This window comes from Salvelinus fontinalis, chromosome 42, assembly GCF_029448725.1.
Source record: "Salvelinus fontinalis isolate EN_2023a chromosome 42, ASM2944872v1, whole genome shotgun sequence".
NCBI lineage: Eukaryota > Metazoa > Chordata > Actinopteri > Salmoniformes > Salmonidae > Salvelinus > Salvelinus fontinalis.
This window is the reverse complement of record NC_074706.1, coordinates 23,668,601-23,799,664: the sequence shown is the minus strand read 5'-3', so window position 1 is coordinate 23,799,664 and position 131,064 is coordinate 23,668,601. Positions and strand designations below refer to the sequence as shown.

At 42.2% G+C, this 131,064-nt stretch overlaps 7 protein-coding genes and 3 long non-coding RNA genes across 12 annotated transcripts; 5 read left to right on the top strand and 5 right to left on the bottom strand.

The window, feature by feature from the left end:
- Positions 1–11,573: 11,573 nt before the first annotated feature.
- Positions 11,574–27,744, top strand: LOC129841194 (uncharacterized). The gene is made up of 6 exons (XM_055909351.1): positions 11,574–12,214; positions 12,610–12,734; positions 12,934–13,026; positions 14,690–14,854; positions 25,136–25,247; positions 25,488–27,744. The coding sequence occupies exons 1-6, from the start codon at positions 11,938–11,940 to the stop codon at positions 26,450–26,452; spliced, it is 1,737 nt and encodes a 578-aa protein (XP_055765326.1). The 5' UTR covers positions 11,574–11,937; the 3' UTR covers positions 26,453–27,744.
- Positions 27,745–35,292: 7,548 nt separating this feature from the next.
- On the bottom strand, positions 35,293–56,318 carry LOC129841185 (uncharacterized). Its single transcript, XM_055909335.1, has 7 exons — positions 55,123–56,318; positions 51,726–51,856; positions 48,508–48,699; positions 41,417–41,566; positions 40,892–41,003; positions 40,552–40,679; positions 35,293–38,520 (listed from the first exon to the last, which is right to left on the bottom strand). The coding sequence occupies exons 1-7, from the start codon at positions 55,403–55,405 to the stop codon at positions 37,597–37,599; spliced, it is 1,920 nt and encodes a 639-aa protein (XP_055765310.1). The 5' UTR covers positions 55,406–56,318; the 3' UTR covers positions 35,293–37,596.
- On the top strand, positions 41,498–46,251 carry LOC129841213 (uncharacterized). The gene is made up of 3 exons (XR_008757295.1): positions 41,498–41,582; positions 42,029–45,105; positions 45,333–46,251. It is a non-coding gene; the product is annotated as an uncharacterized LOC129841213 (long non-coding RNA).
- A 3,069-nt stretch (positions 56,319–59,387) lies between the features above and the next one.
- On the bottom strand, positions 59,388–73,822 carry LOC129841196 (zinc finger protein 583-like). Its single transcript, XM_055909355.1, has 3 exons — positions 73,396–73,822; positions 71,989–72,119; positions 59,388–68,340 (listed from the first exon to the last, which is right to left on the bottom strand). The coding sequence occupies exons 1-3, from the start codon at positions 73,658–73,660 to the stop codon at positions 67,045–67,047; spliced, it is 1,692 nt and encodes a 563-aa protein (XP_055765330.1). The 5' UTR covers positions 73,661–73,822; the 3' UTR covers positions 59,388–67,044.
- Positions 73,823–74,260: 438 nt separating this feature from the next.
- Positions 74,261–84,758, bottom strand: LOC129841200 (zinc finger protein 19-like). Of its 2 annotated transcripts, XM_055909364.1 has the most exons (6): positions 84,262–84,758; positions 83,499–83,629; positions 83,164–83,328; positions 78,228–78,942; positions 77,868–77,989; positions 74,261–76,473 (listed from the first exon to the last, which is right to left on the bottom strand). In XM_055909364.1, exons 1-4 carry the CDS (start codon positions 84,548–84,550, stop codon positions 78,766–78,768), a joined length of 762 nt encoding a protein of 253 aa, XP_055765339.1. In that variant the 5' UTR covers positions 84,551–84,758; the 3' UTR covers positions 74,261–76,473; positions 77,868–77,989; positions 78,228–78,765. The 2 variants fall into 2 exon arrangements, with proteins under 2 accessions (XP_055765339.1, XP_055765338.1); XM_055909363.1 differs by lacking the exons at positions 74,261–76,473; positions 77,868–77,989; positions 78,228–78,942 and having other exon boundaries at positions 79,338–83,328.
- On the bottom strand, positions 76,820–77,854 carry LOC129841209 (gastrula zinc finger protein XlCGF49.1-like). Its single transcript, XM_055909373.1, has one exon. The coding sequence runs from the start codon at positions 77,613–77,615 to the stop codon at positions 77,031–77,033; it is 585 nt and encodes a 194-aa protein (XP_055765348.1). The 5' UTR covers positions 77,616–77,854; the 3' UTR covers positions 76,820–77,030.
- Positions 84,759–84,856: 98 nt separating the features above from the next.
- LOC129841210 (uncharacterized) lies at positions 84,857–91,764 on the bottom strand. The gene is made up of 4 exons (XR_008757292.1): positions 91,672–91,764; positions 87,986–88,088; positions 85,863–86,196; positions 84,857–85,732 (listed from the first exon to the last, which is right to left on the bottom strand). It is a non-coding gene; the product is annotated as an uncharacterized LOC129841210 (long non-coding RNA).
- LOC129841190 (zinc finger and SCAN domain-containing protein 12-like) lies at positions 91,752–117,258 on the top strand. Of its 2 annotated transcripts, XM_055909347.1 has the most exons (7): positions 91,752–92,040; positions 92,446–92,576; positions 92,722–92,886; positions 94,948–95,112; positions 113,058–113,169; positions 113,948–114,069; positions 115,606–117,258. In XM_055909347.1, exons 1-7 carry the CDS (start codon positions 91,752–91,754, stop codon positions 116,419–116,421), a joined length of 1,800 nt encoding a protein of 599 aa, XP_055765322.1. In that variant the 3' UTR covers positions 116,422–117,258. The 2 variants fall into 2 exon arrangements, with proteins under 2 accessions (XP_055765322.1, XP_055765321.1); XM_055909346.1 differs by lacking the exon at positions 115,606–117,258 and having other exon boundaries at positions 113,948–115,355.
- On the top strand, positions 92,896–94,382 carry LOC129841206 (oocyte zinc finger protein XlCOF22-like). Its single transcript, XM_055909371.1, has one exon. It carries the CDS (start codon positions 93,139–93,141, stop codon positions 93,991–93,993), a length of 855 nt encoding a protein of 284 aa, XP_055765346.1. The 5' UTR covers positions 92,896–93,138; the 3' UTR covers positions 93,994–94,382.
- Positions 117,259–123,475: 6,217 nt separating the features above from the next.
- On the top strand, positions 123,476–125,746 carry LOC129841212 (uncharacterized). The gene is made up of 3 exons (XR_008757294.1): positions 123,476–123,840; positions 124,637–124,669; positions 124,794–125,746. It is a non-coding gene; the product is annotated as an uncharacterized LOC129841212 (long non-coding RNA).
- Positions 125,747–131,064: the final 5,318 nt, after the last annotated feature.

Below are 131,064 nucleotides of genomic sequence, written 5' to 3'. Positions count from 1 at the left end.
ACAACATACACCATCTTCACAATGAGTGTATCCAGATCACCTGATTGACTTAGGACACTATCAACTGGTTGCAATGAATCCACCACCATATCGCCAACACTGTTGCCCCTTGCCCCTATGACTCTCTTCACCGCCTCCACATAGGAGGTCCGCTGCGCAACCCTGATCCTTGACACCTGGACCTCCTTTACCCTAACAGGACACTCAAGAAAGTCCGGAGTATGATGCCCACCACAGTTGCAACATTTTCCATTCACAGATTTTTCAATATGATACTTCTCCCGTCTGCAAACATTTGACACGTGACCATATCCTTTACAAGTTCTACAATGATTGTGGACTACAGGAAAAAGAGGACCGAGCATGCCCCCATTCTCACCGACGGGGCTGTAGTGGAACAGGTTGAGAGCTTCAAGTTCATTGGTGTCCACATCACTAACAAACTATCATGATCCAAACACACCAAGACAGTCGTGAAGAGGGCACGACAATGCCTATTTCCCCTCAAGAGACTGAAAAGATTTGGCATGGGTACTCAGATCCTCAAAAAGTTATACAGCTGCACCATCGAGAGCATCCTGACTGGTTGCATCACCGCCTGGTATGGCAACTGCTCGGCCTCCAACCGCAAGGCAATACAGAGGGTATTGTGTATGGCCCATGTCATGACGTGGGGGAGGTTTATGACCCCCCCATAAATGCCTTTCCCCTTTTTCCCTTTCTACTCTACCGATGTGACTCTTGAAATTCCCTTGGTTAACATTGAGAGAGAGTCTGGTGACATCAAAAGATGGGAACGGAACCATATTTTAGTAATCCAACCAGCTGAAAATATGTGTTGGTACTAAATGAATATGATGCCAGATCAGTTGGCGTCTAAGACATTATTACTGATGATATCACGACATAAACTGTATCTTGGAAAGTCTACACATTCTAGTTATCAGATTCACATGGAATTGTTGTGCAATTTAAATGTTTAAATATTAAACTATTTGTGAAAAGATTAAATGTAATTTTAGCTTCCAAATGAGAGAATTGGGTTTTCATGAGTGAACTATGCTCAACTCAGCGGCCCTGCCCATGTGAACAGACATTGGTTATAAACTATGAAACACGCCCTTTTCTCCCCTCCTATATAAAGCCCTTGACGAAAATGTAATTTTCTGTTCCGAGGACGTTAGGGCGACCGTCTTACGTTAAAAGGGCTCAGATAACCTAACGAAACCAGCATCGAATATCAACGTGAAGATGACGGTCAACACGCCGAAAGGATGAATTTCGACTATACCAGCCAGAATATAGCATGAGCTTAAAAGTATGGCAACTTGGTATGAACATTGAACTCTTATTCACTCCAGAAGGGATACCTCCTAGCCGTTGAGTTAGCAGCAGTCACTAAACATGGGCTAGGAGAGGACGGACAGAGTATCCATTCTACCACGCTCCAGTTCACCACTAGACAGTCTTCAGAGGACCAGAGATACGTGCTGGACAACCCGGCCTACGATCTACGACCAATCTACCGAAGCGCAGCTCAGAGTAAATATTTATTGCATTCTCCTTTTTCAAATGGGGGGTAATTTAGAATGCATAAGATACTGTATTTACGATAACATAGCTTCTCCCTTTGTTACTCAGTCTTCTAGCTCTTTCACTCAAACCCTTTCTTTGTGTAACCAGCCGTCGTATCTGTTCCGTCCACCAGGGACGTTTTCTTTATGACATAATTTGTAATCAATGTATGATCCATTCTGTGTGATTATTTAGGTGTTTAGTAAATAAATAATTATACAAAATTTTGTATTGCTGATTCAGCTTGTTAGCCAGGGTTCGTGAAGATAACCAAGAACTTACAACTTTCAGATGAGACTAAATAAGGTGACGATTAAATATTGATGTAAAAGATTACCAGGTCTTTAAGAGCTTATTCGGAAGATAACAGCTCTATAAACATTATTTGGTGGTGCTCTGACTTTCTAGTTAATTATCTACCCGATTAGCTTAATCAGGTAATATTAATTACAGAGAAATTATTTTATAGAATAGCATGTCATATCACTTAATCCGGCATAGCCAAAGACAAGACACCCAGTACATCACTGGGGCCAAGCTTCCTGCCATGCAGGACCTCTATACCAGGCGGTGTCAGAGGAAGGCCCTAAAAATTGCCATAGACCCCAGCCCCCCTAGTCATAGACTGTTCTCTCTGCTACCACATGGCAAGCGGTACCGGAGTGCTAAGTCTAGGTCCAAAAGGCTTAACAGCTTCTACCCCCAAGCCATAAGACTCCTGAACAACTAATCAAATGGCTACCTGGACTATTTGCATTGTCGTCACCCCATTAGTACTCATTAGTACCGTCAGCTGTGCTTAATTGCCTCTGATCACCTTGACTCACATGCCGGGCTGGGCTACTGTCCGTGGGAGCAGTCTGCCCTCTGGTGGTCCTTCCACAACAGTCAGCAATCCAGTAGGACCTGGACTTGGTGTTGATGGTGGGAGAGACTGGACCTCAGGCCCCGGATTAGGATCCTGAATCAGAAGCCTTCGCTCTTCCTTCCCGAGTTGGAACCATGATCCAACCACGAGGTACAGTGACTTCACCAAAACCACCACACAGAACAACCAAATCACATTTTATTAATCACATGCTTTGTCAACAACAGGTGTAGACTAACAGTGAAATGCTTAATTACGGCCCCCTCCCAAACAATGCAGAAAGATAAATAATATAGAAATAACACACAATGAGTAACAATAACTTAGCTATATAGACGGGGTACCAGTGGACAAGGGGAACCAGTGGACAGGTGGACTGAACAACCTCAGTCCTGGTGGTCATCAGAGAGACGGAGGCTCCAGTCAGGGATCTAGTCTGCAACCCAGACCCTTCTCTTCACAGTCTCAGTGCAAGGATGAAGCAGGGCCTGGGGCTGATAGAGATAGACCCCCCTGTTCCTACGATTCAAACACCACAGTATCCATGATGAACAGAGCAGGTCACCCTGGGCTTCAGCCTTCACAGACAGTGGTGGGAGATCCCCCTGGTGGGAGTCTAACAGGAAGTGTGTCTTCTCTTTCAGGATCTAATGCTTGGTGAGTGACTTCATAGAAAACCTGGTTCTAGCCTTCCTCAGTTTTTTTTGTTTGTATTTTGTATTTATTAGGATCCCCAATTAGCTGCTGCCTCCTGGGGTCCAAACAGGAAAAAAAACACAACAAATAAAATGCATAATATAAATAATGACATTAACAAACTTCTAGCATACACTGAGTGTACAAAACACTAGGAACACCTTCCTAATAGTACCCCTTTTTTTGCCATCAGAACAGATTCAATTCATTGGGGCATGGAATCTGCAGGGTGTCGTAAGCGTTCCACAGGGATACTGGCCCATGTAGACTCCAATGCTTCCCACAGTTGTGCTGCCAAGTTGGCTGGATGTCCTTTGGGTGGTGGACCATTCTTGATACACATGGGAAACTGTTGAGTGTGAAAAACCCAGCAGCGTTGCAGTTCTTGACACAAACCAGTGTGCCTGGTAACTACTACCATACCCCATTCAAAGGCACTTAAATATTCTGTATTGCACATTCACCCTCTTAATGGCACACATACACAATCCATGTCTCAATTGTCTCTATAGGCTTAAAAATCCTTCTTTAACCTGTCTCCTCCCCTTCATCTACACTGATTGAAGTGGATTTAACAGGTGACTTAATGAAGGGATCATAGCTTTCACCTGGATTCACCTGGTCAGTCTATGTCATGGAAAGAGCAGGTGTTCCTAATGTTTTGTACACCACATAATCTCCTGTTTCTGCCTCAAGCTTCAGAAACAGGAGATGGCTCCTACCCTATTAACAGTTCCGGCTAGTGCAAGGCCCACGATTTACATAATACAGTACACAATACAGTTTAAATTACAATACAAAATGTATCAAAATGGCTGTGTCTTCACAGTCCCTGTTGTGCCGTAAGGTGTTCTTTTATCTGTTTTTTTTTTAAATCTGTGTTTGTTGCTAGCTGGAGTTACCAGGGGTGGCCGAGAGTTCCATGTAGTCATGGCTCTATTTAATACTGTGTGTTTCCCAGCCTCTGTTCTGGACCTAGGGACTGTGAAGACACCTCTGATTGCATGTCTTGTGTTGTACCGATTAGTGTCCGACCTGTGTGCCAACTGCTTGAACAAACAGTTTAGTATCTTCAACACCTCGCACAAAGACCAATAGTGATGCAGTCAATCTCTCCTCAACTTTGAGCCAGGAGAGATTGACATGCATGTTACTGACATTCACCCTCTGTGTACATCTAAGTGCAATACGTGCTTCCCGACCAACTTCAATTCATCTATGTCCCTCTTTGCCGCACATGACCTCACAACTGGCAGTAGTCCAGGTGCGACAAAACTAGGACCTGTCTCGTAGACGCAGATATCAAGAAAGCAGAGCAACACCTTATTATGGACAGACCTCTTCCCATTTTAGCAACCATTGAGTCTATATGCTTTGATCTTGGCAGCTGCTGGTTACACCCAGCAGTTTAGTCTCCTCAACTTGCTCAATCACCACATTATTCAATAATAGATCTAAATGAGGTTTAGCGTTGAGTGAGGAATTTGTCCCAAAAAGAAATGATTTTAGATGTTGTGATATTTAGCACCAGCCTATTGCTTGTTACCCATTACAAAACTGTCTGGAGCTCTATGTTAAGGGTGTCAGTTATTTATTTTACTGTCGTAGCCGACAAGTATACTCTTGAGTTGTCAGCGTACATAAACACACAGGCTTCATTAAAAGTCAGTGGAAGGTTATTATTGAAAACAATGGCCCAAGCCGACTGCCATGCGGTACACCACAATCAACCAAATTTGCATAAGAGAGGTTGTCATTAAAGAAAACCATCTGTGTTCTATTAGATAGGTAACTCTCAATCCATGATAAGGTAGAGGATGCAAATCCAAAACACCTACGTTTTTTCAGAAATAGGTTATGGTCAATGATATCAAAAGCTGCACTAAGTCTAACAAAACAGCTCCCACAATCTTCTATTCATTTGTTTCAGTTAATCATCAGTGCCGAGCATTTTGAGTGCCCTTCCTTGTAAGTATGCTGAAAGTCTGTTGCTAATTTGTTTTCTGTTGCTAATAACTTTGTATTTGGTTTAAAGAAATCTAAAAGCTTGGTAAGCACTGGTAACAGGATGATTGGTCGGCTGTTTAAACCATTAAAGGGTGCTTTGCTATTCTTGGGCAATGGAATGACCTTTACCTCCCTCCAGGCCTAAGGGGCAAACACTGTCTTCTAGGCTTAAATTGAAGATGTTGCAAACAGGAGTCGCAATGTATTCCACTACCAACCTCAGCAATTTCCCATCCAGGTTGACGGTATCAGGTGGCTTGTCTTTATTATATTATAGATAGCAACACCTTTTTCACCTCTTCCACACCCATTTTGCTGAACTCAAAACTACAGTGCTTGTCTTTCATTATTTGGTCCGTTAAGCATGAATATGAAGGCTCGGCATTTGTTGTTTGCATGTCATCCCTAACTTTATCTTGTCAACAAAAAAGTTAGCTCATGGGTCCCCCACGAATACAGACAGGGTCAGGATCTTCCAGCGCCGACAGAGATGGCCGCCTCGCTTCGCGTTCCTAGGAAACTATGCAGTATTTCGTTTTTTTTAGGGGTTATTTCTTACATTGTTACCCCAGGAAATCTTAGGTTTTATTACATACAGTCGGGAGGAACTATTGGATATAAGAGCAAAGTCAACTCACCATCATTACCAACATTACGACCAGGAATACGACTTTCCCGAAGCGGATCCTCTGTTTGGCCCACCACCCAGGACAATGGATCGGATCCCAGCCGGCGACCCAAAACAATGGCGCCGCAGAAGGGTCAGACGGAGCGGTCTTCTGGTCAGGCTCTGTAGACGGGCACATCACGCACCGCTCCCGAGCATACTAATCGCCAATGTCCAGTCTCTTGACAACAAGGTAGACGAAATCCGAGCAAGGGTTGCCTTCCAGAGAGACATCAGAGACTGTAACGTTCTTTGTTTATGGAAACATGGCTCACTCAAGACACGCTATCGGAGTCGGTACAGCCACCTGGTTTCTTCACGCATCGCGCCGACAGAAACAAGCATCTCTCTGGTAAGAAGAAGGGTGGGGGTGTATGCCTTATGATTAACGAGACGTGGTGTGATCATAACAACATACAGGAACTCAAGTCCTTTTGTTCATCTGACTAAGAATTCCTTACAATCAAATGCCGACCGCATTATCTACCAAGAGAATTCTCTTCGATCATAATCACAGTCGTGTATATTCCCCCCCAAGCAGACACATCGCCGGCCCTGAAAGAACTTCATTCAACTCTATGTAAACTAGAAACCACATATCCTGAGGCTGCATTTATTGTAGCTGGGGATTTTAACCAGGCTAATCTGAAAACAAGGCTCCCTAAATTCTATCAGCATATCGATTGTGCAACCCGGGCTGGCAAAACCCTGGATCATTGTTATTCTAACTTCCGCGACGCATATAAGGCCCTCCCCCGCCCTCCTTTCGGAAAAGCTGACCACGACTCCATTTTCTTGCTCCCAGCCCATAGACAGAAACTAAAACAGGAAGCACCCACGCTCAGGTCTGTTCAACGCTGGTCCGACCAATCGGATTCCACACTTCAAGATTGCTTCGATCACGTGGACTGGGATATGTTCCGCATAGCGTCGAACAACAACATTGATGAATACGCTGATTCGGTGAGCGAATTTATTAGCAAGTGCATCGGTGATGTTGTACCTACAGCGTCTATTAAAACATTCCCCAACCAGAAACCTTGGATTGATGGCAGCATTCGGGCAAAATTGAAAGCGCGAACCACTGCTTTTAATCAGGGAAATGTGACCGGAAACATGACCGAATACAAACAGTGTAGCTATTCCCTCCGCAAGGCAATCAAACAAGCTAAGCGTCAGTATAGAGACAAAGTAGAGTCGCAATTCAACGGCTCAGACACAAGAGGTATGTGGCAGGGTCTACAGTCAATCACGGACTACAGAAGAAAAACCAGCCCCGTCGCGGACCACGATGTCTTGCTCCCAGACAGACTAAACAACTTCTTTGCTCGCTTTGAGGACAATACAGTGCCACTGACACGGCCCGCTACCAAAACCTGCGGGATCTCCTTCACTGCAGCCAACGTGAGTAAAACATTTAAACGTGTTAACCCTCGCAAGGCTGCAGGCCCAGACGGCATCCCCAGCCGCATCCTCAGAGCATGCGCAGACCAGCTGGCTGGTGTGTTTACGGACATATTCAATCAATCCTTATCCCAGTCTGCTGTTCCCACATGCTTCAAGAGGGCCACCATTGTTCCTGTTCCCAAGAAAGCTAAGGTAACTGAGCTAAATAACTACCGCCCCGTAGCACTCAATTCCGTCATCATGAAGTGCTTTGAGAGACTAGTCAAGGACCATATCACCTCCACCCTACCTGACACCCTAGACCCAATCCAATTTGCTTTTCGCCCCAATAGGTCCACAGACGACGCAATCACACTGCACACTGCCCTAACCCATCTGGACAAGAGGAATACCTATGTAAGAATGCTGTTCATCGACTACAGCTCAGCATTTAACACCATAGTACCCTCCAAACTTGTCATTAAGCTCGAGACCCTGGGTCTCGACCCCGCCCTGTGCAATTGGGTCCTGGACTTCCTGACGGGCCGGCCCCAGGTGGTGATGGTAGGTAACAACATCTCCACCCCGCTGATCCTCAACACTGGGGCCCCACAAGGGTGCGTTCTCAGCCCTCTCCTGTACTCCCTGTTCACCCACGACTGCGTGGCCATGCACGCCTCCAACTCAATCATCAAGTTTGCAGACGACACTACAGTGGTAGGCTTGATTACCAACAACGATGAGACGGCCTACAGGGAGGAGGTGAGGGCCCTCGGAGTGTGGTGTCAGGAAAATAACCTCACTCTCAATGTCAACAAAACAAAGGAGATGATCGTGGACTTCAGGAAACAGCAGAGGGAGCAGCCCCCTATCCACATCGATGGGACAGTAGTGGAGAGGGTGGGAAGTTTTAAGTTCCTCGGCGTACACATCACGGACAAACTGAAATGGTCCACCCACACCGACAGCGTGGTGAAGAAGGCGCAGCAGCACCTTTTCAACCTCAGGAGTCTGAAGAAATTTGGCTTGTCACCTAAAACACTCACAAACTTTTACAGATGCACAATCGAGAGCATCCTGTCGGGCTGTATCACCGCCTGGTAATGCAACTGCTCCACCCATAACCGTAAGGCTCTCCAAGAGGGTAGTGAGGTCTGCACAACGCATCACCGGGGGCAAACTACCTGCCCTCCAGGACACCTACACCACCCGATGTCACAGGAAGGCCAAAAAGATCATCAAGGACAACAACCACCCGAGCCACTGCCTGTTCACCCCGCTATCATCCAGAAGGCGAGGTCAGTACAGGTGCATCAAAGCGGGGACCGAGAGACTGAAAAACAGCTTCTATCTCAAGGCCATCAGGCTGCTGCCAACATACTGACTCAACTCTAGCCACTTTAATAATAGAAAAATGGATGTAATAAATCTATCACTAGCCACTTTAAACAATGCCACTTTATATAATGTTTACATACCCTACGATACTTGATGTAATAAATGTATCACTAGCCACTTTAAACAATGACACTGTATATAATGTTTACATACCCTACATTACTCATCTCATATGTATATACTGTACTCTATACCATCTACTGCATCTTGCCTATGCCGTTCGGCCATCACTCATTCATTATTTTTAATGCAATGTTTGGAGGACGCTTGACTCGACCTTTGCCTCTCCCGAGCACATTGGGGAGTTGCAGCAATAAGACAAGATCGTAATCGCAAAATTGGGTAGAAAAAGGGGGTAAAAAATGCATAATAACTAAGGGCTGTGTTTTGTGTGGGCTTAACCTGGCATTACGTATTGATAACTGTGTACAGTGCCTTCGGGAAAGTATTCAGACCCATTGACTTTTCCCACATTTTGTTACGTTACAGCCTTATTCTAAAACTGATTAAAAAATATATCCTCAGCGATCAACACACAAGACCCTATAATGACAAAGCAAAAACATTTTTTTTTTTTTTGCAAATGTATTTAAAAAAAAAACAGAAATACTTTATATAATTATTCAGACCCTTTGCTATGACACACGAAATTGAGCTCAGGTGCATCCTGTTTCCATTGATCATCCTTAAGATGTTTCTTAAACTTGATTTGAGTCCACATGTGGTAAATTCAATTGATTGGACATGATTTGGAAAGGCACACACCTGTCTATATAAGGTCCCACAGTTGACAGTGCATTCTAGAGCAAAAACAAAGCCATGAGGTTGAAGGAGTTGTCCATAGAGCTCCGAGACAGGATTGTGTCGATGCACAGATCTGGGGAAGGGTACCAAAAAATATCTGCAGCATTGAAGGTCCCCAAATACACAGTGTGCTCCATCATTCTTAACTGGAAGAAGTTTGGAGCCATCAAGACTCTTCCTAGAGCTGGCCGCCAGGACAAACTGAGCAATCGGGGGAGAAGGGCCTTGGTTAGGGAGGTGACCAAGAACCCGATGGTCACTCTGACAGAGCTCTAGAGTTCCTCTGTGGAGATGGGAGAAACTTCCAGATGGACAACCATCTCTGCAGCACTTCACCAATCAGGCCTTTTATGGTAGAGTGACCATACGGAAGCCACTTCTCAATAAAAGGCACATGACAGCCCACTTGGAGTTTGCCAAAAGGCACCTAAAGATTATCTGGTCTGATGAAACCAAGATTGAACTCTTTGGCCTGAATGCCAAGCGTCACTTCTGGAGGAAACCTGGCACGATCCCTACGGTGAAGCATGGTGGTGGTGGCAGCATCATGCTGTGGTGATGTTTTTCAGTAGCAGGGAAGACTAGTCAGGATTGAGGCAAAGATGAACGGAGCAAAGTACAGAGAGATACTTGATGAAAACCTGCTCCAGAGCGCCCAGGACCTCAAACTGGGACAAAGGTTCACACTCCAACAGGACAATGACCCTAAGCACACAGCCAAGACAATGCAGGAGTGGCTTCGGGACAAGTCTCTGAATGTCATTGAGTGGCCCAGCCTGAGCCTGGACTTGAACACTATCAAACATCTCTGAAGAGACCTGAAAATAGCTTTGCAGAAAGGCTCCTCATCCAACCTGACAGAGCTTGAGAGGATCTGCAGAGAAGAATGGGAGAAACTCCCCAAATACAGGTGTGCCAAGGTTGTAGCGTCATACCCAAGAAGACTCGAGGCTGTAATCACTGCCAAATGTGCTTCAACAAAGTACTGAATAAAGGGACTGAATACTTATGTAAATATTATATTTCAGTTTATTTTGTTTTCTAAATTAGCAATATTTTCACATTTTTGTTGTTGTTGCTTTGTCGTTATGTGTAGATTGTTGAGGGAAAAATAATAAATAATTTTAGAATAAGGCTGTAACCTAACAAAATGTGGAAAAACTCGGACAAGGTGACTTTTATCAATATATTCGCCTGTATTTAACCCCAACAAATGAAATGCTAATCGGCTGCTAATGTGGCTATCATAAAAAACTAAAAATGTCATGATGATCTGGACGAGACTGCAGAATCGAGGCAAAAGTAAGATTCTCTGCATTAACTATCCAATGTTAGCTAAATGTAGTAATGAATAAATTGGCTACATTTCTTAATTTACCTGTTAGCAAAGGTGCCAGCTAGATATGACGTTCAGGAGCTTGCAGAGATTTGTAGTCTTGCATGATGTCTACTTTGATGCTAATTAGCATTTTAAATCTTAGAGTAAATAGAGCTGAATATTGATCAAATTCACCTTGTCTGAGAGAATTACATAGTTATCAAAAAGTCACACCAGGGTAAAGCTACACAAAACAAAGCCCTTAATGTAAGTGTTTCTAAAATCCCCTATGGTAAAAATTAATGGTGGAAAAACGATTGGAACCATTTCCGTGTTTGACCGCTAGGTTTTAAGGGTATTATGACACCGCCACCACAGATAGAACAATGATTCAGATATTTCACCAGATGTTTCACCAGATGTATTAATATGAAGCATCCGGTTGGCGTTTCCACTCACTACCAAATATGGTGATGAGAGGAAGCCCGGTGGCCAGAAGTGGGAGAAGACGGAGCAAAATGGATTTTCCAGCAAATTTTCTCATCACATTTTATCTCCATACAGTTTTCTGTTTCCAAAACTAGAATTTGTAACAAACAGAGTGGATTGCGTTTTGTAGACTTTACTCTTTGCCAAAGTTTTAAAAACAATTGCTTTGTTTAGAATGAGTTATTGCACGAGCGCACTTCAGACTAGGCGTTCCCTAACGGAAATATGCAAATATATGCTAGAACGCACCAATAGGATCTCACTAGCTTGTGCTTGGCTCTGCCCACCTCCTGCTTGTTCTGCCCGCTATGATTAATTTGCTCCCATTGGAAACGACAGGCTCTATTCAATCTTGGGTTAGTTATACAAATATTGGTCTCCACTGTGGGGCTCTATGGGTGTAGGGTTAGTTGGTTGGGACATTTTCTTTCCTTTCCCCCATTTTTTTTTTGTATCACGTGTAATGGACTCACACTCCAGTCCAATTGGTGGCGGTAATGCACCTTTTTGGTTGCCAACCGCCATTTAAAAACCAGATAAGTATTGACGTAAACATGACCAAGAACAATTTTCTTGTTAGGGTTTTTATTTAGACACTATGGAACTCAAAATATTACGAATTTAACTGCTCAGCATCACATACTTATGCCTCTTTAAATCGCGTTGGAGACAGGACTTGGTTGATATATGTTATCTATGTAACTCTAGCTTGCTAGTTGTTAGCAAACAATGGCCATGGTTTTTCACACTCAAATAGCCTCCATTATGGAGGTGCTAGCGAATGCAGCCGTGGCAGAGGTCTGTAAACTCGTAGACGACGACTATGCAGTGTTTCGTTTGGAAATAACTCATAGCCAGAAAGAAAACAGGGTTTTGCGGAGGAAACTACAGCTACTGGAGCTGAAGGTGTCACGGGAGCGCGCAGAGAGGACAACGCGAGAGCGCGCACACTCCAGTCGTCCCAGTAGTGTCAAGATTCTTGACCGATACAGAGGAATGGAAAGAGGTACATTTTGCAGAAGGCCGAGGCAGCGGGGCCCCCTCTGCACATGTGTGACTAGATGTGTTAACCAGAATTGGGTCTTGGACAGTTTGTGAATCGTTTGCAATAATTCCCCTGATTACTTAGCTATATTGCACAAAGACACACTATCATATTCTAACCAGATTCTTGATTTACTGCATTTACTATTATTTACTCATTAAAAACAATATGATGAATGGAACATAATCAATCAATCAATCAATAAATAGTGTATCAAGAAGTTATGCAAAGTGTAATTTTACATCCTGGCCAATTCTAGACTGTCAAAACTGTCAATATTGTACAATATAGCGTTCAGTGTTGACAGTACTTAACCTAACCACCTATTTAACCCCCAATAACTCTCTCGAGTGAAGGACATCTCACTGGAGGCCACAGGAGCTTTGTGAAGCCAGCGGGACGTAATACATGGAGAGATGACCAACCAATCACTGTTGATGAGGGGAGTGGAACCTCAACCCAGCACTTTATTGTGATAGAGGTTAGTGTAACAGTACATCAAATGTGGTCAGTTCATTTCAGAAAGGCTCCCCTCAGCTATTCACTTGCTTACATCCTCATACATTCACTTGCGTACATCCTCATTTATCTGCCATAGAGGAGTTTGTGAGACTTCCCTACGACATTGTTATCCAATTCTACTCATGTACTGGTAATAACCTCTCCTCTTCTTGTGTCAGGATGCAGATACAGAGGCTGCAAGTCCTGGAGGATCGTCGCTGGTCAAGCAGGAGAGGACTGAAGAAGAGGACCCACGACACAGCATCACAGAGGTCAGTGGCACGCCGAACGCCATCCTAATGTCAGAGACATCTAGCGGTAACACACAGGCTCTTGAGCACAGGATCTGACCACAGACCAGACCCAGAGGGGCTGGGCTGTCTTCCTGCTCCCGGCTCAGAGTATTTACTGGTATTTCACCAGAGCCAAAGGGCTGTTAATTCTTGTGTAGATGGTGATGCGTTACACACTGGAGGTGATGATCTGTCTTGTTCTTACGCTACAGAGATGGACCCTGGCAACATATCTTTGGGTTTAGAGACACAGATTGATCTGTCTAGAGAGGACTGGAACCAGTACAGTGGTAGTGTATACTCTGAAGGGTGCCTAGATAAGAAAGGTGAAGTTATAGTGGTAGATAAAGTGGAGGGTGACATTCCTTTCACATGGAATGCAGATAGTCACCTAGGAGACAGACACTCACAGGACAGAGACTTCTTAGATTACATGAAAAGCTTAGAGACAAATCCAAATCAGATCACAACCCAGTGTCCATGTCGATGGGGCCTTCCAATTCACACAGCCTTTTCGATCAGGTATTGAACTCAAATGACAGGGCTAGAGCCCAGGTTCAGGGAGGGGAAGACACATCGGGCGGTAGTAAAGAGAAACGGTTCCTCTGCATGTTCTGTAACAAAGGCTTTAGCTGCCTCCAGAAGGTGGTTCCACACGGGATAAATCCTTCAGTAGTACCCAGTGTCACATGCACTTCGCCCAGGCTGGCAACCTGAAGAGGCACCAGAGGGTCCACACGGGGGAAATCCTACACTGGCCCCCATTGTGAGAAGAGGTTCTCCCACCAGCACCATCTGAAGATCCACCTGAAGGTCCACACGGGAGAGAGGCCGTTCGCCTGTACACACTGTGGGAAGAGGTTCTCAGAGAGGAGCTACCTCAGGATACACCAGCATAAAAACCATTCCACTGAATTCGTTCCTGATATTTAGAATAAACCATTAAAGACAAATATACATTTTTATTGTTGTCAGCAGAAAATATCCACAGATACATTTGGAATAACAAGACTAACAGATTTCAGTGTTCAATATTCCCGGGTATAATATTGCATCCAGGCACTGTGTGATATATAAGGCATATATAACCCTAAAAAGTACGTTACATATTGTTTGTACTGTGTAACAATATGATGTTCACAAATGCGTATTTAATTACTTTCATTCAAGTACTTACATTTTTTTTCAAGACACTTTTAATGAGAAAATTAATGCAGTTCATCAAGTTCATGCTGATTTTTATGGTGTATTTTTATTATTGTGTAATTTAAAACTTGTTTATGTTTATAAAAAACACAAAATGGGACTTTTTATTCTAAGACTTTCATTGAGACTTTCTTTAGTACACATCACATCTGATCTCACCCTATTCTGCATACACCCAACAGCGCTTTATAACCATTATAGACTTACTAAATATATCTATAAAAACCCACACACGAACAAACACCTACTGTACATGTCAGAATAGTTTAGTTGGCTTTGTTAGACTTTTGACTAATATTTACCCACACCATCATATTTATGTCCACCATGATGAATTTAACAACAATTACATCATTTTGTAACTACAGTATAGGACTCAAACGTAGTGTGTGTACGTACCTGAGGGAGTGTAATCTGTATCAGCTGTCTCTTCCAGGAGGAGGAGGGTCCAAAGGGGCTGCTAGTGAAGGAGGAGGGGTGTGAGGAGGGTCTGGGGAACACTGAGGGGACCATGGTCATAGATGACAACCAGACTACACCTCTTCCTGAACCCGCAGAGGAACAAGCTGAGCAGCACAGGACCACACACAGTCTCACTGAGGTGAGCCCACTAAACTACTGTCTGTTTGGCATTAGGTCAGGGCCCGTATCCACAAAGCCTCTCAGAGTAGGAGTGCTGACCAGGTGGGGGCCTGATCCTAGATCAGTACTCTTACTGTTAGAAGTCTTGTGAGTAGAAAATAGGTCGTAAGTGCTGAGACGAGAGACATGTTACTCCTACTCTTATGGTTAAAAAAAAAGCTATGCAGGAAGCCTCTTTAGTCATAAGAGTCCCACCTACTTGACAGATACTTTTGGTCATGTAGTGTAAGTGGCCACCTGATCGTCAAACATCTCATTTCAAAATCATGGGTATTAATATGGCGTTGGTCCCCCCTTTGCTGCTATAACAGCCTCCACTCTTCTGGGAAGGCTTTCCACTGGATGTTGGAACATTGCTACGGGGACATGCTTCCATTCAGCCACAATATCATTAGTGAGGTCAGGCACTGATGTTGGGCGATTAGTCCTGGCTCGCAGTCGGCGGTCCAAGTTTATTATTTTAACCATTATTTAACCAGGTAGGCTAGTTGAGAACAAGTTCTCATTTGCAACTGCGACCTGGCCAAGATAAATCATAGCAGTTTGACACATACAACAACACAGAGTTACACATGGAATAAACAAAACATACAGTAAATAATACAGTAGGGAAAAAAAGTCTATATACTGTGAGTGCAAATGAGGTAAGATAAGGGAGTTAAGGCAATAAATAGGCCATGGTAGTGAAGTAATTACAATATAGCAATTAAACACTGGAATGATAGATGTGCAAGTAGAGATACTGGGGTGCAAACGAGCAAGATAAATAAATAAATACAGTATGGGGATGAGGTAGTTGGATGGGCTGTTTACAAATGGGCTATGTACAGGTGCAGTGATCTGTGAGCTGCTCTGACAGCTGGTGCTTAAAGCTAGTGAGGGAGATATGAGTCTCCAGCTTCAGTGCTTTTTGCAGTTCGTTCCAGTCATTGGCAGCAGAGAACTGGAAGGAGAGGCGGCCAAAGGATGAATTGGCTTTGGGGGTGACCAGTGAGATATACCTGCTGGAGTGCGTGCTACGAGTGGGTGCTGCTATGGTGACCAGTGAGCTGAGATAAGGCGGGGCTTTACCTAGCAGAGACTTGTAGATGACCTGGAGCCAGTGGGTTTGGCGACGAGTATGAAGCGAGGGCCAGCCAACGAGAGCATACAGGTCGCAGTGGTGGGTAGTATATGGGGCTTTGGTGACATAATGGATGGCACTGTGATAGACTGAATCCAATTTGTTGAGTAGAGTGTTGGAGGCTATTTTATAAATGACATCGCCGAAGTCGAGGATCGGTAGGATGGTCAGTTTTACGAGGGTATGTTTGGCAGCATGAGTGAAGGATACTTTGTTGCGAAATAGGAAGCCGATTCTAGATTTAATTTTGGATTGGAGATGCTTTATGTGAGTCTGGAAGGAGAGTTTACAGTCTAACCAGGCACCTAGGTATTTGTAGTTATCCACATATTCTAAGTCGGAGCCGTCCAGAGTAGTGATGCTGGACGGGCGGGCAGGTGTGGGCAGTGATCGGTTGAAGAGCATGCATTTAGTTTTACTTGCATTTAAGAGCAGTTGGAGGCCACGGAAGGAGAGTTTTATGGCATTGAAGCTCGTCTGGGGGTTAGTTAACACAGTGTCCAAAGAAGGGCCAGAAGTATACAGAATGGTGTCGTCTGCGTAGAGGTGGATCAGAGAATCACCAGCAGCAAGAGCGACATAATTGATGTATACAAAGAAGAGAGTCGGCCCGAGAATTGAACCCTGTGGCAACCCCATAGAGACCGCCAGAGGTCCGGACAACAGGGCCGGACCTCAACACACTGAACTCTATCAGAGAAGTAGTTGGTGCTCCAGGCGAGGCAATCATTTGGGAAACCAAGGCTGTTGAATCTGCTAATAAGAATGTGGTGATTGACAGAGTCGAAAGCCTTGGCCAGGTCGATGAATACGGCTGCACAGTAATGTCTCTTATCGATGGCGGTTATGATATCATTTAGGACCTTGAGCGTGGCTGAGGTGCACCCATGACCAGCTCTGAAACAAAATTGCATAGCGGAGAAGGTACGGTGGGATTCAAAATGGTCGGTAATCTGTTTGTTAACTTGGCTTTTGATGGCCTTAGAAAGGCAGGGTAGGATGGATATAGGTCTGTAGCAGTTTGGGTCTAGGGTGTCTCCCCCTTTGAAGAGGAGGATGACCGCGGCAGCTTTCCAATCTTTGGGAATCTCAGATGATACGAAAGAGAGGTTGAACAGACTAGTGATAGGGGTTGCAACAATTTCGGCAGATCTTTTTAGAAAGAGAGGTTCCAGATTGTCTAGCCCGGCTGATTTGCAGGGATCCAGATTTTGCAGCTCTTTCAGAACATTAGCTATCTGGATTTGGGTGAAGGGGAAATGGGGGAGGCTTGGGCGAGTTGCTGTGGGGGGTGCAGGACTGTTGACCGGGGTAGAGGTAGCCAGGTGGAAAGCATGGCCAGCTGTAGAAAAATGCTTATTGAAATTCTCAATTATAGTGGATTTATTGGTGGTGGCCGTGTTTCCTAGCCTCAGTGCAGTGGGCAGCTGGGAGGAGGTGCTCGTGGACTTTAGTGTCCCAGAACGTTTTTGAGTTTGTGCTACAGGATGCAAATTTCTGCTTGAAAAAGCTTGGCTTAGCTTTCTTAACTGCCTGTTTATTTAGGTTCCTAACTTCCCTGAAAAGTTGCATATCACGGGGGCTATTCAATGCTATTGCAGAATGCCACAGGATGTTTTTGTGCTGGTCAAGGGCAGTCAGGTCTGGAGAGAACCAAGGGTTATATATTTTCCTGGTTCAAATTTTTTTGAAACGGGGCATGCTTATTTAAGATGGTGAGGAAGGCATTTTTAAAGAATGACCAGGCATCCTCTACTGACGGGATGAGGTCAATATCCTTCCAGGATACCCGGGCCAGGTCGATTAGAAAGGCCTGCTCGCTGAAGTGTTTTAGGGAGCGTTTGACAGTGATGAGGGGTGGTCGTTTGACCGCGGACCCATTACGGATGCAGACAATGAGGCAGTGATCGCTGAGATCTTGGTTGAAAACAGCAGAGGTGTATTTGGAGGGCAAGTTGGTTAGGATGATATCTATGAGGGTGCCCGTGTTTATGGATTTGGGGTTGTACCTGGTGGGTTCATTGATAATTTGTGTGAGATTGAGGGCATCAAGCTTAGATTGTAGGATAGCCGGGGTGTTAAGCATGTCCCAGTTTAGGTCACCTAGCAGCATGAGCGCTGAAGATAGATGGGGGGCAATCAGTTCACATATGGTGTCCAGGGCACAGCTGGGGGCAGAGGGTGGTCTATAGCAAGCGGCAACGGTGAGAGACTTGTTTCTGGAAAGGTGGATTTTTAAAAGTAGAAGCTCGAATTGTTTGGGTACAGACCTGGATAGTAAGACAGAACTCTGCAGGCTATCTCTGCAGTAGATTGCAACACCGCCCCCTTTGGCAGTTCTATCTTGTCGGAAAATGTTATAGTTAGGCATGGAAATTTCAGGGGTTTTGGTAGTCTTCCTGAGCCAGGATTCAGACACAGCTAGGACATCCGGGTTGGCAGAGTGTGCTAGGCCAGTGAATAAAACAAACTTAGAGAGGAGGCTTCTAATGTTAACATGCATGAAACCAAGGCTTTTACGGTTACAGAAGTCAACAAAAGAGAGCGCCTGGGGAGTGTAGCTAGGCACTGCAGGGCCGGGATTAACCTCCACATCACCAGAGGAACAGAGGAGGAGTAGGATAAGGGTATGGTTAAAGGCTAAAAGAACTGGTCGCCTAGTACGTTCGGAACAGAGAGTAAAAGGAGCAGATTTCTGGGCACGGTAGAGTAGATTCAAGGCATAATGTACAGACAAAGGTATGGTAGGATGTGAATACAGTGGGGGTAAACCTGTGCATAGAGTGACGATGAAAGAGATTTTGTCTCTAGAAATATCATTTAAACCAGGTGATGTCATCGCATGTGTGGTAGGTGGAACTAAAGTGTTAAATAAGGCGTATTGAGCAGGGCTAGAGGCTCTACAGTGAAATAAGGCAATAAATACTAACCAAAACAGCAATGGACAAGGCGTATTGACGTTAGCGAGAGGCATGCGTAGCCGAGTGAATCAAAGGAGTCCAGTGAGTGGCTTCAGGCAGCTAGCAAGTTAGCAGAAAGGCCTTGGAGGGACGTCGCGACGGACAAAAGTCTGTTGTGGCCCCCTCGTGCTATTACGTCGGCAGACAGATCAGCAGGGCTCCGTGTGGTAAACCAGGCCAATTGGCAAAATAGGTATGGTGGCCAAAGAATTTGTCCGATGGGCCTCTTAAGCTAACAGTCCGATGTGTTCTAGACAGCTAGCAGGCCGCGGCTAGCAGGCTAACGGATGGGCATTCAGGGGACGACGCGACGGCAGAGCCAGTTGAGAAAACCCTCTCGGGCAAATCACGTCGGTGGTCCAGTCGTGATGGGTCGGCGGGGGTCCGGGCCAGTTGGCAAAATAGGTATTGTAGCCCAGGGAGTAGCTGATGGGCCTCTTTGGCTAGCCGGGAGATGGGCCTGGCAGGGCTAGCTCCAGGCTAATTGGTTCTTGTTTCGGGACAGGAACGTTAGCCAGGAGTGGCCACTCGGATAGCAGCTAGCTAGCTGCGATGATCCATGTGAAGAAAAAAAAAAGAAGAAAAGGTTCAGAGCTTGTGGTAGGAATCCAGAGATATGGAGAAAAGTAAGTCTGATTTGCTCTGGTTTGAGTCGTGCTGTGCAGACTGGCGAAAGTTGTTCGTGCTAGAGGTAGCTGATGACCGCTAGCAGTGGCTAGCTGACTACTAGCTAGTAGCTACTTAGCTGGCTCGCTTCTGTTGGGGTTCCGGTTCAGAAGACTTCCGATACTTCCGGTTCAGCTGACTTCCGGTTCAGAAGAATTCATCCCAAAGGTGTTCGCTGGGGTTGAAGTCAGGGCTCTGTGCAGGCCAGTCAAGTTCTTCCACACCGATCTCGACAAACCATTTCTGTATGGACCTTGCTTTGTGCACCGGGGAATTGTCAGGCTGAAACAGGAAAGGGCCTTCCCTAAACTGTTGTCACAAAGTTGGAAGGTCAGAATCGTCGAGATTCTTTCTATGCTATAGCATTAAGATTTCCCTTCACTGGAACTGAGAGGCTTAGTCCAAACCATGAAAATCAGCCCTACACCATCATTCCTCCTCCACCAAACTTTAAAGTTGGCACTATGCATTTGGGCAGGTAGCCTTCTCCTGGCATTTGTCGGACTGCCAGATGGTGAAGCATGATTCATCACTCCAGAGAATGCGTTTCCACTGCTCCAGAGTCCAATGGCGATGAGCTTTACACAACTCCAGCAGACGCTTGGCATTGCGCATGGTGATCTTAGACTTGTGTGTGGCTGCTCGGCCATGGAAACCCATTTCATGAAGCTCCAGACGAACAGTTGTTGTGCTGACGTTGCTTCCAGAGGATGTTTGGAACTCTGTAGTGAGTGTTGCAACTGAGGACAGACTATTTTTACGCGCTACACGCTTCAAGCACTCGGCGGCCCGTTCTCTGAGCTTGTGTGACCTACCGCTCTGCGGCCGAGCCACTGTTGCTCCTAGACATTTTCACAATAACAGCACTTACAGTTGACCAGGGCAGAAATTTGATGAACTGACTTGTTAGAAAGGTGGCATCCTATGACGGCGCCACATTGACAGTCACTGAGCACTTCAGTAAGACCATTCTACTGCCAATTTGTCTCTATGAAGATTGCATGGCTGTGTGCTTGATTTTATACACCTGTCAGCAAATAGTCTGTCCTCCTCCTTTTTTGTATATAAACAGTGCTATCAGAAAATATTAAGACCCCTTGACTTTTTCCAAATTTTGTTAAGTTACAGCCTTATCCTAAAATTAATTAAAAATAAATAAATGCTCATCAATCTACACACAATACTTTACTCAGACCCTTTACTCAGTACTTTGTTGAAGCACCTTTGGCAGCAGCGATTACAGCCTTTAGTCTTCTTGGGTCTGACTCAACAAGCTTGGCACACCTGTATCTCCCATTCTTCTCTGCAGATCCTCTCAAGCTCTGTCAGGCTGGATGGGGAGCGTTGCCGCACAACTTTTTCAGGCCTCTCCAGAGATGTTCGTTCGGGTTCAAGTCTGGGCTCTGGTTGGGGCACTCAATGACATTCAGAGACTTGTCCCGAAGCCACTCCTGCGTTTTCTTTGCTTTGTGCTTAGGGTCGTTGTCCTATTGGAAGGTGAACCTTTGCCCCAGTTTGAGGTCCTGAGTGCTCTGGAGCAGGTTTTCATCAAGGATCTTTCTGTACTTTGCTCTGTTCATATTTCCCTCGATCCTGACGAGTGTCCCAGTCCCTGCCGATGAAAAACATCCCACAGCATGATGCTGCCACCATCATGCTTCACTGTAGGGATGGTGTCAGGTTTCCTCCAGATGTGACGCTTGGTATTCAGGCCAAAGAGTTCAATCTTTGTTTCCTCAGACCAGAGAATCTTGTTTCTCATGGTCTGAGAGTCTTTAGATGCCTTTTGGCAAACTCCAAGCGGGCTGTCATGTGCCTTTTTTACTGAGAAGTGGGTTCAGTCTGGCCACTCTACCATAAAGGCCTGCTTGGTGGAGTGCTGCAGAGATGGTTGTCCTTCTGGAAGGTTCTCCCATCTCCACAGAGGAACTCTGGAGCTCTGTCAGTGACCATCAGGTTCTTGGTCACCTCCCTGACCAAGGCCCTTCTCCCCCGATTGCTCAGTTTGGCCGGTCGGACAGCTCTAGGAAGAGTCTTGGTGGTTTCAAACTTGTTCCATTTAAGAATGATGGAGGCCACTGTGGAGATCTTCAATGCTGCAGAATTGTTTTGGTACCCTTCCCCAGATCTGTGCCTCGACACAATCCTGTCTCGAAGCTCTACGGACAATTCCTTCGACCTCATGGCTTGATTTTTTGCTCTGACATGCACTGTCAACTGGTGGGACCTTATATAGACAGGTGTGTGCCTTTTCAAAATCATGTCCAATCAAAAAGGCATTCCCCATTTAGGTATATTTTTTAACAACGTGATATTGGGCTCCAAAGGGATATCTTGAAATAGCATGATGTAGGTTACTTAAATAAGGGAGTTTGCCCTATTTCACATGATATGCCTAAATTCTTAAAACCACATATGTTATTCTTTATTAGCCTGTTTTTGAATTATTATTTAAGTAACCTACATCATGCTATTTCAAGATATCCCTTTGGAGCCCAATATCACGTTGTTAAAAAATATACCTAAATGGGGAATGCCTTTTTTAACTTGTGCAATTGAAGGCATCTAGGGCCTATGTTAACTTTGTGTTCAATGAGAATTATAGATCTTTCAAACGTTTTATGCAACACTATCGGCAAGTGATTTGATGCCAACTGAGCCTATGCGAGTTGTTAAACAGGAGTGAAGAGTGTGTTTATATAACGGTATAATTATAAAAATTCTGCTTCAACTATCAGGTTATGCATGCTAACATATTTGCCAAGAATTAAGAGTAGGCAAATTGATTGTGTCAGGCAAAAATGATATCAAACGTTTTATCATTGCAACATGAGTAAAATAAACTCAAAAGTTTCTCTGCTAGTTATCACGACAGTTTGAGTTACTGCAAAGGAAAGATGATGATGCTCATTAACATTGTTGCAAATGATGGGGTATAAACTATCGCAATGAGGCATCGCCAGCTTTGAACGCTATAGCACGCTTCAGACTACAACGGTGAATGTAACTGTACGTCAAATGTTGCAATGGTAAAACGTTTTATATAACTTTCACCTGACACGATAACTTTGCCTTCTCTTATTTTTTTCCTAATGTTGGTGTAACGGATGTGAAATGGCTAGCTAGTTAGCGGGTACGCGCTAATAGCGTTTCAATCGGTTACGTCACTTGCTCTGAGACTTGAAGTAGGGTTTCCCCTTGCTCTGCAAGGGCCGCGGCTTTTGTGGAGCGATCTGTAACGACGCTTCGTGGGTGGCTGTTGTTGATGTGTGCAGAGGGTCCCTGGTTCGCGCCCGTGTCGGGGCGAGGGGACGTACTAAAGTTATACTGTTACATTGATGCTGTTGACCCGGATCACTGGTTGCTGCGGAAAAGGAGGAGGTCGAAAGGGGGGTGAGTGTAACGGATGTGAAATGGCTAGCTAGTTAGCGGGTACGCGCTAATAGCGTTTCAATCGGTTACATCACTTGCTCTGAGACTTGAAGTAGGGTTTCCCCTTGCTCTGCAAGGGCTCTGCGGCTTTTGTGGAGAGATGGGTAACGACGCTTCGTGGGTGTCAGTTGTTGATGTGTGCAGAAAGTCCCTGGTTCGCGCCCGGGTCGGGGCGATTCTGATATTTTTTATAATGTGATAGGCATATTGCACTGAATCATATAGTATGGTTGTTAAAAGTAGAATTTGGATAGCTATTATATCAACACACGCTTACTCCCGTTCAACAACTCTCTAAATTACTTTTGGCACGGTAGGCTAGGCATCAACTCGATAATGTTGCTTAAAACGTATGAAAGGTCTATCATTAATCACCAAACCGTAGGCCCTAGATGCTGTCAATTGCTTATAAATCAATTGCCCAACTCATAACTTGAAATAACATGATGTATGTCAATTCAATAATCAAAAGAAATGTTTTATTATTTATTAGCCTTGTGGTTATAAGTATTTAGGCGTATCATGTGACTTAGGCCTCATGTAAAATCATTGTCAAAAGCGCAAAAGATAGCCTACTGTTGCATGTAGATCTGTACTGAACAAAAATATAAACACAGCATGTAAATTGTTTGTCCCATGTTTCATGAGCTAAAATTAAAGATCCTAGAAATTTTCCATATGCACAAAAAACTTTTTTCTCTTAAATGTTGTGCACAAATTAGTTTACATCCCTGTTAGTGAGCATTTCTCCCTTGCCAAGATAATCCATCCACCTGAAAGGTATGGCATATCAAGAAGCTTATTAAACAGCATGTTCATTACACAGGTGCACCTTGTGCTGGGGACAATAAAAAGGCCCTATCTCTAAAATGTGCAGCATTGTCAAACGACACAATGCAACAGATGTCTAAAGTTTTGAGAGAGCGTGCAATTGGCATGCTGACTGCAGGAATGTCCACCAGAGCTGTTGCCAGAGAACTGAATGGGAATTTCTCTACAATAACTCGCCTCAAATGTATTTTTAGAGAATTTGGCAGTACGTCCAACTGACGTCACAACCACAGACGATGTGTATGGCGTCATGTGGGCGAGATGTTTGCTGATGTCAATGTTGTGAACAGAGTGCCCCATGGTGGGGTTATGGTATGGGCAGGCATAAGCTACGGAAAATTAACACAATTGCATTTTGTCGATGGCAATTTGAATGCACAGAGATACCGTGACGAGATCCTGAGGCTTATTGTCATGCCGTTTATCCTCCACCATCACCTCATGTTTCAGCATGATAATGCACAGCCCCATGTCACAAGTATCTGTACACAATTCTTGGAAGCTGAAAATGTCCCTGTTTTTCCATGGCTTGCATACTCCCATTGAGCATGTTTGGGATGCTCTGGTTCGACGTATACAACAGCGTGTTTCAGTTCCCGCCAAAATCCAGCAACTTTACACAGCCATTGAAGAGTGGGACAACATTCCACAGGCTACACTCAACAGCTTGATCAACTCTGTGAAGGAGATGTGTACATTTAAAAAAAATGTTGCATATTGCTTTTTTTTTTGTTCAATGTAGATTATTTATGGGTTGATCATATAGAAATATCAAAACATTCTTTGAACTCCAAAACAATTGCATGGGGTACAGGAGCCACTGACTCTGCCTTTTCTTATAATCAAGACACTTGCTGGTAACTCTTAATCGGTTAGGACAACTCATGAGGGGTCCTAAATATCTGTCGACTAGAAGAGGCTTCACGCATAGCTTTTATTTTTAGCCATAAGAGTAGTAGTAAAATGTCTCTCTTCTCAGCACTTACGACCAAATTTCTAGTCTGAGACGCTTTGTGGATACAAGCCCTGATCTTGATTCATTTTGTCTTAAGTGTGGGACCATGCCTTTGAATTAGCAAACCAATAAAGAATGTCAAGTGATCAAATCAACTAGCACGTTTGCATAGTATTCATAGCAATCACTAATTTTCTAATCAGAAGATGCCCCAAAGCAGGGTGCTCATATCAGATTTCTTGATCCAAACCTTTCACTCTGTATCTCTTACAGTCAGTAGACATGGAGGATGGGAAGTCTGATCTGCTGCTGGTCAAAGAGGAGACGATAGAGGACGGACCAGAGAGCATTGACCTGCCGAGTGGACTAAAGATGGGGGAGCAAGGTAAGAGAGAAATACATATAGCCTACATACTAAAAGTAATAGATCTTCAGTGGGAATAGTGATGCACCTGGCTATTATTATTTATTTATTTTCTTCATTAATAAAATTAAATCAATACAACCCTATGTTTACATACAAAACACACATAATGTATGAACTTGACCAAGTAATTGAGTCAAACTCCCTATGTAGTTCTCTCTGCCATGTTTTTAAGATCTATTTTCTAACCTCTTCCTGCAGGTGGGTGGCTGGAGGCTAACAGAGGAGATTGGGCGGCCATCTTGGATTCCCAGACCCAGACAGGTACAGTCAATGGCCCGGGGGACGACATCACTGAGCAGGCCAGGACCAGAGGCGACATAGTGGAGGTCAGTGGATGGGACAGCGTCTTCAACTCTGGGCTGGGGAACAACAATGTTAACCAGAAACAGACTGTCGAACACAAAACAACAGCTGAATTTAGTCTCCATGACAACAGACTGGCTGAGACCAGGACGAGGCGTAGATTTTGTCTGCGTGGACGGGGAGGTTTCGGTATGCGGCTGGAGAGAGAAGAGACTGACTCGGCTAGCGATGCTCCGTCCTGCTCCTATAGTTGTGAGTCAGAGAGACTGATGGCACCTCAGGTTAATAACCCCTTAACAGGTGCTGCCTTCAGCCTGCCTTCTATAGGCTCTATCAACTGGAACATGGACCCTGCGACAACACAGACACTCCCTGGCCTTCATCCTCCTCACACTCTCCTTATGTTAAATCAGACCTCAGACAATGCCAGTTCCTCAACACTAAATGGCTACACAAGCCCATTGACAAATGACAGTAGTACAGATGGAATCAGTAAAGGTGGCGGCGCCAAAGAGAAGCGCTTCCCTTGTTCGTTCTGTGGGAAAGCCTTCCGTTTGCCCAAACAGGTGGAGATCCACCAGAGGATGCACACAGGGGAGAAACCATTCGGCTGCCACCTGTGCCGGGCCAGTTTTTCAGACTCGTCCAACTTGAAGAGGCACCAGAGGGTCCACACAGGGGAGAAACCCTACAGCTGTCCCCAGTGTGAGAAGAGGTTCTCCCGCCAGCACCATATGAAGATGCACCTGAAAGTCCACACGGGAGAGAGACCATTCGCCTGTACACACTGTGGGAAGAGGTTCTCAGAGAGGAGTTATCTCAGGATACACCAGCAGAAAATGCACACAGCCCATGTATAGTGATATGTAATGTAGTATTAGTTAGTTTGTAGTTAATTCTGTTGGTTTTTGATGTAGTAGGGAACTGGATGAGAACTGAAGAAAGAATGAGTATGATGAGACAGAGAAGATCAGGGGTTATCAACAGGATTTGGGGGATTTTTTGTTTTTTTAGTTGTGGTCATTTTGCAGTGTACAAATTCTAATTATTCCCCCCCCCCAACCATTCACTCCGACAAAGATTCAGCCCGTGGCTGAATCTAGTTGCTTACCCCTGGAGTAGATGATATGGTGATGGTTGGTGTCTGCTAAAATGCTTCACTGATGAATGGGACAACCTTGTCCGGTTGTTTTGATGCTGGTGTTTTATAATGAGAAAATTATAATGCCTTAATTCATGTTTACTTATACTAATCATGAGAATGGGGTGAAACTCCTGGACATCAGTTGTGATAGTCCATTCCATAATGTCCATTTTACTTTGACCTGTCCTGTTTTTAGGATATGTATCTTTGTTAACATGACAGCTCATTTTTTATTTTAATTGAGCGCCATTTAGGTTAGGCTATTTGATCGGAGAAACCTGCATGATGTAAAAAGTGTCCGTCTCATTACATTGTCATACATTTTATCACCATTCTGTAAACTACAGAAAAGGCAACGTACTCTTTCTACAATATCCTATATCTGCTACATGATTTGTTAGTTCATTTTTTGGACTGAACGTTGGTTGAGCGCTGCAGAGATGCATCTTTCCAACATCACCCTGGAGAGGCACGCTGGGAATGAACAAGCAACATATTTTGCGCCCCTGCCTTTGACATAGTGGGCACTGCTTATCAAAGTGTGGCATCACCGCTCACCTAAAAGCCCATATACCACTGGTTGATAGAAATTGTCATTGTTTTGGGGCAGAATTATGAGGTTTTATGTGTTGGTATTGGAGGTGCGTCTTGGTCAGTTTAGCTCAGAAAATGCCGCCTTCGTCAATCTGCCGCCATGGGCGGCCCCCTAATCCTGCCTAATGAGTGGGCAGGCCATGCCTATAGCATATCATAATTGCATCAATGAATTATATATCAATGGTTATAACAAACTCTGAACACCGTAACACCAAAATGGATGCAGAGGACATGACAAATAAACTCAAAAGGGGGGAATATTTACAGGTTGCTCAGGAGGTAAAGGGAAAGTGGAATAAATGTGACTAGTTATGGAAAATACTGGAGATCAAAAAGGAGGTAAGGAGGCAGCACTGCGTGTATATTATGTGTAATAAAGTATATGCATACCAGAGAGTATGTTGTAATGTTTTTTTGCAAGCCTTAATTACAGCAAAGTCTAAAAACAGTCAAATTAATTTGTGAATGCAATTTTCGAAATGGAACGGTTTATTTATTGTTTAAGCTAATTATTCAAGACTTGCTTTATTTTATTTTAAAATGCTTGATTGCATTTCAAATCATGAATGACTCATGTGATGACATGAATGAATGAATGATTGATTGATACAGTAGCCTATAGAAGTATTGAAATATAGTCCTAAGTAAATTACGGTATTAAGACTAAACAGGATGTGTTTTTAGGTCTACAGCTCGATGGTGGTTATACAAGGTTGCTATACTAAGCCTACCAATCGATAATGACTTATTATTATTATTATAGTAATAATAACAAGGAGATCTAGATTATTTTTTTAAATTTGGTACAGTGTAAACACAAAATAAATGATAAATAATACCAGAGGCTGTTCTAACAAAAAAAGTGGAAAGCCTTTGTTACAGCAAAGCAAAGATTAAAAACAGACGGATTTGTGAAATGGTTTGCTTGGCATGCCGTTGCTTAGCCTCATGGAATCAGTAGGCTATTAAACGGTCAAACAGGTAACAGAAGCAGGATTTGTCTTACTTCTGTAGGTATATTGATGATTTATAAAGCCAGGCACATTTCACAGTTAGACTATTGATTATAAACCTAATTAAGTTTGGGTTTCCTCTCCTCACTTTTCTTAGACAATAAGTCAAGGGCTGTTTTCTCATCTCCTCATTCTGCTGCTGCCTCCGGCATTGTTCTCAACACCAATATGCTGGTTAACTTTGCTATTATGCACATAGCAACATGGTCTAGGAAAAGGCGCCAATTCAATCCAATTCATGTTTCAAAACCATGGACAGCAACCGCTATCCAACAAGGGAGAAAGCGCATGTTATTATTTTTGTTAGTGTTGCACCATTGTTTGTTATATAACCACATACAATTTCAGTAACACATATCTTTGACTGATGGACTGTGCCATTCCCACGGCCTCCACAATGGATCAATCAGGTGTCTTTTACACCATGAGATATACAGCACCAGTCAAAAGTTTGGACACACTTACTCATTCCAGGGTTTTTCTTTATGTTGACTATTTTCTACATTGTAGAATAATAGTGAAGACATCCAAACAATGAAATAACACATATGGAATCATGTAGTAACCAAAAAAGTGTTAAACAAATCAACATATATTTTATATTTGAGATTTTTCAAAGTAGGGGGGTGGGGGGTATTAGTAATGGTGTTCCTAATGTTTGGTATAGTCAGTGTAAGTATTCATGTATTGCCACTACTGTACTGTCAAAGCAATTATCTAAGTAAGCCTCAGTGATGGCCAATATAAAGTTTGCAATATATTTATTTCATTAACCTTATTTCTGAGGTTATATATTAATATTTTTTCTATTTGGGTGGGAGAGTGAATGCACCTGGGCGGCATGAAGCCTAGCAGTTAGAGCGTTGAGCCAATAACTGAAAGGTTGCAAGTTCGAATCCCCGAACCTATAAGGCAAAAAACATGTAATCTACCCTTGAGCAAGGCACTTCATCCTAATTGCTGCAAGATCACCGTCAATAATGTCTGAAGCCCTGGCTGCGACTCCACTCTCCGATGGATGTTACTTTTTTATTTATCCCTTATTTTACCAGGTTGACTGAGAACACATTCTCACTTACAGCAACAACCTGGGGAATAATTACAGGGGAGAGGAGTGGGGATGAATGAGCCAATTGGAAGCTGGGGATGATTAGGTGGCCATGATGGTATGAGGGCCAGATTGGGAATTTAGCCAGGACACTGGGGTTAACACCCCCTACTCTTACGATAAGTGCCTTGGGATCTTTAGTGACCACAGAGAGTCAGGACACCTGTTTAACATCCCATCCGAAAGACAGCATCCTACACAGGGCAATGTCCCCAGTCACGGCCCTGGGGCATTGGGATAAAAAATAAATTGACATGAGGAAATAGTGCCTCCTATTGGCCCTTCATCACCACTTCCAGCAGCATCTGGTCTCCCATCCAGAACCAACCCTGTTTCGCTTCAGAGGCAAATCAGCAATGGGATGCAAGGCGGTATGCTGCTGGTCTCAGGGGGAGTTGGGATATGCAAAAAAAACATGTTTCCAATTCACACCTCACACTCGTACAGTTTACCCACTTATACATGCAGTGAAACAGGACAAATATAACACTCCCTATTTGACCTTTTGTATCGGATGTTAATGATGTCCCCATGATCCCTGGCAGCCTTCATTGCTGGGATCAGTTATTTTCTCCTCTGGAGCACAGCTTCAGAGTAGTCCTCGTTTAGGAAAATAGGAAGATGTTGGTTCCTCTCAAGATCTTGGTTCTCTCCAGAACAACCACTTTGTCCTTGTTCCTCAGGAACTTAATCACTACTGGTGATATATTTTCCAGTCCTGTGGGCGTGCTTGACCTCAATCTTTCTTGATCCAAATGCAACTTTTCATCAAACATTTTCCTCACTTTCTCAGGCTTCGTCCAGGTCTCATGTGGAGACTATGTGATTACATCCACAACGATGTCATTTTGCCTTGATTGTCCTTCTAGGTACTCCCATTTCCCTGTCATTATCAACATCGATTCACAGACAGTGTTGTTGTCTTTTCTCTTGGAATCAGAGTTAGTTATGTTGCTGCCGTCTTTTTTTCAACTCATCAAGCTCTCCCTAGGAGAAATGCAGACTGTTTTTCAGGCCGTGGACCTCTGGTCAGATTGTCCATTCTTGGATCTACCAATATTCGGACTAAGCTATTTTCCTGCAGTTGTAACAGATCCTTGTAGAATTAATTTCGTTGGTTTAAAAATTCCTTCACCTGCATAAGCGTGACGTTGTCCTCTTTGTTTGTCATAATAGGAGCGTAGGCTATCATTGGTATACCACGTAGTTCCAGCCCCGTCAGTTCACCCTTCACACACGCACTTACAGCCCAGTTCAGTCTGTTGACTGTCTATCTCCTTTTTCTAATTGGGGGAAATCCCGTGCGATCTGTTCTCTACAACAAAGAGGAATGTGAACTAAACTATCTTTCATGACCACATGCTCTGCTGAAATGCAGTACATTTAGCAAATTCAACTATCGGAATATATAATTTGTTGCCGTTTTGCATTGTATTGTAACATGCTGTTAGATACCTGCAAGGGATAAGATAGTTGGGTGTGGATAATCTTTCTACAATGAGTAAGCAAGTCGGAAATGTCAGAGTTTGCTAGTGCCGATTAGCACCTGAACACTGCATTATTCTAGCTAGGTCTTGCTTATTCTTTGCTGGCTTCTCAGAGGTCTGCTAACGTTAGTTAACTGTATGATTTTTCACTCAAATAGCCTCCAGTGTTTCGTTTGGAAATTTCTCAAAGCCGGAAAGAAAACAGGGCAGAGCCCCACCTGTTTTGAGTCCCAACTGTTTAGCAAAAACAGTTGGGCTCTTTTTTCGTGCCTGTTTTGCATGTTATGTTGGCATTAATACATGTCACATATCAGTTTGCAAACAATGTAAAATAAATAAATAATTGAGTTAATAAATCCGCATACAAACATTATCTCTTTCTTGTTTTCTTGAGTAAGGCAGCTCCAAAATGCAGGTGTTTCAGCCTAGCTCAGTGCTTTCTGGATGGTGGGTCAGCCAGCGGAAAATACGGAGCGTAGGGGTTGGTAATGTTCTCTAGTTGCGCTGTGATTGGCTCAGTGTTCTGTAACTCATGGGGACACTACGTCACCGCAAAATCTAAGGGTAGAGCTCAAAAATGTAAGCCCCTTGGGTGCTGCCATAGAGTTACATTAGATGTACCCATGCAAGAAGGCTCATATTAAGAGAAATAATGAAGAGAAATGGTTGGAAGGAATTAGTGGCTAACTGCAAGCATTGCAAAGCAATCACTAGCCTGCTATTCAGTGGAGTGGGTATGTGGTCCAAGTCTGGGTTTAAGGGTCTCTTTACCAAGCTTAAAAGGATAAACATTCAACATTGGCCATTCTGTCAATCCAGCATGACTTCTGCCGCGCTGGAAACTCAGAACTGGGAAGATAACTGGGAACTCTGGAAAAAAACTAGCTCTGACTGGGGAAAATACATTTTGAATGGTCATCCAACTCGGAATTGCAAGTTGGGAACTTGGGCATCTTTCTAGAGCTCCAACCTGAAGATCACTGATGTCCTCATGATATAGTTTTTTCCCGAGTTCCCAGTTTTCTTGAAAGCACCATAAATCCAGAGAATGACAACAAAGTTTGATGACAACATTTTCCCACGAAAAACCGCTGTGCCACCTTCCTGTGAGCACAGCACAACAAGGTGAGTCCAAAAAATGTATTGTATGCTGCTGCATAAATTATGAAATATGCCAGGGAAATATGTATACTGTAGCTAAGAAAGTAATACTTAGTGTATGTTGTGTAGTAAGCTGTTAGTAGCCTATGTGCCTCGCCCTAATAATTTGGTCCCCTTTCCCATCATAGTTTAGCCTACTGTTTCTGACTTGGTGGTGCATATGTAGCCTATAGCCTGTTTTAGAGAAATGTAATAATCAAATATGGTAAGAGCTTTCATTGTCTGCTATATGCCCCCTTTATTTATTCTACAGTTCTGACTTGGTGTACAGGGAGAATACTGTAAGAACGACCCATGTTCTTAATTCTGTCACTTTACATTTCAAAGGTGCTGAACAAATAGTTAAATTGACTATGTCCGTCCTAGCTCGCTTATTAATGTCTTTAATCGAAATTACAGATTGCCTCTTATATGCTCGTCGTCCCCTTATGCCATAGTTTGTACATCTCAATTGTCTGTAGAAACCACATTTGTTTAAGCAAGTCAGCCATATCAGCTATGCTTTTTTAAAAGGCAGTACATGAGGCTGAATGAACTGTTTCGCTGCCAGACAAGGCTCCGCTGATAGCCAGGTGTAGCAGTGAGAAGGTGTTGGGACTGCTGTTGGGACAGCTTTGTGTAGGCCCTAACAGTTTGTGGGCACCGTTTGTCACCGTTATAGTGGATTTAATGTATTGTTTATGTAACGGCATTCCTCCTCCTCTTCATCTTCGGAAGAGGAGGAGTATTGAGGGAACCAAGGCGCAGCGTAGTGAAAAGACATATTTTATTAACGAAACACGAACTTGATTAAACTAACAAAAAACAACAAACGGTGTAGACAGACCTAGACGACGTACTTACATAAAACAAGAAAAAACGCACGAATAGGAACATAGGCTACACAAACCGAACAAACCGTAAACAGTCCCGCGTGGTGTACAGACACAGACACGGAAGACAAACCCATACACTACACCCAACACCCCCTTTACCATATAACCACCCAAAACCGATAAAACACAAACATTCCCCATGTCACGCCCTGGCCTTAGTATTCTTTGTTTTCTTTATTATTTTTAGTTAGGTCAGGGTGTGACATGGGGAATGTTTGTGTTTTATCGGTTTTGGGTGGTTATATGGTAAAGGGGGTGTTGGGTGTAGTGTATGGGTTTGTGTTGAGTGTATGTGTCTAGCTGTGTCTATGTTGGTGTAGTTGTCTAGGAGAGTCTATGGTTGCCTGAATGGGTTCCCAATTAGAGACAGCTGATTTCTGTTGTCTCTGATTGGGAGCCATATTTAGGGTAGCCATGGGCTTTCGTTTGATGTGGGTAATTGTCTATGTTGTACGTTTGTAGCCTGTGTGTGCACTACGTTTTATTAGCTTCACGGTCGTTTATTGTTTTGGTTAGTTCGTAAGTGTTTTTGTTTCGTTTTGCCTTCTTCTAAAATAAAAGAGATGGCTTATTTTCCAAATGCTGCGTTTTGGTCCGTCAATCCTCCACACGATTGTGACAGTTTAGTGTTGTGTTGTGGCTTTGCTGGCATGTATTTTTTTTTTTGCCTCACCAAGATTTACATGCTGAAATCTCCACTGGAGACAATATATCCACAAAAAAAGTATAATTACAGAAACTTTTCAAAGCGCTGGTAGTGCATTCAGATTTCTAGCACCTGAAGTATGTGCAGAGCCATGTAAACACGCGCACGATCTTATGCATGTATTTTCATCTTGTGCGCATGTTTCAGGTGCTAAAAATCTGTACGCACTACCAGCGCTTAATTTAGTGAGCCACCTACTGTGTTGGATAGAAACAGGATTCCAAAAAAACAGAACCGATGTTGGGGGTGATAATCATACAAACAACCGAAAAATAAATGAAATTATCCAGTTTCAGTTGAGCAAAATCATATATACTGAACAAAATTATGAACACAGAATATAAAGTGTTGGTCCCATGTTTCATGAGCTGAAATAAAAGATCCCAGAAATGTTTCAAACGCACAAAAAGCTTATTTCTCTCAAATGTTGTGCCAAAATTTGTTTAGCAGTGAGCATTTCTCCTTTGCCAAGATAATCCACCCACTTTACAAGTGTGGCATATCAAGAAGCTGATTAAACAGCCACACTTGTCAATGTGCAGTTTTGTCACAGAACACAATGCCACAGATGTCTCAAGTTTTGAAGGAGCGTGCAATTGGCTGGCTGACTGCAGGAATGTCCACCAGAGCTGTTTCCAGAGAATTGAATGTTAATTTCTCTACCATAAGAGAGTGGCGTAGTTACACATTTTCAAAAATGACATTGGAGGTCAATGTCATTTTTGAAAATGTGTAACTACGCCAGCCCAGCACCTCTCCATCTGGCTTCTTCACCTGCGGGATTATCTGAAACCGTGGGTTTGCACAACCAAAGAATTTCTGCATAAACTGTCAGAAACCGTCTCAGGGAAGCTCATCTGCGTGCTCATCGTCCTCACCAGGGTCTTGACCTGACTGCAGTTTGGCGTCGTAACCGACTTCAGTGGGCAAATGCTCACCTTCGATGAACACTGGCATGCTGGAGAAGTGTGCTCTTCATGGATTAATCCCAGTTTCAACTATACCAAGCAGATTTCAGACAGCGTGTATGGTGTGGGAAAGCAGTTTGCTGATGTCAACGTTGTGAACAGAGTGCCCCGTGGTGGCGGTGGGGTTATGCTATCGGCAGGCATAAGCTACGGACAACAAACACAACTGCATTTTTTTATGGCAATTTGAATGCACAGGGATACTGTAATGAGATCCTGAGGCCCATTGTCGTGTCATTCATCCGCCGCCATCACCTCATGTTTCAGCATGATAATGCACGGCCCCATGTCGAAAGGATCTGTACACAATTCCTGGAAGCTGAAAATGTCCCAGTTCTTTCATGGCTTACATACTCACCAGACATGTCACCCATTGAGCATGTTTGGGATGCTCTGGATGAACGTGTACGACAGCGTGTTCCAGTTCACGCCAATATCCAGCAATTTCGCACAGCCATTAAAGAGGAATGGGACAACATTCCACAGGCTACAATCAACAGCCTGATCAACTCTATGCGAAGGAGATGTCGTGCTGTTTGAGGAAAATGGTGGTCACCCCAGATACTGACTGGTTTTCTGATCCACGCCCTTACTTTTTTTAAAGGTATCTATGACCAAAAGATGCATATCTGTATTCCCAGTCATGTTAAATCCATTTTTTTTATTGACTGATATCCTTATATGAACTGTAACTCAGTAAAATCTTTGAAATTGTTGTATGTTACATTTATATTGTTGTTCAGTACACTTGGTGTTACCTTAGATTTTAAACTGTCATGGTCAAAACATATAGATTCAATGGTTGTAAAGATGGAGAGAGGTCTGTCTGTGATAGAGATGCGTTCCTTTTTTGACACCACACTCCACAAAGCAAGTCCTGCAGGATCTAGTTTGATCTTATCTTGATTATTGTCCAGTTATATGGTCAAGTGCTGCAAAGAAGGACCTAGTTAAGCTGCGGCTGGCCCAGAACAGAGCGGAACTTTTTGCTCTTCATTGTAATCAGAGGGCTAATATCTATACTATGCATGCCAGTCTCCCTTGACTAAGAGTTGAGGAAAGACTGACTGCGTCACTTCTTGTTTTTATAACAAAAAATGTGTAAGGAAATTCCAAATTGCTTGCATAGTAAAATGACACACAGCACTGACACACACACTTACCCCACCAGACATGCCACCATGGTTCTTTTCACAGTCCCCAGGTCCAGAACAAATTCAAGGAAATGTACAGTATTATACAGAGCCATGATTGCATGGAACTCCATTCAATTTCATATAGCGCAAGTGAACAGCAAACCTGGCTATCAAAAAACAAATAAAGCAACACCTCACGACACAACGCCTCTCCCCCATGTGACTTACTTGTGTGGATGTACAAACGTGTGTGTAACTGATAGATGCACACACACACACATGTTAATGTTTTTAAATATATGTAAATTGTCTGTAATGTCTTTTTCGTTATGTGTCGGACCACAGTAAGACTAACGTTCGCCATTGGTGTCGGCTAATGGGGATCCTAATAACATAAAATAAAATCCTCTTCATGACAGCTACAGTATCTTTCAAGTTTAGAAAGAACAGTGTGTCAGTAAGTATAGAGTAGAAAAGAGTATGACTTTATTCCATCTTCACCTCAGTAAGGTAAATATTCAACTGTCCTTGTTTTAGCCTAGATTTACTGTCTCTCTAAAAACAGTTCACACAAACCCATTTCAAATGACAAGTTAACAAAGGGTTAATGAGAGGCATGTGGTTAATTACCCTCCTAAACAGTTTGTAGAGCCATCCAGTCAGTAATCTCAAGTACAGGTGCATATTCGTTCATGTTTAATATTTTACCCCAGTCATCACAAGACCTTATTAAGCCTTCAGGCCATTGACATGGTGACTTACGGCAGTATAAATACAGCTTACTCTGAGTGTGCCTTGCTTTGCTTGGCTACTCAAACTTCTTGCTCCGGCCAAACGCTATCAGAGTACCTCCCTGACGATTTCTAAAACGCAAACATATTCTAACCATTCTGATTGGTCGCAGAAACCAATGGGTCAGGACAGAGCCAGAACACACATTGGGTAAAGCTACGTTTTGAAAATTCGTCATTGGCTTTGATACCGATTGGTTAGAAATGATCCAATCGCAGATGACTTTGTTTTGTAAAACACCCCTCACTTTGATGTCACCACAAACGACTTCAATGATGGCCGTCTCAGACTGAAGTACATAGCGAATGATAGAGCAGCGGAATAATTCAGTTTGATTCGTCAGGCAATGACTTGTGTGGCTGGGGAAGTCAATTATTGAGTGGCAATGTTTGCTACAACCATGGGAGATGCATAACAATAATACACATAACAGATATGGAAGATGATAGAGGGGAGGATGAAAACTATCTGATTAAGGAGAACTCCTACCTACTACCCAGTGCCATGGGAGGGCAATAGGGGAAAGGGACACAGTAAGGGGTTGTTTTTGGACCTCTTCCCCAATGAAAGCATGACCTCGGGGTCATGTCATCTCAGCAGACCTGGCTTGTTATAAAGGTGTTATAAAAAGAGGGTGTATTTTGATCACCTATTTTTAGTACATAAAGGAACAGGTACAACCTGAGTGTGTGTGTGGGGGGGGGGGGGGGGGGGGGGGGGGGGGGGGGGGGAATAAAGGTGTTATAAAAAAGAGGGACATATTTATTATGAATAGAACATAGGCAAAACCAAATTCAGAGGGGGAATATAGTGTTACTCTTCAGTAACATGACAGTGTTTTGGCTATGCAAGCACACCAAACAAGTCTATCATGTGAGAATGTGAGTTTACCCAGATGCTCAACTGAGGGACTTGGTAATCCCCCTCAAAACTCCAGGACGTTTCACATGATAACTATAATATTTCAGCTAAATAATAGTTTCCAGATATCTCCTGTGTACATCTTAAGACCCAATGCTATGATTGCTCCCTGTTGTGGACACTCCTATGCCTGATAAGGTAACTCAGGAATGAGAAGCTCTTGTAACACAGCTTACACTTGAAGGGCCTCTCCTTGATGTGAATGGTCTGGTGCTTCTTCACGTAGGTCGCCTTTGCAAAGCGCTTCCCACACGTGGGGCAGGAGTATGGCTTGTCTTCGTCTGTGCTAATGCTTGGCATCCCACGTTGTGACCCAATGACACCAGAGGAGGTAGAAGCAGGAGTCTTTGAGCTTCCTCCTTGACCTCTAGCCATTGTTTGGGTGTTGTTGGGATTGTGTGCTGCGTTATAAGCTAGATACCTCTTGTGGTGAACACCCATCCTGACCCTGTCTGTATTGGTGGGGTAACCATGAGGTAACTGAGGAAGGCTAGACACAGGTCCAGACCCAGGACTTCTATGAACCCAGTCACCAGGCATTAGACAAGACCCTGAAGGTGAAGACAGACTTGCTGCTAGACTATCACCCGGGGGGTCTCCCACCACTCTCTGTGAAGGCTGAAGCCCAGGGTGACCTGCTTTGTTCATCATGGATACGGTGGTGTTTGTATCATAGGAACAGGAAGGTCTATCTCTATCAGCCCCAGGTCCTGCTTCATCCCTGCACTGAGAATGTGAAGAGAAGGGTCTGGGTTGCTGACTGGATCCCTGACTGGAGCCTCTGTCTCTCTGATGACCACCAGGACTGTTGTTCAGTCCACCTGTCCACTGGGTGTGTTCTGTGTGTTGGTGGAGTCTCGGTCCCTCGCGATTCCGTCCCCGTTCCGACTCGGGAAGGAAGAGCGACGGCTCCTGATTCAGGGTCCTGATCAAGAGCCAGGGCTTGTGACCAGCCACCTCAGAGGCCCAGTCTCTCCTGCCAGCAACACCAGATATTAGCAGGTCTTCATGGACTCCAGACTGTAAACACAAATTGTACAGAAGAGCATTTAAAAGTTTATGAAAGAAACTCTTTGCTGTACACACAAAAACATGACATGATAATTATCAAATGTTAACCACAGTTAAGTCTGTCTCGAACACTGATTCAAGTACCTAACACCTCGCTTTGATAAAATTAATTTTAGAATACGTTGGAAAAGGTTCACCATTATCTTGCACACATCTTCACTACATCATGTCAAGTAAACACATGAAGGCACTATCATTTCCTCATAAAACACCAGCATCAAACAACAGGTCAGGGTTGCCACTTTTCAATAGTGAATCATTTTTACAGACACCATCACACCAACCACCATATCATCTACTCTTCCACATCATACTCATTATTTACTCAATTCACCTAGATTACATATCACTATAATCTATACATGGGCCGTGTGCATTTTCTGCTGGTGTATCCTGAGGTACACTACATGACCAAAAGTATGTGGACACCTGCTCGTCAAACATCTCATTCCGAAATCATGGGCATTAATATGGAGTTGATCCCCCCTTTGCTGCTATAACAGTCTCCACTCTTCTGGGAAGGCTTTCCACTAGATGTTGGAACATGTCTGCGCGGACTTGCTTCCATTCAGCCACAAGAGCATTAGTGAGGTCGGGCACTCATGTTGGGCGATTAGGCCTGGCTTGCAGTCGGCGTTCCAATTCATCCCAAACGTGTTAGATGGGGTTGAGGTCAGGGCTTTGTGCAGGCCAGTCAACTACTTCCATACCGATCTTGACAAACCATTTCTGTATGGACCTCGCTTTGTGCATTGTCCAGCTGAAACAGGAAAGGGCCCCAAACTGTTGCCACAGAGTCTAGAACCTGCATTGGGGCAGGTAGTGTTCTCCAGGCATCTGCCAAACCCAGATTCGTCGTCGGACTGCCAGATGGTAAAGTGTGATTCATCACTCCAGAGAACACGTTTCCAGTGCACCAGAGTCCAATGGCTGCAAGCTTTACACAACTCCAGCAGACACTTGGCATTGCGTATGGTGTTCTTAGGCTTGTGTGCGGCTGCTCGGCCATGGAAACCCATTTCATGAAGCTCCCAATGGAACAGTTCTTGTGCTGACGTTGCTTCCAGAGGATGTTTGGAACTCGGTAGGGAGTGTTGCAACTGACGACAGATTAATTTTACGCACTACGCGCTTTCAGCACTTGGCGGCCCCGTTCTGTGAGCTTATATGGCCCACTACTTCACGGCTGATCCGTTGTTGCCACTAGAAGTTTCCACATCACAATAAGAGCACTTACAGTTGACCAGGGCAGCTCTAGCTGGGCAGAAATTTGACAATTTGAATTGTTGGAAAGGTGTCATCTTATGACGGTGCCATGTTGAAAGTCACTGAGCTCTTCCGTAAGGCCATTCTACTGCCAATGTTTGTCTATGGAGATTGCATGGCTGTGTGCTCGATTTTATACATCTGTCATAACGGGTGTGGCTGAAATAGCCTAATCCACTAATTTGAAGGTGTGTCCACATACTTTTGTATGTATAGTGTAGCTCCTCTGAAAACCTGCAGTGCCTACAAGCGAATGGCCTCTCTCTCGTGTGGACCTTCAGGTGCATTTTCAGCTGGTCGTGCTAATGGGAAAACCTTTCCTCACACTGGGGCAGCCTAAGGGTTTCTCCTGTGTGGACTCCCATTTGCCTCTTCAGGTTGGATGAGTGTGAAATACTGTCCTGGCACAGTTGGCAGCCTAACCAGGGAGTGAATGTGCTGTCGCAGGGTTCATGTTCCAGTTGATAGATCCTATAGAAGGCAGGCTGAAGGCAGCATCTGTTAGGGGGTTAACCTGAGGCACCATCATAGGAGCAGGATGGAGCATCGCTAGCCGAGTCTGTGTCTGTTCTCTCCAGCCGAATACAGACACCTCCCCGTCCCCGCAGACAAAATCTATGACTCGCTCTGGTCTGTTTTGTGTTTGACTGTCTGTTTCTGGTTAACAGTGTTGTTCCCCAGCCCAGAGTTGACGAGGGTGTCCCATCCACTGACCTCCACTATGTCGCCTCTGGTCCTGGCCTGCTCAGTGATGATATCCCCTGGGCCCTTAGCTGCACCCGTCTGGTTCTGGGAATTCAAGATGGCTGCCCAGTCTCCTCTGTTAGCCTCCATCCAAACATCTACAGGAAGAGGTTAGAAAATAGACTAAAAACATGGAAGATAATGCTACATAAATGTTTTTATAACATACATTATAATGTGTGTTTTTGTATGTAAACATAAGTTGTATTGATTTCATTTTATGAATGAAGAAAAAAATTATAGCCAGGTGCATCACTATTCCCATTGAAGATCTATTACTGTATGTAGGTTATATGTATTTCTCCCTTACCTTGCTCCCCCATCTTTAGTCCACTCAGCAGATCAATGCTCTCTGGTCCGTCTTCTATTGTCTCCTCTTTGACCAGCAGCAGATCAGGTTTCCCATCCTCCATGTCTACTGGCTGTAAGAGATACAGAGTGAGAGGATGTTGGATCAAGAAATCTGATATGAGCACCCTGCTATGGAGCATCTTCTGATTGGGCAATGAGGGATTGCTATAAGTACTATGCGAACTTGTTAGATGATTTGATACTATGCAAATAACTTGATTACTTGACACTTAATGTTTTGGTCATTCAAAGGCATGGTCCCACACTTAAGACAAAATTAATCAAGACCTGGGGCCATATCCATAAAGCGCCTCATAGTAAGAGTGCTGATCAAGGATCAGGTCCCCATATGTCTAAATCGGTCTTATTCATTATTATCTAAAGTGGTTAAACTGATCATAGATCAGCACTCCTACTCTGAGAGGCTTTGTGGATACGGGCCCTGACCTAATATCATTCAGACAGTAGTTCACAGTGGGCTCACCTCAGTGAGACTGTGTGTGGTCCTGTGTTGCTCAGCTGGTTCCTCTGTGGTTTCAGGAGGAGGTGTAGTCTGGTTGTCCTCCATGACCATGGTCCCCTCAGGGTTCCCCAGACCCTCCTCCTTCACCAGAAGCACCTCTGGACCCTCCTCCTCCAGGAAAAGACAGGTGATACAGATTACACAGACATACACTCCCTCAGGTATGTACACACAGATAATAAACACACTGTCAACATGGAGTGTTTACCCATCCCCACTATGTTTGAGTCCCATACTGTCGTTACAGAATTACTTTGTTGATAAACCCATAATGGTGGACATAAATATGTGGGTAAAAATGAGTCATCATCAGGCAAACCTGACTAAACTATTTTGACGTGTACAGTAGGTTTGTTAGTGTGTAGGTATATTTATTTATATTTAAGTGTATATTGGTTATAAAGCGCTGTCAGGTGTATGCAGAATAGGGTGAGATCAGATGTGATGTATACTAAAAGAGTCTCAATGAAAGTCTTAGAATGAAAAGTCCCATTTTGTGTTTATTAAACATAAACAAGTGTTAAATACACCATGTGAAAACCACACAAACACGTCTCTCTGCGTGCCTGGCAGACATCTCAGCTTGGATGTCAGCCCACGACCTCAAGTTCAACCTCGACAAGACGGAGCTGCTTATCTTCCTGGGGAAGGCCTGCCTGCTCCAAGACCTCTCCATCACGGTTGACAACTCCACGGCGTCCCCCACTCAGAGTGCAGAGAATATCAAAGCAATGGCTCACTCCTGCAGGTTCATGCTCTGACAAGTGTGACCATTCCTCACACAGGAAGCTCCTCAGGTCCTAATCCAGGCTATTTTCATCTCCCTGTTTACACGACTGCAACTCTCTGTTGGCTGGGCTCCCTGCTTGTGCCATCAAACCCCTGCAACTTATCTAGAACACTGCAATTTCCCAAGTTCTCCCATGTCTCCTCGCTCCTCAGCACACTATACTGGCTTCCAGTCGAAGCTCACATCCACTACAAGACCATGGTGCTTGCCTACAGAGCAGCAAGGGGAACTGTCCCTCCCTACCTTCAGGCTATGCTCAAACTCTACACCCCCCGCCACCTCTGGTCTCTTGGCCGTCTCACTAAACATGTCAAGCAGATCAAGAGATACAGTGCCTTCAGAAAGTATTCATACCCCTCAACTTATTCCACATTTTGTTGTATTACAGCCCACATTCAAAATTGTTTAAATAGATTTTGTCTCACACATCTTCACATAATGACAGAGTGAAAACATGTTTTTAGACATTTTTGCAAATTTATTGAAAATGAAATCTCATTTACATAGCTGTAATTGCTGCCAAAGGTGATTATAACATGTATTGACTCAGGGGTGTGAATACCTGAGTCTTTCTGGGTAAGTCTCTAAGAGCTTTCCACACCTGGATTTTTATTTTCAAAATTCTTCCAAGCTCTGTCAAATTGATTGTTGATCATTGCTAGAAAAACATTTCCAGGTCTTGTCTTAGATTTTCAAGTAGATTTAAGTCAAAACTACAGTAACTCGGCCACTGAGGAACATTCACTGTCATCTTCTTCGTAAGCAACTCCAGTGTAGATTTGGCCTTGTGTTTTAGGTTCTTGCCCTGATGAAAGGTGAATTCTTCTCCCAGTGGTTGGTGGAAAGCAGACTGAACCAGGTTTTCCTTTAGGATTTTGCCTGTGCTAAGCTCCATTCCATTTTTTTAAATCCTGAAAAACTCCCCAGTCCTTAATGATTACAAGCATACCCATAACATGAAGCAGCCACCACTATGCTTGAAAATATGGAGAGTGGTACTCTGTAATGTGTTATATTAGATTTGCATTAAACATAACACCTTGTATTCCGGACAAAAAGTTAATTGCTATACCACATTTTTTTGCAGGATTACTTTAGTGCCTTGTTGCAAACAGGACGCATGATTTGGAATATTTTCCTTCTTTTCACTCTGTCAATTAGGTTAGTTTTGTGGAGTATCTACAATGTTGTTGATACATCCTCAGTTTTCCATCACTGCCATTAAACTCTTAACTGTTTTAAAGTCACCATTGGCCTCATGGTGAAATCCCTGAGTGGTTTCCTTTCTTTCCGGCAACGGAGTTAGGAAGGCCATCTATCTTTGTAGTGACTGGGTGTATTGATACACCATCCAAAGTGTAATTAATAAAGTCACCATGCTCAAGGGGATATTCAATGTCTGCTTTTTGTTTTGTTTTTACCCATCTACCAATAGGTGCCTTTCTTTGCAAGGTATTGGAAAACCTCCCTGCTCTTTGTGGTTGAATCGGTATTTGAAATTCACTGCTCACCTGAGAGACCTTACTGATAATTGTATCTGTGGGATAGATGAGGTAGTTATTTAAAAATAATGTTAAACACTATCATTGCACACAGAGTGAGTCCATGCAACTTATGCGACTTCAGCAAAACAAAATGTACTCCTGAACTTATTTAGGCTTGCCATAACAAAGGAGTTAAATACTTATTGTCTCAAGACATTCAGCTCTGATCCAATTCTGATCGGAGTAGTAGTTTGATATTGTGATGTGTGTGATTTCTTTTACTTGTCCATTTGGACACCTTAAATCTATATTCCTCTTGTGCGACTATTTTTGACTATTTATTTTACTTTATTTCCCAGACGAGGACAAAGCGTGAAAGAGCAACTGCCCCTAAAAAGCAACTAATCCCTTTGAAAACAGCCTGTGTGGTATCGATATGAGTCAGAAACATTTATTCTAGTGTCAAAATTGACTACTAAGTAGGATATTTTTGGTCCTGAGTGGCGCAATGGTTTAAGACACTGCATCTCAGTGCAAGAGGCATCACTGCAGTACCTGGTTCGAATCCAGGCTGCATCACATCCGGCTGTGATTGGGAGTCCCATAGGGCAGTGCACAATTTGCCCAGCGTCGTATGGGTTTGGCTTGGATAGGCCATTATTGTAAATAAGAATTTGTTCTTAACTGACTTGCCTAGTTAAATAAAGGTTACATTAAAAAAATATATCTCTTCTAAAACAGAGTTTGGAACCTCATCTTAAAAATTTGTTTTATTTTTTTGCTTTTTGGTCTTAATTTAAGGTTAGGGTTAGGCAAAAGTTTAGCATTGTGGTAAAGGTTAGGTTTAAAATCACATTTTAATAAAAGATACATTTTAGAAATAGGCTGGGTTTCTGACTTTGTGGCTGTGGTAACTAGTGACAACCTAGTATTAGCTCGACTCCGAGTTAATAGCCTGGTGACAGACTGCTTCATCAACAATGGTAAATGTGTGATATGTGAAAAGATGTATAAAAAAATACCCGGTTTGATGAGCTAGTAGGTGAATTACTCAGCCAAGCAGATAGAAGTAGTAGATCATTTTGGTTGTGAAGTGCATTATCAAACGTGTTCTCCTTTCTTTATAACAAAATGCAATTAACCCCGTGGCTGTCTATTGTATAACGCTGTCACAGGCTCTCCCAGTCAACACCACCTCATAATATGAGGAAGTAAATTGTTTATAAGGATTGCCTGCTGCAGTTGTTTGAGAGATGTCCAGTTTGCAGCCGAACAGCCAACATAGAGAAGACCAGCAAGGGGACCCTCAACATTACGCAGACATGCACTCGGTGTGAGCATTCCTATAAATGGAACAGGGAGGACACTTGAATCAGGTTGGTCAAATTTGACCTGGTCAAAATCAATTTTTTTCCCCCAATTCAACATCATAACCTAGCCTGGTGGAACCAGACTGATTGCTGCGTTTACCATTCTATTTCACATATCATGATATGTGAAGTGAAATAGAAAGGCATACTCAGCGATCAGGTTGGTTCCACCACGCTAATCATAACCACCATTGATAATGTAATCAGTGCTCTGTGTGCGTTTGTATCAATAGAGGCTGCTGAGTGGAGGACGACTCATAACGGCACGAATGGAAAGTTTGATGTATTTGATACCATTCAACTTATTCCAGTCCAGCTGTTACCATGAGCCCATCCCGCCAATTAAGGTGCCACCAACCTGATCTACAATGGCAAAGACCTCACCTCCAGCCTCACCTCGTTTGCGCAACAACGATTGTCGATAAGTAGACCAGAATTAGGTAGGTTTAGTCTGACCTGTTAAAACTTCAACACAGTATGTTTGTCAGATATCACCAATCCTAACTGCCATTGGTAATAGAACAGTGACTGTGTATATGTTGACGGATGCATCTATGGAGCCAGCACTTGGAGACTTGCAAGGTGATGTGGAGTCCTGACCGACAGACAGGCTCGAGTCTCTGAATGGAGAGACCTGGCATTCGGCATAAACATATTACTAGATAACTTTTCCTTGCATTGTCTTTTTTTATTATTGAATTAAATGGTATCAGTCAATACGGGGAGGGAGAAACTGTTTATTCTGCACCAGGATCAGGGAACTCCTGTTTTATACGGTACACAAAACATGAAGGTATGACCACTGATATGTTTGCTAAGGCAGCCACATTAGCGCCAGACAAAATGCAGATAGGCAGAGTATCTGTATCGGCTGGGAATGACAATGAAAGGTCAAAGGTTCACATTGTTATATTAGCAGAACACTGCTTCTATGTTATTATGTAAAGTGTTGTTTATTCTACATGGACCCGTTACTACGCTTGAAAGTTATCAAAATACTTAGTTTAGAATATTTACATAAATTTAGCAATCACATTCTTGTCGTTTTTACACTGTAGGCTACTGACCTATTCAAAGCTTCCCCCGGCATCTCACCATACATCTATCATCTGCCTGTAGTTATTGTACTCAACAAGCAGAAGGTTTGTTTGTTGTGACTGAGTGGGTGGGGGAGGGGGGGGGGGCTGCTGCAGGCAAGGTTCTGACATATGGGTGTGTCTTGGTGGTGGCAAGGACAAACACGGGAGAGGTGAGGTATTTTTCCTTTATTCATGTGTTTAATCTGATACTGTTATAACGCCGGCAAAACTGTTTATGTATGTAATACCAAGAGTTCAGAGTTATACCAAGCTAATAAGTCACTCGTAAGATAAGGAGGTTGTAAGAGTGTGCTTAACTGTATTTTCTTTTACTTTATAGTTCTCACGAAAGGTGATAATTCTGACAATCTACAGAATAAAGCCGACAGTTAAAATCAAGGAACAGTTGTGCTCGTGGTTACTGGAGGGAGCTACACCCACATTAAACCACACGCCCCCAAGCCAACTCAAGTATGGCTTCTGTCATGGCCGACAGCATTTCTTGAGGAGCAAGTTCAAAAAGGACGCCAAATCAGGAGCTGCAATTCCCCCTGAATGTTGAGCCCTGATTTACTACGACTTTGATATGTGGTTCTCACCCAGCCATCTTAAGATGAATGCACTGATTGTAAGTCACTCTGGATAAGAGCATCTGCTAAATTACTAAAATGTAAATGTAAAGTCTCAACTCAAACTCTGCACAAACTTGATAAACTCCATTTATTTTCTTACTAAAAAGTATATTGGGGTAAAAAATTAAGTAGTTGAACAGAAGAAATGAAACAGGCATTTGTGAACATCATATTGCAGAGTACAAAAATAATATGTAACAGTCTTTTTAGGCTTATACACTGTGTACAAAACATTAGGAATACTCATTATTTCCTTGACAGACTGACCAGGTGAAAGCTATGGCCACTTATTGAAGTCACTTGTTAAATCCACATCAAATCAGTGTAGATGAAGGGGAGGAGACAGGTCAAATAAGGATTTTGAGACAATTGAGACATGGATTGTGTAGGTGTGCCATTGAGGGTTAATGGGAAAGACGAATTGAGGCTGTTCTGAGGGCAAAAGGGGGTGCAACTCAATATTAGGGAGGTGCTCCTAATGTTTTATACACTTAGTGTATATGCCTTATGTATCACAATGTCTGTATGCAATATTCTACCCAGGAATAGTCGACACTGAAATCTGTTACTCTCGTTACTCCAAATGCATCTATAGAGCTTAAAAAAATAAAAATTATCTTCTTTATGCAGGGTTTGATCTAAACGTCAGAAGCTATCGAGTGGAATGATTATTTTCTATGTTATAGAGTAGAATGTGTTTTCTGCTGGTGTATCTTGAGGTAGCTCCTTTCTGAGAACCTCTTCCCACAGTGTGTACAGGCGAACGGTCTTTCTCCCTTGTGGACCTTCAGGTGCATCTTCAGGTTGCCAGCCAGGGAGAACCTTTTCTCACACTGGGGGCAGCTGAAGGGTTTCTCCCCTGTGTGGACCCTCTGGTGCCTCTTCAGGTCACCAGACTGGGAGAACCTCTTCTCACACTGGTTACAGCTGAAGGGTTTCACCCCTGTGTGGACCCTCTGGTGGATCTCCATCTTCTGGGGGCAGCTGAAGCCTTTGTTGCAGAACATGCAGAGGAACCCCTTCTCTTGACTATTGTCTGATGTTGGTCCCCCTCCCCACGCCCTTTGGTCCTTTGAGTTCAATACCTGATCGAAAAGGACACAGCCGTGTGAATCGGAAGGTGCCATTGATGTGGACACTGGGTCGCGATCCCTGAAAGAGTGTAAAGGGGAATTGGTGGCAACAATATGATTTGTCTCTAAGATTCCCCTGTAATCTAAGAAATCTCTGCCTTGTGAGAGTTCTTCTAAGTGAGTCTCGTCTACATTCCATGTCAGAGGAGCGTCGCCCTCCACTTTCACAGTTACATCATCTACCAATGTAACCTCTCCTTTCTTATCTTGGCACCCTTCAGAGTAAACACTACTACTGTACCCATTCCAGTAACCTCTAGACAGAGCAGTCTGTCTCTCTAAACCCATGGGCATGTTGCCAAGGTCCATCTCTGTAGTGTAAGAACAAGACGGATCATCACCGCCAGCGTGTAATGCGTCACCATCATCATGGGAATAAACCATCCTCTGGCTCTGGTGAAATACCGGTAAATACTCTGAGCCAGGAGCAGGAAGACAGCCCAGTTTCCCCAGTCTGTCTGGATCTGATCTGTGATCGGATCCTGTTGGTAATAGCCTGTGTGTTACAGTTAAAGTCTCGGCGTCCCTCTCTGACTTGAGGACGGTGTTCGGCGCTCCACTGACCTCCGTGATGCTACGTCCGGTCCTGGGCTGGGGTGAGCTGGCGGTGGTGAGGTCCACCGTGGCTTCAGGAGGTGCCACAGTAGCCACTGCTCTAGTTTGGGTGTCTCCGCTGTGCCGTGGGTCCTCTCCTTCAGTCCTCTCCTGCTTGACCAGAGACGATCCTTCAGGACCTGCAGCCTCTGGATCTGCAGACTGACACAAAAGAGGAGGTTATTACAGGTACATGATTTGAATAAGATAACAATGTCATAGGGAAGTCTCACAAGCTCCCCTATGGCAGATAAATTAGGATGTACATGTAAGCAAATTGGGATATGGGATATGTATATGTGGGATATGTTCTGGGATTCATCTGATAGCATTCAGGAGTTTGACACATTAGGCACGGGCTTCATCTATAAGTGCATAGACGAAGTCGTCCACAGTGACCATACAAACGTATCCAAATCCCCAAAAAACATTGATTACATGCAATATCTGCGCTGGGATAAAGGCTAGAGCTACTTCTTACATGGAATGGGTCACAGACATGGACACATACAAGAAAGCACGCTACGAGCTTAGATGAGACATTAAACATGTAAAAGGACAATATAGGAGGAAGGTGGAATCCTATTCCACCGGCTCTGATGCTCGTCGTATGTGGCAGGGCTTGCAGATGATAACGGATTACAAAGGGAAACCCAGCTGTGAGACGCCCAGTGATGCAGAATTTCCAAACGAGCTAAATACCTTTTATGCTTGCTTCAAGGAATACAACACTGAGTCTTGTGTGAAAGCCCCAGTTGTTCCGGATGACTGTAATCTTGCTCTTTGTGACTGATGTGAGTAAATATTTTAAATAGGTCAACACTCGCAAGGCCTCCGGGCCAAATGGAATCTTCTCAAAGCATGCGCAGACCAGCTTGCAAGTGCCTTCTGACATTTTCATTCCCAGTCTGTAATCCCAACATGTTTCAAGCTGACCACCATTGTCTCTGTTCTCAAGAACTCCAAAGTTACCTGCCTAAATGACTATCGCCCAGTAGCACTCACACCTGTAATTATGAATTGCTTTAAAAGGCTGGCCATGACACAAACACCATCATCCCAGACCACCTGGACCCACTCCAATTCGCATACTGCCCCAACAGATCCACAGATGACGCAATCTCAATGGCACTTCACACTGACCTCTCCCACCTGAACAAGAGGGGAAATAAGTATCTGAGAATGCGGTTCATGAACACCGAGCTGTAGTCTAACACCATAGTCCCCTCCAAGCTAATCCCAAAGCTGGGGACACTGGGACTAGAGGCCTTCATGGGTCCAAAAAGTTGGACCCATTCCAAATTGGACCTGGGGCTTTTCCAACCTTGACCGGATATGCATAATTTATTTTTTAATATATAGAGGCCCGTTCCAAACTAATAGCTGCCATAGGTTTTTTATCATGCAATAGGATTTTGTAGTGGCTACCTGTCTTGCATCAAACCGGGAGAAGCTAGTTAAGATAGCTTTGCCCCACACAGAGAAACTATGACTGTAACCTATTGCCGTTTTGATGACTTATGTTTGGTCAACAACAAGTCACATGCGCCACTTTCGTGAAAAGCAAAGAGCAGATGCATACATTTCTCTACCGCAGCAGTCTCGTTCGGATCCTTCCGGACAAGTCAGTTAAAATTAAACATACCCGAGACAATTTCAGATCCGACCCAGACCAGTGACATTATTTAGAATTCTGGATCCGGAACCGCTTGGGTATTCAGGTACAGGTGGATCCGTGAAGACCTCTACCGGGAACTGGACACTTTCCTCTGCAACTGGATCCTGGCCTTCCTGACGGGCCGGTACCATGTGGTGAGGGTAGGCATCAACACCTCTGCCACGCTGACCCTCAACAAGGGGCTTCTCATAGGTGTGTGCTTAGTCCCCTCCTGTACTCCCTGTTCACGACTCCAACACCATCATCAAGTTTGCTGACAACACGGTGCTAGGACAACAACATCTCCCTCAATGTCAGTAAAACCAAGGAACTGATAATGGACTACAGTAGAAAGATGGTAGAGCATGCCCCCCCCCCCCACCCACATCGACAGGCCATAGTGGAGCGGGTCGAGAGCTTCAAATTCCTTGGCGTCCACATCACTAACGGCTTAACATGGTCCATACACACCCACCCAGATGTGAAGAGGGCACCATAGCACATCTTCCCCGTCAGGAGGCTTAAAAGATTTGGCATGGGCCCTCGGATTCTCAAAAAGTTCTACAGCTGCACCATTGAGAGCATCTTGACTGGCTGCATCACCGCTTGGCATGGCAAATGCACTGCCCTCAACCGGAAAGGGCTACAGAGGGTGGTGCGGAGAGCCCAGTCAATCACTTGGGCCGTGCTCCCTTCCATCCAGGACCTCTATATCAGTCGGTGCCAGAAGGCCCGAAAAATTGCCAAAGCCTCCAGCCACCCAAGCCATAGTCTGTAAACGGTACCAGAGCATCGACTCTCGGACCAACAGGCTCCGAGATACTGTAGCTTCTACCCCCAAGCCACAATACTGCTAAATAGCCATAAGAGTGCTAAATAGTTCATTAATTGGTTACCGGACTATCTGCACTGACCCTTACACGTGGTCTGCCACTGCGAGGACGATCAGTTGTCCATCCTGTCTCCCTGTAGCGCTGTCTTAGGCGTCTCAAGGTACAGACATTGCAATTTATTGCCCTGGCCACATGTGCAGTCCTCATGCCTCCATGCAGCTTGCCTAAGGCACGTTCACGCAGATGAGCAGGGACCCTGGGCATCTTTCTTTTGGTGTTTTTTTAATGTCCTAAGTTTTCATAACTTTGACCTTAATTGCCTACCGTCTGTAAGCTGTTAATGTCTTAACGACTGTTCCACGGGTGCATGTTCATTAATTGTTTCTGGTTCATTGAACAAGCATGGGAAACAGTGTTTGAACCCTTTACAATGAAGATCTGTGAAGTTATTTGGATATTTACGAATTATCTTTGAAAGACAGGGATCTGAAAAAGGGACGTTTCTTTTTTTGTTTAGCTCCATTCTAGTATATTTTATTCCTCATGTTACTATTTTCATGGTTAACTCTACACCCGTTGTATTCGGCGCGTGACAAATAAAATGTTATTTGATTTTAATAGCTGAGTGGACCATTTCTGAAATAAAATGGGCCACATTTGATGTACTGTAATTTCTAATGTTACACTATGACACTGACCTCTATCACGATAACATGCTGGGTTGAGGTTCCACTCCCCTCATCTATAGCTATGGGTTGGTCATCTCTCCACGCATTGGGTCCCACTGGCTTCACAATACTCCTGTGGCCTCCAGTGAGATGTCCTTCACCTGAGAGTGATTGGGGGAAAAGAGGTGGTTAGGTTAGGTACTGTCAATGCTCAACGCTATATTGTACACTATTGACACTGTTTACAATTGGCAAGGACGCAAGATAACACTTCTCATAACTTTTTGATATACTATTTATTGATTGATTATGTTCCATGCATCACATTGTTTTTATTGAATATGACAATAAGTAATTCAGTAAATCAGAATCTGGTTAGAATATGATACTGTCAGTGCACGAAATCTGGCTTGCATACTACTTAAACTGCATACTAATCATACTATATATTATTTAGAAAGTACTGTTTAGTAAAAACGTATGCCCTAAACAACAAATACACTGACAATACTTCATCTAATGCGCAATTGCGCTGTTCTGCGCAATTCGTTCATTTTGGTAGCACAACCCATACTTGAATATTAGCTATTTTTGACTACTATTCAGTGATGTAAAGTACTTAAGTCGTTTTTGGGGGTATTTGTACTTTACAATTTATATATTTTTTTACAACTTTATACTTTTACTTCACTACATTCCTAAAGAAAAGTATGTACGTTTTACTCCATACATTTTCCCTGACACCCAAAAGTACTCGTAACATTTTGAATGCTTAGCAGGGTAGGAAAATGATCTAATTCACACAATTATCAAGAGAACATCGCTGGTCATCCCTACTGCCTCTGATCTGGCAGACTCACTAAATACATGCTTAGCTTGTAAATTATGTCTGAGGGTTGCGGCATGCCCCTGGCTATCCATACATTTTTAAAGAAAACAAGAAAATGGTACCGTCTGGTTTGCTGAATATAAGGAATTTGAAATTATTTCTACTTTTACTTTTGATACTTAAGTATATTTAAAACCAAATACTTTTACTCAAGTAGGATTTTACTGGGTGACTTTCACTTCAGTCATTTTCTATTAAGGTATCTTTACTTTTACTCAAGTATGACAATTGGGTACTTTTTTTCCACCTCTGCTACTATTTATAGGTGACGCGACAAACAATGGACGCTATGTGAGAGTTCTATACTGAACAAAAATATAAAAAAACGCAACATGCAACAATTTCAAAGATTTTACTGATTTACAGTTCATATAAGGAAATCAGCAAATTGAAATAAATTCATTCGGCTCTAATCTATGGATTTCACATGACTGGGAATACAGATACGCATCTGTTGGTCTCTGCTCTGCAGAGGCTGTATTGTGCAATCCAGGAATTTTGTGATTGATGGTTTTATTTCAAATGTGTCCCATCTATCTTGCTGTGCAGGTGGCTAGCAGGAAGCTCACTGTCTCAGCCTGGGCTAATTATAGGCTGGAAACGGTGCAGTTTATCCTTCCATCACTATAATAACTCATCAAGACCAACACATAACATTACAATGTAACCCAACTATGTTTTCTATCTTCTTTATTCTCCAGGACATATGTATATAACCTGTTACCAATGCTGCTACTATTCGTCATGTTTGCACTGTTCCTGTAGACTTGACCATTTAAGTCACCCTTGCTGCACTGTGTACCATATTAATGCACCTACATACCGATATTTGATGAGAGAGTGAGATGCCCACATTGGTCTAGCTTAAAAGGTGTAAATAAAATCACATTGAAGTGAATGGAATGTTGCAATTCACTAATTATCTGGTATTTCTTTATGAAATTGTTACAACCTCCCAGTTCTTCATAAAACAAATATACACTGTGTCTACAAAACATTAAGAACACCTTCATAATATTGAGTTGCGCACCCCCTTGCCCTCAGAACAGTCTCAATTCGTAGGGGCATGGACTCTACAAGGTGTCGAGAGCATTCAACAGGGATGCTGGCCCATGTTGACTGCAATGCTTCCTATAGTTGTGTCAAGTTGGCTGGATGTCCTTTGGGTGGTGGACCATTCTTGAAACACATGGGAAACTGCTGTGTGTGAAAACCCCTGCTGCATTGCAGTTCTTGGCACAAACTGGTGCGCCTGGCACCTACTACCATACCCCTTCAAAGGCACTTCAATCTTTTGTCTTGCCCATTCACCCTCTGAATGGCACACATACACAATCCATGTCTCAACTGTCTCAAGCCTTAAAAATGATTTTTGAACCCGTCTCCTCCCCTTCATCTACACTGAATGAAGTGGATTTAACAAGTGACATCAATAACGGGTCATAGCTCTCATCTGGATTAAACAAATACAGCATGTTAAGCCCATTTATTTAAAGGTGGTCATATTAACATACACCGAGTGTACAGAACATTACGAACACTATGCGCTTTCCATGACAATGTCACACACCTGCTAATCCAAGAAGTTAACAATATGACCCCCTTACTTTAAATAAACGGGCTTAACATGCTGTATTTACCTAATTTGCATTGTAGTATAAAAGTTGCATTCGAACTTCATAAATTGTTAAACAAAGTTTTGCATAAGGAATTAAGATTTTTTAATAACATGACCACCCTACCTTAAATGATTGATTATACGTTACTGTAATTATGCATCCCGTACTGCCTCATTTGGATATTAAGTCGACCTTAGCATAATATTGAAGTTTAACCTCATACTTTTTACTTTAATTTGAATTAACTCTACATCAGCCATGAAAATGGCATAACAATATGACAACCCGATCTTGGGATATTGGACAAAACGTGTTGAAATTAATAATCCAGACAGGTGATTTGGTGCCATTATTGAATAGGGCAAAGGTGTCAAACTCATTCCACGGAGTGCCTAGTGTCTGCGGGTTTTTCGCTACTCCCTTGTAATTCATTGACTAATTAAGGTCACTAATTAGTAAGGAATTCCCCACACCTGGTTGTCTAGGCCTTAATTGAAACCCCTGGACTAGGAATTTACCTTTTTCGATCACTTGGAAAATACGACATTTTAGCAATGATAACTCCTATCCTCATGAAATAAAGTGTTCTGTGTTCCTGAGAAGCTTCTCTATAACATGGAATACAAAGTATAACACCAGAAACAGTTTAATTTTGACCTCTAACAACCTACAATTTAGAACGCAATAATGGGTATTCGGAAAAATGGCCATCGTGTCTCTGTGCAATAATATTTTTTCTTTATTTTACCAAGCAGGTCAATTTAAGGTAAAATAAATAAAATATTACAAGATAGCTTAATAATCTGGGTAACTATTGTATACTATCCAAAAACTGACTAAGACCCAATTCTGGGTAACACATCTGAACACATGCCCAGAAAATAACCGAACAGGCACCTCAGCCTTCACCAAAAAGTACCTCTTGCCATTCCTCTGTATCGGTCGAGGATCTTGACACTACTGGGACGAATGGCAAGGACGCGCTCTCGTATTGTCCTCTCTGCGCGCTCCCGTGCCACCTTCAGTTCCAGTAGCTGTAGTTTCCTGCGCAATCCCCTATTGTCTTTCTGGCTTTGAGACATTTCCAAACGAAACACTGCATAGTCGTCGTCTACGAGTTTACAGATCTCTGCCACGGCTGCATTCGCTAGCACCTCCATAATCGAGGCTATTTGAGTGTGAAAAACCATATCGTTAGCCATTGTTTACTAGTATCGTTAGATGTTTTCTAGGTAACGCTAGCTAGCTGCTATCAACCAAGTCCTGTCTCCAACGCGAATTAAAGACTACCCGAGTTAAGTACGTGTTGTTTTGCAGTTAAAATGAATCGCATTGAGTTTCAGGGTGTTAATAAATGTCTAAAAAACAAAAAGGCTAACGTGGAAATTGTTCTCGATCTCTACTCACTTCCGCTTATTACTTATTTACATTTGTATTGACGCAACCAACTGAAAGGTGCATACATCGCCACCTACTGTACTGGAGTGTGTTGATGACACAAGTTTACTGGAGAACTGAGACGAAGTAGAGACTCTGGACAGGGTGGATATTCGTATAATAAAAAGCAGTTTTATTCAGAGGTAAAGATATCTGATACAAGCATGCTTGGACTCGTTCATTCGGCTCGTAAGGAACCTGCAGACAGAGCCCAGATAACAGAAATACATAGTCATTTTATACAGCACAGAAAGTAGGTTGAGTCTGGAAGTTCTGGTCCTCTGGTTGGTTCTGATGAGTTGGGCGAGGTCTCCTTCAGGCTAGTATCACTGTCCCATTGGCTCTGAGTAGAGTTCTTTGTCTTCAAAAATGTTCAGACTGAAGAGGAGTTTTTGTGTGTGCGTAGTCAGCCCTCTGTCCTTGGTTATGTGTGTGTGTCTCATTATTTCGTGGGAAGCCGTACCAAGCACTCTTGCTCAAGGCCTTCCCTGCCTTATCAGTGTTTATGAATGTTCTGTGTCAGCCATCTGTCTCTGGTGTGTGTGTGCCTCAGTTTCTGCTTGTGAGTATGTGAGAGAACCTTGTTTAAGAAAGAAGTTAGTTATAACAATGTAATAGCAATATGCTCGTGTTATTACAATGGTATTTCTTACAAGTGTGAGACCGCCCTCCAATTATTCTCTTCACTAAACCTGAGCTGTGTTCGAATACTCATACTAACCGTATTATTTGTGACGTGAATTGAGTATATAGTATGCTTATTGGTAATAGTGTGGATATAGTTTCTATGCCAAAAGTTCTTGGATGACATACTAAATTCGACAAAATACGAAGTGGACACTTTTTCCGTGCTTTTAGGGCCCATAATGCAATTTTTCCGAAAATAGGCGTGGCTCACATCGTTTTCAGATTTGAACAAAATGGCGACAAATATAAGCCTCGTCAGGGTGCCTGCCTCAAAATCCAATTAAATTGTATTTGTCAAGTGTCGAATACAAAAGGTGTAGACCTTACAGTGAAACGCTTAACCAACAATGCTGTTAAGAAAAATACAAGTTTAGAAAATATTTACTAAATAAACTTACGTTACAGCCTTATTCTAAAAATGATTACAGATATTTTTTCACACAATACCCCATAATGAGAAAGCAAAAACGGGTTTTTATATCACATTTACATAAGTATTCATAACCCTTTACTCAGTACTTTGTTTAAAGCACCTTTGGTAGCGATTACAGCATCGACTCGTCTTGGGTATGACACTACAAGCTTGGCACACCTGTATTTGGGGATTTTCTCCCATTCTTCTCTGCAGATTGTCTCAAGCTTTGTCCGGTTTGATGGGCAGCGTTGCTGACCAGCTATTTTCGGGTCTTTCCAGAGATGTTAGATTGGGTTCAAATCCGGGCTCTGGCTGACACACAAGGACATTCAGAGACTTGTCCCGAAGCCACTCCAGCGTTGTCTTGGCTATGTGCTTAGAGTCCTTGTCCTGTTGGAAGGTGAACTGTCACCCCCAGTCAGGTCCTGAGTGCTCTGAAGCAGGTTTTCATCAAGGATCGCTCTGCACTTTGCTCTGTTTATCTTTGCCTCGATCCTGACTAATCTCCCATGCCCTGCCGCTAAAAAACATGCCCACAACATGATGCTGCCACCAACATGCTTCACCGTAAAGATGGTGCCAGATTTCCTTCAGAGGTGACGCTTGCCATTCAAGCCAAAGAGTTCAATCTTGGTTTCATCAGGCCAGAGTCCTTTAGGTGCCTTTTGGCAAATTCCAAGCAGGCTATCATGTGCCTTTTACTGAGGAGTAGCTTCCGTCTGGCCACTCTACCATAAAGGCCTGATTGGTAAAGTGCTGCAGAGATGGTTTCCCTTCTGGAAGGTACTCCCATCTCCAAAGTGGAACTCTGGAGCTCTGCCAGAGTGACCATCGGGTTCTTGGTCCCCTCCATGATCAAGGCCCTTCTCCCCCGATTGCTCTGGCCGGGCACCCAGCTCTAGGAAGTGTCTTGGTGGTTCCAAAATTCTTCCATTTAAGAATGATGGAGGCCACTGTGTTCTTGGGGACATTCAATGCTGCAGACATTTTGGTACCCTTCCCCAGATCTGCAACGACACAATTCTGTCTCGGAGCTCAACGGACAATTCCTTCAACCTCATGGCTTGGTTTTTGCTCTGACATGCACTGTCAACTGTGGGACCTTATATAAACAGATGTGTGCCTTTCCAAATCATGTCCAATCAACTGAATTTACCACAGGTGGACTCCAATCAAGTTGTAGAAACTTCTCAAGGATGATCAATGGAATTAGGATGCACCTGAGCTCAATTTCGAGTGTCATAGCAAAGGGTCTGAATACTTATGTAAATAAGGTATCTTTTAAATTTTAAATGTAATCAATTTTAGAATAAAGCTGTAATGTAACAAAATGTGGAAAAAGGGGTCTGAATACTTTACGAAGGCACCATATACATGACTGGGAATACAGATATGCATCTGTTGGTCACAGATACCTTTAAAAAAGTAGGGGCGTGTGGATGAGAACCAGTATCTGCTGTGACCACCATTTGCATCATGCAGCGAGACATCTCCTTTGCATAGAATTGATCAGGCTGTTGATTGTGGCCTGTGGAATGTTGTCCCACTCCTCTTCAATGGCTGTGCGAAGTTGCTGGATATTGGCAGGAACTGAGTACTTATGTAAATACGGTATCCGTTTTTTATTTGTAATAAATTAGCAAACATTTCTAAACCTGTTTTCGCTTAGTCATTATGGGGAATTGTGTGTGGATTGAGATTGCTTTTTAAAAATAATCAATTTTAGAATAAGGCTGTAACGTAACAAAATGTAGAAAAAGGGAAGAGGTCTGAATACTGTAACGACCCGGTATTGTGTTCTGTGCTTGTGGGTGTGTTATGGTTCTCATGGCTAGTAGCAGGGGTTAAATATGTCAGGACAGATGGAAAGGTTGGGGGGGTATGATGGGTAATCCCGCGGGGTTTGGAAATGCATAAATAGGGATTACTGTCTCATCTCTCCTTCTTTTCTGTTCGGGGCCTTGATCTGTTCCTATGAGAGTGACCCTTAACTCGACATGGTATAATTGTGTACGTTCGGCATTTAGCGGCATGGGCTGTGGCCTGAACAATAGCCCAGTTTAGGAATAAACCTGTGTTCTGACCTGCACACCTAGAGTCCGTCTCTTTTCCCTTTATGACCCAGCCGGGTCATTACAATACTTTCCAAATGTACACTGTACGTACGGTCACTGTGGGGATGCAGTCATCGATCAAGCTGCTCCAAGGAGTTGGATAGTTTTGACTTCCCAACAGCAGCGGCTCACTTTCATCAGGCCAAGATCCGCCGCAAACGCACGTACAATTAGTCTAGGAGCAAATTGTGTTCGTCAGGTTCGATCCTAGCAGTTCTGCTTCCGCCCTAAGCAAGATCAACATATGCCTTCCCTGTGTCATGTATAGTATAAAGATTCGTAATGGATTGAGACTACAGTGGAGTAATGTGTATCATGCGCAATTGGTGCATTTCAGTTGAGCTTTTTCAGTAGCACTTCGAAAGGAAACATCGTTGCCAACTATACCCATCGGAGAGTTACAATGTTGCAATCACTAGGCACACAACTACCTATAGTAGGAAACAGAGTTGTTATCAATAAGCCACATATCACACGACACGAGTCATGACCATAGTTAAAAATGAAAATAAAACAAACATCATCCAGTAGAACTGTTTTGTTATTTATTAATTAAATATTCATACAAATAGCTATAAGTCAAGATTATTTGCAAATTATATTATACAATTATTTTGCCGTTTTATTACTGTGTATGCGACTTGTTCTTCTAAATCTTTTTCTTTAAAAAACAAATGATATTCACCTATGATTTTTAGCAGGGATGAAGACGCAACGGGCAATGTTTTGCTTTCAAATAAACCTGTCATGTTGGTATAAGAACATCATTCTACTTTATTACAACTTTACAGGCTAACATGCTGACCACACGCTTGTGTCGTGTGCGCTGCAAAATAAATGTACACATACATGTTATTCAATCATTGAACCCACACTGCTCGTGAGTGTCTGCGTTGCCAGGCGCTAAAATAGAAATAGGTTCTATTTGTGACGCTCAACTAGCTGCAAGTCTGGCCTCTCCCATCTCCTCATTGGTGTTTAGGAGCATATAACCACGTGGGTGATTGAAAGATGAACTGACGTCCACACTCTAGTTGGTTGTAGTAATGCAGTAGTAAAGTTGGTTGCCAACTGTCTTGTTTTGCACGCTTTGTACAAAATAATAAAATGCAGTACTACGGATATTTCTTAACGTAGCTCTTTATTAGCTAGCTATAACTGGCATGTTCACGTATAGCCAACCAGGATCAAACTGATCATGACCTAACCATTTGGGTGGTCTTAACCAATTATAGCACAGTATGATATGGTGGTAAAATGCATCCAATTATAATTCAGTATGTTTACACATATGAATATTACATCCCCCTTCTTTTAAAACAAAAGAAAAATGTTTACATATTCTAAGCGTTTCTTTTGAAAACATGCTCTGCAGTTTGAACTCAAGGTAAGTAACCATTTATATTGCATACTACACCAACTGAATCAACATAGACTCTGAAACAATGATCCAACATATTGTTACTTTTCGAACAAGGGATTCTCAGCAACTCAGCTTTCACTGTAGAAATAACATCTTAACATTTCAAACAAATACAATACCAAAGCATTTCAAGTGAACTTTCAATAACAAGTTTACAGTCTGGAACTCTTTTAGGGCAGCGATCCGCCTACACCCTTTGAAATTTCACAGGTCTAGGACAGCTCTGGGCTTGACCTCTCTTCCTGACCTTGTGCGATATGATGCTGAGCATGCTTCTGTGTCAGTCAACAGTTCTTGTGGTGTTGCAGGTAAGTATGGTGTATGATGTGCTGTGTGTTTAGTCCATCACGTTCTCTTTCAGGGGAACAGTTCATCTCATCAGTGTGTTGTTCTTTTGTGTTCAGTAGGTGACGACGATTGCGGCAGTACACCGCTCCTTCTATGGTGCGGACGTGATATGAACGTTCAGTGTCAGCTGGCTGGATGACGACTGCTGGCTTCCAGAGGCCATGCTCCTGGATTCTAACTGACTCTCCGTCGATCAGTGGTGGGAGTGGTCTAGCTGACCTGTAGTAGTACCGCTTTTGTTGTTGTTGTCTCTGTGCACGTTTTCCATGCATTTCCTTGTAGCTGACGACCTCAGGTTGCAGCTGCTGGTTGGTGCTGGGAAGGATTGAGCGAAGTCTGCGGCTCATCAACAGCTGGGCTGGTGATTTGAAGTTGTCAACTGGAGTGTTGCGGTATTCAAGGAGACTGAGGTAGGGGTCTCTCTTGTCTGCTTTTGCTTTATCCATGAGTGATTTAGCAATCTTTCTCATGGAATTTGTACCTAGCGAAAATCGTATTGGTCTTCGGCACAACATATGCTTCAAAACGATCGTAGTATGTTTTCAGTACCTTTGATTCAGCCTCGGTAAGTGTCCATGTGTTGTAAATATCTCTCCCTTTTTCACCGATCCAGAGGAGCAAGTAGCGGCATTTTCCCTCTTCTCCTCTGTCCTTCAGAGGACCCGTGAACATTAGCTCCACATGCTGTTTGAACTTACGCCATGCATCGGGTAAGTTTGTAGACTCCCAGTCCATTCGAGGTGAAGGAACTCCAGAAAAATCCATCTTGTAAGACCTTTTACTCAGACACCATGTCTTGCCTTGCACGCTTTGTACAAAATAATAAAATGCAGTACTAAAGGATATTTCTTAACATAGCTCTTTATTAGCTAGCTATAACTGGCATGTTCACGTATCGCCAACCAGGATCAAACTGACCATGACCTAACCATTTGGGTGGTCTTAACCAATCATAGCACAGTATGATATGGCGGTAAAATGCATCCAATTATAATTCAGTATGTTTACACATGAATATTACACCAACCTCCATATAAAGTCCAAAGAAGAAGAAGCCTGAAGGAGGAGCGATGACTTGAAACAAACTCTGTTAACCCTTTTATCTGTAGATTAATTGTCAGAGTAGAGGACCTTGTGCATTTCAGGTAAAATAACAACCCAATGTTTATATCCCAGGACAAATTAGCTAGCAACAGCAAGCTAGCTAGCTAAATTGCCATAAATGTTTAATGCTTTTCGACCTGTCCCCAAATTAATATAATTAGTTCAGAGTTTGTAATGATATTTCAATCTGCGTGTCCTGATTGTGTCTGGTGTGTGGGTAAAACATCAACATGCGCGTCCGGATTGGTTAGTATGTAAGATTCATTAAAATCATGTCAATGTGATTTTGAGGTCCATGGGTGGATGCCCTAATGCGTTACGCACCCAATGCATATGAATGTCGGGTAAATTAAAATTTTGCTGGTCACGTTGTCCGGCGCCAAACGGAAACCCTGGACCAGACCCTCCCCTATCTTATTTAGGCACCCTTCAGAGTACACACCAGAGGTGGGACCAAGTCACTATTATTCGAGTCACAAGAAAGTCTCAAGTCACAAAGTAGAACAGGTCGAGTGAAGTCCAAGTCGTGCATTCTAAGAGCAAGTTAAGTCGCGTCACAAGTTATTTCAAGTCAAGTCACATTTATTAAACATAGATACATTTCAAATACACCAAATACGCATACACTGAACAAAATGTATAAATGCAACATGTAAAGTGTTAGCCCCATGTTTCATGAGCTGAAATAAAATATTCCAGAAATTGTCCAGACGCACAAAGGTAATTTCTCAAAAATGTTGGCCACTAATTCATTTAGATCCCTGATAGTGAGCATTTCTCCTTTGCCAAGATAATCCATCCACTGGACAGGTATGGCATCTCAAGAAGGTGATTAAACAGCATGGCCATTACACAGGTGCACCTTGTGCTGGGGACAAGAGGCCACTCTAAAACGTGAAGTTTTGTCACACAACACAATGTCTCAAGTTGAGGGAGTGTGCAATTGACATGCTGACTGCAGGAATATCTACCAGAGCCATTGCCAGATTATTTAATGTTAATTTCTCTACCATAAACCACCTCCAACGTTGTTTTAGAGAATTTGGCAGTACATTCAACCGTCCCCAAAACCGCAGACTACGTGTATGGTGTCGTGTGGGCGAGCAGTTTGCTGATGTCAACGTTCTGAACTGAGTGCCCCATGGTGGTGGTGAGGTTATGGTATGGGCATGCATAAGCTACGGACAATGAACACAATTGCAGTTTATCGATGGCAATTTGAATACACAGAGAGAACGTGACGAGATACCGAGGCCCATTGTCGTGGCATTCATCCGCTGCCATCACCTCATATTTTAGCATGATAATGCACGGCCCCATGTTACTTGATCTGTACACAATTCCTGGAAGCTAAAAATGTCTGTTCTTCCATGGCCTGCATACTCACCAGACATGTCATCCACTTAGCCATGTTTGGGATGCTCTGGATCAACGTGTACGGCAGCGTGTTCCAGTTCCCGCCAATATCCAGCAAATTTGCACAGCCATTGAAGAGGAGTGGTACAACATTCCACAATCAACAGCCTGATCAACTCTATGCAAAGGCGATATGGCACGCTGCATGAGGCAAATGGTGGTCTCTACTCTTGAAAGTTGTAATAGTAGAACTCACTAAGGTGCAATTTCGAAATTGGGTAGTGCACCATAAGTTCCTCTCGTCATGTTAGTCATTGCATACCATAGAGAGATTTATAACTTGTCAGAAATGTCCAGATCAACTAGCCCATGTCAGCTAATGTTTTTTTTTTATGTAGGTGTTTTAGCCCATTCAGCTCCCGTTTAACCCAATCAAAGCTCTTCTGTCCTGGCACCCCAATGCTGGAACCAGTTTCCCCCTGAAACTAGGACAGCAGAGTCCCTGCTCAACTTCCAAAACCATCTGCAACCCTGCCTCTTCAAAAGAATATCTTAAATTAACCCTCCCACCAATATTTTTTACTTTGGCTACTAGGACCAACTTTGCTGAGAACTACTTTGAGGGAAACTGTATTTGCTACGACTGCAATGTGGTTCTAATCCAGACATTTTAAGATGAATTAACTAATTGTAAGTTACTCTGGATAGGAGCTCCTGCTAAATTACTCAAACGTAATGTCTCAACAAAATATCTGCATGAACTTCATAAACTGCATTCATTCTATCAATAAAAGTGTCTTGGGAAAAATGTCAATAGTTGAATGGCAGTAATTAAACTGGCACTTGTGAAGATATAGCCTACACAGTACAAACACAATATCTAACAGACTTTTTAGGCTTACAGTGATCCCTCGCCACTTCGCGGTTCACTTATCGCGGATTCGCTATTTCGCGGATTTTCATAATGCATTTTTTTTTATTTTTTGGTGCATTGTGCTCTGCATTCTGATTCGCTAAAAACTCACTCCCGCTTCTTGTATCAAAACATGCTACGAATTGTGCTATCATTTTGTCGTCTCGTGCAGTTATGTGTACGTACATAAAACAGCTTGGCAAATTTACATTAAGTTGGCCAAATTATCTTGTAATTTCGAACATCTCCTAAACCCATAATGTCGACGAAACGCTCTGAAGAGCAGTGAAACGGCCTACACGTGAGTCACTGTATTTGTATACATGTAATAGTTACTAATTGTAAAAAAAAAAAAAGTTTTCTATTTCGCGGATTTCACTTATCGCGGGTCATTTTCGGAACGTAACCCTCGCGATAAACGAGGGATACCTGTATATATGCCTTATACAGTGCCTTCAGAAAGTATTCATACCCCTTGACTTATTCCACATTTTGTTGTGTTACAGTCAGAGTTCAAAACTGATTAAAAAATGAATAATTCCCCTCACCCATCTACAAACAATAACCCATAATAAAAGTGAAAACATGTTTAGACATTTTAGCAAATTTATTGAAAATAAAATACAGAAATTGACATAAGTATTCACACCCGAGTCAATACTTTGTAGAAGCACCTTTGGCAGTGATTACAGCTGTGAGTCTTTCTGGGTAAGTGTTATGGGAATTTTATGAATAATGACTAAATGATGTATACATTTAACGTAGAATTATAACTAACAGAATTATATCCTGTCTGATGAATCATGTTTGTCCATAAGAAAGAGGGACTGTTAGCAGGCAAGGAACTGTGTCAGACATCTTGTGACCACTGTGGAACTGATAACAGGGAAGGAAGTCTCCCCAACCAGGGAGGGGAGAAACCTTGGGCTTGTAGTAGATTGTACAACAGGTGGCAGACAATATATGAGAAGGACTTGTAAACTATATTATCATTGTATTAGAGGGACATTTATGACGAAATGAGAGGTATATAAACCAATGTACATGTAATGATTGGCAGAACGTTCAGTAAATAAATAAACATTTGACTATTGTAGACTGGGCCTCTGTCTGTTTTTATTTCTATCAGTATCCTACAATTCCTGATATAGCAGACTGAGTAATTTAATTTAATTGGTTAAAGAACATGAGAACTTAATTCTCTTATCAGTAAGTCTTTAAGAGCTTTCCACACCTGTATTGTGCAAATTTGCTCATTATTCTTTAAATCAATTATTCAAGCTCTGTCAAATTGGTTGTTGATCATTGCTAGACAACCATTTCCAGGTCTTGCCTTACAGTTTTGACTTAAATCTACTAGAAAATCTAACACGGCCACCCAGGAACATCCAATGTCATCTTGGTAAGCATCTCCAGTATATATTTGGCCTTTTGTTTTAGGTCATTGTCCTGCTGAAAGGTGAATGTCGCCATGTCTGTTGGAAAGCAGACTGAACCAGATTTTCCTGTAGGATTTCGCCTGTGATTCTCTATTCTGTTTCTTTTATCCTAAAAAAAAAACTCCCTAGCCTTTGCCAATGACAAGCATACACCTAACATGATGCAGCCACCACTATGTTTGAAAATATAAAGAGTTGTACTCAGTGATGTGTTTGTCTTGATTACAAAGTGTTATGTTTGGGGCAAAGTTATTTTCTTTGCAGGTTTACTTTAGTGCCTTATTGCAAACAGGATGCATGTTTTTGAATATTTGTATTCTGTACAGGCTTCCTTTTCACTCTGTCAATTAGGTTATTATTGTGGAGTAACTACAATGTTGTTGATCCATCCTCAATTCTATCACAGCCATTAAACTCTGTTTTAAAGTCACAATTTGGCCTACTGAGCGGCGCAGTGGTCTAAGGCTGTGCCACTAGAGATTCTGGGTTCAAGTCCAGGCTCTGTCACAGCCGGTCGCAACCGGTAGACCCATGGGGCGGTGCACAATTGGCCCAGCATCGTCCGGGTTAGGGGAGGGTTTGCCTGGGACAAGGATGTCCTTGTCCCATCGTGCACTAGCGACTTCTGTGGCGGGCCGGGCGCAGTGCACCCTGACACGGTCACCAGGTGCACGCCGTTTCCTCCGACACATTGGTGCGGCTGGCTTCCGGGTTAATTGGGCATTGTGTCAAGAAGCAGCGCTGCTTGGTTGGTTGTGTTTTGGATGACGCACGGCTCTCGACCTTCGCCTCTCCCGAGTCCGTACGGGAGTTGCAGTTATGAGATAATTGGATACCACGAAAAGGGTCAAAGGAAAAAAATTATATCATTTTTTTTTTTTTTTTACACTGGTCTCATGGTGAAATCCCTGAACAGTTTCCCTACTCTCCGGCAACTGAGTTAGGAAGGACATCTGTATCTTTGTAGTGACTGGGTGTAATGATACACCATCCAAAGTGTAATTAATAACATCACCATGCTCAAAGGGATATTCAATGTCTGCTTTTTATTTTTACCCATCTACCAATAGGTGCCCTTCTTTGCGAGGCATTGGAAAACGTCCCTGGTCTTTGCGGTTGAATTGGTGTTTGAAATTCCCTGCTCGACTGAGGGACCTTACAGATAAATGTATGTGTGGGGTACAGAGATGAGGTAGTCATTCAAATTTCATGTTAAACACTATTATTGCACACAGAGTGAGTCCATGCAACTTTTAAGCACATTTTTACTCCTGAACTTATTTTGGCTTGCCATAACAAAGGGGTTGAATACTTTTCAGCTTATCATTTATTATAAAATTTGTAAAAAGACAATCAATTTAATCAATTTTAAATTCACGCTGTAACAACATTTGGAGAAAGTCAAGTAATGTGAATACTTTCTGAAGGCATTGTATATCACACAATGTCTGGATGCAACATTCTACCCAGGAATATCCAACACTGAAATATGTTACTCTCATTATTCCGAATGCATCTGTGGATTTTTTCAGCTGACAGTAAAAATTAATCTTTGACTTTATTCTAAACGTTAGAAGCTATCGAGCAGAATGGTTACTTTCTATGTTATACAGCGGCATGTTTTTTCTGCTGGTGTGTCCTTAGGTAGCTCCTCTCTGAGAACCTCTTCCCACAGTGCATACAGGTGAATGGCCTCTCTCCCTCGTGGACCTTCAGGTGCATCTTCAGGTTGCCAGCCAGGGCAAAGCGCATGTGACACTGGGTACAGCTGAAAGGTTTCTCCCCTGTGTGGACCCTCTGATGCCTCTTCAGGTCACCAGCCTGGGAGAACCTCTTCTCACACTGGGGGCAGCTGAAGGGTTTCTCCCCTGTGTGGACCCTCTGGTGCCTCTTCAGGTGGTCTTGGCGGGAGAACCTCTTCTCACATTGGGTGCAGCTGAATGGATTATCCCCTGTGTGGACCCTCTGGTGGATCTCCACCTTCTGGAGGCAGCTGAAGCCTTTGTTACAGAACATGCAAAGGAACCGCTTCTCTTTACTATTGCCTGATGCTGCTCCCCCTCCTCGAACCTTGTCTCTAGCCCTTTCGTTGGAGTTAAATACCTGATCGAAAAAGACGCGGCCATGTGAATCGGAAGGTACCATCGACGTGGACACTGTGACGCGATCCCTGAACGCGAATGAAGGGGAGTGGGTCGCGACATTTAGACTGGTCTCTAACCCATCCCTGCAGTCTAAGAAGTTACTGGTGTTGCCCTGCAAGTATCCTTTCCATTTAGGAGTCTCGTCTGCATTACATGTCAGAGGAGTGTCGCCTTCCACTTTCACCTCATCTATCCCTATAACATCCCCTTTCTTATCTAGGCACCCTTCAGAGTATACGCTACTACTGTATGGGTTCCAGTCCTCTCTAGACAGATCAGTCTGTGTCTCTAATAGCAAGGGCATGATGCCAGGGTCCATCTCTGTCGTATAAGAACGAGACAGATCATTACCAGTCTCTAATGCATCACTTGAGTCTTGATGGGAATGAACTGTCCTTGGGCTCGAGTTTTCATAAAGTAAATATTTTGAGTCAGGAGCAGGAGAACAGCCCAGTCTCCCCAGCAACAGTCTCTCTGGGTCTGATCCGAGGTCAGATCCTGTGTGTAAGATCCTGTGTGTCTCGGTGTCTGTCTCTGACTTCAGGACGGCGTTCAGCGTTCCACTGACATCCGTGATGCTGGGTCGGGTCCTGGGCTGGGGCGTGGTGGCAAGGTCCACCACGGCTACTGGGGGCGCCACTCCAGCCGCTGCGCCAGCCTGGATGTCTTTGCTGTGTTGTGGGTCCTCCTCTCCTTCAGTCCTCTCCTGCTTGACCAAAGACAATGCTCCAGGACCTACAGCCTCTGCATCCGCAGGCTGACAAGAGAGGAGATGATTATTATCGGTAAAGGAGTTGAATTCAATAAATGTCATAGGGAAGTCTCACAAGCTCCCCTATGGCAGATACATATCCCAATTTGCTTACATGTATATCCTAATGTATGTGGCATATGTTCTAGGATTCATCCAATAGCACTAAGCAGTGAGTTGTGCCGGGAAAATAATTCTGGGGCCCGTAGTATTTTCTGATCTGGTAACCTAACCAGGACCTTATACAGCCCGGGGTGATTAATCTGTAGTAAAAAAAGGTTAATTATAGGCTAATATATGATGGGACTAAAGTTTTTCTAATCAGGTTTCATGTTTCATGTTTTTTCATCACATTTCATGTTTTGTGTGGACCCCAGGAAGAGTAGCTTCTGCAACAGCTAAATGTGGATCCTAATAAAATACCAAAATACATGGTTAAAAAAGAGGATAAACATGGTTGGACAATAAAACTCACAGGGCTGTGCTTGCTTTATGCAGGTTTGAATCGCGTAGTCCTACCCTATGCAACTGTCATCTATTGTGTTTGATTAAGTCCAGTTAATAATTGAATTGAAAAAGACTAGGTAGCCTTGTCAGCCCAAGTTTGAATATAAACCAAATCGGATCCCATTCACATTTTCTCACTAACAAATGGGCTATAGATACACAATGTTACCGCTTTGTTTACCCTGGCCAGAGCGACAGGGAGCATAGTAGGCTAGACTATGCAGCTGTGGTTTTTAGTAGCCTACAGTTGATCAGACTGAAAACTGTGTCATCTCCAAGCAATACAGCATATCAGATAGCTAGTGTTTAGGTGTATATGCTGCCACATTTATGTAAGAGTTTTTTTATGGTGTCTAAATAAATAAATAAATACCAGGGGAATGTGGAGAGCACACCTTGATTTCAGTGAATCTGATTGGTAAAAACACTCAGAGTGCAGCAGCACTCTGATGTGGACAGAAAAATGTGAGCGAGTTGAAAAATCAGTGTATGAGACCTGTCAATTTTCTATAATGCCTGCCACAAGAAGTAGTCATTCTTGAATGTGCATTATGCATGATTCTGTTTAAATTGGTAACATAAGTGAAATTTTAGAGACACTCTTGAAAGCCAGATCAGTGATTACTGCAAAAAAATACTATTTTGATAAAACAATATATTATTTGTGGGTCTTATGGTTGTGGAAGGCTTATATTTAGCCTAGGTATAATTTCACAAGCCCTGAATTCATTAGATTATTTCTGACTGCTTAAAATCCAGTGTATTTGACTATTAAATTGTACAACATAGCTTATTTAGAGAAAACCTTTTTAAAAATGAGATACTTTCCGAATGCACTGTATTCTGACCACTAGCCTTATTCTAAAATTGATTAAATAAAATGAAAAACAGTGCATTCGGAAAGTATTCTGACCACTAGCCTTATTCTAAAAATTGATTAAATAAAATGAAAAACTAATTAAATCTACACACAATACCCCATAATTATAAAGTGAAAACAGGTTATACATTTTTGGTAATTTATATTTAAATAACATTTAAAATACCTTATTAATATAAGTATTCAGACCCTTCGCTATGAGACTCGAAATTGAGCTCAGGTGCATCCTGTTTCTATTGATCATCCTTGAGATGTTTCTACAACTTGATTGGAGTCCACCTGTGGTAAATTCAATTGATAGGACATGATTTGGGAAGGCACACATGTGTCTATATAAGGTCCCACAGTTGACAGTGCATGTCAGAGCAAACACCAAACCATGAGGTCGAAGGAATAGTGCGTAGAGCTCCGAGACAGGATTGTGTCGAGGCACAGATCTGCTATCTGCAGCATTGAATGTCCCCAAGAACACAGTGGCCTCCATCATTCTTAAATGGAAGAAGTTTGGAACTACCAAGACGCTTCCTAGAGCTGGCCGCACAGCCAAACTGAGCTATCGAGGGAAAAGGGCCTTGGTCAGGCAGGTGACCAAGAACCCAATGGTTAGTCTGACAGAGCTCCTCTGTGGAGATGGGAGAACCTGCAGCACTCCACCAATCAGACCTTTATGGTAAAGTGGCCAGACGGAAGCCACTCCTCAGTAAAAGGCACATAAGTCCACTTGGAGTTTGCCAAAAGGCACTTAAAGACTCTCGGACCAAGAAACAAGATTTTCTGGTCTGATGAAACCAAGATTGAACTCTTTGGCCTGAATGCAAAGCATCACGTCTGGAGGAAACCTGCCACCATCCCTACGGTGAAGCATGGTGGTGGCAACATCATGCTGTGGGGATGTTTTTCACCAGCAGGGACTGGGAGACTAGTCAGGATTGAGGGAAAGATGAACGGAGCAAAGTACAGAGATTCTTGATGAAAACCTGCTCTAGAGCGCTCAGGACCTCAGACTGGGGCAGAGGCTCACCTTCCAACAGGACAACAACCCTAAGCACACAGCGAAGACGCAAAGGGGTTGCTTTGGAACAAGTTTCTGAATGTCCTTGAGTGGCCCAGCCAGAGCCCAGACTTAAACCAGATCTAACATCTCTAGAGAGACCTGAAAACAGCTGTGCAGAGACGCTACCCATCCAACCAGACAGAGCTTGTAAGGATGTGCAGAGAGGAATGGGAGAAACTCCCCAAATACAGATGTGCCATGCCTGTAGCATCATACCCAAGAAGACTCAAGGCTGTAATTGCTGCTTCAACAAAGTATTAAGTAAAGGGTCTGAATACCTATGTAAATGAGACATTTCAGTAAAAAAAATATATATGCATAAATGTAAGAAAACCCATTTTTGTTTTGTCTTTATGGGGTATTATGTGTAGATTGATGAGGGGGAAAATAACAATTTAATCAATTATAGAATAAGGATGTAACGTAACAAAATGTGGAAAAAGTGAAATGGTCTGAATATTTTCTGAAAGAACTGTATATTGTGAATCAGCCCTTTAAGTTTGAAAAAAAAAAATTGATATGATTTTTAAGCCATATCGCCCAGCCATAGGTGGAATCCTATTACACCAGCTCCAACGCTTGTCGTATGTGGCAGGGCTTGCAGACGATAACGGATTACAAAGGAAATCCCAGCCGTGAGATGCTCAGTGTGATGCAGCACTCCCAAATGAGCAAAATGCCTTTTATGCTAGCTTCGAGGAATACAACACTGAGTCTTGCGTGAAAGCCCCTGTTATTCCGGATGACTGTGTGTTAGATAATGCATTGATATATAGCTAGCTAGCTGAAATGATAGAGAGAACAAATAATATAGCTATTTGATCATGTCTGTGTGCATATCCAAATATTAATGACATCTGGAATCCTATATGGTTTCATTGGAATTATCAACAGACAAGAATCAGACAAACGGCAACCCTCAACAGCTCGTATAGGCTCGGTTTAGCTGAGATTCAACTGTTGACAGGTAGTATTCCTGAAAATTATTTTCACCTAACAGTACGCCTGTTAACTGAAATGGTGCTCACATAACTTTCCTGTGTCAGTCTGAGGTGGAACCTAAAACGAGAACTTCCTCTCTAGGACAGGAATGACTCGAAATAGGTGCAAAGACTTCTTCTGAGGTGGGCCTTTAATAGCTTAGTGAAGCCTTTCTGAAAGACAGGGCACATTTGATGTACTGTAATGTTTTATGTTGCACTATGACACGAACCTCTATCACGATAACATGCTGGGTTGAGGTTCCAGTCTCCTCATTTATAGCTATGGGTTGGTCATCTCTCCACGGGTTGAGTCCCGCTGGCTTCACAAAGCTCCTGTGGCCTCCAGTGAAATGTTCTTCACCTAGGAGTGTGAATGGAGGAAAGGGGTGGTTAAGTTAGATACTGTCAATGCTCAGTGCTATATTGTACACTATTGACACTGTCTACATTTGGCAAGGATGCAGGGTAACAGGTCTCATAATTTCTTGATATCCTAATTTATTGATTGATACTTTTCCATGCACCACATTTTTATTTATTGAGTATGACAATAGGAAATTGGTTAGAAGCTGGTTAGAATATGATACTGTCTGTGTCTGAAATCCAGCTTGCCTACTATTTACTTAAACTGCATACTGTGTACTAATCGTATAACATACTACTTAGAATTTACTGGTTAGTAAAAAAGAATACAGTAAGCAACAAATACCAACATAAATCAGTTCAATCAGTTACGTCACTTGCTCTGAGACATTAAGTAGGGTTGCCCCTTGCTCTGCAAGGGCCGCGGCTTAATGTCTCAGAGCAAGTGACGTAACTGATTGAAATGCTACTAGCGCGCACCCGCTAACTAGCTAGCCATTTCACATCCGTTACACTAGGCTAATCCATTTTTCTACATTAGATAGTGTGTCGATTCTGCCTGCACTCCGTCGAGGGACGAGCATCGCGGATGGGTGACGCCATCTGACGTAGGACAGTGAGGCTCATTGTGCTTTCAAGACAACTGAGAATTCGGAAATAACCGAGGTCAAATAATGACGAAAAAAGAAAGACGCCCGAATTTCCGACATGCAATTTCCAGTCAGAGCGAGTTTTCCCCCCGAGTTCCCAGTTGTTTTGAATGCAGAGAAGTTGGAAGTCGTAAACGTACTTGTTCTGAGTTGTTTTGAATCCGGCATAATACAGAACGCGTCATCTAATTGCGATGTTTCCCGCCAATCGTTAATTTAGTAACTCATCCATATCAGCTGTTGTCAAACACACGTGAGTCTTACTCGAAAGTCAACATTGATTTATACTAGATGAAAAGCCGACATGAGTATAACATACTGGCACTCAAAGCTTACTCAATTTTCGAAAAATGCACATACTATAAAACTATTTTGGCATACCTAAAAGGCCTATTATTTAGAACGAAAATATAGGTATTCGGACAAAGCAATTCTGTCGGTGCACGAATACTTTTCTTAATTGACCTTCCTCGTAAAATACAAACATTGTACAATATGGATATCAGAGAAGTATGACATACTATCCAAAAACGGACCAAGTTCCAAATCTGGGTAACACATCTGAACACGAGCAGAGGGGAACGGGCGACAGGCCGCGCAGCCTCCACATTTAGCAAAATGTACCTCTTGCCATTCCTCTGTATCCGTCGAGGATCTTGACACTATTGGGGCGACTCGAGAGGACGCGCTCCCGTGACACCTTCAGTTCCAGAAGCTGTAGTTTCCTCCGCATTGCCCTGTTTTCTTTCTGGCTTTGAGACATTTCCAAACGAAACACTGCATAGTCGTCGTCTACGAGTTTACAGATCTCAGCAACCGCTGCATTCGCTAGCGCCTCCATAATAGAGGCTATCTGAGTGTGAAAAACCACGCCGTCACAGTTTTCCATTGTTAGCTAACGCAAATTGAACACAAACTGGTGTAACGTTAAGTGTGTGATGCTGTGCAGTTAAATTAACAATGTTCCAGTGTGTTAATAAATGTCTGAATAACAATAAAAACCTTAACCTGGAAATTGTTATTGGTCACTTCCGTTTGTTCGGCGTCATAGCTTAAAGGGTGTGGTTAAATGGAAAGGTCGTGCGCGCTGTTCTGTGAATTACGGTACATCTTATTACGTTACACATCAAATCTCTTATGATCTGTATCTTTCAAGACGGTAGGAGAAATTGATCATGAATACATTTATTCCATCTACACCACCTCAGTAAGATAAATATTCAATAGTCCTTGTTCTATCCAATGTTTACTGTCTCTCTAAAATCAGGTATTTACACAAGCCTGTTTCAAATGATAAATTATAGGATTAATGAGGGGTATGTGGTTATTTACCCTCTTACCCCAAGACACTAAACATAACTACAGTGCGTTCGGAAATTATTCAGACCCCATTACTTTTTCCACATTTTGGTACATTACAGCCGTATTCTAAAATTGTTCAAATCCCCCCCCCCCCCCCCCCCCCTCAATCTACACAAAATACCCCAAAATGACAAAGCAAAAACAGGTTTAGGAATGTATTTAATTTTTTTATTTGTTATAGGTATTTAGACCCTTTACTCAGTACTGTGTTGAAGCCACTTGGGCATCAATTACAGCCTCAAGTCTTCTTGGGTATGACGCTACAAGCTTGGCACATCTGTATTTGGGGAGTCTCCCAATCTTCTCTGCACATCCGAAAGCTCTGTCAGGTTGGATGGGGAGCTTCACTCCACAGCTATTTTCAGGTCTCTCCAGAGATGTTTGATAGGGTTCAAGTCCGGGCTCTGGTTGGGCCACTCAAGGACATGCAGAGACTTGTCCTGAAGCCACTCCTGCGTTGTCTTGGCTGTGTGCTTAAGTTTGTTGTCCTGTTGGAAGGTGAACCTTTGCCCCATTCTGAGGTCCTGACCATGCTTCTCATGGTTGAGAGTCCTTTAGGTGCCTTTTGGCAAACTCCAAGCAGGCTGTCATGTGCCTTTTACTGAGGAGTGGCTTCTGTCTGGCCACTCTACCATAAAGGCCTGATTGGTGGAGTGCTGCAGGGATGGTTGTCCTTCTGGAAGGTTCTCCCATCTCCACAGAGAAACTCTGGAGATCTGTCAGAGTGACCATCGGGTTCTTGATCACCTGCCTGACCAACGCCCTTCTCCCCAGATTGTTCAGTTTGGCCGGGCGCCCAGCTCTAGGAAGAGTCTTGGTGGTTCCAAACTTCTCCCATTTAAGAATGATGAAGGCCACTGTGTTCTTGGGGACCTTCAATGCTGCAGAAATGTTTTGGTGCCCTTCCCAAGATCTGTGCCTCGACACAATCCTGTCTCGGAGCTCTACGGACAATTCCTTCGACCTCATGGCTTGGTTTTTGCTCTGACATGCACTGTCAACTGTGGGATCTTTAATAGACAGGTGTGTGACTTTCCAAATCATGTCTAATCAATTCAAATTACCACAGGTGGACTCCAATCAAGTTGCAGAAACATCTCAAGCATGATAAATGGAAACAGGATGCACCTGAGCTAAATTTCGAGTCTCATCGTAAAGGGTCTGAATACTTATGTAAATTGCACTGTTTTTTATTTTTAATATATTTGCAAAAACATTTTTACAACTGTTTTCGCTTTGCCATTATGGGGTATTGTGTGTAGAATGATAAGGGGGAACATTTATTGAATCCATTTTAGAATAAGGTTGTAACGTAACAAAATGTGGAAAAAGTCAAGGGGTCTAAATACTTTCCGAATGCATTGTACGTCAGCTACAGAAAGGTTCCCAGATGTCCTCTGTGTAAATCTCAAGCCACACTGCTACGATTTCTCCCCATTGTGGACACTCCTATGTCTGATAAGGCTACTCAGGAAGGAGAAGCTCTTGTAACATACTTTGCACTTGAAGGGCCTCTCCTTACTGTGAACGGTCTGGTGCTTCTTCACATAGTTTGCCTCAGTAAAGCGCTTCGCACACGTGGAGCAGGCGTATGGCTTGTCTGCTTCCGTCTTAAGGCTCGGCCTCCCACGTTGTGACCCAATGACACCAGAGGTAGAAGCAGGAGTCACTGCACTCAGGTGGTTAGTCTTTGAGATCCCTCCTTGATCTCTAGACATTGTTTGGGTGTTGTTGGGATTGTGTGTTGTGTTATAGGCTAGGTACCTCTTGTGGTGAACGCCCATCCTTAACCTATCTGTATTGATGGGGTAACGATGAGGTAGGTGAGGAAGGCTAGACCCAGGTCCAAGCCCAGGCTTTCTATGAACCCAGGTACAAGGCATTCGACGAGACTCTGCAGAAGACATGCTTCCTGTTAGAAAACCCACCACTGTCTGTGAAGACTGAAGCCCAGGGTGACCTGCTCTGTTCCATCATGGATACTGTGGTGTTTGTATCATAGGAACAGGAGGGTCTATCTCTATTAGGCCCTGCTTCATCCCTGCACTGAGACTGTGAAGAGAAGGGTCTGGGCTGCAGAATGGATCCCTGACTGGAACCTCTGTCTCTCTGATGACCACCAGGACTGAGGTTGTTCAGACCACCTGTCCACTGGTTGTCTTCTGTATGGTGGAGTCTCTGTCCCTCGCGGTTGGGTCCTGGTTGTGACTCGGGAAGGAAGAGCGACAACTCCTGATCCAGGGTTCTGATCCGGGTCCAGGGTTTGTGCCAGGCCACCTCAGAGGTCCAGTCTCTTCCGCCAGCAACACTGGATATCAGAAGGTCCTCATGGACTGCAGACTGTAAACACACAATTGAACAGAAAATTAAGGTTTATATAAGAAACTCTGCTGTACACACAGAAACATGACACTATAAAATGTTCTCCACAGTCAAGCCCATCTCTAACGCTGATACAAATGTATTATAACAAATTAACTCAATAATTAAGTATAATGTTTTGGTTCGAATGAGATGGGAAACTCAGTCCGTGCAACAAAACAAAAATAACCAAATCAGTCAGCACAGTCAGTTTTGTATTTAACTTCAACAAAATGGTCGTACAGTACTTTTATTGCACAAAACGATACATGACAAGCAGAATAACCTCTCTTTTTACTTTTTCTGTAAATCTGGTACCCTCATTTTGAAAATAATTTCCTCATTATAAAACACCGGCATCAACCTAAAGGGACAAAGTGTGTCACTCTTCATCAGTGAAGCATTTTTACAGACACAATCACACTAACCATCACCATACATCACCATATCATCTACTCCGCCTCATCATACTATAAATCCAATCTCAACAGAATGAACTACAAACTAACTAGTACTACATTACATGGCACTATCCTCTATACATGGGCCGTGTGCATTTTCTGCTGGTGTATCCTGAGGTAGCTCCTCTCTGAAAAGCTCTCCCCGCAGTACATACAGGGGAACGGCCTCTCGCCCGTGTGGACCTTTAGATGCCTCTTCAGTTGGTGCTGGTGGGAGAACCTCTGCTCACACTGGGGACAGTTGTAGGGTTTCTCCAATGTGTGGACCCTCTCGTGTCTCTTCAGGTGACCAGCCTGAGCGAAGCGCATATCACACTGGGTACAGATGAAAGGTCTCTCCCCTGTTTGCATCCTCTGGTGGATCTCCACCTGTTTGGGGAAACTGAAGGCTTTCCCACAGAACGAACACGAGAAATGCTTCTCTTTGCCACCAGATCTGCTGATAGCGTTACTACTACTGTCATTTGTCAATGGGCTTGTGTAGCCATTTAGTGTTGAGGCATTGGCATTGTCTGAGTTCTGGTTTAACATTAGGAGAGTGTGAGGAGGACGAAGGCCAGGAAGTGTCTGTGTTGTCGCAGGGTCCATGTTCCAGTTGATAGATCCTATAGAAGGCAGGCTGAAGGCAGCATCTGCTAGGGGGTTATCCTGAGGAGTCATCAATCAGTTTCTCTGAATCAAAACTATAGGAGCAGGATGGAGCATCAGTAGCTGAGTCTCTGTTCTCTCCCAACTCACACCGACACCTCCCTGTCCTCGCAGACCAAATCTAGGCCTAGCCCTGGTGTCAGCAAGTCTGTTGTCATGGAGACTAAGTTAGATTGTTGGTTTGTGTTCGACTGTCTGTTTCTGGTCGCGGTTAACAGTGTTGTTCCCCAGCCCAGAATTAAGGACGCTGTCCCTTCCACTGACCTCCACTATGTCGCCTTTGTTCCTGCCATGCTCAATGACGTTGTCGCCTGGGCCCTTGGCTGCACCCGTCTGGGTATCCAAGATGACTCCGCAGTCTCCTCTGTTAGCCTCCAGCCAACCATCTACAGGAAGAGGTTAGAAAATAGACTTTACAAACATGGCAGAGAACTCTACATATGACGTTTTTTTTTTTACCTGGTCAAGTTCATACATTATAATGTGTGTGTTTTGTATTTAAACATAAGTTGTATTGATTTAATTTTATGAATGAAGAAAATAAATAAATAATAATAGCCAGGTGCATCACTATTCCCATTGAAGGTTATTACTGTATGTAGGCTATATGTATTTATCCCTTACGTTGCTCCCCCATATTTAGTCCACTCAGCAGATCAATGCTCTCTGGTCCATCTTCTATTGTCTCCTCTTTGACCAGCAGCAGATCAGACTTCCCATCCTCCATGTCTACTGACTGTCAGAGATACAGAGTGAGAGGATGTTGGATCAAGAAATCTGATATGAGCACCCTGCTATGAAGCACCTTCTGATTGGGCAATGAGGGATTGCTGTGAGTGCTATGCAAACAGGTCAATTTATTTGATACTATGCAAACGTGTTAGTTGATTTGATTACTTGACACTCTTTAAGGGTTTGATAATTCAAGGGCATGGTCCCACACCTAAAATGTGTCAAGACCTGGGCCCGTATTTACAAAGAGTCTCAGAGTTAAAGTGCTGATCGTCCCCAGCTGTCTATATAGTCTTATTCATTATGATCTAAAAGGAAAAACTGATCCTAGATCAACACTCCTACTCTGAGAGGCTTTGTGGATACGGGCCCTGACCTAATATCATTCTGACAGTAGTTCACAGTCCACTCGGGAGCCCATATAGACAGTTTACAGTAAGCTCTGTGTGTGACTGTGTGTGGTCCTGTGCTGCTCAGCTGGTTCCTCTGTGGGTTCAGGAGGAGGTGTAGTCTGGTTGTCCTCCATGACCATGGTCCCCTCAGGGTTCTCCAGACCCTCCTCACACCCCTCCTCCTTCACCAGCAGCGCCTCTGGACCCTCCTCCTCCTGGAAGAGAGGTGATACAGATTACACAGACATATACACCCTCAGGTACGTACACACAGATAATAAACACACTTTCAACATGGAGTGTTTACCCATCCCCACTATGTTTGAGTCCTAAACTGTAGTTACAGAATTACTTACTTGTTGTTAAACTCATCATGGTGGACATAAATATGATGTGGGTAAAAACAAGTCAGCTATGATAAGTCAAAAGTCATAAGACAAACCTGACTAAACTATTTTGACGTGTACAGTAGGTGTTTGTTAGTGTGTTTGGTATGTGTAGGTATATTTAGTAAGTGTATATTGGTTATAAAGCGCTGTTGTGTGTTTGCAGAATAGTGTGAGATCAGATGTGATGTATACTAAAGAGAGTCTCAATGAAAGTCTTAGAATGAAAGTCCCATGTTGTCTTTATTAAACAGAAACAAGTTTGAAATAATCCATATGAAAACCACACATACATCTCTCAACAAAAAACCTGCAACGACACTTTTAATTCATTTTCTCATTAAAAGTGTCATTGGGGGAAAAAATTAAGTAGTTGAATGGAAGTAATGAAACATGCATTTGAGAACATCATATAGCATACAGCAGGGGTCTCCAACCTTTTCTAGCATGAGAGCTACTGAAAAAAATGAGATATGTCACAAGCTACTCTTTTTCCTAGCTTTCAAATAGGAACGTTCTTCTCTCCCCTGCAACTCTTCCCTGGGTCCTTACTGTATAAGAGAAAGACGTGTTTTCTGTCAATACACCTGGTAAATTCATGGTTAATAAACAACTAGGGGGGCCCTGTAAAATCAGTTTTTTTCCCCCCAAAATAGTATTTTTGGTCTGCCTGGAAGAATACCAAAAAACTATTCGCCTATAATTGCGCATCTGGCCCTTTATGCATCTAGCGATGGTTCTGTACTACTGCTGCTCATTTCATGGCAAAGTTAGCAGATAACAAATAATAGATACAAACAGTTCATATTTAATTGAAAAGGTTTTGGGGAAACTCAAAAGACAGTTATCACATCAACTGACTACACACAGAGTGATAGACAAATGTCTGCACCACACAGACAGACAGAGGCAATATTGCTGAAAATGTATTGCCAGATAGTGTGTTAAATTGGGCTTTTTCATCCAATAGTGACTAACCAAGGGTGGGATAATGTCAATACAGCGTTGATTAGATAGTAGCTGGGAGCTTGCGGAGTCTGATACTTGTGAGGTTTGTTTATGACATTTTGCGATGGAACACGTGAAAATTGAATGTACTTGCAAAATTTCCTGCAATTATACACATTTTGCGATTGGACGTAGAGAAAATGTTGCATTTTTAAAGCAATTGCCGCCAATTGTCCAGCCCTGGCCTACACAGTACAAACACAATATGTAACAGACTTTTAGGCTTATACAGTTGAAATCAGAAGTTTACATACACCTTAGCCAATTACATTTAAACTAAGTTTTTCCACAATTCCTGACATTTAATCCTAGTAAAAATTCCCTGTCTTAGGTCAGTTAGGATCACCACTTTATTTTAAGAATGTGAAATGTCAGAATAATAGTAGAGAGAAGGTTTTATTTCAGCTTTTATTTATTTCATCACATTCCCAGTGGGTCAGTAGTTTACATACACTCAATTAGTATTTGGTAGTATTGCCTTTAAATTGTTTAACTTGGGTCAAACGTTTCGGGTAGCCTTCCACAAGCTTCCCACAATAAGTTGGGTGAATTTTGTCCCATTCTTCCTGACAGAGCTGGTGTAACTGAGTCAGGTTTGTAGGCCTCCTTGCTCATACACGCTTTTTCAGTTCTGCCCACAAATTGTCTATAGGATTGAGGTCAGTGCTTTGTGATGGCCACTCCAAAACCTTGACTTTGTTGTCCTTAAGTCATTTTGCCACAACTTTAGAAGTATGCTTGGGGTCATTCTCCATTTGGAACAAAGCTTTAACTTCTTGACTGTTGTCTTGAAATGTTGCTTCAATATATCTACATAATTTTCCTACCTCATGATGCCATCTATTTTGTGAAGTGCACCAGTCCCTCCTGCAGCAAAGCACCCCCACAACATAATGCTGCCACCCCCATGCTTTGGAATCGTGTTCTTCAGCTTGCAAGCCTCCCCCTTTTTCCTCCAAACATAACGATGGTCATTATGGCCAAACAGTTCTATTTTTGTTTCATCAGACCAGAGGACATTTCTTCAAAAAGTACGATTTTTGTCCCCATGTGCAGTTGCAAACCGTAGTCTGGATTTTTCTATTGCGGCTTTGGAGCAGTGGCTTCTTCCTTGCTGAGCGGCCTTTCAGGTTATGTCGATATAGGACTTGTTTTACTGTGGATATAGATACTTTTATACCTGTTTCCTCCAGCATATTCACAAGGTCCTTTGCTGTTGTTCTGGGATTTATTTGCACATTTTGCACAAAAGTACGTTCATCTCTAGGAGACAGAACGCGTCTCCTCCCTGAGCGGTATGACGGCTGCGTGGTCCTATGGTGTTTATACTTGCGTACTATTGTTTGTACAGATGAACGTGGTACCTTCAGGCATTTGGAAATTCCTCCCAAGGATGAACCAGACTTGTGGAGGTCTACAATAATTTTTTGAGGTCTTGGCTGATATCTTTTGATTTTCCCATGATGTCAAGCAAAGAGGCACTGAGTTTGAAGGTAGGCCTTGAAATACACCTCCAAATGACTCAGATGATGTCAATTAGCATATCAGAAGCTTCTATAGCCAGGACATAATTTTCGGGAATTTTCCAAGCTGTTTAAAGGCACAGTCAACTTAGTGTTCTGACCCGCTTGAATTGTGATACAGTGAATTATAAGTGAAATGATCTGCCTGTAAACAATTGTTGGAAAAATGACTTGTCATGCACAAAGTAGATGTCCTAACCGACTTGCCAAAACTATAGTTTATTAAGAAGAAATTTGTGGAGTGGTTGAAAAACAAGTTATAATGACTCCAACCTAAGTGTATGTAAACTTCCGACTTCAACTGTATATGCCTTTATATATATCACACAATGTCTGGATGCAATATTCTACCCAGGAAAATTCAACACTGAAATCTGTTAATCTCGTTATTCCAAATGCATCTGTGGGTCTTTTCTGCTGACAAAAATAAAAATGAATCCTTGTCTTTAGTGAAGGGTTTGATCTCAAGTCAGAAGCTATCAAGTGGAATGGTTATTTTTTATTGAGTGGAATGTTTTTTCTGCTGGTGAATCCTGAGGTAGGTCCTCTCTGAGAACCTATTCTCACAAAGGGGGCAGCTGTAGGGTTTCTCCCCTGTGTGACCCCTCTGGTGCCTCTTCAGGTCACCAGCCTGGGCGAAACGCATGTGACACTGGGTACAGCTGTAGGGTTTTTCCCCTGTGTGGACCATCTGGTGTCTCTTCAGGTGGCCAGCCTGGGTGAAGCGCATATGACACTGAGTACAACTAAAGGGTTTCTCCCCTGTGTGGACCCTCTGGTGGATCTCCACCTTCTGGAGGCAGCTGAATCCTTTGTTACAGAACATGCAGAGGAACCGTTTCTCTTTACTGTTGCCTGATGTGGCTCCCCCACCCTGAGCCTGGGCTCTAGTCCTGTCGTTTGAGTTCAATACCTGATCGAAAAGGACGCTGTCATGTGAATCGGAAGGCCCCATCGACGTGGACACTAGGTCGCGATCCCCGAGCATGTGTAAAGGGGAGTGGGTAATGACATCTGGATTTGTCTCTAAGCTTTTCCTGTAATCTAAGAAATCTCTGCCCTGTGAGTGTCCGTCTCCTAGGTGACTAGCTGCATTCCATGGGGGAGGAACGTCGCCCTCCACTTTCACAGTCACTTCATCTACGACCAGACCCTCCCCTTTCTTATCTAGGCACCCTTCAGAGTATACACTACTACTGTGCCGGTTCCAGTCCCCTCTTGACAGATCAGTCTGTGTCTCTAAACCCAAGGGTATGTTGCCAGGGTCCATCTCTGTAACGTAAGAACAAGACGGATCATTACCGCCAGTGTCTAACGCGTCACCATCCCCAAAGGAATGAACCGTCCTCAGGCGAAATATCGGTAAATACTCTGAGCCAGAAGCAGGAGGACAGCCCAGTTGCTCCAGTCTCTCTGGGTCTGATCTGTGGTCAGATCCTGTGTGTAACAGCCTGTGTGTTACAGTTAAAGTATTGGTATCTGTCTCTGTCTTGAGGACGGTGTTCAGCGTTCCACTGACCTCCGTGATGCTGCGTCGGGTTCTGGGCTGCAATGGGGCGGTGGTGGGGTCCTGCATGGCTACAGGGGGCACTCCAGCCAATCCAGTCTGAATGTCTCTGCTTTGCCGTGGGTTCTGCTCTCCTTCAGACCTCTCCTGCTTAACCCCAGAACCTGTATCTGCAGACTGACACAAGAAAAGTGGAGGTTATTACCGGTAAATGAGTTGAATTGTATAACAATGTTGTAGGGAGCTTGATGTACATGTTAGCAAGTGATTAGCTGAGGGGAGCCTTTCTGAAATAAACTTGCCACATTTGATGTACTGTAATTTTGATGTAATACTATTACACTAACCTCTATAACGATAACGTGCTGGGTTGAGGTTCCACTCCCCTCATCAACAGTGATTGGTTGGTCATCTCTCCATGTATTGTGTCCTGCTGGCTTCACAAAGCTCCTGTGGCCTCCAGTGAGATGTCCTTCACCTGAGAAAGTGATTGGGGAAACAAACTTCACATCAGAATAGGCAACCAAAATTAATAATTAATGCATGTGTGTTATATTAAACATAGAGGGAGTAAAATGTAGGCAAGCAATAAACATTTCATAACAACTACTAGTCGAATAAGACATGGGAGAGATGACAAATTTTGGCAAAGAGATTTATTTTGGACTAATACACTTGAAACAAATAGCCCAACTGAAAACTGGAGACATTACTAGTGCCTCCACCGCGATCAAAGGACACAAATAAAAAATGCGTAGTCTTCTAGGGTGGCTAATGCTACTTCCTGATGTTGCCAGGGGTAGACAGGCTCACGTGGTGTGCAACATCCGAAAGTGGTGGTGGAATATTTGCATTAGTACAGTACGCACATTTCGTTCGTGTTTTCCCCACAGAGGAGCCATTAACTCAAGTTAAGAAGGAAACTGAAGCCTTTGCAGCCTGAATGGAAGATGTTTTATGTACCAGCCGGTCCATGGGAGACAAGTGTATTGCTGGCCGAATACATTTAAGATGGACGTAAGATGCCAAACGATGTAAAAGGCCGGTTGGGCTAGGCTATATATATGAACGGCGACAGCCCCCGCTGCCTCCGCCTTCTGCTAAATGTACCTTTTGCCATTCCTCTGTATCTGTCGATGATCTTGACACTACTGGGACGACTGGCGAGGGCGCGCTCTCGCATTATTCTCTCTGCGCGTTCCCGTGCCACCTTCAGTTCCAATAGCTGTAGCTTCCTCCGCAATCCCCTGTTTTCTTTCTGGCTTTGAGTTATTTCCAAACGAAACACTGCATAGTCGTCGTCTACGACTTTACAGATCTCTGCCACGGCTGCATTCGCTAGAACCTCCATGATGGAGGCTATCTGAGTGTGAAAAACCATACAGTTAACGTTAGCCATTTTTAGCTAACCAGCAGCCAGATAGCACCTATAAACAAAGCCCAAATTAAACACTGCCTTGGGTAATTATGTTAAATGTCTAAATTACAACGCATTTTTCTGGTCACTGTTCACTTCTGTTCTTCTTCTTTAAAGTTTTATGGCCGATTACATCTATTGGTGTATTGCAGCCACCTACTGTACGGGGTCTTCTTCTTTGATATTATAGAGGTCCGAAAACGAATGCTATAGGTGCATGCCGCCGCCTACTGTTTTGGCTGTATATCCGCCCAAATAATTAACAAAATACAAATAAACAAGGCAAAACTCAATGTACTCCTTTATTTAGAGTCTGGGGCCTGAGAAGAAGAGCATATTCGGACAGTATTCTTTGCGATGTTTCAGCAATGAATTACTGGAAACACAAAAACCTTTCAGCTCCAGTTTCTTTAACTTTTTGTTTGTTTATGTAGTACAATTAATCATATGTTCGATAAACACCATCAAATCTTCTTCACAATCAGCATATCAGTACAATTAATCATATGTTTGATAAACACACTATTTTAAATTGTATCCATTGTAGAATAAGGCTGTAACGTAACAAAATGTGGAAAATGGGAAGGGGTATGAATACTTTGCAAATGCACTGTATTGGTGGGGTAACCATGAGGTATTCTAATTGAGGAAGGCTAGACCCAGGTCCAGCCCCAGACCTTCTATGAACCCAGTCACGAGGCATAAGATGAGACCCTGAAGGAGAAAATACTTCCTGATAGACTACCACCAGGGGAGTCTCCCACCACTCTCTGTGAAGGCTGAAGCCCAGGGTGACCTGTTCTGTTCATCATGGATACTGTGGTGTTTGTATCATAGGAACAGGAGGGTCTCTCTCTATTAGGCCCTGCTTCATCCCTGCTCTGAGACTGTGAAGAGAAGGGTCTGGGCTGCAGACTGGATCCATGATTGGAGCCTCTGTCTCTCTGATGACTACCAGGACTGAGGTTGTTCAGTCCCCTTGTCCACTGGTGGTGATCGAGTCTGTCTCTAGTGGGTGGGTGCCAGTTCCGACTCGGGAAGGAAGAGAGATGGCTCCTGATCCAGTGTCCTGATCCAGCGACAGGCTTTGTGACCAGCCACCTCAGAGGTCCAGTCTCTCCCACCAGCAACACCGAATACCAGCAGGTCCTCATGGACTGCAGACTGTAAACACAAATTGTACAGAAATGCATAAAGATTTATATAAGAAACAATTTTCTGTACACACAGAAACATGATAATTATAAAATGTTAACCACAGTCAAGCCAATCTCTGAAACTGGGATTCAAGTACCTAACAATATGGAGCCATTGGAGTAAAAAAAAAAGTCCATATGCGTTGATTCAAGAATGAAGTAGACAAAATCTACGCCTCGCCCTAGTCTCAGCCAGTATGGAGACAAAGTTTGGTTGTTGTTTTGTGTTAAACTGTCAGTTTCTGGTTGTGGTGAAAAGTGTTGTCCCCAGCCCAGATTTGAAGACGCCGTCCTATCCATTGACCTCCACTATGTCACCTCTGGTCCTGGCCTGATCTGTGATGTCGTCCCCTAGGCCCTTGGCTGCACCCATCTGGGTCTTGGAATCCAAGATGGACACGCAGTCTCCTCTGTTAGCCTCCAGCCAACCACCTACAGAAAGAGGATAGAAAATGTGACCCGTTTCAGGAAGCTAGGCATTTGTCGCATGTCACTACTTCACAGGAGAGGCATTTGAACGTAACAAAATGTTTTTTTATCATAATGCGTTTTTGTGCAGAAATACCTTCTGGAACATGTAAACTTTCATATGCCTTTATTTGTTATAACAAACTTGTATGCCATCTGTAAATATGAATACAATTGTTAAATTGCGAGCCTAATTGGTTTAGCCACAGAAAGAGACAAGAACCTTCCTGCTAGCCATGACTGGCTAAGATAATGGATGGGTTGGACATGCAGAGAGATGAGCTCGGATTGGTCTGCCATGTAGCATGCTTCCGTCTATAACATGAGCTTCTCAGTATGTGTAGATAATACTTTCTACCACAGATTTGTGAAATATGTCATGAAGAACTGCAAAAGTGTCGCTACTGCTCTAAACATTGCTGCCCTTAATTTAACAGGCGCTATCGACAACGATCAGAGAGAAAGAGTTGTGAAGGTCTACTTTCTGGAGGACGATCGTGCCATGCTGACTCTACGACTCTTAAAATGAATCAGACAATGAGGAAATCCCTGACTTAGGTAAAAACATTTTCATTTAACCAGACATTGTAGTCTTCCGATGACAGTGATTTGGAAGAAACGGCGATCAACAGTGTTGTTGTCATGGAAGAAGTTGACCAAGTTTTGAAATCAGTGGAATGTCTGTTGGAAGCAGAGTAGGATTGCAATTGCGAAGGGAGCCGAAAAGAGGACCCCGGAGGAGGTTGTATAAAACAACTGTCTCTGGATTACATTTCAAACTAAGGCCAACCATGGCATCCATGACAGAGAGGGAGAAGCGGTCATCCATGTATACGGGTAAGAGTCTAGCTACATTTTCATATGTGTTAAACATTTTTTCAGAAAGTTGTTTATGCAAGTTAAAGTGTACTGTTGACTAGCTAAGATTAGCTGGCTGGCTCGCTAGCTAACGTTACGTGTATTATCTGTGTAGTAATATTATTTGACTCTCAGAAATCCATTTGCATTGCTAGTTATAGCTTAATGTTAGCTTGCTAGCTACCTGTCTAAACAACACACTCCACTATGCAAGTAACCATTTCACTGTACCGTTTACAACTTCTAGGCCACAATAGGTCACAAATAGGTGGTAAGTCAAGTTCATACATTATAATGTGTTTTTGTAACATACGTTGCATTGATTTAACTTTATGAATGATGAAAAAGACAAAATAATAACCAGGCGCATCACTTTACCATTGAAGATTGTGAGAGAAAAATAACAAGATTATGTTATAATACTGTTTATGCATCGAACAGCTTTGATGAGTACTTTCTCATCTGTGTCTGTGTGAACTGAGAGGAGCCTAAAAACCTACAGCTGGCATTCCATAGATAAGATGTGGTGTGTGTAACAGAGAGAGAGCCTAGAGGAATCGAACAAAACCCTTATTGTGTCTAATCATTCTTGCATCTGGGAAACAGCACCAAAGGCTTTCCACCCCTCCCATGCCGCCGATCGGCATGATCGGCATGGGAGGGGTGGAACCAGCCATGACTAAGCATTCTTAGTGTCAGTTATATAAAAACTGGCATTGTCTGTAAAGGTTAAGCCTCGGCAACACATTTTAGAGTGTGGGGTCGACAGCTTCATTATTGCAATAATTAATCGATATTGAATAAAGATGATTGTTTGAAGAAATGACAGTCTCTCTTAGTATGAATTTCCACAAAAAGATCTACTGTATGTAGGCTATATGTATTTCTCCCTTACCGTGCGCTCCCATCTTCAGCAGATCAATGCTCGCTGGTCCATCCTCTATTGTCTCCTCTTTGACTAGCAGCAGATCAGGCTTCCCATTCTCCATCTCTATTGACTGTAAGAGATACAGAGTGAGAGGATGTTGGATCAAGAAATCTGATATGAGCACCCTGCTATGGAGCATCTTCTGGTTGGGCAACGAGGGATTGCTGTGAGTACTATGCAAACATATTGGTTAATTTGATTACTTGACACTCTTTAATGGTTTTATAATTCAAAAAGTAATGGTCCCACACTTAAGACGAAATTAATCAAGACTTTGGCCGATTTACACAAAGATTCTCAGTGTAAAAGTATTCATTATAATCTAATAGGCAAAACTGTTCCTAGGTCTGCACTCCTACTCAGAGGCTTTGTGAATATTGACCTTCAATTAAACGCAGAGTCTCAAATTTCACCGCCTTTCCCTTTTAATAACAGGACAACAGCACACATTTCAGCAAATAAAGGCCTGTTTCAAATAAACACGGGGTCTAAATTATATGTTTAATGAATTTACAATGAATTGTTTAGGGACAGTTAAAATAAACACCCTCCTCCCTCATAAAATTAACTCTAAAATGGTTATTAACAACATGAATAACAATAACTGATGCAACCCTGTGTTTGTAAACTTGGATATCGACTTTACCACTTCAGAATGGTTTTGTGGCACAGTCGATGCCACGCAGGGCTAACTCGCTGACCACAACCGACAAACACGCTCTCATTACACTATGATCAGAGCCGGCTGCAGATAATGATTAGCTAGGGGGAAGTCAGATTTTCAACATTTTGATGCTATATTCATGATGATATCAAATATATCCAATGAATTTTGCACCAACAGGTTTCTGTACGAATGCACCACACACAACCAATCAGCAACGCACAATTGAATACCGATTACCGACTTTTAGTGCTTCTCATCATGGTTTGCGCCACAATCAAGTAGAGTACGTCAATCTCGACAAACAAAAAATACATCCATCCCTACTCAGTATCGGAGGCTTGGTTTGACAATCTTTGAACGTCATTAAACTTTTTGGTGTTTTGCAACAGATGTCTCTTTCCATTAATCGAATGGCCATTGTGCAGTTTGGAGTTATATTAGAGTGGAGTGGATGAACATGGGCAGGTAGCCTACAGGGGACTTTTGAAGTAGCCTAATCAGATTAACACATTGTGACTGCAACTCCCAACGGGCTCTGGAGAAGTCAAGGTCGAGTCATGAGTCCTCCGAAACATGACCTGCCTAACTGCGCTTCTTAACACCTGTTTGCTTAACCCAGAAGCCAGCTGCACCGTGTCGTCGTCGGAAACACTGTTCAACTGACGACCAAAGTCATGCTTCGGAGGACGCATGACTCGACCTTGCCCTCTCCCGAGCATGTTGAGAGTTGCAGTAATGAGACAAGTTAGTAATCACAAAATTGGGGAGAAAAAAATATATAATAATTAACCTTATTTACATAAGTATTCAGACTCGTTGCTATGAGCCTCGAAATTGAGCTCAGGTGCATCCTGTTTCCATTGATCATCCTTGAAATATTTCTACAACATGATTGGAGTCCACCTGTGGTAAATTCAATTGATTGGACATGATTTGGAAAGGCACACACTGATATACAGTTCCCATCATTCTTAAATGGGAGAAGTTTGGAACCACCAAGACTCTTCCTAGAGCTGTCTAAACTCATAGGCACTGAAGCTTGTGGTGATCGGTGGCATGTTATATAACCTATCCACAATATTGTAGGCTACAGCTTAGTCGTTAAGGTTGTAAAAGATGTGGAAGTTACTGTCTCACTGACCAAGGCCAATTTCGACTCAGGGTTGGTCACAAGACCCACTACAATGACTGTTTTTCTCATTCCAATGATTTGATGATTGACAATCTATAAAATGTTTATTTTGCATGCTCGCGCACATGACGCGGGCAGTGTGGTCCGCACGTATAATTGCGCAAGCGTTGGAAAATAAATTTACACATACATATTATTCAATCATTGCACCCACACTGCTTGCGCACGTCTGCGTAGCCTCTCCCATATCCTCATTGGTTTTTAGGAGCTTATATCCACGTGGGTGATTTGAAAGGTGAACTGAGGTCCACACTCCAGTCCTGTTGGTGTTGGTACTGCACCTTAAAGTTGGTTGCCAACTGCCATATAAAGTCCAAAGAAGATGGAGGAGAGATTACTAGAAACAAACTCTGTTTTCCCTTTTATCTGTGGATTCATTGTCAGAGTAGAGGACCTTGTGCATTTCAGGCAAATTAACAACCCAATGTTTATATCCCAGGACAAATTAGCTAGCAACAGCAAGCTAAATTGCTATAAATGTTTAATGGTTTTCGACCTGTCCCCAAATGAATACAGTTGATTCAGAGTTCCTTTTGATATTTCAACCTGCGTGTCCTGATAGCGTCTGATGTGGGTGACCAAAATCAACACGGACGCGAGCGGTGTGGTCAGCATGTAAGACACTGCATTGCAGTGTTAGAGGTGTCACTACAGGGTAGGGAGGGCGTCATCTGGGTTGGCGACTCCTTGTGGCGGGCCGGTTGACTTCGGTTGTCAGGTGAAATGTGTTTCCTCCGACACATTGGTGCGGCTGGCTTCCGGGTTAAACGGGCGGGTGTTAAGAAGCGTGGTTTGGCGGGTCATGTTTCGGAGGACGCATGACTCGACCTTTGCCTCCCGAGCCCGTTGGGGAGTTGCAGCGATGAGACAAGATCGAAAAAGGGGGTAAAATACAACAACAAAAAATGAACATTTTCTTTTTTAAATAAAAATAACAAGTTGTATGCAAATCCCTTTCATTTGAACCATTACAGGCAATATTATAGCTACAATGTCAATTGCACCTCTTCTGTGTTAATTGGTTCTGTATCCTGATTGTCTATGGCGTCAGATGAGTGCCAAATCGAGATGGAGCACGCGAGCAAGAATATAAATCACAGCGCGAGCAGATTTGTATCTAAGAAAACCAGTTGTGCGAGCGCATAATCTACTTTGATCGTGCATAGGCAGGGTTGGGCTGGAAATTAAACTTGAGAGCTTGAAACATTGATATTGAACAAGTTGAAAATCATTGTCAAATGCAATAAATTAGTCCGAGTGCATGCAGAGATTTCTGCACTCTCACAAATACACCCTGCCCATGCATGAAAGTCTCTTCTCACAAACACAATTAACATTTTGCTCTCATTATCCATCTCACGGAGTGAACGTTTCACATTTCTATATCGTGGGGCTCTGCTCCTAGTGGTTTACCCAAGGTGCCAGGGTTCTGGTCAAGAAGTTCGGATATTGATTGAACAATCCGTACTTACTCTTTCACATTCAGAAAACCATAAGGTGATATTGTATTTAATAATGTATTCCGTATAATGGTTTAATTGGGCAGGGATGTAAACTAGGCTTTTGACCCTCGCCGTCTCTGGTCCACACTCCATTTCAATTTGTGGCGGTAATGCATCACTAAAGTTGGTTGCCAACCGCCATTTAAAAACCACTGAAGAAGAACTGTAAACGGAAGTGAAAAGTAACCAAGAACAATATCCACGGCAGCGTTTTTATTGTTGTTATATAGACTTATTATCACCTTGAAACTCAAAATATTACTTATGTAACTGCACAGCCACACACACTTACCCCAGGCAGTGTTAAATTCGCGTTGGAGACAGGCCTTGGTTGATAGATGTTATTAAGGTAACGCTAGCTAGCTGCTAACAATGGCTAACTGTAGGCCTATGGTTTTTCACACTCAAATAGCCTCCATCATGGAGGTGCTAGCGAATGCAGCCGTGGCAGATATATGTAAACTCGTAGACGACGACTATGCAGTGTTTCGTTTGGAAATAACTCAAAGCCAGAATGAAAGCAGGGCATTGCGGAGAAAACTACAGCTACTTGAAATGAAGGTGGCACGGGAGCGCGCAGAGAGAACGACGCGAGAACGCGTCCTCGCCAGTGGTCCCAGTAGTGTCAAGATCCTCGACCGATACAAAGGAATGGCAAGAGGTTGGCTACATTTTGTAGAAGGCCGATGCTGCGGGGCCTGTCGCCCCGATCACATCTGCGCATGTGTGACGTTAGATGTGCATACCACATATGGTTAATCAGAATTGGGTCTTGGTCAGTTTTGGGATAGTATGCAATAATTCCCCTGGTTACTTAGCTAACTTGCAGAAAAACACAATATCATATTCCAACCAGATTATTGATTTACTGGCATTTCCTATTTACTAATAGAAAACAATATGATGCATGGAACATAATACATCTATCAATACATAGTAAATCAAGAAATTATAAGAAGTGTTACCTTACATCCTTGCCAATTGTAGACAGTGTCAAAACTCAATAGTGTACAATATAGCGTTCAGCATTGACAGTACCTAACCAACCTTTTCCCCAATCACTCAGGTGAAGGACATCTCACTGGAGGCCACAGGAGCTTTGTGAAGCCTGTGGGACACAATGCGTGGAGAGATGACCAACCAATCACTGTTGATGAGGGGAGTGTAACCTCAACTCAGCACTTTATTGTGATAGAGGTTTGTGTAATAGTATTACATCAAAATTACAGTTCATCAAATGTGGCCAGTTTATTTCAGAAAGGCTCACCTGAGCTATTCACTTGCTCACATCCCTACAACATTGTTATCCAATTCTACTCATGTACCGGTTTTCTTGTGTCAGTCTGCAGATGAAAATGCAGCAGGTCCTGGGGTCAAGCTGGAGAGGACTGAACGAGAGAAGGACCTACGGCACCAGACTGGAGCAGCGGCTGGAGTGGCGCCCTCTGTAGCCACCGAGGACCTCGCTGCTGCGCCCCAGGCCAGGACCCGACGCAGGATCACGGAGGTCAGTGGAACGCTGAACGCCATCCTCAAGTCTGAGACAGACACAGAGACTTTAACTGTAACACAAAGGCTCTTACACACAGGATCTGACCACAAATCAGACCCAGAGAGACTGGGCAGTCGTCCTGCTCCCGGCTCAGAATACTTACCGGTATTTCACCAGAGCCAGGGGACGGTTAATTCCCGTGGAGATGGTGATTGTGACGCATTAGACACTGGCGGTGATGATCCGTCTTGTTCTTACACTACAGAGATGAACCCTGGCAACATGCCCATGGGTTTAGAGAGACAGACTGATCTGTCTAGAGGGGACTGGAACCAGTACAGTGGTAGTGTATACTCTGAAGGGTGCCTAGATAAGAAAGGGGAGGTTATAGTGGTAGATGACGTGACTGTGAAAGTGGAGGGCGACGCTCCTCCCACATGGAATGCAGATAGTCACCTAGGAGGCGGACACTCACAGGACAGAGATTTCTTTGATTACAGGGGAAGCTTAGATACAAATCTAAATGTCACGACCCACTCCCCTTTACACGCGTTCAGGGATCACGATGCCGAATTCACGTCGAAGGCACTTTCCGATTCACATGGCAGCGTTCTTTTCAATCAGGTACTGAACTCAAACGACAGGGCTATAGCCCAGGCTCAGGGAGGGGGAGCCTCATCGGGCAATAGTAAAGAGAAACGGTTCCTCTGCATGTTCTGTAACAAAGGCTTCAGCTGCCCCCAGAAGGTGGAGATCCACCAGAGGGTCCACACAGGAGAGAAACCCTTCAGCTGTACCCAGTGTCATATGTGCTTTGCTGAGGCTGGCAACCTGAAGAGGCACCAGAGGGTCCACACAGGGGTGAAACCCTTCAGCTGTACCCAGTGTCAAATGCGCTTTGCTCAGGCTGGTGACCTGAAGAGGCACCAGAGGGTCCACACAGGGGAAAAACCCTTCAGTTGCCTCCACTGTGAGAAGAAGTTTTCCCGGCAGCACCAGCTGAAGATGCACTTGAAGGTTCACACGGAAGAGCGGCCATTTGCCTGTACGCACTGCAGGAAGAGGTTCTCAGAGAGGAGCTACCTCAGGATACACCAGCAGAAAAACCATTCCACTCTATAGCGTCTGACATTTAGCTCAAACCCTGCATTAAAGGCAAAGATTAATTTTCGTTGTTGTCAGCAAAAAGATAACGATAGTAATAGATTTCAGTGTTGAATATTTCCGGGTAGAATATTGCATCCAGACATTGTGTGTTATATATGGCATATTTTAGCCGGAAAAGTCAGTTACATATTGTGTTTGTTCTGTGGTGCCTATATAATGTTCACAAATGCCTAGTTCCTTACTTTCATTCAACTACTTATTGTTTTTCCTAAGACACTTGTAATGAGAAAATGTATGCAGTTTATCTAGTTCATCCAGATTTTTTGTTGAGTGTGTATGTGTGGTTTTCATATGGTGTATTTAAAACTTGTTTATGTTTAATAAACACAAAATGGGACTTTTCATTCTAAGACTTTCATTGAGACTCTTTAGTATACATCACATCTGATCTCACCCTATTCTGCATACACATTACAGCGCATCATAGCCAAGTTAGTCACTAGTTAACAAAGTCATGATTATGGCTAAACCCTGCCTATTTCTAAAATGTATCTTCTTAAAATTAGATTATAAACTTAAACTTAACTACACTGCTATACCTTATGTCTAATCTTAAATTAAAACCAAAAAGCACATTTTTGATTTCATTAATGTTTATGTTATAGACAATTTTTATTGTGTGACTGTGTTAATTAGGGACGACCAATACCTAACAAACACCTACTGTACACGTGAAAAGATTTTGGTCAGGTTTGTCTGATGTTGACTTTTGACTTATCATAGCTTATCAACATATTTATGTCCACCATGATGGGTTTAACAACAATTAAGTAATTATGTAACTACAGTATAGTACTCAAACGTAGTGGGGATGGGTAAACACTCCCTGTTGAAAGTGTGTTTATTATCTGTGTGTACATACCTGAGGGAGTGTATGTCTGTGTAATCTGTATCACCTGTCTCTTCCAGGATGAGGAGGGTCCAGAGGTGCTGCTGGTGAAGGAGGAGGGGTATGAGGAGGGTCTGGGGAACCCTGAGGAGAACATGGTCATGGAGGACAACGAGACTACACCTCCTCCTAAACCCACAGAGGAACCAGCTGAGCAGCATAGAACCACACACAGTCTCACTGAGGTGAGTGCACTGTGAACTACTGTCTGAATGGTGTTTGGTCAGTGCCCGTATCCACAAAGCATTTTAGAGTAGGAGTGCTGATCTAAGATCAGTTTTGCCTTTTAGATCATAATGAATATATAGGGCCCAGATTCACAAAACACATCTTACGCAAAAACCTACGAACTATCTTAAGAATTTTGGGGGGATCCTTCTTGTTCTTAGTTCATAAGATAGTAAGAGCAATTCCTCAACAATGTCTTAAGATTGAATGATTTTCTTACGAGCTTCTCAAATATCTTCTTCTTAAGATATTTGTTGCTAGGCAACCGTTTTATCTAGCTATTTAGCTAGCAATGACAATCATGTTAGCATATTTCGTACTAAGATGACTGTTCTAAAACATGTTCTTAGGTTTAAAATAATCAATGCTGAACTTTCAGATGACGTTTGTGAGTGTATTAAACATGTTCAATTGCTTTCATGAGCTTTTTCTCTCACCGCCCTGAGTTTAAGGCAAGGGTTTAGCTATCTTGGAATTAAGAACATTTCCAATAACTTCATTTTCAAGAATCTAATTTCTTCTTAACTTTTTGCTGAAGGAGAAACATTGGAAATAGCGCAAGAACATTTCCAATAACCTTTTTGAGGAATAGCAACTTTGCTTAACTTTCTATAGTTAAGGAAAAAATGGCAGTTAAGAACACATTTCTTCTTAAGAAGGTTTTGTGAATCTGGGCCCTGATCTTCGATCAGCACTTCTACTCTGAGAAAAACTTTTATTATTTTTTTTATAATTGTTTCTTTACAACACATCACACTCAACCACATCAAAATGCACCACATTTCAACACATTACATCGTTCTCGCTCATCCTGGTCTAAATACGTTTTTGACTGTGGGGTTTATTGTTGATGTACTCTTCTCATACTTTGTTTACTCGATATCTAGCAAACTCATTCAAAACTGTCGCTGTCTTAGCTGTGTTGACACTCGCACACAGCCTATCCTTGCACCCACCGTCACAGCGGATTAATGAAATGCGTAGTTCGGAGAAAATAATTACAAAAATAAATGTTTTTCAAACAACTAACGTTAAAATAAGAGCACAAAGTGTGAACCACCTAGCTTTGGAATAGTTACAATGTCTATTTCCCTGCCTTTGAGAGGAGCGGGCTAGTAGATACCCATAGACTTAGCAATTGCACTAAGCTAATTACAGTATATGCTACCTTCAACTTCCTTTAAACTGCATGCAGAGACATAAAAATGGTATCCATGAGTTTGTCTGACTGGATAATTATGAAATCACCAAAGATACCAAAGTATCCATTTAACCAATTTACCAACTGGTGATTTCACCAGGCAGGCCAAAACTCCATCCCACCAAAACAGGCTGAAATTTCAGGTGGACTTTTTAAACAGCTCTTACACTAAAAGGCATTATCATGATTTTCACAATTTTACAGTATTATTCAAACCTAATAGTGTGGAAATGGATATAAAATACAGGAAAAATACGTATGACTGCACTGGGCCTTTAAGACTAAATTTATCATCAAGACCTGGGCCCTTATCCACAAAGTCTCAGAGTAAGAGTGCTGATCTTTCCAAATAACCTTACTCATTATGATCTAAAAGGCTAAACTGATACTAGATCACTCCTACTCTGAGAGGCTACTTCATCCTATGGTACTACAGTAATGACATTTGTTTACTCATTTGTATTTTAATTTATGGCCAGTAGACAGAAGACAGGTAATGAATTGAACATAGTTTCATGGATTGTGAAATCTATGGCACGTCACATTAAAAAGAAACTAATAATTAATTATATTAAGAAATTAAAATGTGTCATAGCCCTGTTGCAAGAAACTAATTTAATGGGACAAGTCTTGGAACAAATGAAAAAATATTTTGATGGAGAAATATATTTCACATCTTACTCACTGTTATTGTTATTGTTATTCTTCAATAAATCAAACTCCAAAGCAAATCAGGGGGAGAAAAATAGATTTATTTGAAAAGGACAAATCATAGATGTTATGCTGGGAGGTAGATTTTCATTCCCCCTGTCCTCAGATTTTCTCCACAGAACAAAGAAACAGGATGCCACTTATAACACCCCACCCTAGCCTGGAGTTGACCAATCAGATGACCTTGCAGTACAACTGGGCCAATGGCCAAATAACAAGTATCCTGCTCCAGACTCAATGTACAGACCAATGAAAACGTGGCACACGTAGCTCTGAGTTCAGGACTGACATTCCACAGATTCTAAACAGCTGTTTAACTGAAAACCAACTATTTCCATTGACAATTTCCTATTGACCATTAGTACTCTCGTCCTCTCATCGTCTGTGTTGTGTATTTATCTCCAAAATATTATTATAATCACCCAAAGCAAGGGGAGAGGCAGTGCTGTTCAAGAATACTATTAAGCACAAGTTAAAGTCTCAGTATGTTGAGCTCAACGGTCGGTTTATTTTCAAACATGTTATATTGGGCAATGCAGAAGTGCTTATTGGGAATATTTATGGGCTGCTGAGTGGAACAGCAGTCAAAGGCATTGCATCTCAGTGCTAGAGGCGTCACTACAGACCCTGGTTCGATCCTGGGCTGTATTACAGCCGGCCGTGATTGGGAGTCCCATAGGGACTTAACTGACTTGCCTAGTTAAATAAAGGTTAAATAATGAGGATATAACTTTGCTTTTTTTCTGATATTCAGTGTCGACTATACAATTTCCCAGAAATACCATGTATTATAGGAGGGGATTTTAATCAAATATTGAATGTGGAGGACAGATCAAGTAAGAAGGCCTTTCCAGCTACAAAATCTAGAATATTACTATTATATATGATCAATAACAATGGGCTTGTAGACATCTGGCAAATACTACATCCAGTAGACAGAGTATACATTTTACTCTCCAGTCCCCAAGGTCTACTCCAGACTAGACTAGTTTTTTTGGTCCAATTTACAATCAGTGACAATAGATAACATTTTTATCTGATCACAGTCAGGTAAAGTTGGTTGTAGAAATAGAGGTAAACCTAGGGCTGTTGCGGTGACTGTATTACCGCCACACCGGCGGTCACGAGTCATGAAGGCAGTCAAATTCCACGTGACCGTTTAGTCGCAGTAATTAGTCTTCTCCAAGCTCTGATACTGCTGATGGTCATTATTAGCCTACCAAACTTGCTAACTGCCTGGTACTCAGCACTCTATTGTCCCTCTAATCACACTGAAATCAATGAAAATCTATTTGAAAATCTAATCAAACACTTATTGAGCTCCCATGAGCTCATGTTGTGCAACATTTCAAAAGGCCATGCAATTGTGTGAGAAAATAGAGTGATGGCCTCTACTAAAAATAGGAGGATCAGCTTTCTATAGGCTAGGCCTACTATATATATTTCTCAACTTTCCTAATATTAAGCACATTGCATATATTTACAACAGGAGTATAGCCTACCTGACTGGCATGAAAATAAACCACGGGGGAAAGTGTCCTCCTTTCGGTATTTAAGTGTATAGATGACATGTATTCTTTCCCGCTGACCCTGTTTCAATACAGGTGCATAATAATGGTCCATTCTAAATAAAAACAAATTTCACACACATACTAAATAATATGTAAAGGCAAGATTAAATCAAGAATAGTCTGATGGGTGACAATATAACCCTATCACTTGTGAATGATGCCCAGCATAAGAAACAATGCATTTTTTTGCAACTTTTTCAAATCATAGTCACACACCTCATGTAGCCTAGCCCATAGGCCTATATGTTTCAATAAGGTTTGTATCACAACTAAAGTGGCCAAATAACTTCTTAAAATTTAGCACATTAATCCGCTTTACAAGGGGTGTAGAGCCTAACTGGCATACATAAGCAGTGCGTAAGTTTCAAGTTTGGGTTAGATCATTTTCACCATAAAAATGCACTTTATAATAAAATCATCACATGCATAATTGCGTTTGCGATCACTTTTGATAATGGTGTTTTCCGCTAATGGAACATTCGCGCTTATATCCTACTACCATGTGCACATTGCAGCGCTTATAATGTGAAGAAATAGCCTAATAGTTTATCAATATTTTAAGCTAAACGTTCTGATCTGTTGTGTCAGTCACATTGCATAAAAAAGTTTTGGGGATGCTAGTAGTTGTATTAATTTGAGATCTATCGCATCCCACAACTGTCCCAGACTGTTTGGAATATTTATTTCTCGCACAGAATAGAATAGGTCGACCTTTGTACTAGTAGATTGAATAGTGCTTTTGCTGTTCGGTAGGCCTACTCATATTGTTGGCTGACGAAAATTAAATGGACAGGTCTTCTAATATGTGACCCGTTACAGAAACTAGGCGTATGTCATTTGTCACTACCTCACAGGAGAGCCGTTTGAATGTAGACTTTTTTTAAAATCAAAATGCGTTTTTAGGCAGAAATGCATTCTCTAACATGTGAACTTTCATGTGCCTTAATAACAAACTTGTATGCTGTCTGTAAATAAAAAATAAATGGTTAAATTACAAACCTAGTTGGTTTAGCCAGAGAAAAAGACAGCAAATCATGGCTAGTGGGAAGGTTGCTAAAATAATGAGGGGGCTGGACATGCAGAGAGATTAGTTTAGATTGGTCTGCCATATAGCACGCTTCTGTCTATTTGAGCTGGTCAGTATGTCTAGGTTGTCCTGTCTAACGCTGCCTTTAAAAGAAAAATGGATCCCGTAGTAAAAATGCATAAACCTAATGTCAAGTTAAAGTGTACTGTTAACTAGCTAGTATTAGCTGGCTCGCTAGCTAAAGTTATGTGTATGCTCTCTACTTTCTGGAGACCGAGTTTTGAAATCAGTGGAATTTGAGAATGATATCTAAGGAGATAGAGTAAACACCTGTCTCCGGATTACATCTTCAAACTAAGGGCAACCATGGCATCCGACAGAAGACGCGTCCAACCATGATGTATACTGGTAAGATAGTCAACAAAAATGGCCAGGCCTTATTTAATTTGGTAGCTCCTCTTTACCGCCAAATCCGGATACCTATAAAACTGCCGAATTTCACTACCCTCTTTCCCAAGGCCATAGCCTCAGGAAACATTTCAAAGCGAGAGAAAATGACTACCCCCATTCTCCTGGAAGAGAAAGTGTCAATTACTATACTAATATCATAATCAGCAACCCCAAAGGTTTTAACTACAAACAAAACATGATTATAATAATCCCACTGTACTCCCTCAAATCATGAATCGTTTGTTTTAATGTACCCCAAAGTTTATGTGCGCTTAATTTAGCATGCGCTACCCTTAGACATGGCAACATGTATCTCGCCACCGAGTCTAACAATTCCCTTCCATATCATATTATATGACCGGTCTCTCTCTTCCATAACCATGTAAAATTATCCTGGTATTGTTACTAGAACAATGTCCAAAGGCATACGTAATAGCTGATTTGCCTTAGATTGTTTATGTTAATTTCTTATGGCTGCAATCCCGTTAACGGGATCTATATGACAACAGCCAGTGAAAGTGCAGGGCGCCAAATTCAAACAACAGAAATCTCATAATTAAAATTCCTCAAGCATACAACTATTTCACACCATTTTAAAGATACACTTCTTGTTAATCCCACCACAGTGTCCGATTTCAAAAAGGCTTTACAGCGAAAGCACCACAAACGATTATGTTAGGTCACCGCAAAATCACAGCCATTTTTCCAGCCAAAGACAGGAGTCACAAAAAGCAGAAAGAGATGAAATTAATCACTAACCTTTGATGATCTTCATCAGATGACACTCATAGGACTTCATGTTACACAATACATATATGTTTTGTTCGATAAAGTTCATATTTATATCCAAAAACCTCCGTTTACATTGGCGCCATGTTCAGAAATGCCTCCAAAATATCCGGAGAAATTGCAGAGAGCCACATTAAATAACAGAAATACTCATCATAAACTTTGATGAAAGATACATGTTTTACATAGAATTAAAGATACACTTGTTCTTAATCCAACCGCTGTGTCAGATTTCAAAAAAGCTTTACTGCAAAAGCACAATATTCAATAATCTGAGAACAGCGTTCAGCCACAAAAGGAAGCCATACAGTTACCCGCCAAATTGTGCAGTCAACAAAACTCATAAATAGCATTATAAATCTTCACTTACCTTTGCTGATCTTCGTCGGAATGCACTCCCAGGGCTCCCACTTCCACAAGAAATGTTTGTTTTGTTCGGTAATGTCCATCATTTATGTCCAAATAGCTATTTTTGTTAGCGTGTTTGGTAACAATTCCAAGGCCAGGAAGCGCGTTCACTAAAAGCAGACGAAATGTCAAAAAGTTACGTAACAGTCATTAGAAACATGTCAAACGATGTATTGAATCAATCTTTAGGATGTTTTTAACATAAATCTTCAATAATGTTCCAACCGGAGAATTCCGTTGTCTTCAGAAGTGCGATGGAACAGAGCTCGCTCTCATGTGAACGCGCATGGTCAGAGCATGGTCAGCTCATGATAGACCTTACTCATTCCCGTCTCCTTCGGCCCCACTTCACAGTAGAAGCATCACACAAGGTTCTACAGACTGTTGACATCTAGTGGAAGCCGTAGGAAGTGCAAACCGACCCATATCCCACTGTGTATTTGATAGGCGATGAGTTGAAAACCTACAAACCTCAGATTTCCCACTTCCTGGTTGGATTTTTTTCTCAGGTTTTTGCCTGCCATATGAGTTCTGTTATACACACAGACATCATTCAAACAGTTTTAGAAACATCAGAGTGTTTCTCTCCAATAGCAATTCCCTAATGTTTACTGACAACGGCCATATTCAACAGGCAATAGACAAAGCGAATTTACCAAGTACCCCATTTAACAATGTCCATTGAGAACGCACAACGACTAAAGTGGCTTGCAAAAGTATTCACCCCCCTTGGCATTTTTACTATTTTATTGCCTTACAACCTGGAATTATAATATCTTTTTGGGGGGTTTGTATCATTTGATTTACACAACATGCCTACCACTTTGAAGATGCAAAATATTTTTTCTTGTAAAGCAAACAAGAAATAAGACAAAAAAACTGAAAAACTTGAGCGTGCCTAACTATTCACCCCGCCAAAGTCAATACTTTGTAGAGCAACCTTTTGTAGTAATTACAGCTGCAAGTCTCTTGGGGTATGTCTCTATAAGCTTGGCACATCTAGTCACTGGGATATTTGCCCATTCTTCAAGGCAAAAATGCTCCAGCTCCTTCAAGTTGGAGGGGTTCTGCTGGTGTACAGCAATCTTTGTCATACCACAGATTCTCAATTTGACTGAGGTCTGGGCTTTGACTAGGCAATTCCAAGACATTTAAATGTTTCCCCTTAAACCACTCGAGTGTTGCTTTAGCAGTATGCTTAGGGTCATGCTGCTGTGGGGATGGTGTTCTCGAGGTGATGAGAAGTGTTGGGTTTGCGCCAGACACAGTGTTTTCCTTGATTGCCAAAAAGCTAAATTTTTGTCTCATCTGACCAGAGTACCTTCTTCCATATGTTTGGGGAGTCTCCCACATGCCTTTTGGCGAACACCAAAAGTGTTTGCTTATTTTTTTCTTTAAGCAATGGCTTTTTTTCTGGCCACTCTTCCGTAAAGCCCAGCTCTGTGGAATGTATGGCTTAAATCTTCGCTGTGGAGCTTTGCAGCTCCTTCGGGGTTATCTTTGGTCTCTTTGTTGCCTCTCTGATTAATGCCCTCCTTGCCTGGTCCGTGATTTTTGGTGGGTGGCCCTCTCTTGGCAGGTTTGTTATAGTACCATATTCTTTCCATTTTTTAATAATGGATTTAATGGTGCTCCTTGGGATGTTCAAAGTTTGGGATATTTTTTATAACCCAACCCTGATCTGTACTTCTCCACAACTTTGTCCCTGACCTGTTTGGAGAGCTCCTTGGTCTTCATGGTGCCGCTTGCTTGGTGGTGCCCCTTGCTTAGTGGTGTTGCAGACTCTGGGGGCTTTCAGAACAGGTATATATATACTGAGATCATGTGACACTTAGTCCACCTGTGTGCAATCTAACTAATTATGTGAATTCTAAAGGTAATTGGTTGCACCAGATCTTATTTAGGGGCTTCATAGCAAAGGGGGTGAATACATATGCACACACCACTTTTCTGGTTTTTATTTTTAATATATATTTTTTTTCCATTTCACTTCACCAATTTTGAGTATGTCCATTACATGAAATCCAAATAAAAATCCATTTAAATTACAGGTTGTAATGCAACAAAATAGGATAAATGCCAAGGGGGATGAGTACTTTTGCAAGGCACCATATACCATTTAGCTAAGCTAAGAATGACGTGAATAGTCAAGTCAACAAACGCTGGGTAGTTGAAAGGCATATAGTTAATATACTAGCTCGATGCAATGATATACTATGCAGTTCATAAAGATAGCGCAAGCAACAAATTTCATACTTAGTTAAAACAAATAATTTATATCTTAATACCAATAAGCATACTACATACTCAAATGACTTCACAAATAGTACGGTTAGAGCGATTACGCTGATATAACGCTAATATCAATACACTGGTGTATTGAGCTAATGATTCTTCTTTTATATCATTGTGCCAAGTCATAATTGCGTCCCTGAATTCTCTATTAGATTTCCTGTCAGCAGAAAATGCTGCCAATATCGATCCATGATTAGATTTTTTGATATTCGTGTTGAATTGGTAGAATGTTTGTGCGCTTCTAATAGTGCCTCTATATCTTGGAAAAATAATTTATTCAATAAATATAGCATCTCATCTCTTACTGCGAAAAACACATTTTCGGGCCTTTTCTCTTTTTTTATTTATTTCACCTTTATTTAACCAGGTAGGCCAGTTGAGAACAAGTTCTCATTTACAAATGCGACCTGGCCAAGATAAAGCAAAGCAGTGCGACAAAAATAACAACAGAGTTACACAAACAAATGTACAGTCAATAACACAAAATAAAATAAAAATCTATGTACAGTGTGTGCAAATGTAGAAGAGTATGGAGGTAGGCAATAAATAGACCCTAGAGGCGAAAATAATTAGAATTTAGCATTAATACTGGAGTGATAGATGTGCAGATGATGATGTGCAAGTAGAGATACTGGGGTGCAAGAGGGTAAGTAATAATGTGGGGATGAGGTAGTCGGGTGTGCTATTTACAGATTGGCTATGTACAGTGATCGGTAAGCTGCTCAGACAGCTGATATTTAAAGTTAGAGAGGGAGATATAAGACTCCAGCTTCAGAGATTTTTGCAATTCGTTTCAGTCATTGGCAGCAGAGAACTGAAAGGAAAGGCGGCCAAAGGAAGTGTTGGCTTTGGGGATGACCAGTGCAATGTACCTGCTGGAGCGTGTGCTCCGGGTGAGTGTTGCTATGGTGACCAGTGAGCTGAGATAAGGCGGGGCTTTACCTAGCAAAGACTTATAGATGACCTGGAGCCAGTGGGTTTGGCGACCGATATGTAGTGAGGACCAGCCAACGAGAGCATACAGGTTGCAGTGGTGGGTAGTATATGGGGTTTTGGTGATAAAACGGATGGCACTGTGATAGACTGCATCCAGTTTTCTGAGTAGAGTGTTGGGGGCTATTGTGTAAATGTCATCGCCGAAGTCAAGGATCGGTAGGATAGTCAGTTTTACGAGGGTATGTTTGGCGGCATGAGTGAAGGAGGCTTTGTTGCGAAATAGGAAGCTGATTCTAGATTTAATTTTGGATTGGAGATACTTCATGTGAGTCTGGATGGAGAGTTTACAGTCTAACCAGACACGTAGATATTTGTAGTTGTCCACATATTCTAGGTCAGAACCTTCCAGAGTAGTGATGCTGGTCGGGCGGGCGGGTGCGGGCAGCAATCGGTTGAAGAGCATAGAGACTGCCAGAGGTCTGGACAACAGGCCCTCCGATTTGACACACTGAAATCTATCTGAGAAGTAGTTGGTGAACCAGGCGAGGCAGTCATTTGCGAAGCCAAGGCTATTGAGTCTGCCGATAAGAATACGGTGATTGACAGAGTCGAAAGCCTTGGCCAGGTCGATGAAGACGGCTACACAGTATTGTCTTTCATCGATGGCGGTGTATTACCTGAAATGTATTACCTGACAGAAAAATCCCGTAAGCGTTTAGACAATCATATAATGTTTTAACCATATCTCTAACAAATGATCCATAAAGAGACCACTCTGAACCTACGTACATCTACGTATGGGTTGTTTAAGTTACATCATTATATTCCCAGTATTAATTGATCAAATCTTAAGTAATCGATTATACACACATGGTTATTTCTCATTCATTTTTTTCTTCATATCTTCACAGAATCAATATATAACGTAGGAAATCGTAGGTACTCACATTAATCAATCACTCCGTTTCCAACGACTCATACATACACTCCCAGCGGAACCCAAAAATGTTACTTTCCCGGACGCTGCTCTATGGGAATAATGCTCCACGGTTATTATAGAATAACATCTAGCACTTAATACCACCCCTTGATATTCTATGATGGGCAGTGTTGAACGTAACCCCAAGATAACGCTACATATCAAAACTTATTATCCAAAATGTAATATCAGCTTATTATACACATTACTATTTCTTATTATTCAAATTTAAGATTAACATTTATTTCTACCCTCACACACTATCGTATCACATTCACAAACACAGTACACACAGGGGAAATGAGACAGACAAGAGGAAAACAGTTAGCGCTGTTTTTAGATTTCAAAACCTTGTCTATATAAACAGGGAAACCATACCATTATCAAAAGATTGCCTAATTAGTGGTCCCACAATGGGGTATTGCATCCACACTGGGATGCCGCCCGCCTACTGCGATTACTATGGTATAGATTATTTTATGTCTATCCAAATGTGCAAAACTACCTACAGAGTACCCATGTCTCCTATCTAATTATGTAACACGGTCCCAAAAAATCCAACCTTACCTCATATTTCCTAAGTATCAGGAATAACAAAACACTTACAATAACACAAAACAATAGTAACCCAGGGCGTACCCGTTTACCTCATCAACAAAACATTTAATCAATTACATACAGTTTATAATTTGAACTTCAGCAAGCCAGATGACCTCACAAGGCGTCACCTGCACTACAGTCCCTCATTCAACGAGCTTCACCAAGCCGAGTTCTCTCTCAAGATTACCCACGCTCTAGTCCTTCACTCCACATTAACCTGTGCTCAACTCAGTATGACGGATCTGGACTTTTGGTTGCCTGCAACTGGCTAATTAACAAGGATACCTCACGGAAGTCCACTCTTATCAACTCAACTCAGTCCTGCTAGTTACCTCAGCTGTGGCCCTCTTAAGGAAGACCTTACTCTCAACAGGGGCCTAGCCATCACTTAATTAGTTGCCAGCCCAAGCTTCAAAAGACTCCTCTCAGTTAACTCAAAGGGAGAGAGTCCTAAGAACCTTACTCTATTTCATAAAACAACCATATGGTGCATAAACATAACATAATCTTGTAATTATGCTACCACAAAGTTGATCAACTTTCAAAGCAAAATTACGTTCCCATTCTTCCTCAACTTTTGTAGCTCTGAGTCTCTACTTTTTTCAAATGTAAAAAACACAATTTCAAAATGTTCTACATAAGACCTATTTGAGCCGGTCGGTCACATATCTTTAATATGCATCTCGGAATTGGATAAGCACGCACGCAGTTGCATCCCTGATGTGTCTGTCTTAACTTGTAGCCTGTAAGAAAGACCCAATCACGTGATGGAGCGCGCCGCACTCAGGGAGAAGCGCACAACAACCACTGGCCGCAAAAGGCATGGATTTTTTTTAGGTGCATTACGGCCACACAAAGGGAGTGCCACCGTGAAATTCTAGGCATTATCATGTGCTTGTCAAATTGTGGATGAGTGACTGATGTAGTGTGTACAGCCTGCGTAAAAAACTAAGCAGAGCTCATGCCTTTCAAGCAACTTTTTTCAAATTATCATTAGTCGCATCATGCAGCCTTACAATGAATAAAACAATCTAAACATATAGCCCAACATTTGTAGAACAACTAAATATACATTAATAACTCTAAATTAAGCATATATGAATACCTATTTCTTTGTTAACCGCTCAACACAGAATAGCCGCGTGTGTGCACTTCCTCAAATCGAAAATATCCTTTATTCAGCGTTGTTCAATTGTATTCGTCATACTATAAAATAATGCCACAGAATTCTAAGCAAGTCTTGTCTGCTAAATGAACTAGTGTAGCCCACAGCCATTTGGCACATCCAGATCAGGACAACTCAGATGCTATTCTGTTCTTCTGAAATAGACTACATTTTCTTTATATCATGTTTCTTTAGACCTGTCTAAAATAAACAATGGATTTATTGTGATGGTGCAGGCTATATTAAATGTTTTTATTAGACGTTTTACAATGTAGATGTTCCTAAGGTCTGCATCAGTGGCTTGTAGGCTATGTGTGGAAGCCAGGAGATGGAAAGATTTGGGTTTGGTCCTTTGTTTATAAGATGGGTCTGCAGTATATACAATAGCCCTAGAGCAGCAGTTATAACAAATTGTTTATCTCCTTTATGTTGGAGAGGGGCAGAAGGCAGGGATGTCCAATGTCTCCATTGCTTTTTGTTTTAGCGTTAGAAATATTAGTAGAAGCCATAAGACGACAGAGTGATATTGAAGATTTGTGGTGGGAAAGCATGAGCATCAACTGGCAATGTACACAGATGACATGTTGTTTGTTAGGAATCCTGAAACATCAATTACGGGGCATCTCAATTTGGTCAATGAATATACAGAGATTGCTGGCTTCAGAAAATTTTGGAAAAAGTCAGAGGTACTACAATAAATGATCGATGCACTGAAGACCAAATTTCAGATTTCAATTTAGTTGTCACGTTCCTGACCTATTTATGTTAGTTTTTGTGTGTTAGTTGGTCAGGACGTGAGGTTGGGTGGGCATTCTATGTTATCTGTTTCTATGTTGGTTTTGGTTTGCCTGGTATGGCTCTTGATTAGAGGCAGGTGGTTTGCGTTTGCCTCTAATTAAGAGTCATATTTAGGTAGGGCATTCTCACTGTTTGTTTGTGGGTGATTGTCTCCTGTGTCCGTATGTTATGTTCGTACCACATAGGACTGTAGCGTTTGTTTGTTTCGTTTTCGTTTCGATGTCGTCTGTTACCTGTACGTAAGTTTATGTTTAGTTATGTAAGTTTATGTTCAGGTCTCGTCAACGTCGTTTTGTTATTTTGTAGTTTTGCAAGTGTTTGTTTCGTTTCGTGTTGCCATCTTTATCGTTGTGTTAATAAAGATGGCTTATTTCCCAAAGCCTGCGTTTTGGTCTGAGGATCCTTCTCTCCTCACCTCATCTGAGGATGAGGAGAGCGTCACCCGTTACATTAGTTTGGGCACCATAAGGTCTGAATTATCTTGGTATTTTCCTATCATCAAATAATAAGTTCATGCTTGAAAAGAACTTGGAAGCTATTTTGAATTCCTTGAAAGCAGACTTTGAGATGGTCCTCCCTCTTTTTGATGTTCTGAGCAAGAATTGAAATAATACAAATTACAGTGGCTCCAACAATCAATTTTAAACTAAGCATGCTGCCTCTCAATCTACCACAATCTTTCTTTAAGAAGATCAATTAAATGATCAGTCAAAAGTTTGGACACACCTACTCATTCCAGGGTTTTTCTTATTTTTTAAAAACTATTTTCTACATTGTAGAATAATAGTGAAGACATCAAAACTATGAAATAACACATATGGAATCATGTAGTAATCAAAAAAAGTGTTAAACAAATCAAAATATATTTGAGATTCTTGAAAGTAGCCACCCTTTGCCTTGAAGACAGCTTTGCCCACTCTTAGCATTCTTTCAACCAGCCTCATGAGGTAATCACCTGGAATGCATTTCATTGAACAGGTGTGCCTTGTTAAAAGTTAATTTGTGGAATTTCTTTCCTTAATGCGTTTGTGACACGGTTGGGGTGGTATACAGAAGATTTTGGTAAAAGACCAAGTCCATATTATGGCAAGAACACCACAAATAAGAAAAGAGAAATGACAGCCCATCATTACTTTAACGTGTTTGGGAACAGGGGCAGCATTTTCACGTTTGGATGAAAAGCGTGCCCAGAGTAAACTGCCTGCTACTCAGGCCCAGAAGCTAATATATGCATATTATTAGTATATTTGGATAGACAACTCTGAAGTTTCTAATACTGTTTGAATTATGTCTGTGTATAACAGATTTCACATGGCAGGTGAAAACCTGAGAAAAATCCAACCAGGAAGTGGGAAATCTGAGGTTTGTAGTTTTTCAAGCCATTGCCTTTCGAATATACAGTATCTATGGGGTCATATTGCACTTCCTAAGGCTTCCACTAGATGTCAACAGTCTTTAGAACCTTGTTTCAGGCTTCTACTATGAAGGGGGAGCGAATAAGAGCTCTTTGACTAATGGGTCTGGCAGAATGCCATGAGCGCGAGCTGCGTTCCTTTTCATTTCTAAAGACAAAGGAATTGTCCGGTTGAAACATTATTGAAGATTTATGATAAAAACATCCTAAAGATTGATTCTATACATCGTTTGACATGTTTCTACGAACTGTAATATAACTTTTTTGACTTTATCTGGACTTGCCTTGTGAATTTCGATTGGTGAACTAAACGCGCTAACAAAAAGCCGGTATTTGGACATAAAAATGAACTTTATCGAACAAAACAAACATTTATTGTGGAACTAGGATTCCTGGGAGTGCATTCTGATGAAGATCATCAAAGGTAAGTGAATATTTATAACGCTATTTCTGACTTTTACTGACTCCACAACATGGCGGGTATCTGTATGGCTTGTTTTTGTGGTTTAGCGCTGTACTCAGATTATTGCATGGTGTGCTTTTTCCGTAAAGCTTTTTTGAAATCTGACACAGCGGTTGCATTAAGGAGAAGTATATCTTTAATTCTATGCAAAACACTTGTATCTTTTATCAAAGTTTATGATGAGTATTTCTGTAAATTGATGTGGTTCTCTGCAAATTCGCCGGATGTTTTCGAGGCACATCATTACTGAACATAACGCGCCATTGTAAACTGAGATTTTTGGATATAAATATGAACTTTATCAAACAAAACATACATGTATTGTGTAACATGAAGTCCTATGAGTGCCATTTTATCTCTATTTCTGCTTTTTGTGACTGCTCTCTTTGGCTGGAAAAAGGCTGTATGTTTTTCTGTGACTAGGCGCTGACCTAACATAATTGAATGGTGTGCTTTTCGCTGTACAGCCGGACACAATGGCTAGATTAACAAGAAGTTAAGCTTTAATTTGGTGTATTGCACTTGTGAATGTATGAAAGTTAAATATTTAAAAAAATATATATTGAATTTCGCGCTCTGCCATTTCAGCGAATGTTGTCGAGGAGTTCCGCTAGCGGAACCCCTAGCCTTAAGAAGTTTTAAGACATGAAGGTCAGTCAAGAACTTTGAAAGTTTCTTCAAGTGCAGTTGTAAAAACCATCAAGCGCTACGATGAAACTGGCTGTCATGAGGACAACCACAGGAAAGGAAGACCCAGAGTTACCTTCAAAGTAGCAACCCTTCTCCTTGGTGACAGCTTTGCACGCTCTTAGTATTCTCTCAACCAGCTTCATGAGGAATGCTTTTCCAACAGTCTTGAAGGAGTTCCCACATATGCTGAGCACAGGCAGTCAAGCCGACAGATAAACAATTACATTTAAACATAATTTGAATGAATTGTAAAGTTTCATAAAAGATGTCCATTCCAAAAACCACCTGGCATCCAGGGTGTAAAAATAATTCTTAAATCAAAAAAACAAGGGGACTACACCTTCCTTTAAGGGAAAAATGGGGTGAAGATTATAAAATACAAGAAATGTAATGGAAAAAGGTGTCGACACTGTTTTAGAACGCAAAGACATTCTAAAACACATAGTTTAGCATAATATAAATCAACTGAACTCCATGTAAAATGAACAAGGCAAAAATGACAACTGACAGCAAATATTGGATATATAAATCAGATGATGCTGGGCTTTGAAGCTACTGTCTTAGAGTGAACAAAAACAGGGAAATGTCATTTGTAATTAACACCAAACGTGTATTGATACCAAATCATTATACCAATCAATAAAATATAATTCATACAAATCATGTAAACAATGAGAAACTGAACTGCTGTCATTTCTTTCTCTGTGACTGCAAATGTATCATTATTCATACTATCAATTACCTATTTATTTGTTTTTTAAATTTTGTTGCAGCCCTCCCATATATGCAACATTATTGTTTATTTCTTTTTGGGGATGAATTCATATGATATGCAAAGAAAAGAAAGTATGGAGATTTAGGTTTCAAGCTTATTTCCTGCAATTCTACACATTTTGTCATGGGGTGCAAAGAAAATGTTGCAGTTTTAAAGCTAATTTTGTATTAATTCTACACAATTCTCTCCACCAACAAGAGTGGTGTGAACAGTTTGTCATGAATAGTGCTTGTGCCTATAGAAATAGACGTGGCGCGTTCCCTTTGGATGTTCCCCAAAGCTGGAATGCAGGCCCCCGAGTCAAAAAGTTTCAGAACCCCTGGTCTACTGGCTCCGCTGATTCAGCCTCCCTCTGTGCTCACTATGCATCCAACTGTGCATGTTCTTCCCCAGTAAATGCAGGCTCAAATAAACAAGTCTCTGAATAAAAATTGTCTTCTACCTCCAAGTCCGACATGATTTATCAAATATTATGATGATTTGCCAATTAGCAAGCTAGCTACTTTAGCTACTAGAGTACGCAACAGCTGGCTGCCTCCCAGGAGTTTTGTTTACAAAACCACATCAAGTCTCAAAGGAAGAGAGAGCAGGCAGAACCCAAAGTAGTCCGTAAATCAGGAAGTTGAAAGAATCTAGTTTCCTACGATTATCAGTAATTTTAACAAATGTATAAATATTGATTACTATGTAAGACAAATTACCAACCACCCAGCTATGGAGAAGTTAGGTCTATTTCCCTGCTTTTGAGAGGAACTGGCTAGCAGATACCCATAGATTACCAGCAATTGCTCTAAACTAACGATATGCTTCCTTCAAATTCCACGCAGAGACACATCAATGAGTTCGTCTGACTCTGGTTAAGAAATTCCCAAATACCTAGTATCCCTTTAATAGACCAATAAGAAACAGAGTTCCAAACCTCTCTACCAATAACAGCTAGTTTTCAGTTTTCCCCTCCCCACTCAGACCACTCCCAGACAGTCCTAGCTAAATTATTGCTTGAGAAATTGCTCTTTGCTAAGAAGCTATTTAATTGAAAACAATCACAGTAAGGTACTTAATTGTTACCCAGAAATACTTTTATATTGAGATAAAAACAGCTGCATTGGACCTTTAAGTCTGGGACCATGACTTTGAATTATCAAACCATTAAAAGGGTTTGTTTGGGATTTTGACAATTAAGCTATTTATCTACTTCCCCAGAGACCGATGAAGTCGTGGAAACCATTTTTACATCTCTGTATGTAGGAAGTTAGAGGTAATTTGCAAGCCAGTGCTAACTAGCTCAGCTTAAACACTGGAAGTATTTGGGTACAGCTAGCATGCTAGGTGTACCCAAAGACCTCCATTCTTTGCCCTAAACTAGTTAGCATTGGCTCTGCAAATTACCTCAAACTGCCTGCATACTAGATGCAGAGACATAATAATGGTATACACCAGTTCATCTGACTCTAGGGAAGTAGATAAGAGCTTCATTCCCAAAATCCCTAACTATCCTTTTAAAGAGTGTCAAGAAAGCAAATCACCTAACGTGTTTGCATAACACTCATAGCAATCCCTCATTGCCCAATCAGAAGATGCTCCATAGCAGGGTTCTTAATCCAACATCCTCTCACTGTATTTCTTACAGTCAGTAGACATGGAGGATGGGAAGCCTGATCTGCTGCTGGTCAAAGAGGAGATGATAGAAGATGGACCAGAGAGCATTGACCTGCTGAGTGGACTAAAGATGGGGGAGCAAGGTAAGGGAGACATAGATATACTTCAATGGGAATAGTGATGCATCTACATAAAATGAAATCAATAAAACTGAGTATACCAAACATTAGGAACACCTTCCTAATAATGAGTTTGCACCCCCCCACACTTTTACCCTCAGAACTGCCTCAATTCATCAGGGTATGGACTCCACAAGGTGTCGAAATCGTTCCACAGGGATGCTGTCCCATGTTGACTCCAATGCTTTCCACAGTTGTGTCAAGTTGGCTGGATGTCCTTTGGTTGGTGGACCATTGTTGATACATACGGGAAACTGTTGAGGGTGAAAAACCCCAGCAGCGTTGCAGTTTTTGACAAACCGTTGAAAAGGCACTTACATTTTTGTCTTGCCCATTCACCGTCTGAATGGCACACACTCAAGTCCATGTCTCAAATCCATGTCTCTTATTTAACCTGTCTCCTCCCCATCATTTACAATGATTGAAGTGGATTTAACAAGTGACATCAATAAGGGATCATAGTTTTCACCTGGTCAGTCAATGTCATGAAAAGAGCAGGTTTTCTTAATGTTTGTATACTCAGTGTATGTTTATAACTCAAATAAAATGTATTTATACAGCCCTTCTTACATCAGCTGATATATCAAAGTGCTGTACAGAAACCCAGACTAAAACCCCAAACAGCAAGCAATGCAGGTATAGAAGCACATAATGTATAAACTTGATGATTTAATTGACTTAAACTCCATATGTAGAGTTCTCTGCATGTTTGTAAAGTCTATTTTGTAACCTTTTCCTGCAGGTGATTGGCTGGAGGATAACAGAGGAGACTGGGTGGCTATCTTGGATACTCAGACTGCTGCAGCCAAGGGCCCAGGGGACAACATCACTGAGCAGGCCAGGACCAGAGGCGAGATAGTGGAGGTCAGTGGATGGGACAGCGTCCTCAACTCTGGGCTGGGGAACAACACTGTTAACCACAACCAGAAACAGACAGTCGAACACAAAACAACATCCAAACTTAGTCTCCATGACAACAGACTGGATGAAACCAGGACGAGGCGTAGATTTGGTCTGCAGGGACAGGGAGGTGTCCATATGAGAACAGACACAGACTCGGCTAGCAATGCTCCGTCCTGCTCCTATAGTTGTGATTCAGAGAGACTGATGGTGCCTCAGGTTAACCCCCTAACAGATGCTGCCTTCAGCCTGCCTTCTATAGGATCTATCAACTGGAACATGGACCCTGCGACAACACAGACACTCCCTGGCCTTCATCTTCCTCACACTCCTCTAATGTTAAACCAGACCTCAGACAATGCCGGTGCCTCAACAATAAATGGCTACACAAGACCATTGACAAATGACAGTAGTAGAGACAGAATCAGTAAAGGTGGCAGCGCCAAAGAGAAGCGCTTCCAGTGTTCGTTCTGTAGGAAAGCCTTCAGTTTCCCCAAACAGGTGGAGATCCACCAGAGGATGCACACGGGGGAGAAACCGTTCGGCTGCCACCTGTGCCGGGCCAGTTTTTCTCAATCGTCCAGCCTGAATAGGCACCAGAGAGTCCATACAGGGGAGAAACCCTACAGCTGCCCCCAGTGTGAGAAGAGGTTCTCCCGCCAGCACCAGCTGAAGGTGCACCTGAAGGTCCACACAGGAGAGAGGCCATTTGCCTGTACGCACTGCGGGAAGAGGTTCTTAGAGAGGAGCTACCTCAGGATACACCAGCAGAAAATGCACATGGCCCATGTATAGAGTATAGTGGTGACATGTAATGTAGTACTAGTTAGTTTGTTAGTAGTTAATTTGTATAGAGTATGTAGTACATGTAATGTAGTTAATTATATTGTTTTATATGTAGTGTGGAACTGGATGAGGTTAACTGAGGAGATCATGAGTATGATGAGGCAGAGTAGATGATATGGTGATGGTTGGTGTGATGGTGTCTAAAAATGCTTCACTGATGAGTGACAACTTTGTCCTGTTGTTTGATCTGGTGTTTCATAATGAGTGCCTTAATTAATGTTTACTTGACATAAAGTAGTGAAGATGTGTGTAATGTAATCTTGAACCTTTCCCAAAGTATTCTATTTACCATAGTGAGAAGTTATTCTACTTGTCACGTATCATTTTGTGTAATAAAAGTACTGTACTTCACGTTATGTGAGTGTATGACCATCTTGTTGAAATTAAATACAACATTGACTCTGTGCTGACTGACTTGGTTATTTTTGTATTATTTCAGGGACTGAGTTTCCCTTGTCACAGTCGAACCAACACATATGGACATTATTTATAATAAACTCCAATGGCTCCATATTTTTGGGTACTTGAATCACAGAGTTAGAGATGGGCTTGACTGTGGCTAACATTTGATAATATCATGTCATGTTTCTGTTTGTACAGCAAATAATTACTTCTATAAACCTGTATATTATCTTCTGTACAATGTGTTTACAGTCTGCAGTCCATGAGGACCTGCTGATAACTGGTGTTCCTGGCGGGAGAGATCGGACCCTTGAGGCGGCTGTTCACAAACCCTGGCCCCGGATCAGAACACTGGATCAGGAGCCGTCGCTCTTCCTTCCTGAGTCGCAACTAGGACCGAACCACGAGGGACAGAGACTCCACCACCACACAAAACACAACCAGTGGACAGGTGGACTGAACAACCTCAGTCCTGGTGGTCATCAGAGAGACAGAGGCTCCAGTCAGGGATCCAGTCTGCAGCCCAGACCCTTCTCTTCACAGTCTCAGTGCAGGGATGGAGCAGGGCCTGGGGCTGATAAAGATAGACCCTCCTGTTCCTATGATACAAACACCACAGTATCCATGATGAACAGAGCAGGTCAGCCTGGGCTTCAGCCTAAACAGAGAGTGGTGGGAGATCCCCCTGGGCCTGGGTCTAGCCTTCCGCAGCTGCTTCATTGTTACCCCACGAATACAGACAGGGGCAGTATGGGCAGTCACCACAACAGGTACCTAGCCTATAACACAGCACACAATCCCAACAACACCCAAACAATGGCTCCATCTCATGGAGGGCTCTCTGGTGACATTGGGTCAAAACGTGGGAGCCCAAGCATTGGGACCGACGCCGACAAGCCATACTCCTGCCCTACGTGTGGAAAGCGATTCGCTAAGGCGAAATATGTGAAGCAGCACCAGACCGTTCACACCAAGGACAGCTTCAAGTGCAAACTATGTTACAAGAGCTTCTCTTTCCTAAGTAGCCTTATCAGACATAGGAATGTCCACAACAGGGAGAAGTCATAGCTTGATATGTATACGAGGGATGTCTGGGAACTCGTTTTTTATTTTGATCCCTCAGTTGAGCATCTGGATATGCTCACATTCTCACATGATACAGACTTGGTTGGTGTGCTGGCATAGCCAAAACACTGTCATGTTATTGAAGAGTAAGACTATATTTCCCCTCTGAATGTGTTTTTTCTTATGTTCTATTCATAAAATACACTTTTTTTATAACAAGTCAGGTGAGATGACCCTGATGTCATGCTTTCATTGGGGAAGAGGTCCAAAAACAACCCCTTACTGTGTCCCTTTCCCCTATTGCCCTCCCATGGCACTGGGTAGTAGGTAGGAGTTCTCCTTAATCAGATAGTTTTCATCTCTCATATCTGTTATAGCTGTAGCAAACATTGCCACTCAATAATTGACTTACTCAGACACTGTTGGCTATATTTATACTGATGTGCGTCAAAACATTCTCAAGTCAGGTCCCACTTAACTGTTTCTGTTAAGAAAAACCCCAGAGTTCACAAGCTTATCTATCATCAATGGTATGGGATCTTTACAGTCCTTGGCCTCAAGCTGTTTGCAGTAAATGGCCTGAAGGCTCCAGGTCTTGTGATGACGGGTGAAATATTAAACATGAACGAATGTAACCCTGTATTTGATATTACAGACTGACTGTTCTCTACAAACTGGAGTGTACATCATTTTAACTCTTTGTTAAATTGTCATTTGAAACAGGCTTGTGCAAATACCCGTTTTAAGAGAGAGAGTAAAAATAGGCTAGAACAAGTATAGTTTAATATTTACCTTTCCTGATGTGATGTTGATGGAATAAAGTAATTCCATGATTTTCTACTCTATTCTTTCTAACATACTGTTCTTTCTAAAGATAATAATAACGAGGCTATATGCAGGGGGTAAATAAACGGAAGTTAAAAAAAAGTAACAAAATAACAAAGCCATATATACAGGGGGTACCGGTACTGAGTCAATGTGCAGGGGTATGGGTTAGTCAAGGTAATTGAGGTAATGTACACATGTAGGTAGGGGTGAAGTGACCATGCATAGATAATACACAGCGAGTAGCAGCAGCGTAAAAAAGGGGGTCAATGCAAATAGTCCGGGTAGCCATTTGATTAACTGTTCAGCTTGCGGGTAGAAGATGTTAGGGAGCCTTTTGGACCTAGACATGGCGCTGACAATTTTTAGGGCCTTCCTCTGACACCGCCCGGTATAGAGATCCTGGATGGCAGGAAGCTTGGCCCTAGTGAAATATTCCTAAACATGCTTCCTGTTTGCAACAATGCACTAATGTAATACTGCAAAAAATGTGACAAAGCAATTAACTTTTTGTCCTGAATACAAAGTCTTGTTTGGGGCAAATCCAATACAAAACATTACTAAGTACCACTCTCCATATTTTCAAGCATAGTGGTGGCTGCATCATGTAATGGGTATGCTTGTAATCGTTATGGACTGGGGGGGGGGGGGGGGGGGAGTTCAGGATAAAAAATAAATGGAATGGAGCTAAGCACAGGCAAAATCCTAAGTGGAGATGCAGCCTGACAGAATGCTCTCGATGGTGCATCTGTAGAATTTCGAAAGGGTCTAAAGGGCCAAGTCAAATTTCTTCAGCCTCCTGAGGTTGAGGAGGCACTACTTCACCACGCTGTCAGTGTGGAGGGACCATTTCAGCCCCTCAGTGATGTGCACGCCGAGGAACTTGAGCCTCTCCATTGCGGCCCCTTCTATCTGGAAGCAGTGAGAAGAGTGGAAGGAGCAAGTGGAGTTGAAGAAGAAATGGTAATTGAAAATCTGCTCCAGAGCGCTCAGGACCTCAGACTGGGGCAAAGTTTCACCTTCCAACAGGACAACAACTCTAAGCATGCAGCCAAGACAACGTAGGAGTGGCTTCGGAACAAGTCTCTGAATGTCCCAGCCATAGCCAGGACTTTAACCCAATCTAACATCTCTGGAGAGATCTGAAAATAGCTGTGCAGCAACGCTCTCCATCCAACCTGACAGAGCTTGAGAGGATCTGCAGAGAGGAATAGGAGAAACTCCCTAAATACAGGTGTGCCAAGCTTGTAGCGTCATACCCTAGAAGACTCGGGGCTGTAGTTGCTGCCAAAGGTGCTTCAACAAAGTACTGTGTAAAGGGTCTGAATAAACTCAGCAAAAAAAGAAACGTCCTCACTGTCAACTGGGTTTATTTTCCGTAAACTTAACATGTGTAAATATTTGTATGAAAATAAGACTCAACAACTGAGACAGAAACCGAACAAGTTCCACAGACATGTGACTAACAGAAATGGAATAACGTGTCCCTGAACAAAGGGGATCAACAAAAGTAACAGTCAGTATCTGGTGTGGCCACCAGCTGCATTAAGTATTGCAGTGCATCTTCTCCTCATGGACTACACCATATTTGCCAGTTCTTGCTGTGAGATGTTACCTCACTCTTCCACCAAGGCACCTGCAAATTCCCGTACATTTCTGAGGGGAATGGCCCTAGCCCTCACCCTCCGATCCAACAGGTCCCAGACGTGCTCAATGGGATTGAGATCCGGGCTCTTCACTGGCCATGGCAGAACACTGACATTCCTGTCTTGCAGGAAATCACGCACAGAACGAGCAGTATGGCTGGTGGCATTGTCATGCTTGAGGGTCATGTCAAGATGAGCCTGCAGGAAGGGTACCACATGAGGGAGGAGGATGTCTTCCCTGTAACGCACAGCGTTGAGATTGCCTGCAATGATAACAAGCTCAGTCCAATGATCCTGTGACACACCGCCCCATATCATGACGGACCCTCCACCTCCAAATCGATCCCGCTCCAGAGTACAGGCCTCGGTGTAACGCTCATTCCTTCAACGATAAATGCGAATCCGACCATCACCCCTGGTGAGACAAAACTGCGACTCATCAATGAAGAGCACTTTTTGCCAGTCCTGTCTGGTCCAGCGACGGTGGGTTTGTGCCCATAGGCAACGTTGTTGCCGGTGATGTCTGGTGAGGACCTGCCTTACAACAGGCATACAAGTCCTCCGTCCAGCCTCTCTCAGCCTAATGCGGACAGTCTGAGCACTGATGTGCGTTCCTGGTGTAACTCTGGCAGTTGTTGTTGCCATCCTGTACCTGTCCCACAGGTGTGATGTTCGGATGTACCGAACATGCCTTCTTGCAGCATGCCCAAGGCACGTTCACGCAGATGAGCAGGGGACCCTGGGCTTCTTTCTTCTGGTGTTTTTCAGAGTCAGTAAAAAGGCCTCTTTAGTGTCCTAAGTTTTCATAATTGTGACCTTAATTGCCTACCGTCTGTAAGCTGTTAGTGTCTTAACGACCATTCCACAGGTGCATGTTCATTAATTGTTTATGGTTCATTGAACAAGCATGGGAAACAATGTTTAAACCCTTTACAATGAAGATATGTGAAGTTATTTGGATTTTTACGAATTATCTTTGAAAGACAGGGTCCTGAAAAAGGGACGTTTCTTTTTTTGTTGAGTTTACTTGAGTAAATTTAGTATTTCAGTAAAAAAAATATATAAATTTGCAAAAATGTCTAAACCTGTTTTTGCTTTGTCATTATGGGGTATTGTGTGTCGATTGATTTGGGGGGGGGGGAAAGTTGTAATAAATTTTAGAATTAGGCTGTAAGGTAACAAAATGTGGAAAAAGTCAAGGGGTCTGAATACTTTCTGAATGGACTATATTACATGTGAAACGGGTGTACTTTGTAGCATTTTTGCAATGGTCATAAACTGCACAGCACAAACGAAGAAATCAGAGTGCAGCTTTTTTGGGACTCAGTGAGTTGACAGCCGAAGCATTGTAAGAAATCCTGTCAAAGTGATGTGAATGAAGGAGTGGGATGTTTTTTTGTTGTCTATTTTGTATGAAGTTGTTTTTTTGCTGTCGACTTGACTTCCTGTGACCATGGGACTTAGTTGATAGATGTTATCTAGTTTACGCTAGTTGCTAACTGTGTGTTTTTTTTTTTTTTTTACACTCAAATAGCCTCCATTATGGAGGTACTAGCAAATGCAGCCGTGGCAGAGATCTGTAAACTCGTAGACGACAACTATGCTGTGTTTTGTTTGGAAATGTCTCAAAGCCAGAAAGAAAACAGGGGATTGCAGAGGAAACTATAGCTACTGGAACTGAAGATGGCACGAGAGCGCGCAGATCGACCCATACGGCGCCGTATGGGGGGAAAAGTTAGGACGATTCTAAGGGCCTGTGACTGACAGGAGCCCTAAAATTATTAGAACATTAGGTTAATAATTTAATATTGAAAAAAATGACCTATCATCATTAATATATTTTATTTACAATGCAATAATAAACCTAACGGTTTCTTTTCTTGTTTTTGTCAAAAAGTAAACGTCCAGAGAGCCTCTGTATGAAAAAAGAAAATTATTAAATCCTTTTCAATGATAAGAATTCAAACACAAATTATTTTCCCACAATGATCATTATATAAAACAAAAACAGCCTATAGTCTGTATTGGATGCTGTTTGATTGTTTGAAGCATTGAGTGACTCAGTCTGTATAAGTGACAGCCAATGTTAAAATAATACCTTCAGGGCTTCAGGTCATTTGCACACAGATTTTCTATTTTTCTTTTGTGTTATTGACTGTACGTTTGATTATGTGTAACTCTGTGTTGTTTTTGTCGCACTGCTTTGCTTCATCTTGGCCAGGTCGCAGTTGTTAATGAGAACTTGTTCTCAACTGGCCTACCTGGTTAAATTAAGGTAAAATAAAAAATAAATAAAAATGGCCAAGGTATGTCTCCATGGCTTTGAAGCAGACTGAAATATGGTCGTTTCCTGACATCTAGTGGTGGTAATACGCAACTGCAGGAAATTTGGGTCCATATTCTGCAGGATTCAGTGCAGTTAAATTTTTTCCATGGTGCCTGTAACTGAAATTTTGGTTGATGTTATTACAAATGGTATTATATTATAGGATACATTATCATATGTGTCATGTACATTCTACAGAGCCAGGATCCTCTTCAAGTGATACAGTTTTGTCAGGGAGGAGTGTGGAAGTGAAGGAAGAGGTGAAAGACCGTGCCGGCAGTACCAATACAGATGATGAGGATGGAGCAAATGAGAGAAGGTGCCCAGAAAGAGACAGAAAAAGTGAGGATGTTGAAAAACAAGCTGATCAGTGATTTTGCTAGCAAGAAGGCTCGGCGTTGGCTCTTGGTGAGTAAGGCTGAGCAAGGGCCAGTGATAACTGTTAAATGCTATGGATATTGGATCACTACACCCGATGCCCAAAGGCTGAGAACAAGATATAAGAGAATACAGTAGACGGCATGTGTCCGAAAGTGATTCATGACCTATTTTATGTGTCACGTGGTTATGCCCATTTATGTACATCCTGTCTGGATGTTCTCACGCTATAGAGTGAGTGCTTATGTAACCTGATAGTGCAGCTGTTTTGGGTAAAGCATGTGTTTGCAATAAAGCTGTCCTGGTGATTGATGTGTAGTGACCTTGTTGAACTCTGGAATGTGTTTGAACATTTGAAAGAGTTGGGAAATTTTGTAGGGAACTTATGGCTCTGCTGTTTAGGGATCTTGTATATGAAACAGTAATTTCCGGGAATGCCTGAGTATAAGTAAGAGCTGTGAACACTACGAGCGACAAGAAACCTCAAGAGAGATAAACCACCGAAGACTAAAGAATAAATAAAACATGGCTCCTAGACCAATGGGTATTGTGTCCTTCGTGTCATGAACACAATGATAAATCCATCTAAGCCATTCTTTGTGATGCACCTGATTGTTTTAATGATGTGACGGACATGTGGAGTACATTTTCCAACCGGACAATTCAACGGTGAAGATTTTCACAAACAGCTGCCTCCGCACCCTTTTTCAACCAAAAACGGGGAGTTTTTTGGCTTAAGATGAGACTTGCTCTATGTCAGTTCGAACAGGCCCTGAGTGGAAATTCCCTGCCTGGGTACGCACTGGAAGAGGAAGTCTGCGGGCGAGATGATTTGAAAGCCATAAGAATCTCTTCAGTGGCATATAGTCCAGACTCCAAAGTGACAATTGTTGGTTGTGCCAAATTCAATAGTTCAAATGCAATCAATTCAGTTAGTTCGTATGTATTTTCAAAAGCCTGCACAGAGGTCAACTATTTTGTGCCTGTCTTTAGCTTTAGGTGGGGAGATTATTATAAAGTCCTTGAAATGATGAAACAAGTGGAAAATATTTTCCAACATCGTGAACATTTACAGAGATGAGCCCTTCTGTCCTCAAGACATAACTTGGGGCTAAAGGCAAGAAGGTTGATCTATCATGGAAAAGAAAACATACAAAACCTGGACGGTAGTATTGTTCAATAATAACGTGTAATATGTATGCATTTCGGTACTAAATGAATTAAATATCAGGCTCTCTCTGTCTTTGTCCCTCAAAGGTTGTGTGTGTGTGTGTGTGTGTGTGTGTGTGTGTGTGTGTGTGTGTGTGTGTGTGTGTGTGTGTGTGTGTGTGTGCGTGTGCGTGTGCGTGCACATGTTTGTGTGTGTGGAAGGTCTTTGAAACAACTGTCTGAAAACAGTGGGGGTCCTGTGGCGTCTGAGGATCTCATGACCTCTGTCACCCCCCTCGGGGTGTAAACATGTGGGTGTGGCAGGGCGTTAGGTTACAAGCAGAGAAACTTGCTGATAACATTATTTTCTAAGAAAGGAATGAAAGAATAATTATAACTGTAAACATTTAATAGATATTAAAGTGTAGTATTGGGAAATAATATGTATGATTTATATTCATGTTTAGTAAAAATTAAAAAAACATTCCGGCATATTTTTAATATTGCATAGTGCACTTTTTAATAATTGTAACATGTTTAAAGGTCTGTACAGTAGGCATTTCGGGATTAACATTTTGGAAGAAAATATATTTAAAAAGAAAGTGTATCTTACCTTTAATGAAGGAAAGCTCTATGTCTCTCTCTCTGTCTCGCCGATCTGTTTCTCTCTATATACGAGCCAAGGGTTCCTGGAAGGGGGGGGGGGGGTTATGTGTGTGTGGAAGATCTTTGAAACAACGGTCTGAAAACAGTGGGGTCCTGTGGCTTCTGAGGATCTCATGACCTCTGAACCTCCAAAAGACTTCTGAGGATCTCATGACCTCTGAACCTCCAAAAGACTTCTCGGCATATCCATATGTAGGGTCAGCATTTTTTTGTTGTCAGAAAACAGTTTTTATGTGTTCTCAGAATGTGTCCTGGTGTGGTTGTCGCAGTCAATCAGGCCATTCTCTTAAACAAAGAGGCTACCTATCCATACAACCTGTAAATAGAGAGTCCATACATTTTCTCAGTTAGGACACAGAGGACCATAGGACTGCTGACAGAACAATCTCAAGAGACTCCGTGAATCCTTATCACCCATGGAGCATTTTGAAGGTGAGTTGAAATTACAATATAATGAATGCTTTTGATATCTAACGATGCAGGTTTATAAAGATATATTGTATATTATAAAATTACTGTTTTTAATAAGGTAATATATAACCATTTATATATATTTATATTGAATGAGAGGTGGGGTTATTGATAAATGTTTTATTTATTTGTTAAACGAGAATGGACTAGGGACTACATAGGTATTCATCCCAAAATGTTTTGGATAAAACATATATCAGACTGTTAAATAGCCATCACAAACTACACTGAGACCCAATCACTGGACACTTTAATAAATGGATCAATAGTCCCAATGCCACTTTAATAATGTTTACATATCTTACATTACTCATATCTCGTGTATATACTGTATTTTATACCATCTACTGGACCTTGCCTTTGCCGCTCGGCCATATATTTATATGTACATATTCTCATTAACCCCTTTAGATGTGTGTGTATTAGGTAGTTGGAGGGGAATTGTTAGTTATTACTTTTTAGATATTACTGCACTGTTGGAACTATAAGCACAAGCATTTCGCTACACAAGCATTAACATCTGCTAACCATGTGTATGTGACCAATAAAATTTGATTTGGTCTATGGCCACATACAAAGAAAATCTATACTCAAGAGTGGACCACTGGCTCCACCTAGTGGATGTTCAGTTACATAACCAAACGTTACATGGCTTTTCATTATAGGTGTGTTCGTGTGGAATGTAGCTCTCTCTCTCTCTCTCTGTATAATAAGGTTTCTTCAAATATTTAACTGGTTGTTTTATATATGGTTTCAGACATTTTAAGACTGGATGACATGCAATTTTCAGGTAATTAATATTGTTACTATATGGTGTTATGTCAAATGTATTTTTTAAGTAAAAATGTATATATTTTTATAAATATATTTTAATATTATTTAAAACGTCTATACGATACCCTACATTTACCCAGGTGTTACCCGCAATAATTGATTTGGATCATCAAGCATCAGAAGTTATCATGAAAGAAGATGATGATTTTGAGGACCAACAGACCGCAGCTGTATCTTTACTCAGTCCCACACCATCAAGATATTTTAGACGCAAGTCAAAAATAAAATGCATAATAATCTTTATGCATTAAACAAATCGTGTACACTATTTTACAAACTTAATCTTGTTTACAGCTTTCAGCCCCCAAACAAGAGTACCCGAGGCATTATGGGCTCTACCATTGAATGACATCGAGGGTATTGAAAACGACGATATTCTACCGTTCCGTAAAGCCGGCTTTGACAACAAAAAAAAACTTGTGATGTGTGGTGATAGTATGCAAAACACAGTATCTCTTGTTTTACCTAATGGCGAAGCAGATTTTGAACAATTTATAGCCCTGCTGGAACATCTTGTTCAATCTAATGTATCCATCATAGCTGATAGGACCTTAGAACTTGTTTTTCAAATAGTCCGCCAAACCCTAGGCGGAAGTGGTCAAAGAAGGAAACTTGATAGTCTCATGCAATCAGAAATCATATAAAATAAGCAGGCCTATCTCCTAAACGTTAACAATCCTGGTAATCAGTTATGCTTTGCAATAGGCCTATCACATTTACTCAACCCTGGATGTACTGATCTAGAAGCTTTACAAAAGGCGAGCGACCTCCAAAAGGCTGTAGGTCTATGTATACATGAGCCTGTGGCTTTCTCTGACATAGTCAAATTTGCTTAACATCAAGATTGTGGTTTTGTACCATAGTAGATCTAATTCAGCTCTCTTTAAATTCCAGAACCCTGTACTTTTATGTGCAAAACAACAATTTCTATGGTATTACCGACATCAGAGCTTTCTTAGGAGCACCATATGTGTGCCCATCATGTCATTCAGGCTACACCCGACAGGGGGGGGGGGCACTCTTGTCGTTATAACTGTTCAGTGTGTCAGGATGAAAAATGTCCAATGCAGCCCTTACACCTAACACCATGGTGAGGATTGTCATCGTACATGTTGTTCCTCCTACTGCTACGAAAAACACAAAATTGAAACATGGCACCCCAAGGCATGGAAATCTATAATCAGTTGTGACATTAACAAGAAATTTCCAAAATGCAATTAAAAAGGGTTAAAAAGGGGTTCCATCTACGTAATGCCCCACTTACTAAAAGATTCTGGGTAGTCTATGACAAGAGATTGCTTTTACCTGACGGGACCACCTTGCCCTTTGGTTACTGACTTTATGTTACAAGCCCTGTGTGTCTTAACCCTTAAGATATAATGGATGCTGTAGAAGGTTTTGATCCCAGGTTGCAGTTACCATTTTTTTCGGCCTTAATCGCAGACCCATCCAACAGCGGTAAAACTTGTTTTGTAAAAAGTATTTGAGAATTCTGAACATGTATTATCTCAGAAACCTGACAATATTGCGTGATGTTATCAACCTCTGTATGATAAGTTGTTGAAGAAAAAGAAAATCAAGTTTGTTGAAGGAATACACGCATCCCTGTCTGATGATGAGCTCTTACCTCATAAAAACAATCTGCTGGTTTTGGATGATATGCTTTTTGCCGGTAGTGAACATCCTGAAATAGCGCAAGCTTTTACTCAATATACTCATCATTGAAACCTGTCAGTGCTTTACTTGGTACAAAATGTGTTTCACCAAGGTAAAAATAGCCGTACCATTTGTTTGAACGCCAATTACTTGGTTTTGTTCAAAAACCCTAGAGACAAACTACAAACATTCTAGCTCAGCAGATGTACAGAAATCCTACTTTATGGAAAGCTATGAGGACACTACCAAAGCACCATTTTCTTATTTAATCGTAGATTTAAAATCAAATACTCCAGAACACCTGAGGCTCAGAACAGGATTGTTTCCGTGGGAGTGGCTGACAGTTTACATTCCAAAAAGTTTTTAAAAAATAATAAGAATTCTCTGCGTTTAAAAAGAAAACCTACCACTCTTGAGATCCCTAGTTGGGGCTACCCAAAAAGAACGTAAGGCCATCTTGGGTCATTGTTCTTCAGATCTCATATTATCACTATGTGAGATTGCATTGAATCTTCTCAAAGGACGCATTCCACTCACCCTACATTTTTTTGAAAAAAGAGACAAAAGACAGCGATCAGACTCTTTGCCAATAAAAGGGCAAGTCTTCAAAAGAAAAGACATACAACAGTCTGGGGGTTTTCTTCTACCTTTCCTCAGTATAGTCGTGCCCTTCATCACCAGCCTTATTGCTGCCAGACGTGGGGGTTGAACACAGAGTGTGATGGCCAATAAAATGTACTTAGTGACTCAACAAGAGTTGGATAGACTTAAACAATTACAGGGTCCTGAAAATATCAGACAAACAGCAGAAAATGATTTGGATAAGGCCATGAAGGATATTTTGAACAGAAAAGGATTGAATCTCTATGATAAGGTCCAAAAATACACAAAACTCTTGCAAAGATATTTGGCCTTGGTAAAACAAGACGAGAGAGAGACCAACCATTTATCGCTTTCCCTACCGGAACCCTTAAAGGATGAAGAGCATAGAGAGAGCCAAGCCCCTGTAATGCCTGGACCAGAGATCTTACAGGTTGAAGATCAAATGCATGTTGAAGATAATGTTATGCATGACATGTTGATACATGCTCCAGCACTTAACAGGAAAAATGTTAGATACATTATGAACAAAATAAAAGACTCAAAGGGGGCCGCTACTTGGAATGACAAAGGAGAGTTTATCTTTCAGGGGGATGTTGTCAGGGGTTCTCATATGATGGACTTGCAAATACCACTACATCCCACAAGACCTCCTGGGTGGCGTCAGTTTCTTAAAGCCCTGGCAGTCCTCAACATTCCACTCTTGGGTGTACCAAACTATAAGCTTCACCAACAGATTCAAACTTTAAAACAAAACCCTTCAAAGAGCAACAGCACTCCTAAAGATGTTCTTGGAACCCCTCCCCATTTTCAAATGGTTAATAATAACTCATTTATGGATGAGTCCTCACCCCTGAAAGCCTCAGAACCTTTTCCTGATCCTGATCTCTCAGGGTGGTTAGACTTTTGAATGACTTTTGATTCAATTCAATAAATTTGATTTTCTTTTAAATGATACAATTTAACATTTGTGACATTCTTTAAACATTTGACGTGAACATACATATTGACTATAGGGTCTTAAAGGACATACTTAAACACTTGATATTTTCTAACAAAACAATCTATGGTGCTATCACTTCTTAAATCATCATTATAAAGAGACATAACATCTTCAAAAGAAACTCCACAGGCTCCTTGGCATAGGTAGAATACACAGTGTTGTCCACATGTAGTGGAAAGATTATCTTGTACTTGTTTAATGCTGTAGTAGATCTTTGATCCATTTTTGTTCAAAAACTGTTTAATAGGGAAATGTGAAAATCCCCGGGGAAAGTCGTAAGAATCAAAAAAAAGTTGAGATTTTTCTACCTCCTCCATCATCTTCTAATGTTAGCCAATGTTCACCAGGCATGTGTTTAGGATGGGTATTGACAACAAACATGGCCGGTTGATCCTTCCATTTCTCAAAAGGTAGTTCATCACAAGCCCATACTCCACAAAATTGTTTTCCAATCAAGCGGCTCATGAAACCTTGTAGCTCTTGGGTCTTCATGTTTTGCTCAATGATCCTTAATATCTTAATTAATAAAGATCCACTAAGACTTGTCTTTGGGCATTCACTTCCAAGATTGAATCAGAGCATGCATAAACAATCATACTAACTGTACAAGCTAAAGATGTACGGAAACGCATTTCCAGCCTGAGGTGACCTTGGGACACCGCAGACAGATTTCCTGAGGTGTCATCATCAGGTGATAAATTGAAAGCATACAATGTGTAACCCTCTGCAAAATAATTTCTGTCAATAGGTAAAGATAAATCTTTTAGATGCCTCCCTGTAGCCAGGAATAGATTCTAAAATTTTCGGAACAAATATATTGTTATTGAATTGTGGTTGAAAGGCCCTAGCTGGAATCTGTCCTGACAGAGAGCTACATACTCTGCATTGAAATGCTGAATTTTTAAATATTTTTTTATGTAAGCTGTCTCTATTAGAGGCGTGATCAACCAAGCCTATAACGATGTAGCTGGGTAACGGGCCTAAAAACAGGTTTTCTTGACTGCAGAATCTACTCCCCACTGGTACGCTGAATGTTTTCATGGTAATTCTTTGGAGAGAGTAAAGGGCATTTCCTTTCATCAAAGCCTGTGAATGACACAGACGAACTGCCAGAGATACAGACACTTTTTAAAATAAAAAGCGAAGCCCCCCAACACTTTTAAACTAAAGTCACCATCTTGGGCAGACATCAGACAAAACTCATCCTTGGCCCTTGTTAATTTTATCCTTAAAATCAACCGAATTTAAGAGTAAACGTTCTTGTCAGAGTGTTTAGGACCTCTCGAGAGTCTGCACAGTAGCGAGCACGAGCCTTCAGTCCTTTGTTTTCACCAGTCGTGGGGTCTATGGCTTCCATAGAAGCTCCTGCAGTATCCTTGCTAAACAGCCCAGCACTGAATTGTGTCTTCAAAGTGTCTTTGGAGTAGTTTAGTAAACATTCCAGGATAGCCCTATAAGAATAGGTGGCACTGCTTTGACGTTCACCCAAAGTCACATCCACTTGGGAGAAGATGGTCACCAAGGGGTAATCAATGAGGCTCACCTTAGCATCATTTGCAATATTGGTCCCATCTCTTTTGGTCACTTTGAGACGTAAATGTAATAAGGTGTTGTTGAGGTCCAGGTAGTTGTCACCATGGCCTGGGATGAAAAACTCTATAGGTCCATTGTCTGTAATGGCAGAGAGTGGGGCTATAGCCACATAACAGGATCTTTCTATTGAATGTTGTGTTAATGGCGCCGTGAAAAGATCGAGCTCTGTCTTTATAGCTTCAGAGGACATGCGGTGTAAAAGAGCCATGTTGCTTGTTCTTTTAGAAAATGCTTCTGAGTACCGTAATTGCTGGACTATTAAGCGCACCTGAATATAAGCCGCACCCACTGAATAAAAAAAAAAAATGTATTTTGTACATAAATAAGCCGCACGTGTCTATAAGCCGCAGGTGCCTACCGGTACATTGAAACAAATGAACTTTACACAGCCTTTAAACGAAACACGGCTTGTAACAAAAATAAATAGGCTTTAACGAAACACGTCTTGTAACAAAAATAAATAGGCTTTAACGAAACAGGCTTGTAACATTATTATTATTATTTTTTAAATAGCAGTAAACAGTAGCCTACCAAGAAAGTCCTTGGTCACTGTCTTCCTCCTGTGCACTGAAACCACTGAAGTCATCTCCTTTGGTGTCGGAGTTGAATAGCCTCAGAATTGCTTCATCCGATGTTGGATCGTTTTCATTGTGGCTCTCCTCACTTTCATCCGGAGGCAAATTCCCCGCTGAGCTCATGCTGCCCTCTTCAATACGCAGCAGCTCCACGCTGTCAGGACCCACTGGCAGACTTGATGGTCGCTCTTCGCATGCGGCCCGTTTTAGTGAAGGATTTCTCCCCACTTGTCATCCAAGCCTCATTTTCTAGTTCGGGCCATCTGCTTTTCTTTCCTCTGAAAGCTTTTGTTGTCTTTTTGCACTAAGTCAGTTTCTCACGCTGCTGTTTCCAACGTCTTATCATCGACTCATTAAGGCCAAGCTCCTGTGCAGCAGCTCTATTTCCTTTTCCAACAGACAGATCGATCGCCTTCAAATTGAAAGCTGCATCATATGCATTTCTCCGTGTCTTTGCCATGATGAGGGTGACAAAATGACTACCGTAATCAGAATGATGGAAAGTTTGAGCGCGCTCGATTTACGTCACATTATGTGACGGTGCTCAGTTTTTTGGCGGCATGAATTTGTGAAAGCGGGAAAAATCCATAAATTAGCCGCATCATTGTATAAAGCGCAAGGTTCATAGCGTGGGAAAAAAGTAGCGGCTTATAGTTCGGAAATTACGGTATGCTTTTTGCAGTTTTTGGTTGAGACCTCCTCACTTTACGTCGTCTTTGACTTACTGACTTTCTTCTAACGTTTAACCTCCGCTTTTTAAGAGGGGGCCCTACGCCTTATACCCGGAGGTCTCTCTTTGGTCTTCGAGACAACAGCATAAGACCTGAGCCTTCTTGATGTTCAGGATCTGAGGACGCACGTCTAGTCATAGTATTAGCCACCATATATATACCACTATATTTTTGGTTGCTGATTTTAAATGAG

Coding starts and splice junctions, on each gene's coding strand:
- LOC129841200 (XM_055909363.1), bottom strand. CDS start 84,550: ATGGCTAACGTTAACTGTATGGTTTTTCACACTCAGATAGCCTCCATC. Junction 83,630..84,261: donor ATACAGAGGAATGGCAAAAG/GTACATTTAGCA, acceptor TCACTTTCTCAG/GTGAAGGACATCTCACTGGA. Junction 83,329..83,498: donor AGCACGTTATCGTTATAGAG/GTTAGTGTAATA, acceptor TTCTTGTGTCAG/TCTGCAGATACAGGTTCTGG.
- LOC129841209 (XM_055909373.1), bottom strand. CDS start 77,615: ATGACTCCTCAGGATAACCCCCTAGCAGATGCTGCCTTCAGCCTGCCT.
- LOC129841194 (XM_055909351.1), top strand. CDS start 11,938: ATGGCCATGGTTTTTCACACTCAAATAGCCTCCATTATGGAGGTGCTA. Junction 12,215..12,609: donor ATACAGAGGAATGGAAAGAG/GTACATTTTGCA, acceptor TCTCGAGTGAAG/GACATCTCACTGGAGGCCAC. Junction 25,248..25,487: donor ACTAAAGATGGGGGAGCAAG/GTAAGAGAGAAA, acceptor CTCTTCCTGCAG/GTGGGTGGCTGGAGGCTAAC.
- LOC129841206 (XM_055909371.1), top strand. CDS start 93,139: ATGAACCCTGGCAACATGCCCATGGGTTTAGAGAGACAGACTGATCTG.
- LOC129841196 (XM_055909355.1), bottom strand. CDS start 73,660: ATGGAAAACTGTGACGGCGTGGTTTTTCACACTCAGATAGCCTCTATT. Junction 72,120..73,395: donor ATACAGAGGAATGGCAAGAG/GTACATTTTGCT, acceptor TCACACTCCTAG/GTGAAGAACATTTCACTGGA. Junction 68,341..71,988: donor AGCATGTTATCGTGATAGAG/GTTCGTGTCATA, acceptor CTCTCTTGTCAG/CCTGCGGATGCAGAGGCTGT.
- LOC129841185 (XM_055909335.1), bottom strand. CDS start 55,405: ATGGCTAACGATATGGTTTTTCACACTCAAATAGCCTCGATTATGGAG. Junction 51,857..55,122: donor ATACAGAGGAATGGCAAGAG/GTACTTTTTGGT, acceptor AATCACTCTCAG/GTGAAGGACATCTCACTGGA. Junction 40,680..40,891: donor ACTAAAGATGGGGGAGCAAG/GTAAGGGAGAAA, acceptor CTCTTCCTGTAG/ATGTTTGGATGGAGGCTAAC.
- LOC129841190 (XM_055909346.1), top strand. CDS start 91,752: ATGGCTAACTGTAGGCCTATGGTTTTTCACACTCAAATAGCCTCCATC. Junction 92,577..92,721: donor AGCACTTTATTGTGATAGAG/GTTTGTGTAATA, acceptor TTCTTGTGTCAG/TCTGCAGATGAAAATGCAGC. Junction 95,113..113,057: donor CCACACACAGTCTCACTGAG/GTGAGTGCACTG, acceptor TATTTCTTACAG/TCAGTAGACATGGAGGATGG.